Source organism: Saccopteryx bilineata, chromosome 4, assembly GCF_036850765.1.
Source record: "Saccopteryx bilineata isolate mSacBil1 chromosome 4, mSacBil1_pri_phased_curated, whole genome shotgun sequence".
Classification (NCBI taxonomy): Eukaryota; Metazoa; Chordata; class Mammalia; order Chiroptera; family Emballonuridae; genus Saccopteryx; species Saccopteryx bilineata.
In genome coordinates this window covers 124556463-124700641 of record NC_089493.1, presented here as the reverse complement: position 1 = coordinate 124700641, position 144179 = coordinate 124556463, and the positions used below count along the sequence as shown (strand labels likewise).

Below are 144179 nucleotides of genomic sequence, written 5' to 3'. Positions count from 1 at the left end.
GTCTGTCTGTCCCTATCTATCCCTCTCTCTGACTCTCTCTCTGTCTCTGTAAAAAAAAAAAAATTGCTGTAAGGTTTATTAAATATAAGATAGTAAGAAGAAGGGTGATTCTGTTTTACAGACTGACTGAAGTAATAACCAGCGCACCTAAGGGTGAACTGCTGAAGAGAGTTCTTAACCCGCTACTCCGTGAGTAACCCTGCAGAGAGCAAGAGAGTGTGTGCAAGACAGTGTTGTTTTCAGGAATATATTTAAATCTTGTATAGTTCTGGTAGAAAATTAGAACTTCTTGATAACTGTAGAAAGGAGTTTAAAATAATCTTTGAGTAAGTAGAGTTTATTTTTAAGGAGATTTGTCATTCCACATGAAGTTTGACCTTTGTTTTTTAGATTTTATTTAAAAGCAATACATTGTTAACTAATAGTCTTTTATTTTTCAACATGATTCTTCTGTTTAATAACTACTTAGTTTTTGTTTTGTTTAGCTTTTTTATTAGTGTCTCAGGGCATCCTAGGTTTACATGTACTTTTGATACCCTGTGTAAAGAAAATCCAGTATTCTTTTATGCTTGAGAAAATCATCACTTATCTCTATAATTAGGCATCTGAAATGAACATTTGAGCAGGCAGGTACCCTTAATTACTGAGCATTAGAGAGTTACTCTTTCTCTTCTATGAAATTAGAACACATTAAAAAGTTATCTTTGGCCTGACCAGGCTGTGGCACAGTGGATAGAGCATCAGACTGGGACACAGAGGACCCAGATTTGAAACTCTGAGGTCATCAGCTTGAGCGTGGGCTCATCTGGTTTGAGCAAGGCTCACCAGCTTGAGCCCAAGGTCGCTGGCTTGAGCAAGGGGTTCACTCCGTCTACTGTAACCCCTGGTCAAGGCACATATGAGAAAGCAATCAATTAACAACTAAGGTGCTGCAACGAAGAATTGATGCTTCTCATCTCTCTCCCTTCCTGTTGTCTGTCCCTATCTATCCCTCTCTCTATCTCTCTCAAAATAAAGATAAAAAAAGGTATCTTTGGGCCTGACCAGGCAGTGGTGGCACAGTGGATAGAGCGTCAGACTGGGATGTGGAGGACCCAGGTTCGAGACCCCAAGGTCACCAGCTTGAGCGTGAGTTCATCTGGTGTGAGCTGAGCCTGAGCCCAAGTTCGTTGGCTCAAGCAAGGGGTCACTTGGTCTGCTGTAGCCCCCCGGTCAAGGCACATATGAGAAAGCAATCAATGAACAACTAAGGAACACAATGAAGAATTGATGTTTCTCATCTCTCTCCCTTCCTGTCTCTCTGTCTCTATCTGTCCCTCTCTCCGACTCTCTGTCTCTCCCACAAGAAAAAAAAAAAGTATCTTTGGGACTTGCCAACTATTAGTATAGATAGCATGCATAACATTAGTAAGTTTGGATTTTTCTATTTTTTTCTTTATTAATATGGTAAGTTACACTAACAAGTTTTTGGATGTTAAACCAATGTTGCATTCCTAGTTTATAAGTCTTTTTATATGTGGCTAAATTTCATTAAATTCCTATAACTTTTGCACTGACTTCTACAACTTTATTGTAGTCTCCAATTTTAATTGAATTGTCATTTCTGATAACATTTCAAAATAAGTAAACTAATTATTTTCATTAGCTACTGTTATTAAGTATATCATTTATATTGGATATAAATTTGTATTATATTTTGAATGTTAAATTTGAGAGAAAAATACTAAAAATAATACCCTCTGTTTTTATAGCCTATGGACCAGCTCTCATTGAACACTGTCTTATAGAAAATGGATTCTCTGGCAATGTCAAAGTGGATGAGAAATTTGAAAGTAAAGGTATGTCTGCATGGTACAAATTTTGTCATTTTATTTATTTCCATTTTTAAAACTATGAAAATTATTTCTGGGAAAGTAATAAGTGAGCAGGTAGTTTTAGACTTAAAAACATTTGACCTGTGAGTGTTCTATCCATGTGATATTTCTGACCTCCTACATTAAAGTGGCGCTTTATCCCTAGTAACATGCGGTTCAGTTTCTTTTTTTTTTTTTCTTTAAAGATTTTATTTATTCATTATAGAGAGGAGACAGAGAGAGAGAAGGGGGGAGGAGCAGGAAGCATCAACTCCCATATGTGCCTTGACCAGGCAAGCCCAGGGTTTTGAACCGGCAACCTCAGTGTTTCCAGGTTGACGCTTTATCCACTGCACCACCACAGGTCAGGCCGGTTCAGTTTCTTGACCTACCTTACTACCTTTCAGCTGTAGGATATTCTTCCTTCCTCCCCTTAAGTTTTGAAGTGGTTACCGACCTCATGACAGTCTTTTGGTACAAGGCTTGAAGAAGTTGAATTATTCACCCTTAGAACCTAGGAGTGTGCCTAGAAATATCAGCACTCATGCATTTTAATTCTGTAAGTACCATAGTGTGGCTATATAAGGAGACTTTTGTAGCTAAAGGAACCTACCAGTAACTTAACTGCCAGATTAAGATGATTAAAAAAAATTAGAGAAAGTATAAGAATAACAGAATATTTGGACTTTCACAAGTTTTTATCTGTAGATTCTTGTGTACAATTAGAAAAATTATTCTTGATATTTATGTTTGGGGGTTGTATATCATTTTTAAAGTTTAAGGATAATTTTTATGCTGGAATTTCTTATGTGTTTAAAAATACAAATTGAATGCTTTTAGTGAATGACTTCTTTTCTGAAATATACAAATTCCATGCAAACCTGATCAAAATGGCAACAGGTGGTATTGTCGTTTTTGCTATTGCAGTAGTTTTCTGGATTGTTTTTTTTTTTAATTAAAATGAATCTGATATTCATGTGGAGTAAAAATATGTGAAAATAACCACACTGGCTGGTTGGCTCAGCGGTAGAGTGTCGGTCCGGCGTGTGAAAGTCCCGGGTTCAATTCCTGGCCAAGACACACAGGAGAAGCGCCCATCTGCTTCTCTACCCTTCCCCCTCTCCTTTCTGTCTCTCTCTTCCCCTCCTGCAGCCAAGGTTCCATTGGAGCAAAGTTGGTCCCGGGCACTAAGGATGGCTCTGTGGCCTCTGCCTCAGGCGCTAGAATGGCTCTAGTTGCAGCGGAGCAATGCCCCAGAGGGGCCGAACATCACCCCCTGGTGGGCATGCCTGGTGGATCCCAGTCCGGCGCCTGCGGGAGTCTGTCTGACTGCCTGCCTACCCCCTTCTCACTTCAGAAAAATACAAAAAAAAAAGTGAAAATATTCAGAAAAACTGGAAAATAATAGTGCTGATGAAGAGTAATGTTTTCAAAACAGTTTTTGGAAAAGGAATAGATGAATTAAAGAATTTAGAAACAGGCCCAAATATATATATGGGAATTTAGTATGTGAACAAAGTGTCTTTCAGATATGAGGGGCAAGATGGAACCAATAGAAGCTGTTGACAACAGGCTAGCTAAACATCCTTGTTACATATGCTGATAATCATGAAAAGTATATTTAATTTTCTTGAACATTTCTTATTTCATAAGTACCATCCTGTTTTCTGCATAGCTGTTTAATATTAATATTTACACTTGATTACTATTTCTTCCTTTTTTTTATTAGATATTGAAAAAGTACTTGTTTGTCTGCAGAAAGCAGAAGACTATATGAAGACAACATCCAACTTCAGTGGGAAGGTAGCAGCACATATACTTACTGTATATTGTGGTTTTATTATTCAGAATTTTAGAATTTAAATGTTTGTTAAAGATCAAGATATATAGCCTGACCAAGTGGTGGCGCAGTGGATAGAGCATCGGACTGGGATGCCGAGGGCCCTGGTTCGAGACCCCGAGGTCGCCGGCTTGAGCGCGGGCTCATCTGGTTTGAGCAAAATCCCACTGGCCTGGGCCCAGGGTCGCTGGCTCGAGCAAGGGGTCACTCGGTCTGTTGGAGACCTACGGTCAAGGCACATGTGAGGGGGCAGTCAATGAACAACTAAGGTGTTGCAACGCGCAATAAAAAACTGATGGTTGATGCTTCTCGTCTCTCTCCATTCCTGTCTGTCTGTCCCTGTCTATCCCTCGCTCTCTGACTCACTCTCTGTCTCTGTAAAAAATAGATAAATAAATAAAAACAAAAAAGATCAAGATATATAAATCTTTTAGTTTGGAAATTTGATGTTTGTTACATGCTTATTCTAAGGTCGGTTGTTGTTTTTTTTAATTGCTTATTGGTTTGTCATTTTTGTCCTGCTTTTTTAGTACTTTTATAGAAAGGACTAGGTCATGTCGATATCAGCCCTCCAGAAGAGATGAGGATTTCACAATATTTTTTCTTAGGTTAATTTTAGATAGAGAAGCACATTTTAATTTGCCAGCACTGTTCAAAAATGTGGTGATTTACATCCCTTAATAGTTAAACATCCTTTATATTTATATATCTTATGTTTTTCTTCCCTATTCAGAGTATAACTTCATTTACCAAAAAAAAATCAGAGACAGTTCTGGTTAATTATAGTTAAATTCAGTACAAATGCACCTACCCAGTTTTTTTTAATTAATTAAAATCCCCTACCATCAAAGTGAAAATAATTTTTTTTGCTGGCAGTGCTTCTGGCTTTTTGGAATAGCACAACGTCTAAAAATAGAAAGGAGAACGTGCATACGTATAATCCCACCGTCTTACCAGATCACAAGTTCTTATTTTCTTTATTCCTGGTTTTTCTTGTGCATGTGAATAAACCAGTGTTTTCTAATAATACTTTGAGTCTAAAAAAGCATCATTTTGAGAAGTGATGAGATCAGTAGACAACTGCAGTTGATAAATTAAATTTATATCAGTCATGAAAAGTAAATCTTTGTTAATTATGGAGAGAAATGAGTTTTATGCTGGATTTTTATAGGGATATATCATTCAGAAAAGAGAAGCAAAACCAAGCCTGGAAGTAGATAAACCAACTGAAGACATACTCACGTAAGCATGTGGGCATGAGTCGATTTGTTTTAGATCAGTGGTTCTCAACCTTTCTAATGCTGTGACCCCGCAATACAGTTCCTCATGTTGCGGTGACCCCAAACCAAAAAATAATTTTGGTGGCTACTTCATAACTGTAATATATGCATTATGTATTTTCCGATGGCTTTAGGCGACCCCTATGTTTTGGTCGTTCGACCCCCACCGGGGTCGTGACCCACAGGTTGAGAACCGCTGTTTTAGATGTTTATTAATATTCTTGAATGTGATATCATAAATATGTTTTGCAGGTATGAGGAATTTCATCCTTTCTTGTTTTTTCAACATTCACAATGTCCATATATAGAATTTGAATCATTTGACAAGGTGAGTTTTAGATTCTGTTTTTTAACCAGTTAGCATGATATGAATTATTAAATTAATATCAATTTGCTTTGATTGAGAAATTGAAACTATTTTTGCTTTACAATCACCATGAATCTGAGCATTATGGAACAATGCAGTCATAGATACAAACTCTTAGAAACATTTGTTGCTACTTTATTTCATGATGAAGGGTCAAAATGAACTTAATTTGATTCTTGGTTATTTAGCTATACAATACATTTACTGGGGATCTGTTCAGGTTTTTTGAGTGGTGTTATAAACCAACAGACTCTAAAATTCTGTGTATGCAAGCTGAAGTAGATACAGTGTTGTTTTTTTCAACTAGTTGTTTTTCTGTTTGTTCTAAAAAGGCCGTGGATGAATTTTATTCCAAGATAGAAGGTCAGAAAATAGATTTAAAAGCGTTACAGCAGGTATAGTATTCTTTAAAATATTTGTATTAAACTAACTAGCCTAGTGTGGTTTGCTGGGAAGATAATGTTCTCAGGAATCTGCAGCCTTTCAAAAGTGTATGGAAACACTCTGATCTCTCGGTTTATTGGTAAAGGTCCAGCGGAGGTATCATGTTGAAAGTATACCCTATTTGTTCTGTCAGTATATCGGGTATTCCCTAAGATGGAAGTACAGTGGGACAATAAGGCCTATTATTTATACCCTAGAATGATTTGCTTTATTACAGCCACCCAAAAACCTTCTTAAATTTTGCTGTTAAAGAAATACTGTTTTGAAATTTTTAAATAGGCCATGGAGAGGGGAATGTTTTTCCTATACAAATAAGTGTTTTTATCATTAAACTTTTTTAAAAGTGAACTTTTAAACTAAGCCTTTAAGGCTTAGTGTATGAAGACTGGACTGGTGATTATCAGAGAGGAGAGGGGGCTTTGGAGACTGGATGAAAGAGGTGAAGGAATTAAGAACTCCACATTGGTAGTTACAGAATAGTCACAAGGATATACAGTACAGCATAGAGAATATAGTCAATAATATTGCAATGACTATGCATGGTGCCAGGTGGGTTCTGGAAGTATCACGGGAACGCTTTGTAAAGTATATAATTATCTAATCACGATGCTGTATACCTGAAACCAGTACAAAAGATTAATGAAAGTGAACTGTAATTGAAACATTAAAAAATAAATTTAAAAATGATATATGCTTTTTACGTGTCTTGACTCCACAAGGAGGTTTTAATATGCTGTGTTTTCACCAGACCATGTTTTCGGAGTATTTGCTAAAGAACAGTTTGATTTGAAGGGGATATGATTTTTCAAAACTATTAATAAAGTGTTAAAATGTGTGTATACAATTTTGTAATTTTGCGAATCCCAGTATCCTCCCCAGCTCTTCATTTTTAAAGTAATTAATTAGCAAAGCACAATTTCAAAGCAGATGGATCAAATTAATTAGTGTGATTGCCACTTGGTAGCAGCACTTCAGCTAGTAAACATATTTAGTAGTGACTTTGAACCCCATGTTTTTTATGTGCATTAGACATGAATTATTTTAATAATCATTTTGCATTCTTTTAATAGTCAGTTTTTATAATTTGAATCTTTTAATACTATACCTAGCATTCGAACATTCATTAATTGGTAATGCTATTACTACTGTTAGAAAGTCTGCCCCCAGATCAGTAATCTTGAAATGTAAATTACGTATGATAAAATGCTATTTAGAAGATCAAATAATTACCATGACCCTTTGTGTTGTTAATTTAGGAAATATTTTGTAAAATACTAAAAATAATGCTAATAAAATTAAAGGTGGCAATGAAATAAAAAGAAGCAGTTTGGGTAATTTATCCTGCAAATGCATTCCCCCAAATTTTACTTTTCTGCCATAGGAAAATAATGTCTTGAATTCTACCTACTTGAATAATGCAAGGCCTGTAGGAGCACGTCTCACATACAGTGTAACCTGTAATCAAACTATCTCACTAGTTAGGGAATGGGACGTAGGAGTTCATTTTGGAGCATGGAACACTTTGGGGTAGGACAGGCCTGGGGAGGGGGACTCTGGGGAATTTTAGCTGTTAGGTAACTGAACTCTGAGGGGCAGAAGTGGGGCAAGATACTGAGTTTCGGGAGGTAAGAGAGAAGGTATGGGTGATAAGAGAAATCTAATTTTTTATAAATCTGTTTTGTCAACAAAAGGAAAAACAAGCATTGAAGAAGTTAGATAATGTCCGAAAGGATCACGAAAACAGATTAGAAGCTCTTCAGCAGGCTCAGGTATTGTGTTTAGCTTTTCAGATGCTTTTTCAAAAACGGTAACTTTAACTTACATTATAGTAAATGTTTCTGGTCCATTTCTTAAGGAAATCGATAAGCTTAAAGGAGAACTCATAGAAATGAATCTACAGATAGTTGACAGAGCCATTCAGGTTGTTCGAAGTGCTTTAGCCAACCAGATAAATTGGACAGAAATCGGGTTAATTGTGAAGGAAGCCCAAGCTCAAGGAGACCCCGTTGCAAACGCAATCAAAGAATTAAAACTACAGACAAATCATGTTACAATGCTGTTAAGGTAAGTTTAATTTTCAGTTAAGCAGTTAATGTTTGACTTTATTTTGCTATTTAGTTGTTCACTGTATTTATTTAAAATGTCTCTTTTATTTGGAAATTTATCCTTGACAGTATAGAAAACATGTATCTTATTTTTGAAAAAGTTTATTGACAGTAAAATAATACAAGCTATCTAAATACTCTAAACCATTTATGATTTCATTTAGGAAAATAAAAATGTTAATGTCATTGACGTTAGTGAAATACTATTGAATATTTTTAATAGAAATCCATACTTATTATCAGAGGAGGAAGATGACGATGTTGATGACATCAGTGTTGAGAAAAATGAAACTGAACCATTAAAAGGAAAAAAAAAGAAAAAGAATAAACAGCTGCAGAAGCCTCAGAAAAATAGGCCATTACTTGTTGATGTCGATCTCAGCTTATCAGCATATGCCAATGCGAAAAAGTGAGTCTTAATGTTAAGTATAAGTTTTAGGTAAAATATCTGTAATAACTCAGGGTGTTAAGGATAAGAAAAATCATTATTTTTCCTGTCTGTTCTTTGGGGTGAAAATAAATTTTTTTGATGTGTTTAAAATCATATTTATTATAAGAAAGAATACAGACATTACTATTTCTCAAAATATTAATTCTCCTGGAAACTTCAAAAGCAAATTTTTTTTTAAATCATACTATGCATTCTACAACTCGGTTTTCATATGGAATATAGATAACAAAGTTGCACAACACACAAATTGTTCGGTATGATTGAGAGTCTTTAAAATTAGAAATAACAAACAAAGCTAAAGAAAAGAGCTTTTACTTGAAATGTAAAAGAATTATGATTTTCTAGGTATTATGATCACAAGCGATATGCTGCTAAGAAAACACAAAAGACTGTTGAAGCTGCTGAGAAGGTACTTAGTATTTCTTAGAGTGAATGTTGTTTTTCTCTAATTTAATGGCCTTAATTGTTTCTTCTGTGTGATCAAAGGTGAAGGGACTAAGCAATATCATAACAATAATAACCATACAGGTGTATCACACATAGACCTAGACAACGGTGTGGTGCTAACCAGAAGGAAAGAGGTTAGGGGGGAGTGAAGGAGGGCAAACAGAGAAAATGGGGACAAACGAGAAGCTTGGAACGATGGGCACACAATGCAGTGTGCAGATGGTGTTTTACTGAGTCTCACACCTGGACCTGGACCTCAATAAATTCAATTTTAAAAAATTATTTCTCCTGTTTAAATGAGGTTTTCTAATTCAGAATTACCTTTCAAACTTAATTTTTCTTGAAATATATTTCCAGTATTCATTTTCTTCCCAAACCTGCTCCTTCCCAGTTTTTGCCATCTCAGTAAATAGCACCTTCATTTTCCCCTTTGCTTAAATTAAAAATGTTGGAGTCATCTTGGACTCTTCTCTCATAAAACATATACAATCCACCGGCAAATCCTTTTGGCTCTTCCTTTCTCCTTGACCCAGGTATCCGTCATGTGTTCTCAAGGACTGGAGCAGTAACACTCAGGCTCTTATTGTGCAGGTTACTCTCCTACCCTTTCCCTGCTACATTCTGTTCTTCACACAGCAGCCCTTGTGATGCTCTTAAATAAAAAAATAAAGTCCTTTCTCTTGTTCAAAACCTTTCAGTAGCTTTCCATGTTACTCGGAACAATCCAAAGCCCTTCTCCTGCTCTGTAAGGTCCTACATGGTCTGCTCCCCTCTGATCTCATCACCTGGACTGCTCCTCTTACAAACTCTTTTCAGATAACACTGGGACTTTAGCTGTTCCTGTAACAGTGGTCTATGCTGCCTTATTAGAGACATTGTCCTTGCTGCCCTTTCTACCAAGAATGCTCTTCCCTAAAAATGTCCATGGTTTGATGCCTCTCCTCATCCACGTGTCTACTAATAGACTTCAGAGAGGCCTTTTTTTTCTTTTAAAGTGAGAGGCAGGGAGACAGACTTCCACATGCACCCTAACCAAGATTCACCTGGCAAGTCCCCTACTGGGGATGCTCTGCCCATGTGGGGCCATTGCTCTGTTTTAGTGCCTAAGGTGAGGCCGTGGAGCCATCCTCAGCACCCAAGGCCAACTTGCTTGAACTAATCGAGCCATGGCTGAAGGAAGGGAAGAGAGAGGGAGGGGAGGAGAAGCAGATGGTCACTTCTCCTGCGTGCCCTGACTAGGAATCGAACCCAGGACTTCCACACACCAGGCCAACACTACCACTGAGCCACTTGGCCAGGATCCAGAGAGGCCTTTCTTGATTACTCTTACTAAAAATAGTATCTTCAGTTACTCCCTTTTTACTCTGTTCTCCTTAAAAAACACCCCTCCCAGTATTTATCTGACTTCACTCTTGAATGTGGGTTGCATGAAAGTTGTATTTTAATATGTTGTTCATTGCTATGTCCCTGACCCTAGAGCATTGCCTGGAATGTAGTCACATTAATATCTGGTGAGTGGCCCTCAAGACTTAGCCCACTGTTTAACACCTCTCCAACCTCACTTCTTGACATTTTACCCTGTGATCACTGGCCTGGTCAAGCTGGCCTTTTCTGTTGGCTTATAGTACTCTTCTTTCTAAGTCTTTGCCTTGATAATTCCAGCAGTCCTTCAGACTGATTCAGCGTTTATACCATTTCCTCAGAAATACCTTTTTTGGTCATAACTAATTATAAATTAGGTTCATTTGTTCTGCTCTTGCTATGGTATCCTTAGAAGCACTTACCATAAGTTTATTCAAATAATTATATGTTTTATATTTGTGTCTTCTCCTAGACCCCATTGAGGTGGGGACTTTGTCTTGTTCACTGTTTTGTTCCCAGCATGTAGTCCTGTGATATGGTGGGCACTTAGTATCTGGTAAATGAATGATACTCTTAGCTCATTTGGTTACAGCAGGGGTCCCCAAACTTTTTACACAGGGGGCCAGTTCACTGTCCCTCAGACCGTTGGAGGGCCGGACTATAAAAAAAACTATGAACAAATCCCTATGCACACTGCACATATCTTATTTTAAAGTAAAAAAACAAAACGGGAACAAATACAATATTTAAAATAAAAAACAAGTAAATTTAAATCAAGAAACTGACCAGTATTTCAATGGGAACTATGGGCCTGCTTTTGGCTAATGAGATGGTCAATGTGCTCCTTTCATTGACCACCAATGAAAGAGGTGCCCCTTCCGGAAGTGCAGCAGGGGCCGGATAAATGGCCTCAGGGGGCCGCATGTGACCCGTGGGCTATAGTTTGGGGACCCCTGGGTTACAGCATGGTCCTGATACACAAAGGTTGTGGGTTTGTTCCCCAGTCAGGGCTCACACAGGAACAGACTGATGTTTCTCTCTCTCTCTCAAATCAATCATTTAGTTTTAAATTTTTAATTTGTAGGCCTTGAGAAGATATATACAATGAATCTTTGACTTAAATTATTTTAATATTAAAGACAAAAATAATTTCATTTCTCTATTCTTTGTGTGTGTGTGTGCTCGTATGTAGATAATACCCTTTTTTTTCCCCCCCTCGGGAGAGCGCGCAGTCTCCTTTTTTGATATATATATATATATTGTTGTTGTTGTTTGTATTTTTCTGAAGTTGGAAACAGGGAGGCAGTCAGACAGACTCCCGCATGCGCCCCACCGGGATCCACCCGGCTCTGCCCATCTGGGGCATTGCTCTGTTGCAACCAGGGCCATTCTAGCGCCTGAGGCAGAGGCCCTGGAGCTATCCTCAGCGCCCAGGCCAACTTTGCTCCAGTGGAGCCTTCGCTGTGGGAGGGGAAGAGAGAGACAGAGAGGAAGGAGAGGGGTGGGGTGGAGAAGCAGATGGGCACTTCTCCTGTGTGCCCTGGCCGGGAATCGAACCTAGGACTTCTGCACGCCAGGCCGATGCTCTACCACTGAGCCAACCGGCCAGGGCCTCATTTTTGATATTTATAAAACAATTTCTTGCCCCTATTTCATGCCTGTCGTATGCTTGGTGTTATTTTAAATACATTCTCAACAAATTATTTAAAAACTTTCTTATTATAAATAGGCATTCAAATCAGCAGAAAAGAAAACAAAGCAAACCTTAAAAGAAGTCCAAACAGTTACCTCTATTCAAAAAGCAAGAAAAGTGTATTGGTAAGTGTTCTCTCTTTAAAAGACAGTTTCTGTTTTATCAAAATTATACATGCATATTGTTTAGAAAAATGAAGCAGTTCTGCAAAGCTTGTTACAAAAACCAATAGCCCTGAAATTTTTACCCCTAATTCTATTGTGTCCTATCTGAAAGAAACTTTTATACTTTTAGTTCTTTTACCCAGTTGTTTTGGTATATACCTTCATTTCTCTAAGTAATATGCTTATATTACAGATTCTTAATGTTTCTATTTTATACTCTATTAATGACTTCCCACTATGGAAGATGAAGATTTTATTCTTTCCTCTTGTACTCCATTACACACACACCACCCAGCCTTCTAGTATTGTCAGAACACAATTCAGCATTAACATCATTGTGAATATTTAAATTGTCACATATTTCTTATTTTTTTCTTATTAATTCACCTACACTCTCTCCAGTGTGCTCACATTGGAATTCTGTTAGTATCATCTTGAAGAAATCTCTTCTAGAGCTTTCTGATCATTGTTCTAATTGGTTACTCTAAGCATCTTAAAATCTCCTTTTGTTGTTATCCTGAAACTTTATCCATCTCTGTATTGAGTTCTCTTTGATCTCATCCTTCCTTTTTCTTTGTTGATGGAGCTATAAAGTATAGAAGCATAATGAGAAGGGGTGCATAGAGAAGATAAAGTGTTCTGCAGTGGCATGGACATGGGTGGGTATTCTGCGACCCCCCCACCCCCACACCCCATGGGGACAGCTGAGACTCAGCTCCAGAGAAAAGTGCCAGATGGAATGTGGCCCCAGTGCCAGATTTAAGCTTTGCCAAAAGAAACCAGAAAACTGAATTTTTATGTGAAATCTCCTGATCTTTAAATCTTGGTAATTCATTTGTTTTAACTGCATGGCCCAAACCTAACCTATCTAGAGACTGAATCCAGTTTATTAACACTTGGCCTTGGAGATTTGATCTGACTCTAGGCCTCAAGTGGCTTTTGAGCACTTGAAACAACATTGGTCCAAAATGAGTTGTACTGTGAGTGTAAAACACACATCGTATTTCAAAGGCTTAGTCTAAAAAAACAGAATGTAAAACATTCTGTTAATTTTTATATTGATTACATGATAATATGATAATATTTTGGATATATTAGGTTAAATAAAATATTAAAATTAAGAAAAAAAGATAAAATGTTCAAGGTATCCAATGTATAAAAATGATTTTACTCTTATACCTAATTACTACTTGAGTTGGGTATAAAATTCTAGTTTGAAAATATATTCTTCTGCCTGACCAGGTGGTAGTGCAGTGGATAGAGCATCAGACTGGGACGCAGAGGACCCAGGTTCAAAATCCTGAGGTTGCAGGCTTAAGCATGGGCTTATCCGGTCTGAGCAAGCGCAGAGTCACTGGCTTGAGTGTAGAATCATAGACATGACCCCATGGGCACTGGCTTGAGTCCAAACATCTCTGGCTTGAAGCCCAAGATTGCTGGTTTAAGCCCAAGGTTGCTGGCTTGAGCAAGGAGTCACTCACTCTACTGTAGCCCCTTAGTCAAGGCACATATGAGAAAGCAATCCATGAACAGCTAAGGAGCCGCAACAACAACAAAAAGTTCCTTCTCTGGCCTGTGGTGGCGCAGTGGATAAAGCAACAACCTGGAATGCTGAGGTCACCAGTTTGAAACCTGGGGCTTGCCCGGTCAAGGCACATATAGGAATTGATGCTTCCTGCTCCTCCCCCTTCTCTCTCTCTCTCTCTCTCCTCTCTAAAATAAATAAAATCTAAAAAAAAAATTTTTTAAAGAAGCTCCTCTAGTTTCTTTATATTGAGGCTAATTTGGATGTATTCGATTTTACTTCATACCCTTTTCCTACAGGTCTCTGTCTTCTCCAAGCTTTTTTCCTCTTCTATTTGTTGGTTTTATCTCCAGATTTCATTTAATGTCTAGTGATCCTTGACTGCTCACATTTTATAGCAGAGCATTAAAAGACTGATTGAGAGTTCTCTGTGGGTGGTTGGGCTTGTAAAATGATCTGTGTGGGCCATTTTGTGTTGAACTCTAGGTGTCTTAGCTTTTTTCCTCTTCAGCTGGTTGGTATTTCCTAGAAAATACTCTTTTTTTCTCTCTTGCTTATAAAGTGAAGACCTGATTTGGGGAGCCCAGTGGAAATAATTGGGAATCTCAGTATCCAGTCTTTCATACATTTACATAATTGCCCTGTTTTACATATGTTATCCCTACTTATGACTGTGCCATATTTCCCCAGTCCATAGGTCCTCCTTGTACCCTTTCTACAAAATTAACTTCTGAACTTTTGTTAGGGTGTGGAAGGGAAAGTTACACTATGTTCAGAGTTAGAAAGAAGTAGCTACTTCTTGATCAGACTTTCAGTCAGTCCTCTCTTCAGCCCCACCTTAAACCCTTTTTCTAGCTCTTTCTCTTTTCTGGGTTACACAATGTAAATTGATTTACTTCTTGGCTTTCCTATTGTCAACTCAGGATCCAGCTTCTTGAATTTGATCACTTGTCCATTCATTGTCTACCTTTCAAAATTTGGTTGTGATTTTCTCCCCCCCCCCCCAACCTCTCTCAATAAATAGAATTGACCTGCAATTCTTATTTCTCATAATGTTCATGTTCAGTATTGGTATCAAGGTTATATTACCTCATAATGGAAATTGGGAAGTGTTCCTTTATCAACTGTTCTTAAATATTCGATGGAATTACCTATGAAACTGAGTATCCTGTAGTTTCCTTTATGGGAAAGCTTTTTATTACAGGTTCAAATTGTTTAGTAGATAAAAGGACAACTCAGACTTTATAGTTTTGTTTTGTTTTTTGTGACACAGACAAAGAGAGACAGAGAGAGGGACAGAAAGGAAGGGAAAGAAACGAGAAGCATCAATTCTTTGTTGCAGCACCTTAGTTTTCATTGGGGGCTACAGCAGACTGAATGACCCCTTGCTCAACCAAGTGACCTTAGGCTCAAGCTGGCGACCTCGGGGTTTCAAACCTGGGTCTTCCACAACCCAGTCTGACACTCTGTCCACTGTGCCACCACCTGGTCAGGCCAGACTTTCTAGTTTTTGTTAGCAATGTTTTTCTAATACTTTGCCTATTTTGTCAAACATTTGAAATGTACTGGCGAAAGGTCTATAATATTCCACTTTTTAACATCCTCTAAGGATATTAAATGATATCTCATGCATGGTATTATTTGTGCCTTCTCTTTTTCTTGATTAGTCTGAGCAGAGGATTTTCCGTTGTATTAGTATCTATAAAAAGCCAGTTTTTGACTATTGTTCTCCTTTATTATATCTTGCTCTCTCCTTTTTTATTTTTTTCATCCTACTTTTTGGGGGGATTTATTTGCAGTTTCTTTTCTGATTTCTTGAGATGGAAGCTTAGTACATGGATTTTTTTCTTCAGTCTTTTTCTCTTGTTATATGTTTAAGGTAATGACATTCCCTCTGAGCTTGGCTTTGTCTGCATCTAAAGAGTTCTGTAATGTATTATTTTCATTATCTTTTACATGAAAGAATTTCTATTGTGATTTCTTTACAATAGAAGTATTAATTTTCAAACATATCTGTCTCTTTTGGTTATTTTTTGTTACTGATTCCTGGCTTAATTTGCATGATAGTAATAGATGGTATTCTGAATGATCTCAGTCCTGAATGACATCTGTTGTTTTAAACTTGCTTTATGACCCAGCATACTTATGGTCAGCCTCGTTTATATGTGTTTCCTATATAGATGAAAAAATGTCTTTTCTATAGTTGTGGAGTACATTTCTCTAAATATCACCTGGCTCATATTTATTAACCATGTTGTTCAAATCTGGTTCCTTTTCTGATTTTTTTTTAGTGATTGTTTTTTAGTTAACCGGGAAAGGTGTGTTCAATATCACACAGTTGTGGGTTTGTCTGTTTCTCCTTTTACTTCTGCCAGGTTTTGCTCTATATGTATGAGGCTGTGCAATTAGAGGATACAAGTATAGAAGTTATAGTTTCCTAGTGAATTGAGCCATTTGTTAACATTAATGAAATGTCCTTTTAACTTATTTTTTCCTTCCATGTGAGATACTGAAACTGTATCAGCTTCGTTTGGTTAGTTCCATCATTATAGTTCAATCTTTTTATATTTCTATTATAAAGGAAAATATATATGTGTGTGTGTGTGTATATTATTGTTTTTCCTTCTTGACAGTCTTTGCATTTTACCTGGATAATTTATAAATTTACATTTATACTAATGTAATTTCTGATATATTTAGCTTTAAATCTACCCATTTTACTATTTGCTTTCTATTTCTGCCATTGTTCTTTTTTGTCTTCTTTATTGCCTTCTTTTGATTGATTGTTGGCTTTTTTTTTCTTTTCTTTTCTTTCTTTTTTTTTTTTTTTTTTGGCCTGTTATATATTTCTCTATTAGGATGATTACAAAATACATCCTTGATTGATCTATCTCATTTTCTTTGTCCTTGTAGGTTTTACAGACTTGTTCACCATCAATAGCAGAATGGTTAAATTGAGTTTAATACATCCATTCAGCAATGAGGAAAGTTTTGGGCGTTTTTGTGGGGGTTTTTTGTTTTTTGGTTTTTTTTACAGAGACAGAGAGAGAGAGTCAGAGAGGGATAGACAGGGACAGACAGACAGGATCAGAGAGATGAGAAGCATCAATCATTAGTTTCTCGTTGCGCATTGCAACACCTTAGTTGTTCATTGATTGCTTTCTCATATGTGCCTTGACCGTGGGCCTTCAACAGACCAAGTAACCCCTTGCTCGAGTCAGCGACCTTAGGTCCAAGCTGGTGAGTTTTTGCTCAAACCAGATGAGCCTGCGCTCAAGCTGGCGATCTCCGGGTCTCGAATCTGGGTCCCCAGCATCCCAGTCCGACACTCTATCCACTGTGCCACTACCTGGTCACGCAGGAAAGTATGTTTTTAAGTGAAAAAATATTCAGAATCCTGTGTGTTGTGTGTGGAAAAGGGGGTTTAAAATAAACATTTTATTTTAACTTTTGTGTATATAAAAATACCTCTGGAGAGACATACACAGGCAGCTAATTACAGTGGCTTCCTATTGGGTAGTGGTGGTAAGAACTGAAGGGATGCAGGATCTTTCACTATACCTTTTTATACAATTAAAAAACAATTTGAACCATGTATATGTATTATTCAGTAAAAAGTCAGATTAGAAAATAGAATAAGCCTGACCAGGCGGTGGCACAGTGGATGGAGCGTCGGATTGGGATGCAGAGGACCCAGGTTCAAGACCCCGGGGTCACCAGCTTGAGCGCAGGCTCATCTGGTTTGAGCAAAGCTCACCAGTTTGGACCCAAGGTTGCTGGCTCGAGCAAAGGGTTACTCGGTCTGCTGAAAGCCCACGGTCAAGGCACATATGAGAAAGCAATCAATGAACAACGAAGGTGTCACAATGAAAAACTGATGATTGATGCTTCTCATCTCTCTCCATTCCTGTCTGTCTGTCCTAGCTATCCCTCTCTCTGACTCTCTGTCTCTGTAAAAAAAACAAAAAAAAAAAGAGTAAAATACTCTTGCTATTATATCGAGGTATATGAGATATGAAGGAGTTTAGTAAAAAATTTCTATCCTCAAACATTATCATCATTAACCAGTTGTTTTTTTCTTTTTTCTGAGAGAGACAGATAGAGGGACAGGGAGAGAAATGAGAAGCATCAATTCTTCGTTGCAGCACCTTAATTGTTCATTGATTGTTTTCTCATATGTGCCTTGACCAGGGGGCTACAGCAGACCGAGTAACCCCTTGTTCAAGCCAGCGACCTTGGGTCCAAACTGGTGAGTTTTGCTCAAACCAGATGAGCCTGAGCTCAAGCTGGCGACCTCGGGGTCTCGAACCTGGGTCCTCCGCATCCCAATCCGACGCTCTTATCCACTCTACCATCGCCTGTTCAGGCCATTATTAACCAGTTTATAAATTGTAGATTAAATCATGAAAAAGTTTATCTTGGGAGTCATATGTAATATAGAAATATGTATATTTATGTTCACTGCTGTTGAGTGTCACTTTCTAAATCACACACATCTATACACATTACCGTTTATTATTATGGTACATATTATGTAAACCCAGATTACTTTGTCTCTTGAAAAAAGTTAAAATATTTACTTTTTAAGACAGTATTTAGTGTAATAAAAGTGTAAAGAATATCGTATATGTAAACATTCAGTTAACTAATTGAGGACAGAATGAGGAAAACTTTTCTCTCTTACTAGTGAACCCAAAGCCTATCCAGTTCCCCATTGAAAAACAGCTAAACCTAGGGACCAAAAGACGTTTTATACTTTTGTTTTGTATAATTCATTGTTATAAGTTATCCTTGTGTTTAAGAAGGCTTTCTAATGGAGAGGGAGAAAAGGAGAGAACATATACTTTTTTAAACATAGAATTTATTTGCTTTCTTCTCAGACTGTATTAAGAATATCCTAGGGCAATATGTATTACAAGTGTTCAGTAAAATTCAATGCATGCCTTAAAAATAATTAAATCATCAAGTTGTCTTAACCCACACAGGATAGCTTCCTGTTTTGTTTTCTTTGTAAAAAGGGTGTGAATTGAAGCTATTTTTAAGAAAAAAAATGTTGGTTTTTTTTCTTTCAATTTGGTAGGTTTGAGAAATTTCTGTGGTTCATTAGCTCAGAGAACTATCTGATTATAGGAGGACGAGATCAGCAACAGAATGAAGTAATTGTGAAGAGATACTTGACACCAGGTAGGTAAAATTAAAACTGTAAAAAGAAATACTGAGATCAGTTATCTCAGTATTAGGTATAGATTTCCATTTAAACTTCTTTGTTTGACAGATTCAGTTGGTAGAGTTTGATACTTGATGGCTTATCGTTTGACACTTAATTCTAATTTTAAATGAATAGTCCTAAAGTAGTAATGCTGACCTAATCTGCATTGTTGGATTTCTTAATTTCTACTGCAGATAGCTTTCATTCCTCCAAAGTCACTGTAGATCAAAATTTTAATAGCTTAATTTTTCAGCACTGAGCTTTGTAACCCTTTTTAACATTTAGAAATAGGACTTAAACTCTACAGTGTAAAGCCTCTCATTTATTTTTGTTTTCTAATAACCACTGCCTCCCTGTGGTTGAACCTTCAGTGTGGGTATCAGAAATCAATAATCAATACCAGAATTAATTTGATGTCCACTGAGGATCTTGAACTAGGAAAGAAATCAACAAGAATCAGGTTACATGGTGCCCAGGCTTGGTCTCTGTCTTCTGTAGCTATATTCATTGTGAGTTGAGCCTGTCATGGAGCAGTATGGCTTTTGATTGTCTTTGAGTTTCAGCCCAACTGACCTGTCCACAGCAAGCAACAGCTGCTCATTTTACCTATTAGGAACTGTGCATTTTCCTTCATTCTCGTTGACCATTTACTCCTGCATTCATCTGTTTGTGCCTTTGTTCATTTGTCCTATCACACACTTAGAATAAAACTGGAAGCCCTCTTCATGGCTTACAAGGATACTGGCTTCTTCTCAAGGTTCCTTTCTTACCACACTCCCCTCTGTGGCCTCCTGACTGCTCTTCATACATCCATAGTTCTCCTGCTCCTTGTATCTCACCTTTCCAGCAGGCTTGCCTGGGCTTGCTTACATGGTAACTCAGCAAGTTTCCAAGATAGAGTAAGCATATAAGCCCTCTCAAGGCCTAGGCTGGGAACTGGCATTTGGTCCTATCTGCCACATTCAGGGTAGTTCATGGGGTAGGCCCAGATTCACAGGACAGAGAAGTGGACTCCACCTATTGATGGGAAAAGCTTCACAGTCACAAAGCAAAGAGGTATGGATAAAGAAAGAGAAGTTGTGGTCATTTATGTAATCTACCATGTGCTATCCTATGAGAAGATCTATGAGAAAGCCTTCTTGTCTCTTAGATTTTCTTATCTCTTATAGTTATCGCTATTAAACAATAAATAAATAAATAGATAAATAAATAAGAGGATTTAGAGTATCATTTCCTGTTTTTAAGGTGACATTTATGTACATGCCGATCTCCATGGAGCTACTAGCTGTGTAATTAAAAATCCAACAGGTAATATATTTCTTTCTATTCAGAACTTTAATTTCCTTCATTAAAATATTTTAATCTAACTATAAGACAAAATTTGTTAATAAGATAAATGAAGACACTTTATAATGATAAAAGAATCAATCCAACAGTAAGATATAACAATTATAAACATATATGCACTCAACAACAGGACCCTAGAATATGAAGTAAAATCTGACAGAATTGAAGGGAGAAATAGTTAACTCAACAATAATAGTTCAAGACTTTAATACTTAATTTTCAACAATATAGAATAACTAGATAGAAGATCAATAAGGAAATTGAAGATATGAACAACACTAAGTAACTAGATCTAATCTCTAATACACTAAACAACAATAGATTCTCATTCTTCTCAAGGGCACATGGAACATACTCCAGGATAGACCATGTGACAGTCTATAAAACAAGTCTCAATAAACTTAAAACTACTGAAATCATACAAAGTAAGCTTTCTGACCATATGGAGTGAAATTAGAAACCATTAATAGAAGAAAATTGAAAAATTCATAATTTTATGGAAATTAAACCATACACTCATAAATAATCAATGGATCAAAGTTGAAATCATGAGAGGGGGTTTAGAAAATTCATTGAGGTGAATCAAATTAAAACAATGTGTCAAAACTTATGAGATGCAGCTTAAGCAGTGCCCAGAGAGAAATTTATGGTGGTAATGCCTATTATAAAAAAGAGGAAAGATCAGAAATCAGTAACAAAATTGTAATCATTAAAATCTAGAAATACAAAGGTAAATAACCCATAGTAAGGCGAGGAAGGAAATAATAGGGTGGAAATCATTGAAACAGAGAATAGAAAAATAATAGAGAAAAATCAATGGAGCCAAAATAAATTGGTTCTTTGAAAAGATCAACAAAATTCATAAACCTAGACTGACCAAAAAGATGAGAGAAGATTCAAATTCCTAAAATCAGGAACAAAAGAGAGAACATTACCATTCATTTCACAGAAATATAAAGGATTATGAGGAAATTCTATGTATAGCAACAAATTAGATAACCTAGATGAGATGGACGAAGTCTTAGACACAAACTACCAAAACTGACCCACGGTGAAATAGAAAATCAAAACAAACCTATAATAAGTAAAGAGATTGAATTAGTAATTTTTAAAAAAACCTCACAAAAGAAATCCCAGGCCCACATAGCTTCACTAGTTAATTCTACCAAACTTAAAGAAGATTAAATGTCAATTCTTCACAAAGTCTTCCATAAAAAATAGAAGAAATGGAACATTTTCTAACTCTTGTATAACGCCATTTTCCCTAATAGCAAAAACAGACGGACATCACAAGAAAAGAAAACTACAGATAAATATCACTTATAAATATAGACACAGAAATCCTCAACAAAATATTAGAAAACTGAATCTAACAGCATACTAAAAGCATTATACACCATGACAAAGTGGGATTTATCCCAGCATGCAAGTTTTGTCTTAAGATTGAAAATTAATGTAGACTGATGGACATAGATATAAGTGAAGTGGTTACCGGGGGAGGGGAGTAAAGAGGGATAAATATACAGTGATGGAAAATGATTTGACTAGTGATGGGCACACAACACAATCAACAGTTCAAATGCTATACAGTGGTAGTCAACCTTATCCCTACCGCCCACTAGTGGGTGTTCCAGCTTTCATGGTGGGCGGTAGCAGAGCAACCAAAGTATAAATAAAAAGATAGATTTAACTATAGTTGTTTTATAAAGATTTATTCTACCAAAGTAGCAAAAATCCGACATAAAGTACTTGGTAAGTAATTATTATTATATGCTTTAACTTGCTGTAACTCTGCTTTATAAATTTTATACTTCCCTATTTATAAATCACCATTACTGTGGAACTGGTGGGCAGTTAGAAAATTTTACTACTAAGAGATACAAAAGTGGATGGTAGGTATAAAAAGGTTGACTACCCCTGTGCTATAGAGATGGTCACCTGAAACCTATGTACTCTTATTAATCAGTCACCTCATTAAATGTCTAAATTAAAAAAATTTTTTTGATGTAGTAAAGTATGTTAATAGAATAAAGGACAAAAACCACATGATCATTTCAAAGGATGCAGAAAAAGCCCTTGGCAATAATCCAACACCCACTGGTTGTAAATGTACTCAGCAAACTAAGAATAGAAGGGAATTTCCTCAACTTGGTAAAGAACATCCACAGAAGCCCACAGCTCACAATCATACTTAGTGCTGACAGACTGAAAGCTTTCCCTTAAGATCATGAACAAGATAAGCATGCCTATTCTTGCCGCTTCTCCTCGATATTGTATGGAGGTTCTAAGTAGGCCAATAAGCAATAAAAAGTAGAAAATACCCAAATTGGTGAGGGGCAAATAAAACTATCTGTTTACAGATTAGTTGATCTTTTAAAAAAATTTACTTGGCCTGACCTGTGGTGGCGCAGTGGATCAAGTGTCTACCTGGAATGTTAAGGTCGCTGGTTCAAAACCCTGGGCTTGCCTGGGTCAAGGCACATATGGTAGTTGATGCTTCCTGCTCCTCCCCTTCTCTCTCTCTCTCTCTAAAATGAGTGAAAAAATAAAAGTTTACTTGAATTTATTAGGGTGACATTGGTTAATAAAATTATACAGGTTTCATGTGTACAATTCTGTGATACATCTGTGTACTGCATTGTGTGTGACTTGATCTTAATATATTTAAAACCTTAAAGTGTCCAAATTAGTTAATAAACAAGTTCAGCAGTGTCCAGGATACAAGATCATTTATAGAAGTCAGTTGTATGTCTATACACTAGGAATGAAAGGTAATAAAATGTCCATTTGTAATAGCACTTAAAAGAATAAAAGAAGTAAACTTACCAAAAATAAATGCAAGACATATACCTGAAACTACAAAAAAAATCATTGAATAAAATTCAAGAGGGTCCAACTAATTGGAAAGAAGTATTTATGGACTGGAAGTGTTAATATATTGTTCTGATAGCAATACTTCCCACATTAATCTACAGATTCAGTGTGATCCCTCTCAAAATTCCAGCTGCTTTTTTTTTAAAGATGAATAAGCTAATTCTAAAATGCAAATGGAAATGCAGAGAACCCAGATTAGCCAAATCATTCTTCAAAATGAAGAATAAAATTGGAAGACACACTTCTTGATTTCAAAACCTTCTACAAAGCAACAGTAATCAAAATAGTACAGTATTGGCATTAGGACAGATCAGTGAAAAGAGTTGATATTACTCAGATGATTTTCAACAAAGGGATAAAATAATCATTTCAACAGATGGTGCTAGGACAACTAATATCCATGTGCAAAAGAAGGTAGACCCCTGTACACCATTTACAAAAATTCAAATGCATCTCTCTCCCTTCCTCTCTCTCTCTCTTAAAAAAAAAAAAAAAAAAAAAAAAAAAGATCAAACCTCTCATGCATGTGATTTTCGTATCTTGCTATATAGCAGCAGTCCTCAACCTGTGGGTCGCGACCCCAGCGGGGTCGCCTAAAGCCATCAGAAAATACATAATGCATATCAGGTATTTACATTCCAAATCATAACTGTAGCAAAATTACAGTTATGAAGTAACCACCAAAATTATTTTTTGGTTTGGGGTCACCGCAACATGAGGAACTGTATTACAGGGTCACGGCATTAGAAAGGTTGAGAACCACTGCTCTATAGAATCTGTACTTTGGTACTAAAGCTTGTTATTGCAGGAGAACCAATTCCCCCTCGGACCTTGACTGAAGCTGGCACAATGGCCCTTTGCTACAGTGCTGCTTGGGATGCCCGAGTTATCACTAGTGCTTGGTGGGTGTACCATCATCAGGTAATAATGGCTTTGGTCTTTTTTCTTAACTTATTGAGCTGTACTGTACCACATTTTGAGGGTATGTAAGTTAACAAGGCTAAGTACCTACCTTCCTTGATGGTGCTGACATTTTTATAGTAGAGAAAAAGTCATAATGTCAGGTAGCAATTACTATAAAGATTTTTTCTAAGCAGAGTAAGGGCATAGTGAGTGATAGGGGCTACCATTTTGAATAAAGTATTTGGGAAAGTAAGATGTGAGCAGCAGAGGCCTAAATGAAGAGAGAATGATCTGTGCGATTATGTGGGATAGTGTTCCAATAATGACCAGCATACTGACCTAAAGGCCTTTCTCCTATTCATATTTGTTGAAATTTTCTGAATTCTCTTTGGCCCTTTCAGAAAAGTTGGTGTTTCCAGTGGTTTTGTACTTACTTGGTTTTAGTAATTGTCCTTCTTTGTGGTTAATGCTATTTATTTGATGATACTTCCTTCCATTTTCACACTACTAGTAATAACACATTTTTAGGAATTATAATTAATAATGATTTACTTTTATAAGGTCCAAAAGTATATGGTAAAAAGAGTTTAATATCATTATCCTTCCTTAGATTTAGTTTCATCTTTATATGTACTTATATTATTTTCTGTTATGAGTGATACTGGGTTTTTAGGAAATTAATATCACGTCTGAGATTAAATTTTCTGCCTTGGTCTTGTTATAAAAGTGACTTTAATTCTTTTATGAATAGGTTTTTTTAGTATGCTTTTAATTGCTTGCATAACTATGACTCATAAAGATTCTCTATGATTTGGGAGTTTCACAGATGTATAAAATTTTCAAAAATTAGGGAATTATCTTGCTCACTTCCTATTTTGACAAATTAGAGTATATTTTTTTAAATCTGCTATCATTTGTATTTTCTAAAATAAAAGGTTATAACAAAAAATGTTATTCAGAAAAATATTTTACTTAATAATTTTATTTTAGTAAGTATAGTTTTAGTTTTATGGTAAACTTATTAAACTATTTCTTCTTATAGCTCACACTAGAGAAAACCTGTGGACTAGTTCTGTCTCTAGTCCAAGACATTTGAAAATTATCAGTGTAATGTATTCTTCATTATTTTTTCCCTTGTTACAGAAAAGAGAGGTATCGATCCCATCAGTGTTAAGAATTTTTGCTAAATTTTAAACTTTGCAGGACACAATGCTGCTTACTTGTATATGACTTTACTTTCTCAAGTGAAAAAAATTTTTAAAAGGTATTTCTTAATCCCTGGCTAGATAGGCCCTCAGTTGGTTAGAGCATCATCCCAATATACCAAGGTTGTGGGTTCTATCCCTGGTCAGGGCACATGCAAGAATCAACCAATGAATGCATAAATAAGTGGAACAACAAATTGATGTTTCTCTTTCTCTACCTTCCTCTCTCTCTCTCTCTCAAATACCAATCATTCAGTTTTTAAAAGTATTTCTGAAGGCAACAGTATAATGTATTACTGTGTTCCTCAGGTGTCTAAAACAGCACCAACCGGAGAATATTTGACGACGGGAAGCTTCATGATAAGAGGTAATGGCTGGCCGTGGGTGGAGACAGGCTTGAGGACCATCTGCTAATATTCTCAGAATAGACACACATTGTTTTGATTCATACATATGAAGTTTGTTATGAAATAAGGAAAATTTGTCCTCTGCTGTGGCAAATTAACTATTTCTCATGTCATCGCATCTCCATGTATATTTTTGATGAGAATATACTTTCACAGTTTAAAATTATAAGAGTAAGAAAGGAAATGTGACCGTTTTTCTAAAAATTGATTTTTCAGGGTCTGACTAAACCAAAGGATGAGAGCAATCAATTATATTTTTCTATCTTAATTCCTGTTCTTTATATACCAATTTCTGTAAATGGGAAATGTTCATTCATGACAGAGAAAATGCAAAATAAACGTGGTGGCAGATACCTTGCAAGCATAAAATGAAGAAAAGAGGTTGTAAAACATTTATGTACATTATCTTTTCTAGGAAAAAAGAATTTCCTTCCTCCATCATATCTAATGATGGGATTTAGCTTCCTGTTTAAGGTACTCTTCATCTCCTTCATTATTTTTTCTTCTTTCATTAGCCTCACCTAAAGTACCATCAGTGAAAAAGAACTGTTTTCACAGGTAGATGAGTCTTGTGTTTGGAGACATCGGGGTGAACGAAAAGTCAGAGTGCAGGATGAAGACATGGAGACCCTGGCGCGCTGCACTAGTGAACTCGTATTAGAAGAAATGGAACAACTAGGTAGTGTACAGATTTGAATAAAGGAACTTAGTGTTTTCTGTTGTCTAGTTTTGTTTCTAAATTCATAGAAAATCATGTCTCCTTTGGGATAATTTAGAATATCAAAAAACTTGCTATCAATTTTATTGAATTGTGTTTTTAGAAATCTTAAATATGCTTATAATTCTGATGCATTATAAAGTTATTGACTCCATAACTTATTACTTGAGTATATATTTATGTAGTAAAACTTGAGTATTTAATGGGTAACATAAGTGTGAATGACCATTTACTTTTGGGTTAAGGAATTAGAAGTGATACAAAGATGAGTTTATGCCTGACCAGGCGGTGGCGCAGTGGATAGAGCGTTGGACTGGGATGTGGAGGACCCAGGTTCGAGACCCCGAGGTCGCCAGCTTGAACGCGGGCTCATCTGGTTTGAGCAAGGCTCACCAGCTTGAGCCCAAGGTTGCTGGCTCGAGCAAGGGGTCACTCAGTCTGCTGTAGCCCCCATGGTCAAGGCACATATGAGAAATCAGTCAATGAACAACTAAGGAACCGCAATGAAGAATTAATGTTTTTCATCTCTCTCCCTTCCTGTCTGTCTGCCCCTATCTGTCCCTCTCTGTCTCTGCCAAAAATAAAAAATAAAATTAAAAAAAAATCAAAGATGAGTTTATAACAACTACATTTTCCCTTATGGTAATTTATCTTGATTTAATAATATATTTGCTTCTAGTAAAAAACAACTGTGGTTACTAGAATAAATTTATCTACCTGAAGGAACTAGAAAAAATATCTTGTTATTTTTATAGTTTTTGTTGTTGTTGTTTTTGCTTCTAGAGTCATCCTTTTTTGGAAATAATACTGCATTGTTTTATTTATAACTACTATTGTACTAAAAGATTTTAATTTCTCATCCTGTTCCTAATACTATATGAAGTGCTTTATTTATTTATTTTTCCCCCCTTTTTTATTTTTCTGAAGCTGGAAACGGGGACAGACTCCCACATGCGCCCGACCAGGATCCACCCGGCACACCCACCAGGGGGCGATGCTCTGCCCCTCCGGGGTGTCGCTCTGTTGCGACCAGAGCCACTCTAGCGCCTGGGGCAGAGGCCAAGGAGCCATCCCCAGCGCCCGGGCCATCTTTGCTCCAATGGAGCCTCGCTGCAGGAGGGGAAGAGAGAGAGAGGAAGGAGAGGGGGAGGGGTGGAGAAGCGGATGGGCGCTTCTCCTGTGTGCCCTGGCCGGAAATCGAACCCGGGACCTCTGCACGCCAGGCCGACGCTCTACCACTGAGCCAACTGGCCAGGGCCTGAAGTGCTTTATTTATATTACTTTTTTACTGAATTCTCACAACTATCCTTGTCAGATGGGTGGTGGCATCTCATTTTATAGGTGAGGCAACTAGACCATAATGTAACTGCTGGACAGTGTTCCTTTTGCCAGTGTGTGGACACCTGCTCTGTGTCAGTTATGTGACATATATTATCTCATTTCAATTTGCATGTATAAATTATAATAAAAGCAGCAGGATTTATAGGACTACTTCTGTTGTCCTCCTTTTTGGAAATACCTAACAAAGATAAGTTCCAGTTTTTAATTCAGAAATGGTTGCAATGTCCAAGAATTTTCTTTTTTTTTTTTGACAGAGACAGAAAGTCAGAGAGAGGGACAGGTAGGGAAAGAGATGAGAAGCATCAATTCTTCTTTGCAACTCTCCTTAGTTTTCAGTGATTGCTTACTCATATGTGCCTTGAGCAGGGGGCTACAGCAGAGCCAGTGACCTTTGGGCTCAAACCAGCGACCATGGGTCATGTGTATGATCCCACGCTCAAGCCAGCAACCCTGCGCTGAAACTAGTGAGCCACACTCAAGCCAGTGTCCTTAGAGTTTCAAACCTGGGTCCTGTACGTCCCAGTCTGATGCTTTATCCACTGTCTCACTGCCTGGTCAGGCCCAAGAAATTTACTGTAAAGCATCTTGGAGAGCATTTATTCACACCAACCAGTTCATCCTTTTGTGTAAATCAGAGTACCCTCTGAAATGATCAAGAGTATTCTTTTTTTTTTTTTTTTTACAGAGACAGAGAGAGAGTCAGAGAGATAGACAGGGACAGACAGGAATGGAGACAGACGAGAAGCATCAATCATCAATTTTTCTTTGTCGTGCTTTAGTTGTTCATTGATTGCTTTCTCATATGTGCCTTGACGGCGGAGCTACAGCAGACCGAGTAACCCCTTGCTCAAGCCAACGACCTTGGGTCCAAGCTGGTGAGCTTTGCTCAAACCAGATGCGCCTGCGCTCAAGCTGGCGATCTCGGGGTCTCGAACCTGGGTCCTCCACATCCCAGTCCGACTCTCTATCCACTGCACCACCGCCTGCCTGGTCAGGCAATCAATAGAGTATTCTTGAAGTTTTCAAGGAAATTGTGTAGCTTTGTTTTGGTGGCAGCACCCTGACTCTCCTGCTGGTGACTTTACAGAGGGAGGTGACAGCAGCAGTGAAGAGGATAAAGAATTCCAGGAAGCGCCTGTGGAAGTGGAGCTCATGACTCAGGTTGACCAGGAAGGTGTAACTGTCCACAGTGGGGGTGAAGAGCTGAATGAAGAGCACATGCAGGAGGAAAGCTCCGAAGATGAAGGAGAATCTGAAGAAGTAGGGAGAGATCAGCAGTCTGTTGGCGAAATGAAGAGTGAAGGGGAGGAGACATTAAATTATCCTGATACTTCCATCGACTTGTCCCACCTACAATCCCGAAGGTGATTTAAAAACTACAAAGTTTTATTTTGTAAGTTAGGAATGATGATGAGTTAATCCTTTAAAAGATAATAATACCAAGGTTGACCTTACTTTTACCCTCTATTATTCTGTTCTTACTATCTTTTCATAATTTGATTGAGGGGATAGATCTCACTAAAGAAATTTCCAGAACCCAGGATAGAAAAATACAGTAAATATAAAAGTGACTAAACTAGGTCAAAATAGAAATAAGTAAATGGTTATAAATGCTAATAATGTAAGAAAAGCAATTCCATCCAAAAAATAAGGTGTTTCAGTCTTTAATGCCTTACTTATCAGCAAATAAATAATGCCATGGTTGTAAAAGCATTATCATTGGAGTAGTTAAGAATGTCTTAGGAATCAGACCAGAACTGAGTCTTAGAGTGTATCCCTGGATGAGTTACTTTAGGTCTAAGCTTCAGTCTTTTTCTTGGTGAAAATGTAATGTACCCCATTCATTGAGTATTTGGTGAAGGTTATATGCATGTAAAGCATCTAGCAGTGCCCGGCACAAAGTAGGCATGTCAGCTACTTAACTATATATTTAAAAGTGTGAGAAAAGGAGCAATTTGATTATTTTTTTTTAATTTTACCAAATTTGAAATTTTGTAGGATTGTCAATAATTATGAGTGTGATATGAGAATGTTTTGGGACTTTGTAAATGAAAGCCTTCTACAGGCTAGTGGATTCCTCTTTTCATAGGTCCTTCCAGAAACTGGCTTCCAAAGAGGAGTCTTCTAATATGGTAAGCTGTTTTCAAAGTTTTATGAAGAATAGCAAGTCCTCAATGAATAGAATAATTTTGTTTTTAATTTTACCTTTGAAAAATTAATGTTATTGTTTGTATTTGCTTATCTTTTAATTTTATAGAGTGACAGTAAATTACAGAGTCGGAGACATTTGTCAGCCAAGGAAAGAAGGTAAACATATTTTGTTTTAACTAACTGAAAAGCATGTAATTATTATTTTTTTTTAAAGATTCTATTTATTGATTTTAGAGAGAGGAGAGAGAGAAAGGAGAATAGGAGTGGAAGCATCAACTCATAGTATAGTAGTTGCTTCTCATGTGTGCCTTGACGGGGCAAGTCCAGGGTTTCCAAAAGGCGACCTCAACATTCCATGTCAATGCTTTATCCACTGCGCCACCACAGGTCAGGCCCTCTTCTTTTTTCCAATTCAGTAAATTACACTTCTCATATATTGTATAAGTACATAACATACAGTTCTCAAGTGATTTCTTTTTCTGCACCTGATTCTCCACTCCATTTCTCAAACCCTTCCTTCACTGCCATGCCCCTGATCCCCACGTGCATAGTTTTAGTCTAGAAAAAAAGGTCTCTCTTTGTTGTGGTTAGGCAGCCGAACTGCTTTAAGAACTAGATAGTTACAGGTTATATTGGAGAATCAGACCTCACCACCTCAAAAGGTTTGAGGAGTGGTAACACTCCTTAAATAACAACCTTCTTTTAAATATCCAAACCTAATTCAGTCACCTAGGTCTCGTCTCATTAAAGGAGCAAAAGATTGAGGAGGAATAGGAAAAGTATAATTATTTTTTATTGACAGTTCAGTTATGAAAGATCAGCTGGCTGTTCTAAAGACTTCCCTTATTAAAAGTACTAAGATTTAGCGTAAATCTTATTTAGTTTTTAATATTTAGCTCTAATAGGTTTTTCTGTTTTAGACCCTAATCTGTCACTATACTCAGTGAGATGGGTCATGTAACACAAGGCATAAATATGTACAGTAGTGACTGCAATGTATTAAGTAGACTAGTTTTAGGACAATTTGACAGGAATAGTAGTAATACTTGAAATTAATTAGGAAAGTTTTACATAAGAGAGAAGACTTTTGTTTTTAAATACAGCGGATCCTGGGAGATAACCAGAACAGGAGCAGCGGAAGGAGTGGACACCAGAGACAGCTGCTGTGGGTGGAAAGATAACCTATATGCAGAGAGGTGGAATAAGTTCCTGCCTCTGGAAGTTTTGGAGTCCTGGATTGAGGAAATAGCCATAAACCTGTAGATACATTTGACCCTTGAACAAGGTGAGGGTTAGGGCAGCTGACACCCCCCCACCCCCTGTGCAGTCAGAAGTCCTCATGTAAACTGCATCTGTGGATTCCTCACCATGGACTGAAAACACAATTGACACCTGAACAACACGGGTTTGAACTGTGTGGGTCCACTTCTGCAGGACATAGAAGTGCTGCAAACCAGTATTGTTCAAGGGTCGATTGTAGTGTTATCTGAGAGTGAATCAGTACTTGAGGAGTAAGAAATTGCCATGAGTTCAGGCGTCTGAGGCCATCCATCAGAAGTATTCCTTGAAAATATATTAGCACTTAGGTAAATTAAGGTAATAAGGTCAGAAACTGAGACATCTAAACTTAAACAGAAGAGAGCAGGAATTTGGAAACACTATGTGTAGTGCTTTGAGCAAATGATAAACAGACTGAGGCGAAAGGAGCAGGAAGTAGTTGTTTGTGACCTGGTAGGTCATATTGGCAAAGTGAATTTGGACCAAATGCTGGGAACCTAGAATGTCAAGCTAAGTATTTTGGGTTTTATCCTGAAAGTAAGGTGAGGAGGACTTTTGGAAGATTTTCAAGGGGAATGTGACATTCTATACAATTAAGGAAGATGACTCTTAACAGGTCTCCTAGGGGGAAGTCCCTGGAGGATATCAGTGTGGAAGTGATGAGGACCTGGCCTGGGGCAGGGGCAATGGGAATGGAAGAGATCGCCGCATGAAAAATATCCCAGTAATAGAAATTTCCCTTTTTCTTTTAATCTGCTTATTTTTTATCCATTTATTCGGCCAACTAATTGACAAATATTTTATTTTATAGCTAAGATCTGGCCCTGGCCGGGTAGCCAATTGGTTAGATTGTTGTCCAAACACACCAAGGCTGCAGGTTTGATCCCCAGTCAGGACACATATAAGAATCAACCAGTGAATGAATAAGTGGAATAAATCATTATTTCTCTCCCTTTCTGTCTCTATAAAATCAATAAATAATAAAAAATAAAAAAGAGAATAGCTAAGATCTGCCAAGGCCATGTTGGTTACAAAGACTGCAAATCCCAGTGCCTGGCCATCAAGGTGTTAAGGGATTGAATTGAGTGTAAATACTAAGGATAATTCAAGGGTGACAGTGTTTTAAGCCTGGATGACAGAAAGAATAATAAATCTATGAGAAAATTTTTAATTTTTTTTCTGTGTGATAATTTGTGCTTCTTGTAGACCACAGCCTGGTGATCATCAAGTTAAGCAGAAGCTGTGATCTTTTATACGTTGTACATGTTCCCTTCCCCATGTAATTTTTTTAGGGCACTAAGAATTTGAAATTCTAAGAAATAGATGTTTCTGTTTCACTTATATTTAGGGAACTGAAGAAGAAAAGGCTTCCAAGTGACTCAGGGGATTTAGAAGTGATAGAGGGAAAGGACAAAGAGAAAGAAAATGTGCTCCACATTGAGACTCAGCAGAACATGAGCAAAAGTGCCCCAGCTGTGCAGCCAGTGAAGCGAGGACAGAAGGTATGAAACTTTGGGGTGAGCTGTTCAAGCCTGTGCCGAATGAGGTTGTGAGGTTCCTCTTAATTTTTTAAAAGGTTTAAGTGAAACATGATATAGGCAAAAAAATAATCCTGTGTGATAATCCTTTAACCAAAAATTAGTTGAAAGGATGTGTCAATTTAGGGAACCTAGAGATCCTTTAAGGTCATCTAGGCAGAAGGAACGGGAGATTGAGATTGCCACACTCAGGCAGTAAAGTGATAGCTTAATCGTTTCTTTTTCAGTTACTAATGCAGTTTTGGTTAGCATTTTTATATATTTTATTTAAAGGTGGTGATGAAGGAAAAAGTAGTGGACATTGAATATTTCAAAATGCAGTAGTGGTATAAAATGGGGATTCTCAGCCAGCATATCAGTGTCTTTTTAAAAAAATTCCTCTGGACCTGACCTGTGGTGATGCAGTGGATAAAGCATCAACCTGGAACACTGAGGTCGCCAGTTTGAAACCCTGGACTTGCCTGGTCAAGGCACATATGGGAGTTGATGCTTCCTGCTCCTCCCCTCTTTTTTTTCTCTCTCCCCCCTCTCTAAAATAAATTTTTTAAAATTCCTTTGAAATCTTAATAAAGATCATATTTAATGATCTTCTCTCCATCCATAGTATCAGAATTTCCTATTTTTTCCAGTGGGCCTCAAATAAGGAACATAGTTGCACATACGGAAGGGAAGAACATCAATTCTCCCAATATTAGTATGTAAATTCAACATGACTTTAATCAGAATTGAGATTTTAATTAACTTGATAAAGTAATTCTAAAACGTAACTATTAGAGAATAGCTAGAGAAATCTTGAAAAAGAATATTGAGAAAGGATTTTCCTAGTAGGTAGTAAAACCATTAATGTTAGAATTATAAAACAGTACTGTACGGTGGTAACATAGGAACAGGCAGATAGCCTAGTGACAAGAGTAAAATCTAGATTGGGACCATTTATTGCATGTTAAAAGCTTTACTGTTTGGGAAGTTGTGAAATATTAAAAATTAGCGGCTAGTCATGTTTATTTATTTATTTATAATTTATTTAGAGGAGGGGAGACTCCTGCATGCATCCCAACCAGGATCCACCTGGCAACCCATCTGGGGCCAATGCTTGAATCATCCGAGGTGTCCTCAGCACTTGAGGCCCATGCTTGGATCAACCAAGCCACTGGCTGTGAGAGGGGAAGAAAGAGAGAAAGAAGTGAAGAGTGGGGAAGAGAGGCAGATGGTCACTTCTCATGTGTGCCCTGACCAGGGGTCAAACCTGGGACATCTGTTCACCAGACCAATGCTCTATCCACTGAGCCAACCGGCCAGAGTCACATTTGGGAATTGTAATGAAGTTTGACTTACCAGTCTTTTACAGTTAGTGTTTTGTATTTCTGTGTACTGGTTTAAAGAAATCTTTAGAATTTTAGCCTGACTGGGGGAAAGGGATGAGAGCACAGTAGATAAGAGTGTCAACCAAAAAAAAAATTAATTAAAAAAAAAAAGTGTCAACCTGGAACACTGAAGGCCCAGTTTTAACATTTTTAGTGACTTTTTTTCCATGCTCATTGACACCTGAGAGTGAGATTTTTTCCCAAAAAATAAAATTAGTTCCAGTTCCAGTTTTATTAACTTAAAATCGTGTTTGTTTGATATCTAATTTATAGAAACAGGCAGAACATACATTTGCCTTTATTTAATGTTGCCTTACACATTTTTAAAATAAAAATTTTTGTTATACAATTGTCCTCTGGATGGTCAGGAGGCACACGAACATACATGAATGTTCATACTATACAAAGGGTTAAAAACCCTGAGGTCACCGGCTTGAGCGTGGGATCATAGACACGACCCCATGGTCGCTGGGTTGAGCCCAAATGTCACACTGGCTTGAAGCCCGAGGTCGCTGGTTTGAGCAAGGGGTCACTGGCTTGGCTGGAGCCCCCCAATCAAGGCACATATGAGAAAGCAATCAATGAACAACTAAAGTGACACAACTATGAGTTGATGCTTTTCATCTCTCTCCCTTCCTGTCTCTCTCATGTGCATGCAATAAAAAAAGAAATCTTTAAAATTTAGAAATTTAAGTCAGCCGCAGCTAAGCCTAAGGCAAAAATCTTTGAAGGTGAGACCTAGATAGATGTCTATAGTTTAAAAAACCATTAGGGGCCTGACCAGGTGGTGGCACAGTGGATAGAGCATCCGACTGGGTTGCAGAAGGACTCAGGTTCGAGACCCCGAGATCGCCAGCTTGAGCGCGGGCTCATCTGGCTTGAGCAAAAAAGCTCACCAGCTTGGACCCAAGGTCGCTGGCTCCAGCAAGGGGTTACTCGGTCTGCTGAAGGCCCGCGGTCAAGGCACATATGAGAAAGCAATCAATGAACAACTAAGAAGTCGCAACGCACAACGAAAAACTAATGATTGATGCTTCTCATCTCTCTCCGTTCCTGTCTGTCTGTCCCTGTCTATCTCTGCCTCTGTAAAAAAAAAAAACAAAAAAACAACAACAACAACAAAAAAAACCATTAGGGTTATTTTGATGTACAGGCAAAGAATACACTAGTTCAGTTGATAAAATTCAGTCTTAAGAGCTTTGATAGTAAGTACACAGCCTAGCTTTGCTGCCTGGTTTCCTGTTCCTCCTCTATATGTATATCCTGACTCCAACCAAATGCAGTGACTTCTGTTATTCTTCTGTCCTGTCTTTACCTTATAGTCTTTTTTTTTTTTTTTTTTTTACAGAGACAGAGAGTCAAAGAGAGGGACAGATAGGGACAGACAGGCAGGAACAGAGAGAGATGAGAAGCATCAATCATCAGTTTTTCTGTGACATCTTAGTTGTTCATTCATTGCTTTCTCATATGTGCCTTGACCGTGGGCCTTCAGCAGACCGAGTAACCCCTTGCTCGAGCCAGCAACCTTGGGTCCAAGCTGGTGAGCCTTGCTCAAACAAGATGAGCCCGCGCTCAAGCTGGCAACCTCGGGGTCTCGAACCTGGGTCCTCCGCATTCCAGTTCAACGCTCTATCCACGGAGCCCCCACCCTGTCACACTACCTTAGAGTCTTGCTTTTCCTATATTCTCAAATACTATAAAATTATTTCCTTCCTTTAAGACTTTGAAGTTCTGCTTTTCTTCCCCACAATTCTTGCTTGAAGCTCAAAGAAATGTCTTTCTAAAAATTATCTTAGAAATAATTTGTACCTCTTCTGTAGTATGTAGAATATGTACATTAATCTATCTTTACTCTTTTATATACCCTCTTTTCTTACCACATGGTAAATTCCTTGAGGGGTAAGGACTATGTATGAATTATCTGTCTTTGGAATGGTACCTTGCTCAATAGCATTTTTGACAGAGACCTTAAAAAGCACCTTTTCTTTACAATCATTTGTTGTCATTTTTTTTACTGCTGAAATTTTCCAACCTAAATCTTTTGACTTTATAGAGTAAAATGAAAAAAATGAAGGAAAAATACAAGGACCAAGATGAAGAAGACCGTGAACTCATTATGAAATTGCTCGGGGTAAGTGATACCTAAAAACCTTTTCTTCTTTTGCTTTTCAAGGAGCATGCAGACCCTGCCTATTTTATGTGCTAAGGTAGTCACTGCATTTTTGTTAAAATCGTGACAATATTGAAAATACTGATATTAACTGGTTTTTCCTCTGAATGAAAGTCTGCAGGTTCAAACAGAGAAGAAAAAGGGAAGAAGGGGAAGAAAGGAAAAATGAAGGATGAACCAATGAAGAAGCAGCCCCAGAAACCTAGAGGTGGACTGCGGGTCTCAGACAGCATGAAGAAAGACACTCCAACCCTTGAGGTTGTAAGTCACGAGTTACAGGACTTGGCTGTGGATGATCCTCACAATGACAGGGTAAGGGTGTCATATACATGTGGGCTTTGCTTGTTAGTTAGGGTGACCAGTCATTCCAGGGTTCCCAGGATATGGGACCTAACAGTGGTAAAACCAGGACAGTAACCCTGTTCTTGATAGAAAGTTACTCTAGAAATACAGCCTACAAGCAGAAAAAAGGTTATTCTGACATCTGATCAAGTTTGTCATTAGTCTTTAGAAAATCATGTTTTCTGCACAGGCCTTACTGAATTCTGGTGGTAACTTAAACTGATTTGCACTTCTTAAGGTTTTCCTACAGGTATATATGCTGTACTGTCCTACAGCTAACAGAATGTTGAGAGTGGCTACACAGTTCAAGGCCAAGTGCCTTAGTTGGAGAACCAGTAAGAAGTTAACATTTTCCAGTTAAGATGGTTGCTTGATTGTTCTATCAACTGAATACAAGCCCAGCTCCGAGTACATCTTGCATGAGTGCATACATCTCCTTGAAATTTTGAGCAAATAACTTGTGTTTTAAATCATAAAAACTTGCTTTAGCCTATATTTTCAGTTATGGCAGTCCCAGTTTGGTTATAACTGTGTGTGCTGCTGAATGTGGATAGTGCTCATGGGGACTCTGAATGTGTTGCTATTTCTTCTCTGCTGAACAGTGTTTAGTAGTAATATTAAAAATTTTGGGCATCTGATTTTTTATTACATTTTTACAGTTCTTATATTCATAATCATATTCATAGTTTATTCTGTAAACCCAGGACTCACAAGTATTCATTAAAGGCAGGCATCCCCAAACTACAGCCCGCGGGCAGCATGCAGCCCCGAGGCCATTTATCTGGCCCCCCTCCCCGCCGCACTTCCGGAAGGGGCACCCTCTTTCATTGGTGGTCAGTGAGAGCACTGTATGTGGTGGCCCGCCAACGGTCTGAGGGGCAGTGAACTGGCCCCCTGTGTAAAAAGTTTGGGGACCCCTGATTAAAGGTGTACATTTTGAATGTCCTTTCACAGATAGGTTATGTCCAGATAGGTTTTTTTAATGTGAATAAAGCAAACAAAATATGTGAAAATTTGTCCTGAAACTGTTGAACAGAGACTCGAATGTAAAAGTTCTATTCACCAAAATTCTCCATTTTCTTTTTTCCTGGCAAACGCATCAGCTTTTTTATTATGAGCTGTTATTTGTCATTTTGCATTGTCCTTGTAACATTCACCACTGTAGCATATACTCACTCTGTGGCAGTTTTAACCAGTGTGCCACAAGAAGCTTTAAAACATGCAATACCTGACTATTTAGTCAGGGGCAAGGAACTCTTTTCTGTTAGATTGCCAAATAAAAAAATGACAACAGCCAATAAAGCAATAGCCATCCAATGTGAATGATTCAAAAGTATATGATTTTTATGGGGGTTGTCAGATCAGCAAAAAATACATTTTTTGGTGTGCTGCACAATCTTAGTAATTAAGTTTATGGGTGCCATGCAATGAAAAAGGTTGAAAATTGCTGCTCTGTAGGAAAGTCTTTTTTTTTAATCTCAGAGAACAATCTTTTTTTCTCTTTGAATGGCATCGCTCTCTGAAATAGTAGACACAAATGAATTCACTCGGAGTCTTGGGACCCTGAAGAACACAACCTTGGGGTCCTTTATCCTGTGGGTTAATTTGGTGACAGTCTGTGTATAGTTTCAATTAAGTTATAGCTCACTCTTTAAATTTTATGTTTGGAGCAGGAAGAACAAGATCCAGATCAACAGGGAAATGAGGTATGATTTTTGAGTTGGGGTCGGGCCTCCACCACAGCACTCTGCACCCCAGCTCCCAGACCATGTGATACAACTATGTAATTAAATACGGAAAGGCTAAAACAGGGTTCTAGAGTTAAACATTGGGTTGAAACCCGACTTTGCTACATATAATAGCAACCCTGGAAACGTTCTTTGTGCCTGTTCCCTCATTTGAAGAAGGGGGATAACTGTCCCTACTAAGAGAAAGTTGTTTTAAGAACTAAGGTCATATATGTAAACCATTTAGAAAAGTTCATGGCATGCAGTAATACTACTTGAGCACCAAGCATTTTGTCTCCAAATTTACTCATGTTGTTAAATAAATATGGGCATACTTGTAGGTGGCCCACCAAATGAGAAACTCGAAGCCCTAGGAATTCTTCTTAAGGAACAGTAAGAGAGAAGGCTAGTCTAGCCCAGAATTTCTGTCTCAGCACTATGAACATTTGGGATGGATAATTCTTTGCTGTGGATGGCTGTCCCATCCTTGGTCTCTATCCACCAGAAACCAGTATTCTATCCCTGCCACACCTCTCCCCAGCTGTGACAATCAAAAATGTCTCCAGACACTGACTGCCCAATGTGTTCTGGAGACAAAACCCCCAACTGGATGGTCAGCCCCATTTCCATGCAATGGATTTAAATCTATCTTTGGTCACTGTTGTGCTTCATTCTAATCCACAGCAGCATTCTGCAACCTGAGTCATACCCAACAAGTTCTCCCTTCTCTTACATGGTCACAGGTGCCTTGCTGAAAACCATCATTCTCATTTCTCATTATGAGAGGCAGAAATTATATAAATTAAATATATATTTAAACACCATGGGTTTTAAACTCTTCAGGGCTATAAAGCACAGCTTAAGGCCATTTATCCAAAAGTGGATAAAAATGTTAAGATATTATATTTGACAGCTTTTAACGATTTCCTGTTTTAGAACCAATGTAAATTAATACTCGCTTATTTTTCCTTTTCAGGAAACTCTGTTTGACTCTCTGACAGGGCAGCCACATCCCGAAGATGTGCTACTTTTCGCTGTTCCAGTGTGCGCCCCGTACAGCACCATGACAAACTACAAGTGAGTCGGCACTGCTGCACCCAGCACAGCCGGCACGGCAGGGATTGAGGAATTGTTCTGTGATCTCTAGTCACTAACACGATTCCTTTTTACAGATACAAGGTGAAGCTTACTCCTGGAATGCAGAAAAAGGGAAAAGGTATTTACTTTTTTTTTTTTTGTATTATGATTTTAAACATTTCTTGACTGAACAGAAGTAGATTCTTCTATTTTCTACTTGCAGCTGCAAAAACAGCCTTGAATAGCTTCATGCATTCCAAAGAAGCGACAGCAAGAGAAAAAGACTTATTCCGCAGTGTAAAGGTAAGTATTCCTCCAGAACTCCCTTAAGATTGCTGATGTGACTAAAAATATCAGCAATTATTTGCTATTTTATTTAGTAGATGTAAGCTGCAGCTACTGTTTTGGTAGAAAATACTCTTCCTAAAAGCAGTATAAAATAAGTAAAATCATTTCAGGTAAAAATTTTAGAAATGCCTTTTGATAGGAGAGGATACATATTGTTATAAAAAAATATGACTGATCATATAGAATGTAGAGATACTCATCAGTTCTCTTTTATTAGGACACAGATTTATCAAGAAACATTCCTGGCAAAGTCAAAGTGTCTGCACCCAATCTTCTCAACGTGAAAAGGAAATAGCTGAAATGACACCCTAAAGTATGTGCAAAGAGACAATTTTATAGCTTTTGGAAGTGTAAAGATGAAAACACCATGTAACAAGACTTTTGCTTTTCAAATAACTAAACATTGCCTTGCTATAGTCACCAAAAAGACTTACACATGCTTTATCCCAATTTTATAAAGGAGACACTATGATAGGATTTCCTGAAGTATCTGTGGCCAGTTAAATGCTGACTGTATACATCTGTAGTTATTCTCCTACATTTTCCTGAAATTTGGGAGGTTAATATTAAGTATTCATTTCATGTTGTAAAGAAACTGAGTAGTGAAATGGCTCAATTGCTTAGTCTTTTGACTTGCTAATCTTCTGTATATAATGTATCAAAGCCTCACAGGCCAGTCACAAGTTTTTTGGGGTTTTTTCTGGTGGTGGTGGTGGTGGCTGAGGGCAGTTAAACATTTATGTGTCTTGAAAACTCTTTTAAGTATTGACAGAGTAAGTTTCCTTCTGCCTTGATGTATACCTGTCAAAAAGTCCATTAGACCAAATTTAAAATACAAGTATATAATTCCCCTGACTCAGCTTAAGGAATAACGCCTATAAGAAATCGGTGTTGATAGTCCATGCATTTATACACCCTCACTTTTCACCTTAATTTCTCTCTTGTAACCTTCTTCAATTCTGTACCATTGTATCTCCCACCACTGGGAAGTAGCAGTAGCATGTTACAGAGTACCTTAACCTGTGATGTCCAAAGTGCACTTTCAGGCTCACCACTAAAGACTCCAAATCCAGCTTTCTTCTGTCTCCCTAACAGAATGGGAAGTCAAGTTACACTGTATTTCCATTCTTTTATGAACTACAGAACTGTTCCTTTTTAAATGATCAGACAACCGTTGCCTATAGTAAACATGACTTACCCAGATCCTATACCAAAATGTTTAAAATCAAAGTAATAAAGTTTGTTGGTCCTTCCAAAATTCTTTTATCAGTTTATCAGTCCTATTAAGAATATTTTTCCACTTAACATTGTTTAGAAGAACTTTATAATTACATAACCTCATGTTGTAAATACAACATAATAGACTATTCTTGCCTTTTAAAAAAAGATCTAAAAAAAATTTTTTTTAATAACTTCAACTTGGGTGGTAAACACACAATACAATGTACAGATGATGTGTTGTGGAAATGTGCACCTGAAAACTGTATGATCTTGTTAACCGGTGTCACCCAATATATTCAATAAAAGGGGGGAAACTTCATTTTAAGTGGTAAGAATAATTAGTATAATGTGTCTACAGATATATATCCTAAAGTTACAAAAAGGAAATAGAATAACCATTCCTTGGATTAAAAGGCCCAAGTATCAATTTTCCTTTGTTTTAACAGAAGACAGTTCTGGTGTTATATACCTTTATTGTAAACTTTAGACACAAAAATAGGTTCTCTAGGCCAGTCACATGCACATTACAATCAAAAGCTGCAAAACTACAACAATGCATATAAACTATACAAACGATGCCACCTCTGGTGTTCACAGACTCACTGTCCAAGCAGGGTGATCAGAGGTGGTGTTACCTATGGAGCCTTATGATCCGGAGGTGTTGTTACTACCAAACCTCTGATTAACACTGTGAAGTAAGTGTTTTGGAAGGCAGTTCCACGAGCTGGCTAACATTTCTTTAAAGCAAATGACTGCTTCTAAGCTTAGCCTGAAAGTGAACAAGGAGGGAGAAAAATAATTTCACTTTCCTGTTTAGAAGGATACACACTTGAAGAATTATTAAGAGAGACCATTTTCTTTAAAGATTTTCATAGGAACTGGTTAGGTGTATCAATGAAGGTTTGTCAGTGCCCTTGAATTATCCATAAACCCAGTTTTTCAGAAGCACTATTTTCAAGTGTTAAGAAATACAATTTTAAATACTCTAAGCACCAAGTGAAAAGTTACTTACCTTACAAGAGATTTTGGTTGAACTGAGAATATGAGCACTTCATTACTGTGTGCCTGAAAATGGGTAAGATGAACGCATTAAAAAGTACTTCACAAGTAAGTTTCAGCAATATCATTAAGCGTCCTTTAACATCAGGTGTATACTTACAGCTCTGTGATGGACAAGGAGGTTATTAGCACAGCCACCAAAAACAATGACTTCTCCTTCATCACTGGCACAGGCTGTATGCCATAATCTACGTTCAAAACAAAAGCCTTAGTGTGAAGTCATCCAAACACCAAACTGATCATTCATACTACAGAACACAGCTGGTGAGGACCAGAGTCTTTAGTTCAGACCAAAACTTCAAGGTGAGAAACAATTATCTTAAGGAAAAGGAACCAATGCTAAAAAAATTAGTGTCTACTTTATCTGGATGTTGGCATTCTCTCTGGTCCAGACCTAATATATGGTGAAGGGCGTGAGCTGAACAAACTGTTCTCTTGGCCTTTGTTAGCAATAAAACCTTGTGGGTGACAAGTGGGATGTGGCCTCTCCTTCCTCTTCATTGGCAGGCCAGCTGGCCTCACACAAACCTGAAGGGATGCTGCGTCTGCCCTAGACATGGCGTGCCCAGGACATGGCCCATCTCTGATGGCCCGGGCATCCCAGAGAGAGTTGTGCCGAGTGCAGTCTCAGTGGGCAACTGCACTTAGGTTAGAGGCTCAGGGAAAAACGTAGGCTGACATTGCTAAGTGTGCTATGTACACCTATTTTGACTATCATTTCCTTTCCAATCTTCGTAACAGTTCTTTTTGAGATTAACAACAAAAATAACTTTTTTTTTTTTTTTTTTTTGTATTTTTCTGAAGCTAGAAACGGGGAGAGACAGTCAGACTCCCGCATGCGCCCAACCGGGATCCACCTGGCACACCCACCAGGGAGCGAGGCTCTGCCCACCAGGGGGCATTGCTCTGCTGCAACCAGAGCCACTCTAGCGCCTGAGGCAGAGGCCAAGGAGCCATCCCCAGCGCCCGGGCCATCTTTGCTCCAATGGAGCCTCACTGTGGGAGGGGAAGAGAGAGACAGAGAGGAAGGAGAGGGGGAGGGGTGGAGAGGCAGATGGGCGCCTCTCCTGTGTGCCCTGGCCGGAAATCGAACCCGGGACCTCTGCACGCCAGGCCGACGCTCTACCACTGAGCCAACCGGCCAGGGCAAAAATAACTAATAGGCTCTTCTTTTTTGGTGGTTTGACTGCTTATTCTTAATTAGTTCTTGATTTTTTTTCCCCATATACATTCTGTAAGGTTTTTGAAATTTCTTTCTAGTTCCTTTATCTTTTTTTTTTTTTAATGACAAACCTAGACGCAGTTCAACTCACCTGGGTAAAGAACTGGATTATATATGTAACTATATCAGTCATTTTATAATAAAGAATAAGTAAAGATCAAAATACAGCCCTATTTTTCATACAGAAATGATGGGAAAGAAAGCATCTGATACTCACTGTTTGTTTTGTTCCTTTCAAAAGGTTTGATGTTAAGCCTTAGTGAATGCTAGGGTATTTATTAGAAGAATGATGGATTTAATGCAGTCAGATTTCCTCAATCACTCTGTCTTGTACACCCTTATGGACCTCTTTAGTGTACTGTAAGAGTTACCTTTTTAAATAGTCCATACCTTGGCTTATCAGGATAGGGGTGATTAAACTGTATCCACTCATTTTTACTGACACAGTACGTCCAGGCATCACCTGATGGACACAACAAGGAAAGAGCCGTGAGGTACGTTCTTCTGTCAGTGCTACACTGATATTTCACTGGCACAGCTCTAGCAAGAAAGGTAATTGAAGTGTGAGCAGTTACAGAAAGTAAATTTGCTTTTTCTTTTGCAAGTAACCAAGTATGCCTTTGGCACACTACAGCCCTTCAGCAGGGTCTTGCAGTGTTCCTGGCTATTTCTTTACAGAATGGATACATGTCACAGCATAAAAACAATTAATAGGGACATGTTAGAAGATCAGAATTAATAGCAAACCTTCCAACTAACCCTATAGCCCCAATACATCTAAAATAGACAATTTTTTTCCAATAAATAAATAAATATATATATACACACACACACAACACACACACACACGTTTATGAATGATATATAACAGTTTCTTATCATATTGTTAAGGACTTACTTAGTGGCTGTTTATCAGTGGTAAATCCTCCAAAGAGAAAGAGATGATCTGAAGAAACTGGTGTTAGTGAGTGCCAAGATCGGCCAACTGGGCATATGCCTTGTGGGACTCTGAAAGTAATAGCTGAGTTACAATATCAACATCTAAAAGCAGAGAAATATTAAAGTTTTCTTTTAAATTTTATATGGAATTAAAGAAAAAAGAGACTTTAAATTTTAAAAGGTTTTTTGGTATTAACTACATGCTTTAGAATGAGCTATTTTCTTTGAAGGTCAACTTTAGACCTTTCTTTTCAACAAACATTGAGCACATACTATATGCCAGGTACACAGTTAACGGGAACTTGAAATAGAAAAGTAAAATCCCTCCATTAAGGATCTAATGATCATGTTTATTTAAATTCACAGTTACAGAAAATTTAAGGACGTACATTATATGCTAATAGGAGAATAAGGGAAAAAGCCATTGAAATTTTTTTTTTAATTTTCTAAGTAATTATCTAATGTGATACCTACAATTCATTCCATTCCCATGTTTCCAGATTAAGGTAGTGAAGATCATTCATTCTAGCATCCTAAAAAAAAAGAAAATTAAGTAGTTAACATTTTGAATAATTCAGAGCAAGTCATTGAAATTGTTTACATACTCACTCGATATCTGCCTCCAAACACAAAGCCTTTGTTTCCGACAGTGGCACAGGCGTGGGCAGCACGAGGTGAAGGGGCTTTGCCCTAGTAAGGTCGTATAAGTGAACTTTTTATAAACACCAGTGTCTTCACACTTCACTACATAAAAATCTTTATTCATATAATAATGGCTAATGTCTCAGGTGCTATGCCAGGTGCTTTAATATATTATTCAGTTAATCCTTATAATTTCTAGGGTTACAAAGGTTATTGGCGACAGATCTTGAATGGCACCTCCCTCTCTACTTCCCCTCTCTAAGGAGTCTTGCTTTAATATCCCCAATTCTTCTGTAACTCACAGTAGTGATGGGCTGGCTCCAGATAAACGTCTCAGTGTCTAAAATATGTACATGATCATTCCATCCTCTTGGATGACTTGAATTCTACAAAAAATAGTAACAGTGTCTGAGTTACTTTATAATTCCTTTACAAATAATGTCTGCAAAATTATATAGCCTTGGTCTGACTTCAATCACAAAGCTAAATGAACAAAACTACTACTAAATAAAATGTATTGTTTCAACATACTAAGAAGGCCATATTCAAACATGAAACTTCACTTACCCAAAAAGATGTTTCATCAAATTCAAAAGTTCCCAATACTTTATCTTCAGGTAAATATCCATACCCTCCAAAAAATATTAACCTATTTCATTAAAAAAAATTTTTTTTAAATATCTACAGGTTAAGTAAGATACAAAAGATTTTTCTTACTTTGTTGTCTGAGTTGAAAAGGCACACGAAGATACTCATATAATATGGCTAATGTTTCATGGCTAATATGCTATGTTAAATGCTTTGATGTTTTAACTCATTTGATCTTCATACATTATTTATAGTTACAACCGTTATTAGATAAGATACTTGAATGGCAAAACACTTTCCACATAAAAACCCAAACCTGTAGTGCTGCTCACTCACCTGTTTTTATATACCCAGACACCAAGTTTGTCCTTTGACGATGGAGGAATCCCTTGGCAATCAATTCTTTCCCACTGTAACACTCTGTCTGTAGACCTTAAGTCCAGCATGTAGAACTGTCAGAGCAATGGCTTCAGTTAGATTTGGTTGTGTGGAAGAAATTCAACCCTGACATTTAATTTTGCTGTGATTTATAATAATAATGTCATCTAATTCAGTACTACTAAAATTATGACTGTAGACTGGTTGCCCATCTGTAGAACTGTTACTGAGTCTAGATAAAGAACTTGTACCAGAAAATAAATTTCCTAAGTCATTAAACATCCTATTTAGTTGAGCTAATTTTTTCCCCATAGCCACACTTTGTTGGTGAAGGAATAGAAATGTATTGGTTTACATGATGCCTTAGATAGGCACTTAGAATTCTACTGATCCAACTTATGTACATTAAGATAATGGTATTACAAAAAAAAAAAAAATCACTAAGCAATTTTACTCCCAAATTCAATTGGACAAATGTCTTTTTCTCACACGCAAGAGAGGGAGAGATGAGAAGCATCAATTCTTTGTTGCCGCACCTTAGTTGTTCATTGATTGCTTTCTCATATGTGCCTTGACCATGGGGCTACAGTAAAGCAAGTGAGACCTTCCTCAAGCCAGCAACCTTGGGCTTAAGCCAGCAATCTTTGTGCTCAAACCAGCAACTGTGGTGTCATGTCTATGATCCCATGCTCACAAATATGTCTTAAAGGCCTACTCAACTCTAGGAGCTAAGGACAAATCTAAAAGATTAAGTATCTATCTTTAATGGCCCACATCCAGGTGCTTGGATAAATCTGACCACTATAAATGTATTATATTTAAGACTCCTAAACTTCCTTGTGATCAAACTTAAAATACTCAACCCTGTCCACTTGACATATTAACAACTACTATTCCTCTGACCACTCCTGAGAGCCACAGCTTCTCTCTCCCCCAAGTTTTCTCATGTTGTGTCAAACTGTTTCCCTCTCCCTTGGCCCTGAGAAATACATACATGGCTCGACTGCAGCCTACAGCCCTGCCTCAGAATCTCTTAGGCACAGGCCCTTTCTTCAAACAGAACTGTAAGTAAAAGCCTAACATATAAAAACAAAAATGTTAAGATGGTGGAAGGAGCAGTCTGGAGCCAGCCATCTGACACCATTATGGTCCTCCCACAAGTGTCCTCCGGTTCCTAGTGACGCAGTTTGAAACCATCTCAGCCATATGTGACATCTATGGTGGACCACTTGGCATTTCCTTTATTTTTTTTTTTTTTAAGCAAGAGAGGCACAGACAGGAAGGGAGAGAGAAGAGAAGCATCAACTCGTAATCGCAGCATTGTTCATTGATTGCTTTCTCATATGTGCCTTAACTAGGGGACTCTAATGGAGCCAGTGACCCCTGGCTCAAACCAGTAACTTTGGACTCAACCCAGTGACCATGGGGTCATGTTTATGATCCTGTGCTGAAGCTGGTAACCCTGCACTCAAGCTGGTGAGCCTGCACTCAAGCCGACAAGCTTGGGGTTTCAAACCTGGGTCCTCCGTGTCCCAGATCGATACTCTAGCCACTGCGCCACCACCTGGTCAGATTATATAAATACTTTTGCATCTTGATATCTATATCTTGGCTACTCCTTCAAATGGGGTTATTCAATTCAAGCATCACCTCTTGGGTGAAGACTTTCCTTTTTCTGTTCTTCCATCCTACTAACACAATGTCAAGGATTCCTTTTCAGATTCAGAAGTATTTACTGAGCTATTCCTATGAGCCAGCCTCTGCGTACCTCTGTACCATGTGCTACTGAAATCATTTACTTATTATGTGTCCCTTCTAGAATGTGAGCTCCAGGAGGCGCAGACCGTATTCTTCCCTCTGTCTCCAGTGTCCAACCAAGTGCTAAGCATGTAAGGTGTCCACTAAGTAGCCAAATAAATGAATTTATAAGTCTACCTCTATCACGTCCACCTTTCTGACTGACTTCATCTGTCTTTCTGGCCTGAGAGAACTGGTATTCTTTTCCTATTTGGAAAAATCATCAACAAAGTTTGAACAACAGGACCTCATGGTGCCAGACCAGAGGAATGTTAGTATATAAAATCCTGTCAGTGTTCTTTTATCCTTATGGCTTTCTGAGGGGTGGCCTGCTAATTTTTACCTGCCCCCATGATTCCCTCGTTTTCATCTAACTTACTGTTACTCATCTATCACTCCCGGTTTCTAAAAGAACAGGCAGCTGCAAAGAACACAGAGAAAAACAAAGTAGAAAGTTACTGCACAGAGGTTATCAACCAAAGTTGATTTCATTAAAGGCCTAAGTCAAGGGTCAGGAACCTTTCTGGCTGAGAAAGCCATGAACGCCACATATTTTAAAATGTAATTCCATGAGAGCCATACAACGACCCGTGTACGTTATGCATTATCCAATAAAAATTTGTTGTTGTCCCGGAGGACAGCTGTGATTGGCTCTGCTACCCGCAACCATGAACATGAGTGGTAGGAAATGAATGAATTGTAATACATGAGAATGTTTTATATTTTTAACATTATTTTTTTTATTAAAGATTTGTCTGTGAGCCAGATGCAGCCATCAAAAGAGCCACATCTGGCTCGTGAGCCATAGGTTCCCAACCCCTAGCCTAAGTGAATACTGGTAGACCAAATACTAAAATGCATGTTCATAGCAAAATCAAGTGCACATAATTTTAACTGGGACACGAAAAAAGTGGTCTGAAAAGGAATAAAACTGCCTTGAACACACTCCTTAGAAACACTAACCTTATTTGTATTGCCTCTCGAGTGGTGTCCTCCAAACATGTACAGCACCCTGTCTACACACACGGCACAGCTTCCTGACATAGAAGGAGGAACATCACCTTCAGTGTTAATTTTTTTCCTGAGGGGGAAAAGCAATGTAAATAAGCCTCCCAAAAGGGACATGTAAAAACATGTTTATTTTTCTTCTATTCCCACAATAAAGGGGGAAAAAATGAATGGGCTGACTAAATCACATCTAGGGTCTCTCTTCACTCTAAAATTAATTCAAAGAACAAGCTCTTTCCTCTTCATTCTGCAGGCCAGGCAGCAGGGCCTGCCCAGAGGCAGAAAGAGAGCTTCTAAAAGCCTCAGTGTCACACTAACTCCAGAAGCATACCATTTTGTTTTTCAAACTAAATGGTTTGCTTTTTATCTACATGGCCATTAGTGATGGTTTTGTTTTGTTTTTTTTTTGTTTGTTTGTTTTTTTAATATCTTTTTTTTTTTAATATTTTATTTTATTATTATTTTTTTTTTTTTTTAGAGAGGAGAGGGAGAGAGAGAGAGGAGAGACAGAGAGAGAGAAGGGGGGGAGGAGCTGGAAGCATCAACTCCCATATGTGCCTTGACCAGGCAAGCCCAGGGTTTCGAACCAGCGACCTCAGCATTTCCAGGTCGACGCTTTATCCCACTGCGCCACCACAGGTCAGGCATTGTTTTGTTTTTGAGTGGGCCAGGAAACCTTCAACTTCCCAGTCCTGACAGATGAATTCCTTAGGTGTTTTTATTCAGTCTCCTTTAGCCACTCAAATGCATCTAACTCAAACCTTACCTAATACTACAGACACTTAGGTAGTACTTTCCATAGGCCAGGCAGTCCTCTGAGTGCTTTGCATGTTTTAACACATTCTGAATCTCAATGAAGATGAATCAAAACTAATTAAGAAATAGTAGAAGACTCAGAATACTAATAGGTCAGTCAAGGTCTTCTGCTCACAATATCACTTTAAGGTTTTAAATTTTAGTAGGCTTATTTTTTTTTAATTATGAGGCAAACTTTAAAGATAGGTAGAATTCCATATTAAAGGAATACTATTATAAATTTCCAATTCTCTAGAAAAAGACTGGCAAACAGTTCAGAAAACACTGATTAACTATGTATACAAATAACTGTTAACTTCTTTTTAGTTTAACTCTTAAAGGGGAGTACTATTCCAGTTCTGATACTTAAAATGAGTACTATATGTAAAGCACTAAGTTCTCACAATGCAAACCGTGGGGGAAGATCAGTTCATACATCCTCACACGTGGCCTCCCTGCCTTTTTAGGATGTGGCACAGACACACTCTTGAGTACCACTGTTGGGAGCCTTAACAGGAGATCCTTTCAGAATATTCCCAGTTCGGATGGAAGGCAAATTTAAGTTAAATTTGTTTTGTACAAAACATACTATTTCACAGACTTGCATAGAAATTTTACTGTCAGAACTCTTTAAAACAGAATAACCACCTTTATTTCTAGTAGATGTAATGTATAGTTTTTCTTCATTCAAGATACCATATAACAAAAGACAGCATCTTCAGATATACATATATGGAACTTTTATTATATTTCCATTCCAGGATCTGAAGCCTCTACCTCTTTATTTAAATGATAGTATGATACTTTATAAAGCCCTGAATAGAAATTCCTTCAAAGGTCATAAAAACATCTAGTAATTACTGCTACTTCTGAAGACATACTAAAGTATCTAAGCTTAACAGCTAAGCCAAACCTGCACAACATTGTTTTCAGAACATAGAGTTTAGCACCTTTAATTAAAATATTTTTATTCACTAGCATGGGTTTTACAGTTTACAGTTTCCTTCTGTTTACAACATTATGTGAATGTTTTAGTCCCCCTTATAAATCCAGTTACCATCTTCCCGTCTCCATATTGTAGATCCACAGTTCTTCTCTAGGCAGATAAAAGTCATATAATCCTCTGACTTGGTTACTCTAAGAACCAAAAAGAAAATTGCAAATATAAAAATAATCGGTATTCCAATGAGGCACTACTGTACATTTTTTCATATCTTATTTGAGATACTGACATATATAGGAAGAATAGGTCCAACAAGTCCACCAAATGCACAGTCCTCCCCACCCCATGCCAGATACTCAAGGTAATGCTTCCTAAAGACGGCTCTAATTTCAGATTTTTGATCGAGAGTAGCAATGGTGCAGGAAGTTTAGTAATCACTGGGAAATTTCCCAGGCCACTGATGTTGGACAGACCATGCACCAGATGCCAGTGCAGGACCTCAGGAGAGAATATACCAGTGCCCTGGGGTGAGCGGACTAAATAAAAGTCTACCTTTAATTCCTCACCCACACTCCAAGCGCTGTCCAGTTTTCCAACCATTCTTTCCTTTGACCCATTCATTTTCTACCCAGATGCAAAAAAGATAGCCCAGCAAATATGCAAATATTAAGTCCTTAAGCAAAATTTTTAAGTTCCTCGTTCTGCTCCATTTTCTGTCGGGTAAATAATTCTTAACAGACTGAGCGGCTTATGCTCAAACTAGCTGAGTGTGCTACTCATGGATTGCTTTATTTAACCCTCACACCAGGTTGTTTTTTGTTGTTTTTCAATTTCAAGAACACAGGTTTCTTAAAGAGGTAAGTAACTCACCCAAGGTTAGTTAGCAAGTAATGGAACCAGGATTTCAGCCTCCTTTCCCTGAATTTGCAACTTCAACTGTTGCCTGACCTGTCCAACCTTTGAACCTTGCTGGCCACTTTCTTGGGGGAAAATGGTAACAATGTCAACATACAGTAAACAAGTGGAGTTCACAGAAGGGGTGTTGAAGCCTTACTAAGCTTGAGTATTATACAGGAATTAAGCCCCTAGCCATGTAAACACTTTGCTTTCCACTCTTCCCAAAGGAGGGCTGGAAGATAGCAGGCTGACCCGGTGTAGATCAGCCTGGCCTAAGGAGGAAAGCTGACTACTATGTAGGAGGCTCCAGGGCTTCCTATGCCTCCCTCAGAGTTTGGGCCAAAATGTGGATAGCCTGGTTTTGAACCATCCACTGGGTTCACCCATCATGCCTCTCCATCCTGACAAGGCCCCCTCTCCCCACCCCACAGAAAAGTCCCAATCCCTCAATGTTCCCGATTTTTACAACAGAATTTGAATAAAGTAATTTAGACTGAAGTATAACTGATCAAGTTTTTTTTCTACTTGGGAATTATTTACATTTCAATAAAGATCACCACATACCAACCCCCTTCCTCTTAACAAGTGCCCTCTAAAACACCTGTTCATTGGAGGCTGAGGAAAACACAGATTAATTAGGAGTGGCAAAAGAATACTTTCATGGTTAAACTACCCAAAGTATTCAGGACAGCTACAGCACTATTCCCATCCATCTTTGGAGACTGGTCAGCTAGGCTCAGGTTAACTGGACCACAAGCTGAAATTTACTGCCAGAGTCATAAAGCAAGTCATTGTTGTAGTAATATAAGGTTATAGTAATTAAATATATAGAAATATAAAAATATGGAAGATATATAAAAGTAATTAAAAGGATATGAAAATAATTATTCAAATTAAGTAAAGTTATGCCAATTGGATAGGAATTAATATAATGGCTTAGTGCCATAACTCTGTAATGTGATAAACAGACTCTGACTTACAAGCAGAGCCCAGTTAGTATGTGTGTGAAGTTATACATAGATAAGAAGTGGCTTGGTGTTTTTTACATTAACTTTGTAAATTAATAAAAATAAGAACATCTTAAAAAATGATTTAATGTAAATATTTCAGATTGACATAAAGGGGGTTCCCTGCGAGGAACTCCCAAAAAGGTGGTTTGAGGTGATAATCCTGTAGATTGACACCTGTTAGAAGGCGTTGGCCAGAAAGGGTACTAAAGCTGAGGGACCCTCTGCTACAGTAGTCGCCCAGACTCCAACGTTGAGGTGGACTGTATCCACGCCACTCTGAGCTCTGACCAAAGCCAGCCGAGAGGAGCAAGCCAACAGGGGCCCCTTAAGCTGTACCCAGGCACGCCAAAAGGATTTGTGAGTAATAAATTGCCTGTGTGATTATTGCAAATAATTTGTGTGTCGGTTGTGTCTTTCCTCAGGTGGCATTTAACAGTAGCATCCTCATAGCCACCTCAAGAGTAGTCTTGAAGAGGCTGCCAGCCCTGCTGATAAGCAGGAGTGTCCCACTGCACGGGGAAGTAGAACCAGGGATGCCTGATCCACGTAGAGCTTGGGCTCTACTGGAACAGTCATCAAAGGCACAAGTGTAGTGGGCTAAATGGCAGCAAGAGATCATTTCTGAGACGAAAGGGGACTAAAAAGAATATTTTTGGTAGGACTCGATTAGAGCCAACTGACCAAATGAAAGGGGACAATTCTATAATGCGAAGTGTTATTGGAAAGTTCTAAAAAGCGAACGAGCAGAACTAGTGGGCAAGGTTTAAATAGCAGACACACTCGGAGTTGCATTCCCCAGGCGGAGATGGAAAAGGAACGCAAATGCCAACTAATTACATTGTTTATCATTAGGGGTCAAGGAACTGTGCATTTTTCGGTTACTGGTGGGGCTTTTCCATTAATTTCCATAACAGGGGCTTCTTCTGAAAATGTCAGCCCTTAGCTAAAACCAAAAGGAAAGGAAAACACCCGTAAAATGTTAGGCCACCTGCACAGGTACAGCTGGGCTCGGCACGCGCGAGGATTCCTGGGGGTTCCTCCACCTGGGTCACCCAGTATGTGGCCAGAAGGCCTCGCTCCAAAGGTAGGCCCGACGAAGAGTAAGAGTGACATCAAGCCCGCCACCTCCCCTACACACAGCCCCAATCTTTTAAATAAAAACAGGGCTAGGTCGTCAGGCACCGCCCAACACGCCGTCCCTCCCCCAAAATAACGCTCCGAGGTCAAACCGAGCCTCCGGGCTGCCGCGGGCACCTGGGCTGGGGGGGGTGGGGGGGGGGGACGGTGTGACAACACAACAGCCCAGGAGCCCTGGGACAAGTCGGGGGCTCGTGAGCACACTCCCAGACGCAAAACCAGAACGCCCCGCGGGCAGAGCTGCGACGCGGGGCGCGGTCCCCGCCCGGCCAGACAGCCCCGCCGGCCGCCGACGCGCACTGACCTTATAGCCGCCCCAGACGAACAAGTGGCGCCCGTCGCTGACCGCTACGTGGCCGCTGCGCTCGGCAGGGCAGGCGAGCTCCATGGCCTCGTAGCTCTCGTAGGCCGGCCCCGGCTGCTCGTCCGCCCGAGGGTCCTCGTTGCCATCAGCCATCTTGAGGCCGCCCGGCTGCTCCCCGACGCTCCCCACGGCCGCGGGGCGCGGAAAGACAAAGGGGAAAGGGACGGACGGGGACGGCGTGGAAGCCGTGCCCCGCCGCCCGCGCGTGCGCCCGCCCGGCTACTCAGCACTCAGCCTCCTGGCTACCCGGCGGGAAGGGCGGCCGGCGGGGTCCGCGTGGCGGGTCCCTGCGCCCAGAGCGGCCGCCCCGCCCCCGGCTCGCTCACACTGCCGGCGGCCTTGTTTACGCCCGGCCGGCCCGCCCGTTCCGCTGAGGCCGCCCGCCGGGCTCCGGAAGCGCGTCCTTGCCCAGCGCCGCTCCTCTCACTGCTTCCGGCCCGACCGGCCTGCCGTCCAGCCCCGGTGTTGGCCGCGTAGGTGCAGCAGACGGACCACCCCACAAGCCCCCGCAGTGCACTGGCCCGGCCGCTGTGTCTCTAACAAAGAGCCGTGCCCTGTCTCTGCGGCCAGAAGAACACCCGCCACGCCCCTCCGGACAGCAGGCATCCTGATTTAGTGCTGCCCTGCGCACACAGTTTGGAAAATTGCTCGGCAAGCATTTCAGAACCCACCACTGCCCAGTCCCTCGGGCGAGTCCTGCTCTTACACGCAGACACGGTTTTCTCTTACATATTAATATGACATATTTCAATTAGGCCAAGGGCAGAGACAGAATTATTATAATCTAAATTGGAGTCCTCTCCTGTAAAGTAGGGCTGGACCAGAAGACGCCTCAAGTCTAATGAACATGGATGTGTTTGGTGAGGGGAGTGTGCTTCATTCTCCTCTCGTCCCAATTTGCACGCTGGAATCACTATTTAGAAGGAATACTTTGAACAACAAAAGGCTTTCTCACTAAAATTTTCACTGCCTGCAATGCCTTCCCTAGCAAATATTTACAACTTTTCAAAATTTGTGGTGTGGATGATAGTACTGCTTAGGGAAATACATATAGCATTAAATGCCATGTATTAGAAAATAAGATCTAAACTCAATCATCTTAAGTTTCTATCTCAGGAAACCACATAAAGAAGAGTAAATTAAGTCCAAAGTAAGCAAAAGAAAAGAAATAATAAAAATTAGAGCAGTATCAATGAAGTTGAAACAGGAAACCAACAGAGAAAAATGAACAAAATCAAAAGCTGGTTCTTGGAAAAGATCAGTAAAATTGTTAAGCCTCTAGCCAGGTGTAGGTCAAATAAGTTTGCAAATATGATGTATATGTTTGCTCGCTTATACTTAGCATTGGGGGACAGGCTGTAAGAAGGCAAGGTCCTTTCTTCTAGCCTAAGGATTAGTTTTAAGATTAAGCTTTTCCCACTCATTTAATACTAAAATCTTCTCAATACTAAGTCTTCCTCACACCCTTGACGGTTGCATGATGTGAGGTGGTGCACTCTTATGAGGAATCCCATCTATGCCTCAGATAAGAAATTTTGTATCAGAGACTTCCTTATTTGTATATTGGATTAAAGTTTTGATTTCTACACTATAAAATGGGGCACACCGGAGGCTAGTGCTTTCTCTGGGTTCCTGCATTGCAGAGGAGAAGCAGCCAAGATGGCGGAGTGCTGAAGAAGAAGCCAGTTTGTGCAAATAAGAGGAACAGAGGTGAATAAGGCTGGTGAGGTAGAAACCTTTGATTCTAGGAAACTCAGATGAGTCAGTGGCTGTGGGAGCCCTGACTGGAAAGGGAAGTGTTTTTCTACCGTGTGTATTTCTCGCTCACCAGGTGCAAACTAGGATTAAAGCTAATGGCCCACCAGTTCTTGGCTCCATTGTTTCATTACCTTCTGTCGGAATCAAACCTGAGCCTGCATGGGCCAGGTGGCTCTGATGGTGGCCGTGGCTACTACCCTTACACAGTCCATAACGGTGATTTTAAAAATGTTCTTGCTGGAGAGACAAGATGGCGCTGGAGTAGGCGGACGTACCAACATCTACCTCCCAAAACCATGTGGATTACAAACTAATTTTATGAACTATCATCTGGAAAAACCAACTTTGGACTAAACTAAGAGGACTCTTCAACCAAGGTACACTGAAGAAGCCACACCGAGACTGGTAGGAAAAGCGGAAATGCAGAGAGGGCTGCCCAGCTCCCCGGAGCGAACGGCAGCAGGGAGAGACTCACGTGGTGGGAAGTGAGTTTAGCAGAGGAGAAAGGGTCCTGAGCCCCAGGAACAAAGCCCCAGCCTGCAGCCCCAGAGCCCAGAAGAGGCGTAAGGACAGTATTTAGCTGGAAACAAGTCAGGATACTATTTGTGAGAAAGAGTCTGATTTCTCAGACCCAGGATCCTTCTTAAAAGGACCGCGCAGAACATCTCTCTCACAACCACTCACCCGGGGCTCCTGGGGACGGGGGGAGAGAGGAGAGGACCAGAGTAACAGAAGAGAGTGTAATCTAGGAAGCACAGGGAGAAACATTTTGGGAGATAGCCACCCTAACCCCTGGGACGAGTCACTCCCCAAAGCTGAAGTGAATATTTCCCCCGGAAACAGCAATACCAGCAAAGGGAAGCAGGAGAGCAGCCAAACAAGCTCCCCCGCGGCATTCAGAGCAGAGTCACATAGAACGAGGGAGTTTTCAGGTCTACAGTAGTGAGTCTTAGGGTCCAAGCTGCAACGCCCCCACCCACATGGCTGAGGGCGTGCCGGAGGGCACGGCAGCGGGAGACAAAAGCGCGGTTCTGCTGGCAGGGGCGGAAGCCAGCTGGCCACCACTGGGCTCAGGTGTGAGCTCAATCTTGCCCAGCTGGGGAGAAGGGGGTGTGCAAAAGCGGTCAAGCTCAGCTGCCGGCAGCCTGTAATGCAGCCAGCGGGAGAAGGGCGGGAACCCCAGAAAGGGTGGAGACCAGCCCCTGAGCAAGGGTAGAGAAGCACAGCCTTACCCCGCCCGTGCAACCCAGGCTTTCGGTCTGACTTGGTAGCCGGCTCCTCCTGCGGGGGTGGAGCCAAAAGCCCAGAAGAGGCGGAGTTCCGCTACTGAGCTGAGCTCGGGCATGCAGCCCTGCCCGGCGGTAGAGCCAAGGCTAGCAGCCGTTCCTTAAGTGGGCTCCTCCTGCAAGGGCAGGGCGAAAGCCCAGAAACAGGTGGAGACCCGCAACTGAGCAAAGGTGCTCGCCAGTGCCCTCAGGACCGAGCATAACATCACACACGGGGGCAGGGCAAAGGCCAAGGCCACCAACCTTGTGCACCTGAGCACGTGATCACAGCCACTCCCATGAAGAGAAAATGTGGAGGCAGAGAAATACAACACAAATAAACCAAGAGAAATCCCCAGAAAAGGACCTAAGTGAATCAGATATTACCAAATTACCAGATGCAGAGTTTAAAATAACAATTGTTAGGATGCTCAAAGATATTAGAACAACCATAGATGGCCATTACGAAAACCTAAATAAAGAGATAACAAATATAAAAAAGTACATTGAAATAATAAAAAAAGAATCAGTCAGAAATGACAAATACAATATCTGAAATAAAGAATACAATGGAAGAAATTAAAAGCAGGATGGATGAAGCAGAGAATCGAATCAGTGAGTTAGAGGCCACGATAAATAAGGGCATGGAAGCAGAGTAGAAAAAAGAAAAGAGACTCAAAAAGTCTGAGGAAACTCAGAGCTCTGTGACAACATGAAGAGAACATCTGCATCATAGGGGTTCCTGAAGAAGAAGAGAAAGAACAAGGGATAGAGACTTTGTTCAAACATATTATAGAGGAAAACTTCCCCCAATTAAGGCAGGAAAATATTTCACATGTTCAGGAAGCACAGAGAACTCCATTAAGGAGAAACCCAAAGAAACCAACACCAAGACACATCATAATTAAAATACCAAAGCTAAATGATAAAGAGAAAATATTAAAAGCTGCTAGAGAAAAAAAGACGATCACCTACAAAGGAGCCCCCATAAGGATGACTTCTGACTTCTCAACAGAAACACTTGCGGCCAGAAGGGAATGGCAAGAAATATTCAAAGTAATGCAGAACAAGAACCTACAACCCAGACTACTTTATCCAGCAAGGCTATCATTTAAAATTAAAGGAGAAATAAAAAGCTTTACAGACAAAAAAAACTCAAGGAATTCACTGCAACCAAACCAAGGCTGCAAGAAATGCTAAGGGACCTGTTGTAAAGAGATCAAAAAAAAAAAAGAATATAGCAAAAGAGGAATACAGTTTTAAAGAAAAAAAATGGCAATAAACAATTACATATCAGTAATAACCTTAAATATTAATGGATTAAATGATCTGATCAAGAGACATAGGGTAGCTGTGTGGATAAGAAAAAAGGACCCATACATATGCTGTCTACAAGAGAAACACCTTAAATCAAAAGATGCAAACAGACTGAAGAAAAAAGGATGGAAAAAATATTTCACGCAAATGGAAATGAAAAAAAAGCTGGGGTAGCAATACTTATATCAGACAAAATGGACTTTAAAACAAAGACCATAGTTAGAGATAAAGAAGGTCACTACATAATGATAAAAGGAGCAATCCAAAAGGAAGATATAACCATTATAAATATCTACGCACCTAATATACGAGCACCTAAATATATAAAGCAGACTTTGATGGACTTAAAGGGTGAGATCAACAGCAATACTATAATAGTAGAAGATTTCAATACCCCATTAACATCATTAGATAGATCCTTAAGAAAGAAAATTAACAAAGAAACAGTAGACTTAAAGGACATATTAGATCAACTCGATTTAATAGATATTTTCAGAACCTTTCACCCTAAAACAGCAGCATATACATTCTTTTCAAGCGTTCATGGTACATTCTCTAGGATAGACCACATGTTAGGGCACAAAAGCGGTCTCAACAAATTTAAGAAGATTAAAATCATATCGAGCACTTTCTCTAATTGCAATGGCATTAAACTAGAAATCAACCACAATAGAAAAATTGAAAAACATTCAAACACTTGGAAACTAAATAGCACGTTATTAAATAATGAATGGGTTAATATTGAGATCAAAGAAGAAATTAAAAAATTTCTAGAAACAAACGATAATGAGCATACATCAACTCAAAATTTATGGGACACAGCTAAAGCAGTACTGAGAGGGAAGTTTATAGCATTACAGGCATACCTCAAGAAGCTAGAAAAAGCTCAAATAAACAACTTAACCCTGCATCTAAAAGAACTAAAAAAAGAACAGCAAGTAAAGCCCAGACCTTGTAGAAGGAAGGAAATAATAAAGATCAGAGCAGAAATAAATTACATAGAGGATAAAGAAACAATACAGAAGATCAATGAAACCAGGAGCTGGTTCTTTGAAAAGGTAAACAAGATCGATGAACCTTTAACAAGACTCATGAAGAAAAAAAGAGAGAGGACTCAAATAAATAAAATTAGAAACAAGAGTGGAGAAATAACAACTGACACAACAGAAATACAAAATATTGTAAGAAACTACTATGAAGAACTGTACGCCAAAAAACTAGACAACCTAGATGAAATGGACAAATTCCTTGAAACATATAATCTTCCAAAAATCAATCTGGAAGAATCAGAAAACCTAAACAGACCAATTACAACAAATGAGATTGAAACAGCTATCAAAAAACTCCCAAAACAGAAAAGTCCTGGGCCTGATGGCTTCACAAGTGAATTCTACCAAATATTCAAAGAAGAACTAATTCCTATCCTTCTCAAGCTATTTCAAAATTCAAGAGGAAGGAAGATTTCCAAGGTCCTTTTATGAGGCAAGCTTAATTCTGATTCCAAAACCAGGCAAAGACAACACAAAGAAAGAAAATTATAGGCCAATATCCCTGATGAACTTAGATGCAAAAATCCTCAACAAAATATTAGCAAACCGGATCCAGCAATATATGAAAAAAATCATACACCATGATCAATTGGGATTTATTTTTGGGAGGCAAAGCTGGTACAATATTCGCAAATCAATCAATGTGATTCATCACATAAACAAAAGAAAGGAGAAAAACCACATGATAATTTCAATAGATGCAGAAAAAGCATTTGATAAAGTCCAGCACCCATTCATGATTAAAACTCTCAGCAAAGTGGGAATACAGGGAACATACATCAACATGATAAAGGCCATCTATGACAAACCCACAGCCAACATCATACTCAATGGGCAAAAATTAAATCCCCTTAAGATCAGGAACAAGGCAGGGGTGCCCCCTTTCACCACTCTTATTCAACATAGTTCTGGAAGTCCTAGCCATAGCAATCAGACAAGAAAAAGAAATAAAAGGCATCCAAATTGGAAAAGAAGAAGTAAAACTATCATTATTAGCATATGATATGATATTGTATATAGAAAACCCTAAAGTCTCAGTCAAAAAACTACTAGACCTGATAAATGAATTCGGCAAGGTGGCAGGATATAAAATCAATACTCAGAAATCAGAGGCATTTTTATACACTAATAATGAACTGTCAGAAAGAGAAATCAAGGAATCAATCCCCCTTACCATTGCAACCAAAAAAATAAAGTACCTAGGAATAAATCTAACCAAGAAGATTAAAGACTTGTACTCGGAAAATTATAAAACATTGATAAAAGAAATCAGGGAAGATATGAATAAGTGGAGGCATATACCGCGCTCATGGTTAGGAAGAATAAACATCATTAAAATGTCTATATTACCCAAAGCAATTTATAAATTCAATGCAATACCGATTAAAATACCAATGACTTACTTCAAAGATATAGAACACATATTCCAAAAATTTATATGGAACCAAAAGAGAACACGAATAGCCTCAGCAATCTTGAAAAGGAAGAAAAAAGCGGGAGGTATCACACTTCCAGATATCAAGTTATATTATAAGGCCATTGTACTCAAAACAGCATGGTACTGGCATAAGAACAGGCACATAAATCAATGGAACAGAACAGAGAACCCAGAAATAAACCCATAGCTCTATGGACAACAGATATTTGACAAAGGAGGTAACAAAATACAATGGAGTAAAGACAGCCTCTTCAACAAATGGTGTTTGGAAAATTGGACAGCTACCTGAAAAAAAATGAAACTAGACCACCAACTTACACCACTCACAAAAATAAACTCAAAATGGATAAAAGACTTAAATGTAAGCCGTAAAACCATAAGCATCTTAGAAGAAAACATAGGCAGTAAGCTCTCTGACATCTCTCGCAGCAATATATTTGCCGATTTGTCTCCACAGGCAAGTGAAACAAAAGACAGGATAAACAAATGGGACTTTATCAAACTAAAAAGCTTTTGCACAGCTAAAGACAATAAGAACAGAATAAAAAGACAAACTACACAATGGGAGAATACATTTGACATTACGTCTGATAAGGGGTTAATAACCAAAAATTTTTTAAAAACTTGTAAAACTTAATACCAGGAAGACAAACAATCCAATCCAAAAATGGGAAAAAGAAATGAATAGACACTTCTCCAAAGAGGATATACAGATGGCCAATAGGCATATGAAAAAATGTTCAACATCACTAATGATTAGAGAAATGCAAATTAAAACCACAATGAGATATCACCTCACACCAGTCAGAATGGCGCTCATCAATAAAACAACACAGAGTAAGTGCTGGCGAGGATGTGGAGAAAAGGGAACCCTCCTGCACTGCTGGTGGGAATGCAGACTGGTGCAGCCACTGTGGAAATCAGTATGGAGATTCCTCAAGAAATTAAAAATAGAACCGCCTTTTGACCCAGCTATACCACTGTTAGGAATATACCCCTAGAACACCATAGCACTGTTTTAAAAGAAGAAATGCACCCCCATGTTTATGGCAGCATTGTTCACAATAGCAAAGATCTGGAAACAGCCCAAGTGTCCATCAGAGGAGGAGTGGATTAAAAAGCTTTGGTATATAAATACTATGGAATACTACTCAGCCATAAGAAATGACGACATAGGATCTTTTACAACAACATGGATGGGCCTTGATAACATTATACTGAGCAAAAGAAGTAAATCAGAAAAAACTAAGAACTATATTATTCCAGATATAGGTGGGACATAAAGATGAGACTCAGAGACATGGACAACAGTGTTGGGGTTACAGGGTGGGTGGAGGAGAGGGAGGGGGTTGGGGGAGGGGAGGGGCACAAAGATCATGGCTTTTCAGCATTTGCCATATTCCCCCCTTAATCTATAGACAGACAGCAAATATTTACTTATGGTGTTTCCACTATAAAGACTGCGGTCTTAGGGACAAATGCTGATAAACTTTCAGCAGTTCCTCCTTCTTCAAAGACTTATATGTAAACATAGAGCTCCATGTTTTATAGGATATACTCAAGCTCACTCCATGCTCCCTGGAGCTTTAGCACAAGGGAATGCCCTTTTTTTTTCTTTTTTTTTCCCCCTTTCTTTTTTTTTTTTTTTTTTTGGTTGTATTTTTTCTTTTATTTATTTATTTTTTGTATTTTTCTGAAGATGGAAATGGGGAGGCAGTCAGACAGACTCCCGCGTGTGCCTGACCGGGATCCACCTGGCATGCCTACCGGGGGTAGGGGGGAATGCTCTTCCCATCTGGGGTGTTGCTCTGTTGCAACCAGAGCCATTCTAGCGCCTGAGGCAGAGGCCATGGGGCCATCCTTAGTGCCCGGGTTGCTTTACTCTGGTGGAGCCTTGGCTGCGGGAGGGGAGGAGAGGGAGGGAGAGGAAGGAGAGGGGGAGGGGTGGAGAAGTAGATGGGTGCTTCTTCTGTGTGCTCTGACTGGGAATCGAACCCAGGAATCCTGCACACCAGGCCAATGCTCTACCACTGAGCCAACCGGCTAGGGCCTAGGAATGCCCTTGTTGATCAAGCTACCCAAAAGAAAATTATATGGAGCAACCATGACAGACCGAGCAAGTCAGTCTCATACTATTCATCACCAGAACGCTGCAGCCCAGTGTAAACAGTTTCAACTTTCTCGGGAAGCAGCACAGCAGATTGGGAAATCCTGTCCAAGGGGTCCTATACTGCCCCTTCATTTGGAGGTAACCCTCAAGGACCCCTACCAGGACAACTTTGGCAGATGCATGTTACTCATATACCTTCATTTGGCAAACAGTCGTATGTCCACATTACAGTGGATACATATTCCGGATATATAGTAACCTCTGTCAGAACAGGAGAGGCTGCTAAGCATGTTATAGCTCATTGTCTGTATACATTGTTCTGTTATTGGATTTCCTAAACTGGCTAAACTGAAAATGCTCCTGCATATGCAGCAAAAGCATTTACTGTATTTTGTCATGCTTACAGTCTTTAAAGTTAAGGTATTATTAAAGTGTACTCAGCAAACATTTTAAGTTCAATTTTAAAAAAAAATTAAAAGGGGATAGTCATATCCTGGAACTCCTATGGGTCTACCATATCATGCTTCTTACTTAAAAAAAAAAAAATTACATTTCTTTTGAATGCTGATGAACAGGAGACACCAAATCTTTTTCGCCTGCAAACTACTACCTTCTTTATTAGATCCAGCTAATAACACTGTTTTGTCTTTTTCCAAATAGCTCCAGATATATGGAAAAGATTTATATAGGTGGATGAGGATCCTCAAACTCCTCAGCGAGATCTTCTGAGCATGGCTTTTAAGATACCTAGAGGCAAAAATAGCCCAATAGAGATCAGGGGAACTACCAGCTTTTAGGATATACCCTTAAAGGCTCCACCGCCCCAAAGGGGTCTCATAGGATGCCATCTGGGTCCTACTTCAATAGTGGAAAGGAAGGTCATTGAGCTAAAGCCTGCCAGGCTTACATGCCTCTGCTGTGAGGAGACAAGGACACTGGAAGGTAGGCTTCCCCCTCGCTCCTCTAAGGGAGGGTTCAGTCTCTTCCAGCCCTGCTCCAGCCACCTATGACCTAACCTTGCCCAGAATGCTGGGGTTAGCCACTGAAGACTGAAGGTGCCCAGGGCTGTCGGCCCCATCTACGACACTGTGGACGAGCCTAGGGTATTTCTTCCAAGAAGCGGGTAAACTGATCTCATTTGCACAAGGGTCACTTAACTATGTTTTGCCTGAATAGTCAGGTTTTTTATTCTTCCCTCAAAGATCTCTGTTGTGGGTGTTGATAGTCCTATTTTCTGTTGCTTTGCTTAATATATAGTGTTTCCTTTATCCCTCCTACCTCAATGCCCCACTCATATTTCAGGCTGGGACCTACTCCTATTTTAGAGTTCTCTTTCTTTTTTTAAAAATTTTTTTTATTTATTCGAGAGGGAGAGACAGAGACAGAGAGAGAGGAGAGACAGAGAGAGAGAAAGGGGGAGGAGCTGGAAGCATCAACTCCCGTATGTGCCTCGACCAGGCAAGCCCAGGGTTTCAAACCGGCGACCTCAGCATTTCCAGGTCGACACTTTATCCACTGCGCCACCACAGGTCAGGCTAGAGCTCTCTTTCATCCTTTTGCCAACTACTATTATGAATCTACCTTTGCCACCCAGCTTAGTGTATCCCAAGGTTCTCTTGACCACGCCAGTCACAGAGCTCCAGGGAAAAGCAACCTGGACTCATCTCTCCAGGCAGAGGAGAACAGAAGCTCCATATCCATGCATGCTGCAAATGGCTTTTCCAGTCTACCTGAATCATTACCAGCTAGAAGCAGCGGTCATTGGGACTTGGACATGAGCTGCAAAGTATAGAATGGTGACAATTCCAGTGCCATGAGGACTTTTCCTGGATGTGGACTTTTCCTGGACTCCTGCTCCCTGTGACAGCTCCTAACAGACTAAACTGTGGTTGGGTTGCATTTTTCAGGAATTTGGCATGGTGAATGGGGCCAACTTGGACTTGGTGAACATGTTGAGGACACTACTCTTTTATGGATTCTGGCTGTATTGGCCAAGAGTTTGCTTAAAGGCTTTTAATCACTGTAAAAAAAAAAAATAGAAGACTGGATAAAGAAGATGGGGCACATATACACCATGGTATACTATTCAGCTAGAAGAAATGATGACATCGGATCATTTACAGCAGAATGGTGAAATCTTGATAACATTATGCGGAGTAAAATAAGTGAATCAGAAAAAAACAAGAACTGCAGGATTCCATACACTGGTGGGACATAAAAACGAGACTAAGAGACATGGACAGGCGTGGGGTGGTTACGGGGGGTGGGGGGAGGAGAGGGGGAGGGGGAGGGGTACAAAGAAAACTGGATAGAGGGTGTCAGAGGACGATCTCTCTTTGGGGGATGGGTATGCAACAGAACTAAATGACAAGATAACCTGGAAAAAAAAATGTTCTTCCTGTAGCCACAGCTGTATAGAAACTTCATCAAACTGAAAATTCCAGTTGAATCACATTAATACAATGGAAAAGAAACAGGCACCAAAAAAAGGTGCACAAGGGCATCATTTGTTTCCTAAAATTGCTTCTTTTCCTTCAAAAATGTTCTGAAATCAGAATTTTAACTTTCAGACAGTATATACTACACTGAAAATTATTCTTAGTTTCTATTTTTCTCTCACACGTATGTACATGTGAAAACAATCACTTTGTGCCTGCACTGACAATTTGAAATTCTAAAGGATATCTTAAGATTCTGTCAAAAGGCTAATAATTTTTAAAAGATGTTTGTGCAAAAATACTACTTGGAAAAAAATGTAAACTAATTTTGATGTGCTATTTACTATCTCATACTAAAAATAGTACCAAAAGAGAACCCTTCCCGACAACTAAAGAATATCCTGAGAGACATAATAAAGCAGGCCAGAAATTCTTTTTCCTTGAGAACCAGACTAGAGACCTGTTTGTAAACCACCTGAACAATACCTTCTAGAATCGTCTTTCAAAGAGCCCACAAGGAAGAATTCAGAGCTAATGTTATGAGGCTGCAATTGCCTTGGGCTCCTATATGCTATGAAGGTCAACAGCACAAAAGTTGATTGTAAGCCATCAGTTGGTGATAAAAAGGGAAAGAACACCGCTTGCCCACCAAACTTCAAAACTGGCTTTGCCTGCTCCCAGAATTTCTACAACTCCTTAAGAGCAGGAGAGCCTTGGTGTAAGCCAAGTTCCAGAAGCTGAAGGTGAAGATCAGAATTCTCTTCCACTCCCACTAAGGGGCTACCTTAAGACATATATTTTCAGTTACCTGTGCCATAGATAATATATGTAGATTTTCGTTCTCTTGAAGCCTGAATGTTGGTGTGTATTTTGAGGGTCTAATCCAACTTTTTTTTTTAATTTTATTTATTTATTTATTTATTCATTTTAGAAAGGAGAGAGAGAGAGGAGTGAGAGAAGGGGGGTAGGAGCAGAAAGCATCAACTCCCATATGTGCCTTGACCAGGCAAGCCCAGGGTTTCGAACCGGCAACCTCAGCATTTCCAGGTCGATGCTTTATCCACTGCGCCACCACAGGTCAGGCCTAATCCAACTTTTAAAGTTGTAAGTAAACCATTTAAAAGCAGAAGTGCTTTACTAAGAGGCTAGAGGAGGCATTTGCATAATTCAGGATTCATTTTTTAAAAAGTGTTCATTCCAGCCTGACCAAGCGGTGGCACAGTAGATAGACCTTCGGACTGGGATGCGGAGGACCCAGGTTCAAAACCCCAAGGTCACCAGCTTGAGTACGGGGTCATCTGGTTTGAGCAAGGCTCACCAGCTTGAGCCAAGGTCGCTGGCTTGAGCAAGGGGTCACTTGGTCTGCTGTAGCCCCCGGTCAAGGCACATATGAGAAAGTAATCAATGAGAAACTAAGGTGCTGCAATGAAGAATTGATGCTTCTCATCTCTCTCTCCCTTCTGGTCTGTCTGTCCCTATCTGTCCCTCTCTCTATCTCTGTCATACACACAAAAAAAGTTCATTCCACTCAATGTTATCCATCACTATCTAATAGGTTTTGATATTTTCCCCTTAAATGAAATGATGATACTGAAGATCACAATAATAAAACAATTACTTCTAGGATATATATTACCCATGAGATTCATTTTCTAAATCTGTTATTCAGCCTAAAAATAGTAAGAAAAAATGAAAACTCACAATGAACTATTGTTTGTACAATCAACTCTAATGACTGGTTTACACTAACAAAACTGGGAAAATAGTTAAATTACATAATTTGCATAATAAATAAAATACAAACAAAATATTTCAATACATAAATAGAAGCTTTACACATTCAAAATACAATACATATATATATAAAATACTTCTAAAATTTAATCAGAGACTACAAACTACTATAATTTTCATTATAAATTACACATGTATTCAATAGAGAAATATATTTGCTCTAACATTTTAAATTTCAGAGATAACTTGTATGGTGGTATTGTAGAGAGTAATTTTATATACCAAACCTTTTAGTAATACATTGTTATTAATAATTTAGTGAAAGGGTATGACTGTGATAGTAGGAATCTTCTTAATTATGGCAAAGTACTCTTTTTAAGACTATAAAGATATGGTGTTTAGCCCTGGCCGGTTGGCTCAGCGGTAGAGCGTCAGCCTAGCGTGCGGAGGACCCGGGTTCGATTCCCGGCCAGGGCACACAGGAGAAGAGCCCATTTGCTTCTCCACCCCTCCGCCGCGCTTTCCTCTCTGTCTCTCTCTTCCCCTCCCGCAGCCAAGGCTCCATTGGAGCAAGGATGGCCCGGGCGCTGGGGATGGCTCTGTGGCCTCTGCCTCAGGCGCTAGAATGGCTCTGGTCGCAATATGGCGACGCCCAGGATGGGCACAGCATCGCCCCCTGGTGGGCAGAGCGTCGCCCCTGGTGGGCGTGCCGGGTGGATCCCGGTCGGGCGCATGCGGGAGTCTGTCTGTCTCTCCCTGTTTCCAGCTTCAGAAAAATGAAAAAAAAAAAAAAAAGATATGGTGTTTTATTTCTGTATAGGCAGTCAATATTAAAAACACATGGGAAACATCAATTTTGTGTAGAATGGTGTGGGCCAAACGGAGGGGTTTTGATAAAGGTAGACTACCACTCCATTTCATTAGTGATGAAAATCATGTTAGAAGCACTCTTCCAAAGCAAAATGTATTTTCATGTCTCAAAAGTTAATATACTGCTAACTCAATATGTCAAAGCCTGTATGACACATAAACCTCCACCTTAGATATTTTAAAACCACAGTTTCAGTATATATTTAAAATTGGACAAGTGAATAACTTAGGGGTAATGAACAGCAGTTGAATACAGTCCTTTCCCTCCTCATATAAAGGTTTCAGGAAAACTTGAAACTACAGTGATGCTTGTCTAGCTGAGTGCTAAAAGGGTGGGTGTTCATCATGTAACCATACCAGTGTGTAACCACACAAGTGTGTGCCTGTTTTATGACTTTGGCCAGTTGTATTAGTCATTTAAGGAAGTGTTACTTAAATGAGTTATTTAGGCCTGACCTGTGGTGGCGCAATGGATAAAGTGTCAACCTGGGAATGCTGAGGTCGCCGGTTCGAAACCCTGGGCTTGCCTGGTTTGGGAGTTGATGCTTCCAGCTCCTCCCCCTTCTCTCTCTCTGTTTCTCTCTCTCCCTCTCTCTCTCCTCTCTAAAAATGAATAAATAAAATTTTTAAAAAATGAGTTATTTAACAAGAAGCTCTAGGTAATTTTAAAGTGACTTGAGAAAATCTATTTTTTCTAATATGTCATTATGTTGAGGGATTTCTAAAAGTCCTTGAGTAATTCTTATTTTCTTCAAATTTGCATAATCTTTCCAATAATGAGTATACAGTGAGTTCAAATCCCCTACCATTGTACTTACTTTCAGAAAGTCTGTTTTTTTCTGCAGCTTATAAGGAAGTTATTTAAGAATATAAATTAATCTGCCATGAACCTCTCATTCCCATCTCTCCCATGTCATGTAATCACTTCAATATGGTGTCTTTGCTTCAAATTTTATCTTCTCAAGAAAGCCTCCAAGTTGTGGGTAAATGTACAGTCTGATTAAAATGCTTACACTGTCTGACCGGGCGGTGGCGCAGTGGATAAAGCGTCGGACTGGGATGCGGAAGACCCAGGTTCGAGACCCTGAGGTCGCCAGCTTGAGGGAGGGCTCATCTGGTTTGAGCAAAAGCTCACCAGCTTGAGCCCAAGGTCGCTGGCTCAAGCAAGGGGTTACTTGGTCTGCTGAAGGCCCGCGGTCAAGGCACGTATGAGAAAGCAATCAGTGAACAATTAAGGTGTTGCAATGCACAACGAAAAACTAATGATTGATGCTTCTCATCTCTCTCTGTTACTGTCTGTCTGTCCCTGTCTATCCCTCTTTTTGACTCTGTCTCTGTAAAAAAATAAAATAAAATACAATGCTTACACATATTAAATGTATAGAGTAGATAACCTAATTGCTATTGCTCCCGATACTTGTCTTCTGTCTCTTCTTTCTCAGCTCTTTGTTCTTCCCAGTGGCTAGCAGCAGCCCAAAATGTGATCTTTTTGAGTACTTGTTGCAGAAGTTTTGGAGGTAATAAAGATATTTGACTTTCTAAAAGTACAGCATTTTTACCAAAGCAGTCAAGGCATGACCTGTAAACAAAGCACAACAGAATTATTCGCTTTTAAGTTATAATATAAAATGTATAGAGGTGAGTTTCTTAAAAATAAATATCATTATAAAAGTTTTGCATAATGATGTATTTCCTTTGTACTGTTTGAACATGATAGCATATATGTTCTTCCCAGAGCACCACAATAATTGTAATGTATTCATAGCACATAGACTGTATCTGACCGAAATCCAACGGAAATGGAAATTACAACTTACCATGCATAATGTTCTCTAGGTAAAAGAGATTCAGAATTAATTTCAAAGCAGGTCAGTCTGCAGCAGACCCCTTTCCACCCCTTGCAGCCCAATGAGTCATCTCCGGGAACTGTCTTTTCCTTGCATCACTCCAACATGAAACATCTGACACCCATTTTGACCTGAAGTGGCCTGGTCCTCCCAGATCGCTCTACCAGTGTCTGCCCTGGAGTGCACACTTGACTTCAGTTGCCCCAGAGAGAGGTCTGAGGAGAGGAATGGAGCAGTGACACGGAAGGAGCAAAGAGACCACCAGAGGTTCTCCTGGGTTGGGGGCTCGGACTTCATCTTTTCCCTTTGATTATACAAGAAAGCAGGGTCTCACAAAAACAATCCCCTTTTTATCGTAAGCTACCTTAAAGAGGGTTTTGTTGTTTAAAACCAAAGGAAACTTAAGATAGGAACCATCAAAAAAAGTATCTGTTTCTACTGATATACTTTAATTCAAAAAGGTAAGTATTTTATAATGGTTTTAAAAATAGATTCATTGGATTCTGCAGTGGTTCATCTCAGTTGTCATTTTTCCAGGGACTTACACTCTAGAGATTGACATCTTTCTTCTTCCAAGTGTGCATGAAACCTTTTCTCTCTACTCTGCAGAAACTCCCAATAAGAAGGAAAGTGAGCACACTCCACATCGAAACAGAAGTAAAAGAAAATGAAATGAATCTTGTCTCTGCTGCTATGGAGACACTGCAGCTCCTGAGCCCCTTCCACAAGGCAGGATGGGGAGAGCTGGACAGGAGAGAGCTTCTGCAGTTACCTTCCGTTCACTGATGCAACAAATATTTATTAGTGTGCGCTACATGTTTGGGAGTAGGAAACCCTACACTGAGAAAAACTCTATTTCAACCTTCCAGAAAATGACAATTTAGTGAGAAAAAAACAACAACAATAAAGTGTTATAAGTGTTGTGACTGAGTCAAAATAAAATCCCCATGCTGGGTACAGGTCCTATGGGAATCAGACAGGAAAAGTAACCAAGAAAACCTTTGAAAGCCAGGGGAACTTTCCAGATGGGAGGTCTACGCTAAGACAACGAAAATCTCAACAAAGGAAACACGCGAAGGTGCTCCAGGTAGAGGGACCACACCAACAAAGCTCCAGAGGAGGGAAATAAGATTCGTTACAGAGGAAGCATGTCCTGTTCACCCCTGTTTTTTCCCCCAGGGAGTGCTGAATGCCTTCTGACTTCAAATTTAAAATAAAATGATTATCACCCTTGCTGCACTGTGGACTACTTGTGCTGAACATACTTCACACAATAAATGCTACTAAATTCCTGATATATTCAAGCTTTGATATGCTCAGCATCAAAGAGGCCTGCACCCACTCACAGAGGCACTGTACTAGGTGCAAAGGGTGATACCAAGAAGCCTGACTGATGGTCACCCTGAGTCCCAGCCTCAACACAGGCCCCTCTAGTGAGTCCTTTGCTTCCTCTAATTTCCATACTGGCTTATCTTCCCCATCACTGTTTATATTCGTGGAGGAAAGACTGTTACAAGATGGGACTGCTGCTTGGCCAGGGAGCTTGGACCTGGACCAGAATAAAGAGAGTGTTTCTGGCAAACCCTCTCTTGGAGACTTTCTGATCCTCATCGATGCTTGTTATGACAGAAAACATGTCCCTCCCCTGTTTTGTACTACTGGTTCCTGGAAGAGACCATTGTCTTGAGCTGGACAAGCATGTAAATCAATTTACTGTCGTTGGCAGCATTCACGCTTGCCTACCCATGACTGTCTGCTCCTTTATCCCATATAATTCTTCCATGTCAAGGGTATGGGGATCCAGTTCATATCACAGCCGCCCACGGTGCTCCTCCCATGTGCATTTCCCTCAATTGACTCCATTAACCAATGGGCTGGAGTAGCAGCCTCTTTCTTCAGTCTCTCTCTGCCCTCTGCTCATGGGGAAGATTTTCAGCCCCAGTACCTTTCCCTGGGTCTGTGTGCATGAACCACATTCCCTTCCAAACCTTTATTCATGCTTTTTGGAACATCAGTTGTGTCTATAAACATCCCTGCTGCCTCTGACTTTTTGTTCTAGCTTTCATTAAAATCTAAGAAAATTGCTTTGTGCATAGCCCTCTTGAAAAAAGGGCACAAATGTTCCCTGGCCTCTGCTTGCACGGTGGGGAGCCAGTGCCAGCCATGGCTGCTTCCAGCTTGCTGTACTTGTACCCTCAGGTGTTGCCATCCAGCAACCCCCACCTCCCCCCCACCCCGTATTGAAGACATTGGCCCTGGATCACCACGATCTTGTCTCTTGACTCATCTTCACATCTGTGGGGAAAACCACTTTTATTCTTCATAACCTCATTTAGGACAGTTCTACCTCTGAAACTTTAAACTTCCATGTCCTCTTCCTAGACCATCATCCTTGCATCCTTTTAATTTTGATTCTCCCTGGTTTACCAAATAATAAGACCCCTCCAGTTTTAACTTTCTTTCCAGCCTCCTCCACATGTACTTTGAATCTACCATCCGCTTTCCCTCTGGTGCAGCATCCTGGCTAAACCCCAACCATGGGCACATTCAAACAACTGTCTCCTTCCTGCACCTGCAGCCTGGCCGCTTGGAGTGCAGCAGACCGTGTCGCCGAGACAGGGCCTACTACATGCGATGGCAAATCTACCATCTCAGCACACCCTCTGCATGCTCAGCATGACCACCTAGACATCCAGGTCCCCATCCCCAGCCCCTGCCACAGCTTTCCAATCTGACCACTTTCGTTTAGTTCCCATCCTCACCTCCCTTCTTCCTATCGGATGACCTCATCATCAGCTCAGATTTCTCAGAGCCCTGCCCCAGCCAACACAGTCTCCTGACTTTATATCTGAACTTTTTCTTTCCCCACTATTTTCAAAGTATTCTTGTTCCCATCAAGGGGCAATTCAGTTACCTGTTAGCTCAAATCCACCCTCTCAGGACCCTGCTCTGCTCATGTTGCTTCACTTTTGTGTTTCCAACAACTCTCCCCCACTCTCTTCCCGCCAGCATGAAGCAAACATGTGTGCCCCTTCTTAGTCTTGGTGCTCATCCCCAAGTTGGCCTGGCTTCCAGCTCCCCTTACCAACAACCTCCTAGTTCTGCCAAACCCCAAGGCACTTTTCAACCCAGATATTCTGTGACCCCTTTACAGTAAGTATTCTCTCCACTTTGAATCCTTTCCTCCCTCAGGTTTGTGCTCCTGTTATCTCCTGGTCCACCTTTGACGTCTCCAGTCACTCACTCTGCCTCCTTTTCCTGCACCTGCCCCTCAAAACACTGTGAGCTCTTAATGCTCAGTGGCTTGCTTCATCCTTTCTCTTGGAACTCTTCCTGGGCAGGGTTAACCCTACCCATTCACACTCCAGCATGTCTTAAACCATTAAGTCCAACCCAGACCTCTCTCCACATGTTAACTATTTAATGGATAGCTCCACTTAGAGGTCCCATAAGCACTTCAAACTCAATATGTCCAAAAAACCAAGTTTACCTGGCCAGTTTGCTCAGTGGTAGAGCGTCGGCCTGGCATGCAGGAATCCCAGATTCGATTCCCGGCCAGGGCACATAGGAGAAGCGCCCATCTGCTTCTCCACCCCTCCCCCGCTCCTTCCTCTCTGTCTCTCTCTTCCCCTCCCGCAGCTGAGGCTCCATTGGAGCAAAGTTGGCCCGGGCGCTGAGGATGGCTCTGTGGCCTCTGCTTCAGGCGCTAGAGTGGCTCTGGTTGCGACAGAGCGACGCCCCGGATGGGCAGAGCATCGTCCCCTGGTGGGCATGCCGGGTGGATCCCGGTTGGGCGCATGCAGGAGTCTGTCTGACTGCCTCCCCATTTCCAGCTTCAGAAAAATACAAAAAAAACCCAAAAAACAAAAAAAAAACAAGTTTACCATTTCTACCCCATCCCCCTTGAAACCCACTGCCTTTCCCCTATTCTCTGTCATTACTCCTCCTCTCCTCTTTCCCTTGGCATCAATTCAACTACCAAGCCCACTTTCCCTTCTCACTATCCCCAACTCTCTCCTTTCTCCAAGATCGGACCCTCACTCTATGCTGACCACAGAAACAGTCCCTGCCAACTGTCCCATCCCCATCCCATAGCCCTCCCGTCTCTCATCCACACTATTGCCAGCAGACTGTTCTAATTCGTGATATTCCTCTGCTCCAAATTTGTCAGTGCTTCTTGATCTCCTATAAGATGGGGTAAGCTGCTCTGCTCGAGAAACAAAGTGCTAAACGACATATGGCCTCTAGTTTCTTGTCCACCCCCCTCCTCACTTATATCCTAGGAATATTGGAGAAATCAGTTTCCGGAGCACACCATGTATGTACAAGTGTGTGTGTGTGTGTGTGTGTGTCTCTCTCTCTCTCTCTCTCCAGGGCAACTTCTGCTTCATGCAAACCCTTCTTCCCAGCTCTCACAGGCAGAAATAGGGTTTCTTCCACAATCCTCCCACAAATGTATGTACCCCTTTCAAAGCAAGTGCATATGAGCTAAGACACTATAAGTCACAGTACAAATTTAATAACAGCTTTGGGGATATAAAAAAAGAAATTCTACTAAATTAAATGCATGTATGTGTGTTTACACTCTGAATTCAGAAAAGTTAAAATAGGAAAAAATCAAGTTTAGAATCAGGAAAATATAGTATGTTTAATATTTCCATATGAACTAAATGCAACTTTACAAGCAAAGCAAAAATATGATTACAGTATTCTGTATATTTTAACTTTTCAAAATAATGTCAGTGTATGGTTCATGATTACAAATTTGATTATACCTTTAGGACAACTTAAACATTTTCTTAAATGCAAGTCATAAACTACCTGGAAAATATTACAAAGTAAAGAAATTATCATATATTAATAGCATATATATGAAAAATAATGAATTTACCTACCTGAATAGTGAATAAGGTTGTGTTTGAAAGATCAGTAAATCATTACAGTGACCCTAATCAACAGAAAAGGGAGTTGTCAAGGTTTTTGATAAAAACAACCATGCATTAATAATTGAATTTTTAATTTGGTAAAAGAAATTATATGAAGCAGCAAGTAGACCTCTCTCCAGCTCTGGACACTCACGTACACACGCATGCACAGACATACACGCATCTGTGTTTACACAAACCAGATACGTGGTTACCGGTTTTTCAGTGACCCAATTTTTTCCTAACCAGTTTATATAATTGCAAATTTAAAAATCAGAAACATGTTTTTCTCCTAGAACAGTGAGTTCAAAATGAGAATAATAGTGGATTTTTTTATTAAGCAGAGCCTTTTTCTTCCAAATGACTGTTATTTTTAAATCTCCTCCTTACCCCATGTCCCTTTTCCAAGTGGTCCCAGAATTTCTTGGGAGTTCTTAATTTGAAAATCGCAGACCCAGAAGGTTTTCTGAATATGACTCTCTCAGCTAAAAGTTAACATGGAAGCCTGACCAGGTGGTGGTGCAGTGGATAGAGCGTCGGACTGGGATACAGAGGACCCAGGTTCGAGACCCCAAGGTCGCCAGCTTGAGCATGGGCTCATCTGACTTGAGCTTGGACCCAAGGTCTCTGGCTAGAGCAAGGGGTTACTTGGTCTGCTGTAGCCCCACGGTCAGGGTACATATGAGAGGGCAGTCAATGAACAACTAAGGTGCCGCAACAACAAAAAAAAACTGGTGGTTGATGCTTCTCATCTTTTTCTGTTCCTGTCTGTCTGTCCCCATCTGACTCTCTCTCTGTCTCTGTAAAAAAAAAAAAGTTAACGTGGAAGAGTCAGCAGAAAAGTTCTCCACTCCTTTCCAATACGTCTTTAGAATTTCATAATTTATAATCACAATTTTAATCAAAATTCTTATTTTCATGATAAAATATGTATCCTAAGTAAAGACTTTAATTCTCAAAGAAAGTTCTGAAATTTTCAATACATGTAACATTTAAATTGGAGGCCCAGAACTATGAAATACACCAAGTTCCCTTTAGAGAAGCTGCCTTACTTCAAGGTTCACTAGGCCACTCTGTGGAAACAACTGTGGCGAGAACTATGCCTGAAGGGAGAAAGGGAGCTGGTGCCCCGTTGGGTGGACCCTGGCTTGTTGCACCCACCCCATCCCCGAAGGCTCAGTCGTGCATGCCCAAGTGTTCTGTGCAAACCAGAGTGGCCAGTCCTGAATGCCTGTCCCATTACATCCAGAGGAGGAGTGTGGCCACCCTGCTCTGCACTTAACAAGGTGCTAGTAGTAAAAACACTATATTCTCCAAATGCTACTCATTTATTCCTTTGACCTTAGTTTTATCTATTTTTTTTATAGAAACAGGGAGAGAGGGATAGATAGGGACAGACAGACAGGAATGGAGACAGATGAGAGGCATCAATCATTAGTTTTTCATAGTGACACTTTAGTTGTTCATTGATTGCTTTCTCATATGTGCCTTGACCGTGGGCCTTCAGCAGACCAAGTAACCCCTTGCTCGAGCCAGTGACCTTGGGTCCAAGCTGGTGAGCTTTGCTCAAACCAGATGAGCCCGCACTCAAGGTGGCGACCTCGGGGTCTCGAACCTGGGTCCTCCACATCCCAGTCTGACTCTCTATCCACTGTACCACGCCTGGTCAGGCCAGTTTTTTTTTTTTTTTTTAATTTTATTTATTTATTTTTTACAGAGACAGAGAGTGAGTCAGAGAGAGGGATAGACAGGGACAGACAGACAGTAACAGAGAGAGATGAGAAGCATCAATCATTAGTTTTTCATTGCACGTTGCAACACCTTAGTTGTTCATTGATTGCTTTCTCACATGTGCCTTGACCACGGGCCTTCAGCAGGCTGAGCAACCTCTTGCTGGAGCCAGTGACCTTGGGTCCAAGCTGGTGAGCCTCGCTCAAACCAGATGAGCCTGCACTCAAGTTGGCGACCTCGGGGTCTCGAACCTGGGTCCTTCCGCATCCCAGTCCGACGCTCTATCCACTGCGCAACCACCAGGTCAGGCCAGTTTTATCAAATTTTAAAACTGGAATGCTTCAGATGCGAATGTAAAATGGGTGAAGCAACGGCAAAAGAGGCATGAAATAGCCTGACCGTGCGGTGGCGCAGTGGATAGAGCGTCGGACTGGGATGCGGAAGGACCCAGGTTCGAGACCCCGAGGTCGCCAACTTGAGCGCAGATTCAACTGGTTTGAGCAAAAAGCTCACCAGCTTGAGCCCAAGGTCGCTGGCTCAAGCAAGGGGTTACCCGGTCTGCTGAAGGCCCGCAGTCAAGGCACATATGAGAAAGTAATCAATGAACAATTGAAGTGTTGCAATGCGCAGCGAAAAACTAATGATTGATGCTTCTCATCTCTCCGTTCCTGTCTGTCTATCCCTCTCTCTGACTCTCTCTCTGTCTCTGTAAAAAAAAAAAAAAATTACTTACAAATATTTTAATTTAATAAAATTATCAACTCCCATACTATAGGGTGGGTCAAAGAGAAAATAAAAGGGAAAACCATCCTTAAAAGCTCTTCTTAATAATTTGACTAATAAAGTTAATAGAACTGCTTTGATTTGTAACCTAAGGTATCCTAAAATGTTTCACAAAAACCACTTAGTCTAAAGATTAGCTGCAGGACAGAGTAATATTTCATGCTCTTCCATACTCTGCAATGTGGGAATGTTAACATTCTTGTTGATTAACCATTTACATTGAATAACACAGTTACTCAGAGGAAATATTTAGATAAGAAATGTTCTTACTGTATCCAAGGACAGTAAATCATCTTTGCTCCCACCAAACACCATTATTTCATTCTCTTTTCCCAAACAGGCGGTGTGCCATAACCTATGATCGAAATGTATAAACAGAGTGAAATGTTATCAAAGAAGAAATTGTGTGTCACATACACATCACTTTTTTTTTTTTAGGTTTTTTTTTTTTTTACAGAGGCAGAAATAGATAGAGACAGAGAGACAGAAACGAAGAGAGACGAGAAGCATTAACCATCAGTTTTTTGTTATGACACCTTAGTTGTTCATTGATTGCCTTCTCACATGTGCCTTGACCGTGGGCCTTCAGCAGACCGAGTAACCCCCTGCTGGAGCCAGCGACCTTGGGTCCAAGCTGGTGAGCTCTTTGCTCAAGCCAGATGAGCCCGCGCTCAAGCCGGCGACCTCGGGGTCTTGAACCTGGGTCCTTCCGCATCCCAGTCCGATGCTCTATCCACCTGCGCCACCACCTGGTCAGGCTACACATCACTTTTTAATTGCACATTCTAAAATGTCATCTATTTCAAGAGAGGCATGATTGAATTTGAAACTTTGTCCCAAAATATCCTCAAAGGGAAAGATTTTTAAAGATTTCTCTAGACTCATCAGAGGATTAGATTCTAGAGTTCATTAAATCATATCATTTCAATTAAGGAGATGACCCCCCAGTAACTTTCCCATTATATCCCCCAATCCTTTTCTTCTTCTTCTTCTTTTTTTTTTTTTGACAGAGACAGAGAGAGAGTCAGAGGGACAGATAGGGACAGACAGGCAGGAAGAGAGGGATATGAGAAGCATCAATTCTTCATTGTGGTACTTTTAGTTGTTCATTGACTGTTTTCTCATATGTGCCTTGACTGGGGTGCTACAGCAGACCGAGTGACCCCTTGCTCAGGCTAGTGACCTTGGGCTTCAAGCCAGTGACCTTTGGTCTCAAGCCAGCGACCATGGATGGGGTCATGTCTATGATCCCACACTCAAGGCAGCGACCCTACCTGCACTCAAGCTGGTGAGTCCGCGCTCAAGCCAGTGACCTCGAGGTTTTGAACCTGGGTCCTCTGAGTCCCAGTCCAATGCTCTATCCACTGTGCCACCGCCTGGTCAGGCCCACCCGGAATACTTTTCTAAATTCTTTATCTTATAGACATTGAAATAATTTAGTTACAAAATAATATTAAAAGGAACTTATCAGCAAAAACAGACACCTTTCCCAGTTTCCCCATGGAACCATCCTCTCACTTCTGTCTCTTCCCTGTTCTCTCCTCCCACTTCCCCAGATAAAGCCAATTTGGCATTTTCTTTTCATTATATTGTCATATTGCTTATCACTCTGGGCACAGATTACCACAAAAGCGTCCATTTTTCTGTCTAATCTCTCCCAGCTACATGTAGCTGATAAATAATATTTTTCAAATATTGTTTTTAACTATGACATTTCCTGATCTGAAAGCACCTTATCCTAATACTTATAACCGACAGCTATTTTTTTCCCATAAAAGTTAACTCTTGCCATGCCCCAAATGAACCCCCTACTTCAGCCAACTTCATTTATTTGTGTCCTCTAATAGTAAAGTATGTCTCTATCTCTGGGCTTTTGTGCATTCTGTGTCCTAGTCTTGAAATGAATAATCATTCATTCTCAGGGCCTTAAGAAGAGAAAACAAACAAAAAACAGGTTCAAAACCCCCAAGTGCCGCCCAAACTGGCTGTCACTTTGCTTATTCAGTATTTTTCAACATTTATGTGCTCATTTTATAATCTCACTTACACTTGAACATCAACTGCTCTATATACTTTTTTAAATTGCTTGCTGTATGTGTCCTTAGCTCCCCACAAAAAGTTTCCAGAAGTGCTGTGTGGGAGCCGGTTTATCAGCTAGTTAGAGCTGACTGCTTATCTCCATCCGACCCCATGGTCAGTGATATCATGTGGGCAGCTTGAAATTGGCCATGGTGGAAATCAGCAAATAATACAAATTAGAACTTTGGGGGGGGGAGTATTTTTTCCTGAAAAACTGTGTTAATTGTTTACCAGAGCATTACCGGGACTTGGGTAATCTAATTTTATGCTTCTCTTTAAAAATGCTTATTATTGGCCCTGGCCGGTTGGCTCAATGGAAGAGTGTCAGCCTGGCATGTGGAAGTCCTGGGTTTGATTCCTGGTCAGGGCACACCAGAGAAGCGCCCATCTGCTTCTCCACCCTTCCCTCTCCTCGTCCTCTCTGTCTCTCTCTTCCGCTCCCGCAGTCAAGGCTCCATTGGAGCAAAGTTGCCCCGGGCGCTGGGGATGGCTCCATGGTCTCCACCTCAGGCGCTAGAATGGCTCCGGCCACAATGGAGCAATGCCCCAGATGGGCAGAGAGCATTGCCCCCTAGTGGGCATGCTGGGTGGATACTGGTCAGGTGCGTGCAGGAGTCTGTGTGACTGCTTCCCTGCTTCTCACTTTGGAAAAATACAAAAAAAATGCTTATTATTGTGTTCTGCATCCAGTAGGTGATCAAAAATCTTTGATTAACAAAAATATATGCAAAATGCCAGTATAATTTATTCATTGATTTTAAATAAACAAATTAGTTCACAAAGGACTAGAGCATCTAATGTTCTTTTGGAAATGGTCTGGTAGCACATATCCATCTGCAGTTTCACATTATTTACCAAAAGTAAATTTATGTTCTTAAAAAGTTCAGTAGTTCTGGGGGTTCACACTCTCAGGAAAAAAGTACACATAAACATCTCAATTTTAAAAGATCAGTTGAGGGTCTACACAGGTATTGCTTTGATCCTGAGAGTACTTTGATTACTTCTCTCAACAGACCAAATTGCTGAAGCAACAGATTCTCCAATTACATATTATCACTTATTTTATTACCACATAACTTATTTTTAGTATATTAATCCTTCTACTTAACTTCCACAAGTGCAATCAATAGGATTATGCACAATTTGCTAGATCAAATCCTTTCTTCATACAATCATGACACATTCAACGACAAATGCATTTGGGACCCAGCATAGAGCTAAGTCATTAAAGATTTTGTTTGGGAAATACTCTGTCCAATTCTCCAACTTGTATCTCCAACCATAATTTGATGTAAATCTTCAGCAACACCCAGATTATGTTGTGGGGCTGGAGATGGCAACCAGAAGAGGGACTAGGTAAAGGAGATAGAATACAATGAAGTCCTTTATATGGGAAGGAACAGCTTAACTTCCTGGAGGGAAGGTCAGGTAACCTTGGCAATACTCATGGGCTACAACAGTACCTAAGGCTCTACAGACCAGCACCTTATTAGTCCTCTTTCACAGACATTTAAGAAAGTTCTTTGCTGTGTTTTATCCAAGGTGAGACCTGTAGAAAAGAGTGCAACAATCATTCTCAACCAGGGGCGATTCTGTCCCCAAGGGGGCATTTGACAATGTCTGGAGACATTTTTGATCGTCATAACTGCAGGTTGGGGGGGCAGTACTACTGGCATATAGAGGGTAGAGGCCAGAGATGCTGTTAAACATCCTCCAATGCATGGGAAGCCCCTCACAATAAACAATTTGGTACAAAATGTCAATAGTGCTGAGGTTGAGAAACCTGCCATAGAATTACGAGAGGAGAATTGGGCAACTTTCATTTCAAATTATACCTTGGAAAAGTTTGCACCAAAAAAAAGCATGTAGATGTTAAGTCAATTCTCACTTTCACAGAAAAAAAACTAGTATATATACACACATATAGGTTCTTCTTTATACTAAACTGTATCCTGTTTGTTCTCCTCCACACCTCATAACTGAAGAGGGTTCTGCTCTTTCTTATCTGTCTGATGGAAACTCTGGCCTGGACTTCATCCTCAGAGAACACTGGGAAGCCTTTCCTGCCTGGGTTCTGGTGACATCTAGCTTGAACCTGATGTGTTTTCTACAGACTGACAGTTTATCTCCACTCACAGCTGTTCTAAACTTATCACCTAAACATTCTAATAAAACACATTATTTACATGACACATCAGCTGAACTAAAAAAGAAATCTGTTTATATAGCTCAGTTCTAACTAGTGTATTATTGATCATAAATGTGTTGCTCTAGTTATTCATTAATGATTGTCACATAAAATAGCAACTTAAAAACTAAACATTCTTACAACCTCTTTGGTCTATAATTAATGCATTTATGAAATCAAACAACTAACAGAACAAAGAGCTTATCTAGTCCAACTCCTTCATTTCACAAATAGAGAAAATGGTGCTCAGTTTCGTCAGTGACTTTCCCGAAGCATGTTAAGCAGTAACTGAGCAAGGACTAGAACTTTGGGCTAGTTCTTGAAGGGGACCTACATGCACGAGATATAAGATATATGAAGAACTTATATATCTTAATATAAAACTCTTTCAATTAAAACATATATTACAAGAGATCCAGAATTGTTAAAAAAGTACATTCCAATGAGTTTTTATACATGAAAATATAAGAAACATACATGTAATTATGATAACTCTAAAAATAGTATGCATATTAGAGATATACAATGAGATATATTTAAATATTTTCATGTCCTTTTTTTCAAGTAAGTTACTTTGTCACATATTAAATTACCAAAATGCATGTCATTAGCTTGACTTCACTTTAGTATAATCTACAGTAAAATAATCTAAAATACATGGCATGAAAAACAATAAAATCTATTACTAACCATAATAATTATAATGTTCTGAGTTAAAATTTCCTATGAATATATATTTATTATACCACTCAAATTAGAAAAAAATAAAAATTACAGTACTAATGTGTTTTTCTTTGTAACCTTATTTTTTAAATTAATTTTTAGAGACGAGAGTGAGAGAGAGAGAGAGAGAGAGAAGGGGGAGGAAAGAGCAGGACGCATCAACTCCCATATGTGCCTTGACCAGGCAAGCCCAGGGTTTTGAACCGGCGACCTCAGCGTTTCCAGGTTGATGCTTTATCCACGGCACCACGACAGGTCAGGCCTTTGTAATCTAATAATAGTATATTGTTTCTAAAATTTTTTGTAGAAAATTGTAATCTATAATATACCAGAAATAACTAACATATCTTCTTTTTCAAAAATTTCACATTAATGAATATAATATACAGTTAACAAAGAAAAATAATAATCTGCCATCCACTTGATTAACATGAAAGGAATTTCCCCCTTAAATTGCTCTAAATCTCTTCCATAAACAAATTACTACTAAAGTCATCAACATTCTTGTCTACTTATTAAAAATAGTAACATTATATGATACTTTCAATATCTTAGTCTTTTCATATTTATCAGGCAAGATTATGCAATTACCTAAAAGAATACTAGTTTAAAATATGCAAATATGGTAGAAACTGAATAATTTTTAATAATTAGATTTCATTAAATAATAATTATTTAGATAACATCAAGCTTATTTGAAAGATATCCTTCCTGGTGATTTTTTTTTTCATTTTTTAGAGAGGAGAGGGAGAGACAGAGAGGGAGAGAGAGAGAGGAGAGACAGAGAGAGAGAAGGGGGAGGAGCTGGAAGCATCAACTCCCATATGTGCCTTGACCAGGCAAGCCCAGGGTTTCGAACCAGTGACCTCAGCATTTCCAGGTTGACGCTTTATCCACTGCGCCACCACAGGTCAGGCCTGGTGATTTTTTTAAATGTCACACACTATAAATTCAGTGCTATATTTTAATAAATTTAAAATTTCTTAACTATTTTACAATTTGACAACTTCTAGACTTACCTGGGTCGTGTTTTAGGTAAATGTGTCAATTGCTTCCAACAATTTGTTATGACATTATGAATCCACCCATCACCTGCAATATTATGGCAGTTCAAAAATTAAGATTAGATCTTGGGATAAAATTTTAATTTTTTCCCAAATTTATAAAGCTACATTTATACAACTACCTTTTATGTGAATATTATTCATAAAAATATTCAGAGAGATATAAAAGTAGAGTGAATATGACAATGAGCCCACACATATCCCAGAGTCAATAACTACAAAGATTTTGTGACTTGTGCTCCATTTATCTCTTTTTATTATCGGTGTTGCTGAGTTATTCTAAAGCAAATCCTAGACCGCCATTCATTTTTTCCCATACATACTCCAGTAAGCACTGCTTTTAAAAAAATGGAAATTTTTTACATAACTACAACACCATTGTCACATAACTACAATGCCATTATCACAGTCAACAAAACTAAAAATTATTTCTTAGAATTATGTAAAACACATAGGACCACATCTTAAGCTGCACTTATAAAGGAGGAAACTGACTGGACAGAATTAGGACACTTAACAGATGGGTATAAGACTTAGTGGGGTGATCACTTTTTGTACACCTAAAACTAATATAATATTTTATAACAACTGTAATTGGAAAATAAATTAATTTTAAAATAAAATTTTTTTTTAATTTTAAGAGTTGGGACATTTAATTCCCCCCTATGTCAATGACCAAAACCAGCAAGTAGGAATTAAAAAGAGTAGTGCTCATGAAGATATGATATTAAATAGCCACCATGAAATGGATAAAAGTGAACATTTTTATTAGATTCCAAATCTTTTTTACTTAAAATCTCCAGAAACTGAAGCAGCACAGTGTTCTGCAATAACTAGCATCCCCTTCTAGGAGCTGCTGTTATCAGCTTAACTCTGGACTTTCTTGGCCAGCAACCTGCCAAGTACAAAGCTGGTGTTCAATAAAGTTTCAATGAAAAAATTGGTTTCCAGATTCTATTAAGTTAGAGAAATGTTTTTAATGATATGTAAATTCTCTTAAATGCAAACATCTCTAGCCATATAAAATTTCTGAGTTAAGAAAATACAAAATATTTAATATGTCAAACTAATAAGTGGATATTGTTGGTCATTTGTCTATCCTGATGGCAAAATTTTACTGCTTTATACAGAGGAAAACTGTATTTCAAAACCCACAGCCATTGGGATCAACACTGACAGGAGTTAAAAAAAATTCTAGCTAAACACTTTTCTTTGTAGTTCAGAAACAAAAGGAGAAGCAACAGGTCTTCCTACCTTATATGTCCAGAGCATGCTGGGAAAGGCTGCTCTTCTAGTCCCCACTCCAGACTACAGTACAAACATGTTGTTCATATACCAGGACAGAGTCACAGACTATTGTATAGTAGTGGAAAGGGGCTCTCGTGAATGTAAGTCCAACCACCCTCCCTTTGCTCCAGTGCAGGAAACAGGAGCACGTGAAGAGCCAAGGGTAGAGAAGCAAAGGGGCCTTCCCCTTCTAATTCTTAATGCAAGCATATAATAAAGGTAAAGTGGGGCAGGATAATATAAAGATAAACCATAAAATCAGAAAGAAAGGAAGATACCTTAAGTACAAAATAGAACTAAGGAAAAAAGTGAGATCATAACTGTAGGTTGAACATGAATTCACATACTTAGAGGAAGGTTGTCTGCACTTAGTCCGCCAAATAGGAAAAGTTTATCATCAGCTATTGGTGTTAAAGTATGCCATGATCGATGTTTAGGTTTTTCTCCATTAACAGGAATCCTATGGCAAGGGAAAAAATATAAAAATCTAGGTACTGTATTATTTAAAATAAAAGGTTTTCAATCATCTCAAAATCTTAAAGGGAAAAACTGCCCTCACTAGTTAAAAATTTTACTAATTTTAAGATTAGCAAAATCATTTTAAAACATTCTTAAATTCTTAGATAAGTTTAAACAATCTTTCCATATAGTGTCTATTCCACCTGGCCACAGAACACAGATTAAAAATTATAATTTCCAGTTAATTCACAATGCATACTCAGCATCATTCTTGTGGGTTATCAATAAAAATTACCCAAGTTTTTCAACATAATTATTTTCATGTCTATAACTTTTAACTGTTGTTTAATGTTTAATTTGGGGTTTTCAGCAGATTTCTTCAATGATATTATGGGATTTTGCCGCTGTTTTTACTTGGGTCTATTTGTTGTAGAATGTCCCAAAGCATTACCATCTCTGAAAAAACTAATTACTCTACCTTCAAAGTAAAAGATGCAGGCCATTACAGATCCAGGAATAAAACTCTAAAGATTTCAAACAACTACTGTTCTATTCCTCATGAAATAGAAACCATAGTAAAAACAAAAGTATAAATTAACCAATTTAGGATATGAGAAGGCACATTTCAGCATTCTGGAATGATCCAGAATAATATTGGCCACTTATAGAAGATGTAGTTTTCCAGACTGGATATATTTTTCTTATTTTTGTTGACTGTAAAAACATTCTGGTTAGAAAACATTCAACAACGAAGAAATATTTTTAATGGGAGTTATATAATCCTGTCCTTCAACAAGATAATAATTTGGTACCTATCTTTCCAGACTTTAATGTACATAAATATATTTATTAAAAATATATAAATGGGATCATATATTTCATTCTATAATGTTTTCATTCAACAAGTATGTTGCAGAATATTTCCATGAAGAAGTTTCCTTTGGCAATAGAAGTCCAAATGGCAGCCCTTTGGGCAAATGTACCATGATTTAAACAATTCCCACTTGTGGGCATGAAGGTTGATCTCAAGTTTTTGTTTTTATATATAATGCCATAAAAAACATCTTTGTGTACACACTCCCACATAAATATATTTGTCTTGTTATCATCTTCAGAGAAATTTTGGACCAAAGTAGAAATTCCATTTATATTTTAAACATATTGCCAGAATACCTTTCAGAAAAACTGTATCAATTTATTCTTCCCCTAATTATGTTGTTACAACCTAGCACACACTGGTCATTTGTAATTATTTTTATCTGATAGGTGTAGCTAGTTTTATTTCTATTTCTTTAATAATATATGAAGTTGAACATCCTTTTAAAATAATTTTGCCTATTTCTATTTCTTCTGAGTGCTTATTCATGTTCTTTGTCTACTTTTCTCTTGGGTTATTTGTTTTTTTCTTACCAACTTAGTTCTTGTGGACTTAGCTCTCTCTGTTAGAAATACTGTAAGTATTGAGTAAAGTATATGATTGTCTACTACTATGCTGGACACCTGAAACTAATACAAAATAATATTAAATGAAAACTAATTAAAAAAAATTTTTTTTGAAAAGAAAAATTCAAAATAAAAAATACTGTATAGGTCCAACAAACAAAAAAGAAATACTATCAGATTAGTTCCAGTTCATTTTTTTGTTTCCATGGTCCAATGTGACTTTTAACTTTTTGTGGTATATTTTTCTACACAGAAATAATTAATCCTTAAGTAGTATTAACACTATCTTTTGATTTATGAATTTTGGGTTTATATAATTTTTAGAAAAGCATTCTCCATGCAGAGATTTTAAAGATAATCTGTTATATTTTCTTCTTGCATTTTTGTGGTTTTATTTTTATTGTTATTTTTCTGAAGTTGAAAACGGGGAGGCAGTCAGACAGACTCCTGAATGCGCCCGACAGGGATCCACCCAGCACACCCACCAGGGGGCGATGCTCTGCCCATCTGGGGTGTCGCTCTGTTGCAATCAGAGCCACTCTAGCGCCTGAGGCAGAGGCCACAGAGCCATCCTCAGTGCCCGGGCCATCTTTGCTCCAGTGGAGCCTTGGCTGCGGGAGGGGAAGAGAGAGACAGAGAGGAAGGAGAGGGGAGGGTGGAGAAGCAGATGGGCGCTTCTCCTGTATGCACTGGCCAGGAATCAAACCCGGGACTCCTGGACGCCAGGACGACGCTCTTGTGGTTTTATTTTTAATAGCATTCATACTTTGGAATAATATATAGTTCTAAGTTCATCTCATTACACAAACAGCTGAATTGATAGTTAAATGCATTTATTGTATTGCTAAATTTATATTATGAGCCATAAATAAAATCTATTATCCACTTCATTATCTGAACACTTGTGATGAACCCATTAAACTGTTCCTTCATTTCTTCTACTGACCAGTCCTTGAGATTACACAGTATAAAACCAGTACTTCTACAGAATCAGTTTTTAACTGCTAGAATTCTCATGTTCTATGTAGTTTGTTTAAAGAATAAACTATTAAAATCTATATATTACTTGCTTAGACATATAATCTGGAGGAAAAAAGTAATAGTTCAGTTGTAGAGACCCACATTTATGCACACACAACACATACAGAAACACCTATAGATAAGAACAAACAAATTTCATACTTACCGTCCAGACCAGGTCCAGGTATCTAAGTTTAGACAGTGCAAATCATTCATCCTAGTTTGCTAAAATAAAAGTGTGTAAAGATATTAGTGTTTTATATCTTTCATAAGCTAAAAGTTTGGTTTTAAAATCAGATGCCATTAAAAATAGATTATATCTATTTTACTTAACATCCTAAGATTATACAGTGTGTCCATAAAGTCATGGTGCACTTTTGACCGGTCACAGGAAAGCAACAAAAGATGATAGAAATGTGAAATCTGCACCAAATAAAAGGAAAACCCTCCCAGTTTCTGTAGGATGATGTGGCAGCATGTGCACATGCACAGATGATGATGTAATACCGTGTATACAGCGGAGCAGCCCAGGGCCATGCCAGTCGAGATGTGGACAGTATAGAGGAAAGTTCAGTGTGTTCTATGGCTCGCTAAATTCGAATCCATGACCAAAGTGCAACGTGAATATTGGCGCATTTATAACGAAGCGCCACCACATAGGAATAACATTACTCGGTGGGTTAAGCAGTTGAAGGAAACTGGCAGTTTGGTGGAGAAACCCTGTTCTGGTAGGCCACCAGTCAGTGACGAGTCTGTAGAGGCTATACGGGATAGCTACCTAAGGAGCCCTAAAAAATTGTGTGTGAGCCCACATTGAACTGCACTGAACAGGTATGAAACTGGGAGAGTTTTCCTTTTATTTGGTGCAGATTTCACGTTTCTATCGTCTTTTGTTGCTTTCCTGTGACAGGTCAAAAGTGCACCATGACTTTATGGACACACTGTATATTGGGAAACAAAACTAAGCATTAATGAAATTAACATACAAGGTCACTGGCTTGAACATGGGATCATAGACATGACCCCATGATCGCTAGCTTGAGCCCAAGGTTGCTGGCTTGAGCAAGGGCTCACTCTATTTGCTGTAGTCCCCCAGTCAAGGCACATATGAGAAAGCAATCAGTGAATATCTAAGGTGCTGCAACAAAAAATTGATACTTCTCATCTCTCTCACTTCCTGTCTGTCCCTCTGTCCCTCCCTCTGTTGCTATATATATATATTTTTTTTAAACTTAACTTAAAGCTACCAAATTAATATGTCAAGCCAGAAAGGAAGAAATGAGTTTAAACTAACAGAATTTAGATAACAAGAATCATACTTTCCTAATAATACACTAAAGTGAAGGGTTCTCCTCACTAAAATATGATTTATAATCATCTGTGGTCTGTTTTTATTTATATTCATATATGGTCTGTTTGGGAATAGAAGATAAATGTCATTGAATGGCACTATAATCTCCAGATTATCTGAATATTCAGTTGTTATATATATTCAGAGCAGAAGGTTTTATAAGAAGGATCACACATAAAAAGATTATTTCCATTCAAAATACTAACCAAAACACGTCCGCCAAAGATATAGCCCTTATTCCCAAGCACTGCACAGGAATGCGCAGCACGTGGCTGTGGTGGGACTCCACCCTGCAAGCAGAGGTTGGAAAACAGAGGCAAAGACTTGAAACAAGTGAAGTGACATCACATTCTTATGCTTACAGGTAGAAATACTTGACTGCTAAATTGCGATCATCTATGTTATTCCATTAGAAAGCCCAGTGTGCTGCAAGAATTTTTAAAACATGCAATACCTGACTATTTAGTTAGGGGCCCTGACCTGTTTTCCCTTAGATTGTCAAATTAAAAAATGATACCCAACACAACAATAGTCATTGGTGTAAATGAATCAAAATTATACCTGTTGTTTTTGTCAGATCCACAAAAAAATATATTTTTAGTAATTAGTTTATGTGTATCATGAGATTTAAAAAAGGTTGAAAACTGCTGCTCTAGATAGTAATAATTATAGACAGATACCATAGGCAGACCTCAATTTATCGCTTTACCTTATTGCGCTTTGCGGATACTGTGTTTCTTACAAATTGAAGGTTTGTGGCCAACCCTGCATCAAGCAAGTCTATCAATGCCATTTTCTAATAGCATTTGTGTACTTCGTGTCTATGTCACATTTTGGTAAATCTTGCAAAATTTAAAACTCTTTCACTATTATTTTATTTGTTATGGTGATCTGTGACCAATGATCTTTTTTTTTAAATTCAGTGAGAGGAGGGGAGACAGATTCCCACATGCACCCCAACCAGGAAAGCCCAGTAGGGGGCATGCTCTGCCCATTTGGAGCATTACTCCATTGCTCAACAACCAAGATCTTCTTAGCACCTGAGGCAGAGGTCAAGGAGTCATCCTCAGTGCCCAGGGCTAACTAGCTTCAATCAAGCCATGGCTGCAGGAGACGGAGAGAGACAGACAGACAGACAGACAGACAGAAAGAAGCAAGTGGGGTGGGGTGGAGAAGCAGATGGGCACTTCTCCTGTGTGCCCTGACCAGGAATCAAACCCAGGACTTCCATGTGCTGGGCCAACAATCTACCACTGAGCCAACTGGCCAGGGAAAGATCAGTGATCTTGAAGTTATTATTGTAATTGTTTTGGGATGCCATGAAACACACCCATGTAATATAGCAAACTTAACAGATAAATGTTTTGTGTGTTCTGACTGCTCCACTGACCAGCCATTCTCCATCTTTCTCTCTCTCCTCGGGTCTCTCTATTTCCTGAGACACAACAATATTGAAGTTAGGCCACTTAATAACCCTGTAGGGGCCTCTGAGTGTTCATATGAAAGGAAGAGTCACATGTCTCTCACTTTAAATCAAAACCTAGAAATGATTCAGTTTAGTGAGGAAAGCATGTCAAAAGTCGAGACAGAGAGAAAGCCGAGAGAGGCTGAAAGCAAGGCTTCTTGCATCAGTTAACCAAGATATGCATGCAAAGGAAAATTAAAAGAGCTATTACAGGCCCTGGCCGGTTGGCTCAGTGGTAGAGCGTCGGCCTGGCATGCGGAAGTCCCAGGTTCGATTCCCCGCCAGGGCACACAGGAGAAGCGCCCATCTGCTTCTCCACCCCTCCCCCTCTCCTTCCTCTCTGTCTCTCTCTTCCCCTCCCGCAGCCAAGGCTCCATTGGAGCAAAAGATGGCCTGGGCGCTGGGGATGGCTCCTTGGCCTCTGCCCCAGGCGCTAGAGTGGCTCTGGTCACAACAGAGCGATGCCCCGGAGGGGCAGAGCATCGCCCCCTGGTGGGCAAAGCTTCACCCCTGGTGGGCGTGCAGGGTGGATCCCGGTCGGGCGCATGCGGGAGTCTATCTGACTGTCTCTCCCTGTTTCCAGCTTCAGAAAAATACAAAAAAAAAAAAAGAGCTATTACAGTAAGCACACCAATGATAAGAAAGTGAAACATTCTTATTGCTGATATGCAGTAAGTTTTAGTGGTCTGGATAGAGCATCAAACCAGACCAAACATCCCTTAGCCTACTCCAGATCAAGGCCCTAACTCGTTTCAATTCTTCTAAAGGCTAAGGGAGGTGAGGAAGCTACGGAAGAAGTTTGAAGCTACAAGTGATTGGTTCGTGAGGTTTAAAGAAAGAAGCCCTCTGCAAAATTTAAAAGTGCAAGGTACAGCAGTAAGTGCTGATGTAGAAGTTGCAGCAGCTATCCAGAAGATCTAGCTAAGATATTTAAGGAAGGTGGCTACACTAAACAACAGATTTTCAGCATAGACAAAAGAGTGTTATATTGAAGGAAGATGCCACTAGGACTTTCTTAGCTAAAGAGGATAAGTCAATGCTTGGCTTCAAAGCTTCAAAGGACAGGCTGACTCTCTTGTTAGGGACCAATGCAGCTGGTGACTTTAAGTTGAAACCAATGCTCATTTACTATCTGAAAATCCTAAGACCCTTACAAATTATGTTGAATCTATTCTGCCTGTGCTCTATTGCTATCCAGTAAAGCCTGGATAACATGGTTTACTGAATATTTTAAGCCCATGCCTGACCAGGTGGTGGCGCAGTGGATACAGCGTCGGACTGGGATACGGAAGATCCAAGTTCGAGACCCCGAGGTTGCCAGCTTAAGCGCGGGCTCATCTGGTTTGAGCAAAAGCTCACCGGCTTGAGCCCAAGGCTGCTGGCTCGAGCAAGGGGTTACTCAGTCTGCTGAAGGCCCGCAGTCAAGGCACATATGAGAAAGCAATCAATGAACAACTAAGGTGTTGCAACGCACAACGAAAAACTAATGATTGATGCTTCTCATCTCTCTGATCCTGTCTGTCTGTCCCTGTCTATCCCTCTCTCTGACTCTCTCTCTCTGTCTCTAAAAAAAATTTTTTAAAGCCCAATTTTACTGTTGAGACTGTTCAGAAAATAAAAATTCCTTTCAAAATATTACTGCTCATTGACAATGCACCTAGTCACCCAAGAGCTCTGATGGATATGTACAATGAGATTAGTGTTGTTTTCATGCCGGCTAACACAGTATCCAGTCTGCAGTCCATGAATCAAGGAATAATTATTTAAGAAATACATTTCATAAGTCTATAGCTGCCATAGATAGGGATTCCTCTAACATGTCGGGCAAAGTAAATTGAAAACCTCTGGAAAGGAGTCCCTGTCCTAGATGTCATGAAGAACATTCGTCATTTATGATCAGAGGTCAAAATATCAACATTAACAGGAGTTTGGAGGAATCTGATTCCAACTTTCATAAATGACTTTGAGGAGGTCAAGACTTCAGAGGAAGAAGTAACAGCAGATGTGGTAGAAACAGCAAGAAAACTGGAAATAGAAGTGAAGCCTGATGATGTGACTGCATTGTTACACTCTCATGATAAAACCTGAATGGATGAGAAGTTGCTTTTTTATGGATGCACAGAGAAAGTGGTTTCTTGAGAAAAAAATCTACTCCTGGTGAAAATGCTGTTAGTATCACTGGAATAACAACAAAAGATTCAGAATATTATATAAATTTGGAATATTATATAATATTATATAAATTTAGAAAATTATATAAATATTATATAATTAGAATATTATATAAATTATATATATTAATATTATATAAATATTATATAAATTTAGAATATTATATAAATTAACCCCATTAATCAGGGTTTGAGGGGATTTGTTCCTATTTTGAAAGTTCTATTCTGGGTAAGACACTATCAAAGAGCACTGCATACTGCAGAGAAAGTGTTCATGAAAAGAAGAGTCAATTGATACAACAAACTTCAGGCCTGACAGTCGCAGAGCTCCAGGGAAAAGCAACCTGGTCTCATCTCTCCAGGCAGAGGAGAACAGAAGCTCCATCTCCACACATGCTGCAGATGGCTTTTCCAGTCTACCTGAATCATTACCAGCTAGAAGCAGCGGTCATTGGGACTTGGACATGAGCTACAAAGTATAGAATTGTGACAACAATTCCAGTGCCATGCGGACTTTTCCTGGATGTGGACTTTTCCTGGACTCCTGCTCCTTGGGACAGCTCCTAACAGACTGAACTGGGGTTGGGTTGCATTTGCAGGGATTTGACATGGTGTTGGTGCCAACTTGGACTTGGTGAACATGTTAAGGGCACTACTCTTTTATGGATTCTTGCTGTATTGGCCAAGAGTTTGCTTAAAGGCCTTAATCACTGTAAAAAAAATAGAAGACTGGATAAAGAAGATGTGGCACATATACACTATGGTATACTACTCAGCCATAAGAAATGATGACATCAGATCATTTACAACAAAATAGTGGGATCTTGATAACATTATACGGAGTGAAATAAGTAAATCAGAAAAAACAAAAAAAAACAAAAAACTTCAGGCCTGGCCAATCATCTCCTCGGCAACAGAGACTGATATGAAGAGTGGGAACATGCCCATATTCAGCCAGAGTCCTTTCCTAGAACTAATATATAAATGCTGAGAAAATACAGCACCAATAGAAAGAACTGCTTGTGTAGCCAGGGTCCTGTTTCCTCCTAAATGAGCAACCTAGTCTGCAGTAAACAGGGTGAAGCCAGCACACAGGAAAACAGGAAAAGCAGACAAAAAATAGGACCAGAAAGAGGTCCCTGCTGCTCTTTCTTCCCCTCTGTGAGCTCCTCCAAAAATACTTCCAGCTATGAGAATTCACTATCACTGTTGGGCAAACAAGTATGTTAGGCTTGCTCGCTTGCACTTTGCCTAATTGGTCCATGAGCACAGGGCGCACCTTGTGTGTATAGTCTGTGTAAGGCTGGCCGTTGTTTGCTTTGCTATTGTTTGCCAGGGAAGTGGTTTTCAACCACGACTGTTTGGCTTGAGTTCGAAGAGAGAGAAAGAGAAGCAGTTTTTCCCTGCCTGCTTGCTCATCCGCCATTGTGAGACTTTAATAAACAGAATGGCTCGCCATTTTCTGGCTCCCCAGTTCCTTTCCCATCTGCTCGAATCCAATGGGAACCTGCATGGCTACAGCCACTGGCCTTACAACCACCTAAACTAATGTGATTTCTGTTTGGTCACTAGTACATGAAAGATAATAATGTATTTTTGCCATGCTACATTGCATGTAGCCCTAATTTCAAGGGTTTATGAAACATGGGTTTTTAAAAATTGACTTTTTAAAAGAATCCTCCTTAAACCAGAGCATCATACGTGTGGGTAAGCAATAATGATGGCACCTCTTTACAAGATTTTTCTAGAAACCCTTAGCTAACCTGTAGAAAAATTTGAGATTTAAAAAAATAGTATTAGTGATAGTACTCAAGAGAACCCCTTTGTATGTGGTTAAAACTCAATTATTAACATCCAAATAACTTACTAAAAATGTATTTTTTAAATGTATTAATGATGTCCCTGGCTGGTGGCTCAGTGGATAGAGCGTTGACCTGGCATATGGACATCCCAGTTCGATCCCCAGTCAGGGCACACATGAGAAGCAACTATCAGTTTCTCTTCCCTTCTCCTTTTCCTCCCCCTTCTTTTTCTCTTCTTCTCCTGAAGCCAGTGGCTCAACTGGTTCCAGTGTTGGCCTGGGTGCTGAGGACAGCTCGGTTGGTCCAAGCATCATGCCCAGACGGGATTACCAGGTGGATCCCAATCGAGACACATGTGGGACTCAGTCTCACTATATACCCTCCTCCCACTTAAAAACTGTATCAATAAATATATAAATATAGCCTGTCCTGTGGTGGCGCAGTGGATAAAGTGTCAACCTGGAAATGCTGAGGTTGCCGGTTCAAAACCCTGGGCTTGCCTGGTCAAGACATGTATGGGAGTTGATGCTTTCTGCTCCTCCCCCCTTCTCTCTCTCTCTCTCTCTCTTTCTCCCCTCTATAATGAATAAATAAAATCTTTTTTAAATAAATAAATATATAAATATAAAGGTAACTTTTTACAATACTTACTTTAATTTCTGGTTGAAACCAACTCTGTGTCTTTGTGTCAAATACATGAACATCATTATGCCATCCCCAGAATATCTGCTCTTCCTAAAACAGAAATTTTTAAAATATTTAAAAGATTTTATAGCTTTTAGGTTATTTTTACAGTTCCACTGTGTCCTTGCTGGTGAAATAGTAGACACTTTTACAAAAATCAAGTTGCCGCTGTAGTTATAAAGCCGGGGTGCACACTAGTGGCTCAGAGTGGCCCCAACAGAGGGCCCTCGCCTGGTGACTTCCCTTCTCCCAGCATTGCCTGCAGTGTGTTCTACTTTCCTAGCTAACAATTTTCCAATTTTCCCCAAGGATTGTCTCTTTTAAAATTGAAGAGGACAGAATGATATTTATAGTTTGAAATGTTTCTCTAAAGCACATTCTCAGAATCCCCAGTCTCTGCTATTAGAAACATTAGGGGCCTGACCTGTGGTGGTGCAGTTGATAAAGCATTGACCTGGAACACTGAGGTCACCGGTTCGAAACCCTGGGCTTGCCTGGTCAAGGCACATATGGGAGTTGATGCTTCCAGTTCCTCCCTCCTTCTTTCTCAATCTACTCTCTCTAAAATGAATAAATAAAATCTTTAAAAAAAAAAAAAAAAGAAACATTAGGGGACTATGGTATCACTTTGCAAAAAGGTTCCAACCAATTCTACTTAAGCAAGCGATTTTCTCTGATAGGTCAGACTTATGCTCACGTTCTTCTTTGTCTTCTAAGAGGCAAAATTGTTAGCAATAAAGTTAGCAGCTTTATTGTATTGAGCACCTTCCAGATTGATAGAATCCTGTATGAAAGCTTTCCTCTATGCCAGGTTTATGTGTTTTTTCTTTTTTTTCTGAAATACATAATTTTTGTCAGGACTTGTCAAACTAAAAAATTTACTTAGTTTAGAATCTATAAACAAAACAAAGCAAAACAACTCCACTGTACTCCAAAAATTTCAGGACATGCTTGTTAGCCTAACTGTATGAGGAGAGAAAAGAATGAGAGATTTCATTGATGAATAAAATAGATATAAACAAGCCTGACAAGTTGGTGGCGCAGTGGATAGAGCGTTGGACTGGGATGCGGAAGGACCCAGGTTCAAGACCCTGAGGTCGCCAGCTTGAGCGCGGGCTCATCTGGCTTGAGCAAATAAAAGCTTACAGCTTGGACCCAAGGTCGCTGACTCGAGCAAGGGGTTACTCGGTCTGCTGAAGGCCACGGTCAAGACACATATGAGGAAGCAATCAATGAACAACTAAGGAGTCCCAACAAAAAACGGATGATTGATGCTTCTCATCTCTCTCCATTCCTGTCTGTCTGTCCCTATCTATCTCTCTCTCTGACTCTCTCTCTGTCCCTATAAAAAAAATAGATATAAACAATGGGAAGTTATATTTCTGAAAATTATCCATAATACTGTAAGTAGCTAAGCTTTAAAGAGATTTCATATTAAGAGCTAAAAAATCATGTAAATACATGGAGAAAAAATACCCATATAGAAGAGATATATACAAATTGTTCATATATATTAATAATGTACAATAATAATGTATGCTAGTAAAAGGTACAACTGTGTATAGGTGGTGGATCAATGGTTTTTAAAGTTATCTTCTAAAGGATTTCATTTTTATTAATTATGACTTCTTTCATTAATAATAGTTTATTCTCTAACCAGTAAGAAGAAGGAAAAATAATATCACTATCAACCAACTCCTGTGTAAGCCCATCAGAGCTACGACTAGTTCTAGTCTGTGGACCTAAAAGCAGGTGTGTGTCAGCAACAGCCATTCTGGTTACCTAAGAACAAAGGTTTTCTAAGTTGTGCTAAAGCCTCTACTAGTCTAACAGAAGCAGGTATGAGTGATTAACTATGTAAGAAAAGAAATTATTCTTCCAGGAGCCATTAAGGTGATAGAACCTCTTCAAACTGAATCCAAATTTGAAAGAGAGAAAATACACTTTTTTCCATAGTGTCAATTATAGAAAATGAGAAAGAGTGGGCTAATTATTTCTAAAACTTCTAAGGTGATATTAGAGAAAAATGGAAGCAGTGATTACTCTCTTACCCATGATGCATCATGAACATCAAAACAGTCTTGGAGTTCACTGTGTTTCCTACATCCGTAGCCGCCAAAATATATTAATCTGAAAAACAAATACAAACAGACACACTGTATAAGTTCTTTCATTCTGTTTATAGAAAGTTGAATGAGATCATTTATTTCGCCCTAACAACCTAAACAAACGAGATACCGTCACGCACCTTATAAGGATATTTCAGTCAACAAAACCAAAAAAGTTATAAGTGATGTTGCAGCCATCATAATGTTGTACAACACATTACTCACACATTTGTAGTGATGCTGGTGTAAACAAATCTACTGTGTTACTGGTTATACAAAGTACATGGTAATAAACAACTCAGTTACTGGCTTATTATGTACTATACGGTGGTACCTTGTGATACGAACAGACCAACATACGAATTTTTTAAGATACAAGCTGTAACTCGGTCCATATTTTTGTTCGAGATCTGAGCAAAATTCCAAGATATGAGTCGTGATTCAGGAAACTGCCGCTAGTTGGCAAGTTGGCGCACGAGTCCAGTATCGGCAGTTTGATATACGAGTTGACTGACTAGCTCGGTTAACAGAACAACTTAAATTCGTATCTCAAGATACCACTATACTTTCTATCATTACTTTAGAGTCTACTCGTTCTAATCATTAAAAAAAGTTTGCTTTACAGTGGTGTGCCATGGTATGCCAGCAACAGCCTCATACATCTTGTGTTTACCTACTCTCTTAATCAGGGGTCCCCAAACTTTTTACACAGGGGGCCAGCCAGTTCATTGTCCCTCAGACCGTTGGAGGGCCGAACTATAAAAAAAACTATGAACAAATCCCTATGCACACTAAACATATCTTATTTTAAAGTAAAAAACCAAAACGGAAACAAATACAATATTTAAAATAAAAATAAAGAACAAGTAAATTTAAATCAACAAAACTGACCAATATTTCAATGGGAACTATGGGCCTGCTTTTGGCTAATGAGATGGTCAATGTGCCCATCTCACTGACCACCAATGAAAGAGGTGCCCCTTCCAGAAGTGTGGCCGGGGCCGAATAAATGGCCTCAAGGGGCCGCATGCAGCCCACAGGCCGTAGTTTGGGGACCCCTGCTCTTAACTGTATCATTTTCTCTAGTGCTTGATTTAATCTTGTAGGTTTTTGGTTTTTGGTATAGTAACATACAGAACAATTTTGTAGCCTAGAAACAGGAGGCTATATCATATAGCCTAGGTATGTAGTAGGCTATACCATGTAGGTTTGTGTAATATACTCAATGATGTTCACACAATGACAAAATTGCTTAAAAACACATTTCTTAGAATGTATTCCCATCATTAAGTGATGCATGACTGTAAACTACACAACTATAGTTTAGAAAAAGTCAAATGCTAATAAGGGAACAAAGAGACCTAAATGAACTAATTCCAGGAAGTGATGAGCTCTCAGTAGGAGAGGGGAGACCCATGGTTGCTTCATCCCAGGAGTAATAGCAAGAGGAGGAAGAATCCAGCACAGACAGGATTTCTAAAAGAAATGACCCCCAAAGTTAACAGCCACATGTAGGCTGGCAGGACAAATTAGAATTTCAAGAAATTCAGGCACAGAGGGAGTTTGAACCCACTCAACAACTCTTTTGCATAGTCTTCAGAGAGGGCTCAGGGTTAGTCAGCAACAGCCAGAAGGACAGACGCAAAGGAGAGCTGAGCAAACCCTGAGGTAAGCTGAACTTTTAGGGCAGGAGATCTGAAAGAAATGCCTCAGAAACATGCCAAGCCATATGGCATCCCGGGTGACTGTCCCCAAAAGGCCAGAGGAGGAGGTAGAAGGCTGAAAGATACCTCCAAAGGTACAGAGAGCATAAGATGGGAATGGGGAGCAAAGGGAACACCCTAGTTACTCAGAGATCTACCAAGTAGGCTATACAACAGGAAAGAGCTCCCACAGCTCAGAGAGGCGAGAACTCAATGGTGAGGCTCAGCTGAAAACATCTAGACAACCTCTAGTGCTCAAGCACGAGGCCCAGGAAAGTGGACATAGCAATGAAAAATAACAATAAACTTGAAGACAGGTCAATAATAGATAAGTACCAAAATGAATCAATGATTTAAATGTAAAAATTAAATTTAAGGCCCTGGCTAGTTGCTCAGTGGTAGAGCATTGACCCGGCGTATAAAAGTCCCAGGTTTGATTCCTGGTCAGGGCACACAGGAGAAGCAACCATTTGCTTCTCCTCCCCTTCCTCTTCTCTATCTTTTCCCCTCTTGAAGCCATGGCTCAATTCGAGTGCCTTGGCCCTTGGCACTGAGGATGGCTCTGTGGAGCCTCTGCCTCAGGTGCTAAAAATAGTTCAGTTGCGAGCATATGCCCCAGATGGGTAGAGCATTGCCCTCGATTGGGGTCGCTGGGTGGATCCAGGTCAGGGCACATGTAGGAGTCTTTCTATCTCCTTTCCTCTCATTTAAATACAAAAATAAAATAAAATAAATTTTAAAAGCATTGGAAGAAAAGTTGGGAGAATTAGATTATAACTTTGCAGTACAAAAAAAGCCTTTGCAATGAAGACTTAAAATAAAGAAGCCACAAAATAAACTACTGATAAATTTACCTAAGTAAATGCTGTTTAATGCATGCAAAACACATTTGAAGCAAAGTCAAAAGAGAGTGACAAACTGGAAAATAAGTTTCATATCATAGCACAGTCACAGACTACTAATCTCTTTAATCCATAAATATAGAAACTCCTAGAAACTGAGATCATAAATACCAACAATAGAAAATAATTAGCAAAAGATGTCAACAAACAGGCCAGAGAAAAAGGAATAAAAATTGCCATTAAACATATGAAAATACATTCAAACTCACACACACAAAAAAATATTTTTCATGAAAATTAAAATAAGACTGAGACACCCCTTCTGAAGTGGCAGAAAAGGGACTGTTTGTCTGCAAACTCTTGGCAAGCTATGGAGTAATGAGCATTCCATCATGAGATTGCAAAAGCAGCACAACTTCTATGGAGAAAAGATTGGCAACATTTATTACCATAGTTTGAATTGTGTCCTCCCCATATTCACATGTTGAAGTCTTAATCCTCAGTACCTCAGAATATGACCTTGTTTGAAACCAGGGTGTTGACAGAGGAGGGCCCTGGAGACAGACAAGCAAGCACGGGAAGATTGCTATTGCGAAGCAGAGACAGAGGAGTGGTTCTTCTACTGCCAGGGAACACGAAGGACTGCTGATAATCACCAGAAATCAGGTGACAGTCATAGATTCTTCCTCAAAACTCCGAGAAGGAATCTACCCTGCTGACATCTTGATCTCAGACTCTTAACCTACAGGACCATGAGACAATACACATCACTGTCCAGTGGTTTCCAACCGCCAGTCTGCGGACCACTGCAGGTCTACCAGGAGTTTCCCGCCAGTCAGTGAGAGTCACCACCAGGCTGAAAAACACTGGAAGCCACTCAGTTTGTGGGACTATGTTTCAGCAGCCTTAGTAACTAAACAGCTACAAAAGGATAAATTCAGGGCCTACTGACCCAGCCATCTAATTATATATATATATATATATATCTGATAGGTACACACACACACACAGAGTCATTTAAAGCACAGTTTGTAATGGCAAAGAAGTTCAAACAATTTACAGAGTAAAGGTTAAATAAGCAATGGTATGTATATTCACAAAGGAGAATACTATGCAGCTGCAAAAAACAAAAAAAAAAAAAAAACAAGCTTCCTAACTAGGGACAGAGAAAGACGAAAGATCTCCATGGTGTGTGTACTGCTCACAGAAAGAAGCAGATGAAGAACAGTGTACAGAGCACACGCGGGTATTTGTGTAAGAGGAGGGTAAGAAGAGGAATGCGCCTGACCTGTGGTGGCGCAGGGGATAAAGCGTCGGCCTGGAAATGCTGAGGTCGCCGGTTCAAAACCCTGGGCTTGCCTGGTCAAGGCACATATGGGAGTTGATGCTTCCAGCTCCTCCTCCCTTCTCTCCCTCTCTCTTTCCTTTCTAAAAAAAAAAAAAAGAAAGACACTGCCTTTCATCAGAAAGAGTGTCAAAAAACAAAAAACAAAAAAAAAAAAGAAGAGGAATGCATACATACATATATGCATACATACATACTTGCTTCTGTTTACATAATGTAACACCCATGGCAGTGGTTTCCAAACTTGTTTGTACCCTGCAATCATCACCTGAGGAACTTCAAAACCCATACTCCTACAGACTGTAATTTAATTAGTCTGCGTATCACCAGGGCTTTGGAATTTTTTTATTTTTCTTGAGGCAGGGACAGAGAGACAGACAGAACATTGAGCTGCTCCTTCATGTGCCCTGACCAGAAGTTGAACCAGCAACCCTCTGTGCTCTGGGACAACACTCCAACCAATCAAGCTATGTGGCCAGGGCTTAATTTTTATTGATATTTTAAAGAGTCAGAGACAGAAAGGGGGTTAAAAGGGGAGGGAAAGGGAAGCATTCATTTGTTGTTCCACTCAGTGGTGTATTCTTTGGTTGGTTCCCCTGTGTGCCCTGACTGGGGATCGAGACCTCAACCTTGTTGTTTCGGGACGACACTCTTTACTGAGTAAGCTAACTGGCCAGGACCTGGGCTTTGTAATTTTTAAAAGATCCTCAGGTAGTTCCAATGGCAGACAATTTGGGAACCACTGTCTTAAGAATACAAAAGACATCAATAGAAGTAGCTATCTGTGTGTGGGGAGCAGGGATGGGAGCGGGAGCCAGAGCTGTCACTGTATTTTAATGTGGTTTGAACCATGTGAATGTATTAATTATCTAGAAAATTTAACTAAGAAAATTAATTTAAAAAACAAACAGTTGCTAATCCCTTCACCTTCTTAAAAAATATAAAGTTCTCTGTTAAAAAAAAAAAAAAGATGCTTCCACGTGTTTATTTTTATAACTTAGCTGTTCCAGGGTTTAAAACTGCTATTACCGGAGAAGAAAAGATGGCGCTGGAGTAGGCGAATGTACCAACATCCACCTCCCAGAACCAAAGTGGATTACAAAATAATTTTAAGAACTATCACCTGGAAAAACCAACTTTGGACTAAACTAAGAGGACTCTTCAATTAAGGAACAGTGAAGAAGTCACACCGAGACTGATAGAAAAACAGAATTGCGGAGAGGGCTGCCCAGCTCCCTGGAGTGAACGGCAGCCGGGAGAGAGGCGGGAAGTGAGTTTAGCAGAGAGGGGAGGGTCCTGAGCCCCAGAAAAAAAGCCTGCAGACCCAGAGCCCAGAAGAGGCATAAGGACAGTATTTAGCTAGAATCAAGTCAGGATACTGTTTGTGAGAAAGAGACTGATTTCTCAGACCCAGGATTCTTCTTAAAGGGACCACGCAGAACAACTCTCTCACAACCACTCACCAGGAGCTCTGGGGGACAGGGAGAGAGGAGAGTACCAGAGTAGCAGGAAGAGAGTGTAATCTAGGAGGCACAGGGAGAAACATTTTAGGAGACAGCCACCCTAACCCCTGGAATGAGTCACTCCCTAAATGTGAAGTGAATATTTCCCCTGGAAACAGCAATACCAGCAAAGGGAAGCAGGAGAGCAGCCAAACAAGCTCCCCCACGGCACTCAGAGCAGAGTCGCTTAGAAGGAGGGAGCTTTCAGGTCTACAGTAGTGAGTGTTAGGGTCTGAGCTGCAGTGCCCACACTCCACACGGATGAGGAGGGCGGGCGGCGGCGGGAAGCAGAGGCGTGGTTCTGTCAGCAGGGGCAGAAGCCTGCTGGCTGCCACTGGGCTCACATGTGAGCTCAGTCTTGCCCGGCTGGGGAGGAGTAGGCATACAAAAGCAGTAAAGACCAGCTGCCAGCGGCCTGTAATCCAGCCTGCGGGAGAAGGGCGGGAACTCCAGAAGAAGTGGAGACCAGCCCCTGAGCAAGAGCATAGGACCACAGCCTTGCCCCGCCCATGAATCGAAGCTTGTGGCCTGACTTGGGAGCCGGCTCCTCCCACGAGGGCGGAGCCAAAAGCCCAAAACAGGCGGAGTTTTACTACTGAGCTGAGCGTGGGCACACAGTCCTACCCAGCCGGTAGTGCCAAGGCTAGCAGCTGTTCCACAAGCGGGCTCCTCCTGCAAGGGCAGAGCAAAAGCCCAGAAACAGGCAGAAACCCGCAGCTGAGCAAAGGTGCTCCCCATTGCCCTCAGGGCCGAGCATAACGCCACCCACGGGGGCGAGGCAAAGGCCAAGGCTACCAAGGCTTGTGCACCCGAGCACGTGATCACAGCCACTCCCATGAAGGAGAGGATGGAAACCACAGCAACAGCCCCAATGGGCAGGCACCAGCAACGCCCAAACCCAAAAGCCCTAGGCAGCAACAGAAGAGGGGGTGGCGGGCCTACAGACAGACCATACCTAGAGAACAAAGGCCATACCCAGTGGACTCCAGTGGCCAAACTCTTCTTTTACACAGAGAAAATGTGAAGGCAAAAAAAATGCAACAAAAATGAACCGAGAGAAATCCCCAGAAAAGGACCTAAATGAATCAGATATAACCAAATTACCAGATGCAGAGTTTAAAATAACGATTGTTAGGATGCTCAAAGATATTAGAACAACAATACATGGTCTTTACGAACACATAAATAAAGAGATAGCAAATATAAAATAGGACATTGAAATAATAAAAAAAAATCAGTCAGAAATGACAAATACAATATCTGAAATAAAGAACACAATGGAAGGAATTAAAAGCAGGATGGATGAAGCGGAGAATCGAATCAGCGAGCTAGAGGACATGATAAATAAAGGCACGGAAGTAGAGTAGTAAAAAGAAAAGAGACTCAAAAAGTCTAAGAAAACTCTAAGACAGCTCTGTGACAACATGAAGAGAAATAACATCCATATCATAGGGGTTCTAGAAGAAGAGAAAGAACAAGAGATAGAGACTTTGTTCAAGCATATCGTAGCTGAAAACTTCACTCAGTTAAGGCAGGAAAACATCTCACATGTTCAGGAAGCACAGAGAACTCCATTAAGAAGAAACCCAAAGAAATCAACACCAAGACATACCATAATTAAAATACCAAAGCTAAGTGATAAAGAGAAAATATTAAAAGCGGCTAGAGAAAAAATGATTATCAACTAAAAAGGAGCCCCCATAAGGATGACTTCTGAATTCTCAACAGAAACACTTGAGGCCAGAAGGGAATGGCAAGAAATATTCAAAGTAATGCAGAACAAGAGCCTACAACCAAGACTACTTTATCCAGCAAGGCTATCATTTAAAATTGAAGGAGAAATAAAAAGCTTCCCAGACAAAAAACAACTCAAGGAATTCATTACAACCAAACCAATGCTGCAGGAAATGTCAAGGGGCCTGTTGTAAACAGAACAAAGTGGGAAAAGAATATAGCAAAAAAGGAATACAGCTTTAAAAAATAAAATGGCAATAAACAACTACATATCAATAATAACCATAAATGTAAATGGATTAAATGATCCAATCAAAAGACATAGGGTAGCTGCGTGGATAAGAAAACAGGACCCGTACATATGCTGTCTACAAGAGACACACCTTAGAACAAAAGATACACATAGAGAAGGTAAAAGGATGGAAAAAAACATTTAATGCAAATGGAAATGAAAAAAAAAGCTGGGGTAGCAATACTTATATCAGACAAATTGGACTCTAAAATAAAGGATATAGTAAGAGATAAAGAAGGCCACTACATAATGATAAAGGGAGTAATCCCACAGGAAGATATAACTATTATAAATATCTATGCACCTAATATAGGAGCACCTAAATATATAAAGCAGACTTTGATGGATTTAAAGGGCAAGATCAACAGCAATACTATAATAGTAGGGGATTTCAATACCCCACTAACATCACTAGATAGAACCTCAAGAAAGAAAATTAACAAAGAAACAGCAGACTTATTGGACACACTAGATCAACTCAATTTAATAGATATCTTCAGAACATTTCACCCTAAAGCAGCAGAATATACATTCTTTTCAAGTCCTCATGGTACATTCTCTAGGATAGACCACATATTAGGGCGCAAAAGCGGTCTCAACAAATTTAAGAAGATTGAAATCATATCAAGCACTTTCTCCGATCACAATGGCATGAAACTAGAAATGAACCACAACAGAAAAGCTCAAAAAGTCTCAAACACATGAGAACTAAAGAGCAGGTTGTTAAAGAACAAATGGATTAAGAATGAGATCAAAGAAGAAAAAAAAATTCCTAGAAATGAATGACAATGAGCATACAAGAACTCAAAATTTATGAGACACAGCAAAAGCAGTACTGAGAGGGAAGTTCATAGCACTACAGGCACACTTTAAGAAGCTAGAAATAGCTCAAATAAACAACTTAACCCTGCATCTAAAAGAACTAGAAAAAGAACAGCAAGTAAAGCCCAAATGTAGTAGAAGGAAGGAAATAATAAAGATCAGAGCAGAAATAAATGACATAGAGGCTAAAGAAACAATACAGAGGATCAACGAAACCAGGAGTTGGTTCTTTGGAAAGGTAAACAAGATTGATGAACCTTTAACTAGAATCACCAAGAAAAAGAGAGAGGACTCCAATAAATAAAATTAGAAATGAGAGTGGAGAAATAACAACTGACACAACAGAAATACAAAATATTGTAAGAAAATACTATGAAGAACTGTATGCCAAAAAACTAGACAACCTACATGAAGTGGACAAATTCCTTGAAACATACAATCTTCCAAAAATCAATCTGGAAGAATCAGAAAACCTAAATAGACCGATTACACCAAATGAGATCGGAACAGTTATCAAAAATCTCCCAACAAAGAAAAGTCCAGGGCCTGATGGCTTCACAAGTGAATTCTACCAAATATTCAAAGAACTAACTCCTATCCTTCTCAAACTATTTCAAAAAATTCAAGAGGAAGGAAGACTTCCAAGCTCCTTTTATGAGGCAAGCTTAATTCTGATTCCAAAATCAGGCAAAGACAACACAAAGAAAGAAAATTATAGGCCAATATCTCTGATGAATATAGATGCTAAAATCCTCAACAAAATATTAGCAAACCGGATCCAACAATATATGGAAAAAATCATACACCATGATCAAGTGGGATTTATTCTGGGGAGGCAAGGCTGGTACAATATTCGTAAATCAATCAATGTGATTCATCACATAAACAAAAAGGAGAAAAACCATATGATAATTTCAATAGATGCAGAAAAAACATTTGATAAAATCCAGCACCCATTCATGATCAAAACTCTCAGCAAAGTGGGAATACAGGGAACATACCTCAACATAATAAAAGCCATCTATGAGAAACCCACAGCCAACATCATACTCAATGGGCAAAAATTAAAAGCAATCCCCTTAAGATTAGGAACAAGGCAGGGGTGCCCCCTTTCACCACTCTTATTTAACATTGTCCTGGAAGTCCTAGCCACAGCAATCAGACAAGAAAAAGAAATAAAAGGCATTCAAGTTGAAAAAGAAGAAGTAAAACTATCATTATTTGCAGATGATATGATATTGTATATAGAAAACCCTAAAGTCTCAGTCAAAAAGCTACTGGGCCTGATAAATGAATTCAGCAAAGTGGCAGGATATAAAATCAATACTCAGAAATCAGAGGCATTTTTATATGCCAACAATGAACAGTCAGGAAGAGAAATTAAGGAAACAATCCCCTTCACTATTACAACCAAAAAAATAAAGTACTTAGGAGTAAACTTAACCAAGAAGACCAAAGACTTGTACTCAGAAAATTACAAAGCATTGATAAAAGAAATCAAGGAAGATACAAACAAGTGGATGCATATACCGTGCTCATGGTTAGGAAGAATAAACATCATTAAAATGTCTATATTACCCAAAGCAATCTATAAATTCAATGCAATACCAATTAAAATACCAATGACATACTTCAAAAATATAAATCACATATTACAATACAAAAATTTATATGGAACCAAAAAAGAACACGAATAGCCTCAGCAATCTTAAAAAAGAAGAATAAAGTGGGAGGTATCACACTTTCTGATATCAAGTTATACTACAAGGTCATTGTACTCAAAACAGCCTGGTACTGGCATAAGAACAGGCATATAGATCAATGGAACAGAACAGAGAACCCAGAAATAAACCTACAGCTCTATGGACAACTGATATTTGACAAAGGAGGTAAGGAAATACAATGGAGTAAAGACAGCCTCTTTAACAAATGCTGTTGGGGAAATTGGACAGCTACCTGCAAAAAAATGAAACTAGATCACCAGCTTACACCACTCACAAAAATGAACTCAAAATGGATAAAAGACTTAAATGTAGGCCGTGAAACCATAAGCATCTTAGAAGAAAACATAGGCAGTAAGCTCTCTGACATCTCTCGGAGCAATATATTTGCTGATTTATCTCCACGGGGAAGTGAAATAAAAGACAGGATAAACAAATGGGACTATATCAAACTAAAAAGCTTTTGCACAGCTAAAGACAATAAGAACAGAATAAAAAGACAAACTACACAATGGGAGAACATATTTGACAATACGTCTGATAAGGGGTTAATAACCAAAATTTATAAAAAACTTGTAAAATCTCAACACCAGGAAGACAAACAATTCAATCCAAAAATGGGAAAAAGAAATGAATAGACACTTCTCCAAAGAGGACATACAGATGGCCAATAGGCATATGAAAAAATGCTCAACATCACTAATCATTAGAGAAATGCAAATTAAAACTACAAAGAGATACCATCTCACACCAGTCAGAATGGTGCTCATCAATAAAACAACACTGAATAAGTGCTGGCGAGGATGTGGAGAAAAGGGAACCCTCCTGCACTGCTGGTGGGAATGCAGACTGGTGCAGCCACTGTGGAAAACAGTATGGGGATTCCTCAAAAAAGTGAAAATCGAACTGCCTTTTGACCCAGCTATACTACTGTTAGGAATATACCCCAAGAACACCATAGAACGGCTCCAAAAGGAGAAATGCACCCCCATATTTGTGGCAGCATTGTTTACAATAGCAAAGATCTGGAAACAGCCCAAGTGTCCATCAGAGCACGAGTGGACTAAAAAGCTTTGGTACAGATATACTATGGAATACTACTCAGCCATAAGAAATGATGACATCGGATCATTTACAATAACATTGAGGGACCTTGATAACATTATACGAAGTGAAATAAGTAAATCAGAAAAAACTAAGAACTATATGAATCCATTCATAGATGGAACATAAAAATGAGACTCAGAGACATGAACAAGAATGTGATGGCAACAGGGGCGGGGCCTGGGGGGAGGGAGGGAGGGTAGAGGAAGGGGAGAGCGAGAGCGGGTGGGGGAGGGGAGGGGCTCAAAGAAAACCAGATAGAAGGTGACAGAAGACAATCTGACTTTGGTTAGGGGTATACAGCATAATCAAATGTCAAAATAATCTGGAGATGTTTTCTCTCAACATATGTACCCTGATTTATCAATGTCACTGCATTAAATTTATTTTTTTTTAATGGAAAAAAACAACAACCAATTGTAATTCTATGTTGAAAAACTTCAGACTCTCAAGTCTTTTCTATTTTGGCCACAAGCTATAAGCTGTAGGTGAGTGAGGTCAATGAGATCATTTTACTGCATACCTGTCTTTATATACCCAGCAAGAAAGTTTGTCACGTGGTGTGGGTGCTTTTCCTTCAAAGCTGGTGATCTTTTCCCAAACGTAGATTCCATCTCTGGTTCGCAGGTTAACAAAATAAAGCTTTTAAAAGAGGAGGACACCATTAACAGATGGAGCATTAGAAAATTAAATCTAACAGCCAACAGGGTAACGATAGAGGGGGAGGGAGGTGGGGAAAGGAGGTTGGGGGGAGGAGCTGGGGTGAAAAGACTACACAGAGGGAGCGGCTGGGTCTACCACAATCCAATGTGCAGACGGTGCTATAGTGAATGGGACACTTGAAACCATGTCAACACAATCAATTAAAAAAGATTAAAGAAGAAAATCAAATCTATATCTGAGAATTATGTGATCCAAAAATTAATTATATTACTTTTTTCTCTTTTTAGAAGGTAAAAATATTAACTGGGGAGTTAAAGAAAATGAGACAATGCTTTAGAAGCAAAAGACATATCTAAAACATACTGAAATGATGTTTTTCCATCATTCTCCTGCCTATAAATATCAAGTAAGTATGTGGTTATTTGGGTAGCAGAAAGACAGGAAGAGAAAGCACAGCAGTTGCTTCTTCACTCTAAAACCTTAACATCATAAACACAAGACTTTCTACATGTGTCTTCTTTTTTAAGTATCTGTAAACTTATAAGATGAACTGATACACTAAACAATAGACATTTTGCTGCACTTCTAAACTGAAAGAAAATATTACTCGATTGCTGTATCCTTTGTCATCGTATCCTCCAAAAACATACAGCTTTCCATTCATGCAAACACCACAACTTCCTGACATGGAGGTGGGGAGTTCTCCTTCCATGAGGTGCATTGCCCTGCAGTGAGAACAACATGGAATTTTATAACTTTCCAGAAACACAAGTTCAATTCCCTTTGAACTCCATGACTTCTCTTAAAATGGAAACCGTCATTGATGATTACAATTCAAACATAATAGTAGCCAATACTGTAAAAACATTAAGAGCATCTACTGTAATGATCTTTCAATTTACTGGGGGAAAAAATTTACAAAATCTTCACATATGTCACCAGAATTGGGAATTAATTAGCAGATTAATTCTTTAGAGACAAGCTTAGAATGTGGAGAAATGCTAAAGGACAAGTCATGGAGAGAGGAAGGGAGTAAGGGAAAGAGGAGACAGAAAGAATAAAGCACTGAAAGAAAAGAAAAGGGAGAAAAAAAATATTGCAGTAGGTTCTACGTATGGTCTTAAGTTCCCGAGTCTATGAAAACATGTACAACACGTGTTAAGACCGGCATTCTGCAATTTAAAATTACTTACCACAGGCCACTATCAGTATCATAGGTCCAAATTTCATCGTTAGGCAAATATACTTCATTGTCTTCAATAGACTAAAACATAGAATACATAAAATTATTCTTATCAAATACATAGTAACAAAAAAAATACATAGTAATAATTCAGTAGTTCCTCAGGATGGGAAAACTGCAATTAAAATACTGCAAAACACAAAATCATAAACAGGCTGACATCTTTTTTTTAATATAAATTATATTAGCTCAAAAGACAAAAGGAAAAAATACATTTTCTAAGAGAAAATGGGCAAGGTTTAAATAGCAAGTTCATGAATCTCAAAAAAAGACACAGGACAATTAAATCGTAAAAAGGAATTTTTAGTAAGGGAAAACAGAAAAATAATAATGTTCAGAGCAGAACAATGAAGACAATAAAACCAGGAAGAAAATGAGTACCAAACAAGGGCAATATTTTTTGTGTGAAGAGAACAAATGAAGGAAGAAAAAATTTTATAAGTGCCATTAAGAGCACTGTATCAGCAAAAGAATGAAATCTTCACATTCACAATAGCATGCATGGACCTAGAGGGTATAATGCTAAGTAAAACCAGTCAGCCAGAGAAAGACAAATACCACGTGATTTCACGTGTGTCTGGAATCTAAAGAACAAAACAAATGAAAAAATATAATTGAAACAGACTCACATTTACAGAGAACAGAATGATGGAGGGAGTAGGGAAACTGGGTGAAAAAGGTGAAAGGATTAAGAAGTACAAATTGGTAGTTATAAATAGTCATAGTGTGTAAACTATAGCATAGGGAATACAGTCAATAACACTGTGATAACTATGTATGGTGTCAGCTGGGTACTGGAAATTTGGGGCGGAACACTTTATAAAGTATGTGACTGTCTAACCACCATGCTGTACACCCGAAACTAATACAAAATAATATTAAATGTAAACTGTAATTGAAAAATAAAATTTTCAAAAAGATAACTATATCAGATACCTTGATTAATGAACATATTTTTAAGTGTATACTATTTTCAAGGCATAGTGTTAGGTGTTTATTAAACATAGAATCCAAGGCTCAAGATAAATTCAACTAGTCCAAATAATAACACCTAATAAACTCTAAAGAAGCTGATAATATAGGTAAAATAGTGTATTCTGATATTTACAATGAAAAGAGAAATAAAAACAGAATAGCGCCTGACCAGGCAGTGGTGCAGTGGATAGAGCATCGGACTGAAATGCAGAGGACCCAGGTTCGAGACCCCAAGGTTGCCAGCTTGAGCGCGGGCTCATCTGGTTTGAGCAAGGCTCACCAGCTTGGACCCAAGGTCACTGGCTTGAGCAAAGGTTTACTTGGTCTGCTGAAGGCCTACGGTCAAGGCACATATGAGAAAACAATCAATGAACAACTAAGGTGTCGCAAAGAAAAACTGATGAATGATGCTTCTCATGTCTCTCCGTTCCTGTCTGTCCCTATCTATCCCTCTCTCTGACTCTCTGTCTCTGAAAAAAAAAAAAAAAAAAAGACAAACAGAATGGCAATCTTATTTATATCAAGAACTTAAGGGTTGAAACAAATCCTTACATAAATCTCTCATAATTTCTTTGAATAATTCAAAAATAGCCAAATGTAAAAGATAGTTTAAGAATTTCTAATACTGCATGATGCAGAAATTATTAACATGCTAAGCAGATTTAGCTAATTCCTCATTGCTGTTAGTTCAATTTTAAAAGTAGTATTTTGACTACCAGTCTCCATGTTTGTCTGTCTGTCTAGCTGTCTGTTTCTCTGTCTTTCTCTCTCTCTCCCTCTCTCCCTCTCTCTCTCTCTCTCACACACACACACACACACACAGAGCAGAATAATACCACTTTATTAATTCCAAGGCAACTTCCACTTATTTCTGACTGAGGAAGCCATACTTAATGGCTAAGTAAAAAATAATTTGAAAAAGAGAATTAATTGCATGACTGGAAAACTTAACAGCATCAGGCTGCAGTAGCTGTATGTGTATGCCTTTATAACAAATATATTATGAAAATGGGTTCTGTCATTACTCTGCTTAAGCCCCTTCAGTACTTCCCTAGTGCTCTCAGCATAGTCTAAAATTCTCACGATTCTGTACTACATATTTGGTGCCTGCTGTCCATCCAAAGTTCATCCTTTCACTCATTCTGCTCTAATCTTCTTTCCATTCCTAAATCTCTGCAAGTTCCTTGCTGCAATAGGGCCCTCATCTATGCATTTCCCTATTCTTGGAATGCCTCCCAGAATTTGTCTGGATAACTAATTCATTTTCTGGGAACAGCTTAAAAGTCCCTTCTTGACTACCCTAGAATAAGGTTAAAGGACTATTCCCTGTGCCTTGTCTGGATCACATCTACCCCACCACCACCACCACCATCATGAATGCATGGATCATGTTTATGTTATAATTCAGTTCCTAGAGCCTAGCACAGTGCCTGACACACAAAGGACAAATGGAGTGTTTGTTGACTAAGTGAGTGAATGGGTAAGTGAGTGATCCCTGTTAAATTGATGGCATGGTCACCTCAGCCTGACCAGAAAGAAAAGACTCTTTCACTAACCTTCAAGAGAGGTGGTACAAAAACACTAATGAAGCACAGAATTTTAACATTTGGACTTAGTTCCTTCTCAGAGATTTCACTCCAAAATTATCCCTTCTTTTCTATACATCATCGAGTTTTCCTTCTCAACTAGATCACTCCTGTGGATATCCAAACAGGCCTTGATAGCACCCATCCTTATATCTGTATGAACTCTCTCTTATCTCCTTCCCCTTTGTCTCTCCCCCTCTCACAGAAAGCTTCCACGCAGAGTGAACTATGGTGGCTGCTCCCATTGTTCCACCTCTCACTGTCTCATCACTCAGCTAATCTGGCTTCCAAGCCCATCACTCCACTAAAATTGCTCTTGTCCAGCTTTCACTAAAATAAGAGACTTAGTTAACTGATTCATCCAGAAATATAGCCCAGAGAGATGGAGTATATAGAAAAAAAGTTAAAAGACATGGAAAAAGAGAAAAACTAAGTCTAATCAGAATTACATTAGGATATAATAGAATGAGGAAGCAGCAATATTTGAAGAGATAAGAATTTTGCAAAACTGTTGAAAGGCATCAAATCTACAAAGTTCTACAAGAAATCTACAAATCCATAACTAGGCACATCATAGTAAAACTACAGAACATCAAAGAAAAAATATTCTATAAAACTGCCTGACCAGGTGGTGGCACAGTGGATAGATCGTCGGACTGGGATGCGGAAGGACCCAGGTTCAAGACCCTGAGGTCGCCAGCTTGAGCGTGGGCTCATCTGGCTTGAGCAAAAAGCTCATCAGCTTGGACCCAAGGTTGCTGGCTCCAGCAAGGAGTTACTCGGTCTGCTGAAGGCCCGCGGTCAAGGCACATATGAGAAAGCAATCAATGAACAACTAAGAAGTCTCAACGCGCAACGAAAAACTAATGATTGATGCTTCTCATCTCTCTCAGTTCCTATCTGTCTGTCCCTGTCTATCTCTGCCTCTTGTAAAAAAAAAAAAAAAAAAAAACCTGCCAGAAATGAGACAAATCATCTTCAAATGAACAGCAACTAATGACTCACTGAATTCTCATTAGCAAAACATAAGACTAAGTAATATCAGCAATTGTGTTTATCAATAGTAACTGTCAACCTAGAAGTCTACACCCAGTGAAAGTAAATTTTAAAAACCAAGGTGAAATAAAGAAATTTCCAGACAAAAGCTGAGACAGTTGGCCAACAACAGACTCATATAAAGAAAGCCTAATAGCTGTGCTACACCAGGTAAAAGGGAATGATATGAAATGCAACAAGAAATAGTATTATAAGATATTGGTAACTGTGTGGATAGAGTTGAACATAAAAAATGGCTAAACTATTTTTTTATGCCTAATTGGGGTAAGAGGGGGGGTAGAACAGGATAGGACTAACTAGGGAAAGTTGCTATATCAGTTCAATTTTAAAAGTAATATCTTGACTACCAGGAACCTTCCTTCTCCACAGTGCCCATGTGACCAGACTTGAAACTTTCTGAAGTACTTGAACTCTATGGCAAAAAATAATATTATTAACTCTTAAGTATGTGAAGTATTCATGTTGAAATAAAGTAACTACTATATGGCTAGAAATGAATCATATAATTTCTATATAAGAAAAAAGAAAAAAATGGGAAGAGAATAAAAAATTCAAAAAACCCTCAAAACAAAATGGAGGTGAAAGAGAGGGGAAAATACAAAGCCAATTTGAAGAACAAAGTATAACAGCATTACTTTAAGTGAATATAAGCTAAACTCTCCACATAAAATACACATATCAAACTGGATAAAAATAAGATCCACCTATTTTCAGGTTATAAGACACACCTAAAATGTAAAAATAAAACATACAAAATTTCCGTTATAAGGCAGAAGAAGATATACCATGCAAATACCAGCCAAAAGAAAGATGGCCTAGCTGTATTTATATTGGCAAACAGATTTTAAGAAAAATGACAGTACTATAGATAAAGAGGATTATTACAAAATAGTAAAGTGTTCGATGAACCAAAAAATATATATATAACAATTCTGAATTCATATCTATCCAAAGAGGCAGCCTAAAAATACATACAAACTACAGACAGACAAGACCACAGGGAGACACTAACAAATCTACATCAGAGTGGGAGTTTTTAAACCTGTTACAGTGATTAATAGAACAGGGAGTAAAATAATCAAAAAGGATATAGGAGATTTAAACAATACAATTAGCAAGTTTGATAAAATAAACACATAAATACTTCCTCCAATATAAAAACAAGGGTATATTTATGAAAATTGATCACATGCTAGTCCTTAAAGCAAGCCTCAACATATTCCAAAGGACTGGTATCAGATAGATAGACCACATTCTCTGAGGATAATACAATTAAGTTAGATATCAATAACAGAAAGCAAACTATAAAAATAGCATGTTTAGAAATTTAAATATTTTCCTAAAAAACTTATGGGTCAAATAAGAAATAATGATGAGGCCCTGGCCGGTTGGCTCAGCGGTAGAGCGTCGACCTGGCATGCGGGAGAGCCGGGTTCGATTCCCAGCCAGGGCACATAGGAGAGGCGCCCATTTGCTTCTCCAACCTCCCCCCTCCTTCCTCTCTGTCTCTCTCTTCCCCTCCCGCAGCCAAGGCTCCATTGGAGCAAAGATGGCCTGGGCGCTGGGGATGGCTCCTTGGCCTCTGCCCCAGGCGCTAGAGTGGCTCTGGTCGCGGCAGAGCAACACCCCAGAGGGGCAGAGCATCGCCCCCTGGTGGGCAGAGCGTCGCCCCTGGTGGGCGTGCCAGATGGATCCTGGTCGGGTGCATGCGGGAGTCTGTCTGTCTCTCCCCTGTTTCCAGCTTCAGAAAAATACAAAAAAAAAAAAAAAAGAAAGAAAGAATGATGAAAAGTGTAAAAATACCAGAACTGTAAAATGACAAAACATTGCTAGTCAAAACTTAAGAAATACAACTAATGAAGTACTTAGAAGAAAATTTATAGTCTAACATACTTAAACAACTGTAAAGTCTCAAAATGAATAAGCATCCAATTTTGGAATTTCAAAAATAACAGCATAATAAACCCAAAGAAAGTAGGAAGAAATAAAAAATGAGTAAGATATTAATGAAATAAAAAATTTCACTAGATATTATTTCATTAAGATATTAATGAAATAAAAAATTTCACAACAAAGAAGATCAAGTAAACAAAAAGTTGGTGTTTCAGGGGGCTGATCTACCTCTGGCAAGATTATTCAAGAAGAAAAAAAAGGATGGCCCTGGCTGGTTGGCTCAGCGGTACAGCGTTGGCCTGGCGTGCGGAGGACCCGGGTTCGATTCCCAGCCAGGGCACATAGGAGAACCGCCCATTTGCTTCTCCACCCCCCCCCTTCCTCTCTGTCTCTCTCTTCCCCTCCCTCAGCCAAGGCTACATTGGAGCAAAGATGGCCTGGGCGCTGGGGATGGCTCCTTGGCCTCTGCCCCAGGCGCTAGAGTGGCTCTGGTCGCAGCAGAGCGACGCCCGGGAGGGGCAGAGCATCGCCCCCTGGTGGGCGTGCCGGGTGGATCCCGGTCGGGCGCATGCGCGCATGCGGGAGTCTGTCTGACTGTCTCTCCCTGTTTCCAGCTTCAGAAAAAGAAAAAAGAAAAAAAAAAAAGGATGAACCATTAACTAATTTTAGGAATGGGAAAGGGAACATACCTGTAGAAATTAAATAGAGGATATTATGAACAATTTAAGTTTATGCTAGTAAGTTTAAAAACCTAAATTAAATTAATAGATTCCTGGGGGTGGAGGTATGGGTGAGAAAATCCTATGAAGCCTGACTCAAGAAAAAAAATTGAAAATCTGAACCAGGGGTCCCCAAACTATGGCCCCCTGAAGCCATTTATCTGGCCTCCGCCACACTTCCGGAAGGGGCACCTCTTTCATTGGTGGTCAGTGAGAGGAGCATAGTTCCCATCGAAATACTGGTCAGTTTGTTGATTTAAATTTACTTGTTCTTTATTTTAAATATTGTATTTGTTCCCGTTTTGTTTTTTTACTTTAAAATAAGATATGTGCAGTGTGCATAGGGATTTGTTCATAGTTTTTTTTTATAGTCCAGCCCTCCAACGGTCTGAGGGACAGTGAACTGGCCCCCTGTGTAAAAAGTTTGGGGACCCCTGATTTGAACAGTCTTATAGTTTTAAACAGACTGAATCAGAGATTTAAAACCCACGAAGTGCGGACAGTGCCCGCCACAGTCCACAGATCTGTCTCTTGCTTCAACAGTGGTTTTTTTTTTTTGTTTTTTTCTGAAGCTGGAAACGGAGACAGTCAGACAGACTCCCGCATGCGCCCGACCGGGATCCACCCGGCACGCCCACCAGGGGCAACGCTCTGCCCACCAGGGGGCGATGCTCTGCCCCTCCGGGGCGTCGCTCTGCCGCAACCAGAGCCACTCTAGCGCCTGGGGCAGAGGCCAAGGAGCCATCCCCAGCACCCAGGCCATCTTTGCTCCAATGGAGCCTTGGCTGCGGGAGGGGAAGAGAGAGACAGAGAGGAAAGGGGGGGTGGAGAAGCAAATGGGCGCTTCTCCTATGTGCCCTGGCTGGGAATCGAACCCGGGTCCCTCGCACGCCAGGCCGACGCTCTACCGCTGAGCCAACCGGCCAGGGCCTCAACAGTGTTTTGACAGAGCTGACCTAGGGACATTCTTCTTTGACCTTCCACCACCTTCCAATCTCTTTTCCAGTCACTACCTTCTGAACCACCTCAGTGTCCAGAGACCAACCCACACCATTTTTTACCTTAACTCCTTACTGCATAGTAAACATGAGCTCCCAAGTTTGTCAGAATTATTCCCTGGACGTGGAGGCTGCCGTCAACGGCCTGATCAACCTGCAACTGTGGACCTCCTACAGCTACCTCTCTCTGGGCTTCTATTTCCATCACTACGATGTGGCTCTGGAAGGTGTGAGCCACTCCCACAAGTTGGCCAAGGAGAAGCGGGAGGGTGCTGACCATCTCTTAAAGATGCAAAACCAGGGCAGTGGCCACATTCTCTTAAAGCAAGAGTCCCCAAACTTTTTATACGGGGAGCTAATTCACTGTCCCTCAAACCATTGGAGGGCCGGACTATAAAAAAAACTATGAACAAATCCCTATGCACACTGCACATATCTTATTTTAAAGTAAAAAAACAAAACGGGAACAAATACAATATTTAAAATAAAGAACAAGTAAATTTAAATCAACAAACTGACCAGTATTTCGATGGGAACTATGCTCCTCTCACTGACCACCAATGAAAGAGGTGCCCCTTCCGGAAGTGTGGCGGGGGCCGGGTAAATGGCCTGGGGGGGCCGCATGCGGCCCACGGGCTGTAGTTTGGGGACCCCTGTCTTCTAGGATATGCAGAAGCCTTCCCAAGATGATTGGGGTAAAACTCAGGATGCCATGGAAGCCATCATCACCTTGTAGAAGACCCTGAACCAAGTCCTTTTGGATCTGCCCATGCAGACCCTTATCTCTGTGACTTCCTGGAGGATCACTTCCTGGATGAGGTGAAAATCATCAAGAAGATGAGTGACCACCTAACCAACCTCCGCAGGCTGGTCGAACCCCAGGCTGGGCTGGGCGAGTATCTCTTTGAAAGGCTCACCGTCAAGCCCGACTAAGAGCCTTTAGAGTCTAGAAGCCTTTGAGAGGCTCCTCTGTATTCCCTTGGTGTCTGGCATTTGCCTGAGCCTCTCCCTGAAATCACTCCACATCCTTTTAACCACCCTGGAGCCCTCTCCCATGCATTGGACCAAATAGAAATAAAGCTTTTTGCAGCAAAAAACAAAAAAAAACCCAAAACAAATAAATAACAAGAAGTGCATACCAAGCCCAAGTGGCTTTACAGATGACTTCTTTCAAACATTCAAAGAACAAATAATTCAATCTTACAAAAACTATTCTAGAATATAAAAGAAGGTATATTACTCAATCCACTTACAAACATAGATATGAAAATCCTAAAAAAAAAAAATTAGCAGGGGAACCCTCCTGCACTACTGGTGGGAATGCAGACTGGTGCAGCCACTGTGGAAAACAGTATGGAGATTCCTCAAAAAATTAGAAATGGAACTGCCCTTTGACCCAGCCATTCCACTTATAGGAATATATCCCAAAGACACAATATCACTTACTGAAAAAAAGAAATGCACCCCCATGTTCATGGCAGCATTGTTCACAATAGCGAAGATCTGGAAACAGCCCAAGTGTCCGTCAGAGGACGAGTGGGTTAAAAAACTGTGGTACATATATACTATGGAATACAACTGGGCCATGAAAAAGAAAGAAATATTACATTTTGCAATAATATGGATGGACCTGGAAAATATTATGTTGAGTGAAATAAGCCAGGCAGAGAAAGAAAAATATCATATGACCTCACTCATTTGAGGAATCCAAGGAACAATGTGAACTGAAGAATGGAATTAAACCTGAAGGGAAGGGGGAAGGGAGCTGTTGGAAGGGTGGTAAAGGAGATGTTGAGGGGAATATGGGGGAAGGGGAATGCTTTTGGGGAGACACTAGAATCTATATAAACACAATAAATAAATAATTTTAAAAATTAGCAGCCAGGATCCAGTAATATACAAAAGTGGTAATATGTTACACTAACTTGTGTTTAATTCAAGAAATACAACATTGGTTTAATACATATTAGTTTATCCCAGTGTAATGTAGAAAAAAATAACTCTTCAAAATTCAACAGATCGGAGCAGAAATAAATGAAATAGAGACTAAAAAAAAATGCAAAATATCAATGAAATCAAGACCTGGCTGGATAGCTCAGTTGGTTAGAGCATTGTCCCAAAGCACAGAAGTCGCCAGTTCAATCCCCAGTCAGGGCACATACAGAAGCCGAGTGATGTTTCTGTCTCTCTCACTCCCTCTCTTGCCAAAATCAATAAATTAAAAAAATTTTAAAAGATCAACGAAACCAAAAGCTAGTTCTTTGAAAATATAAACAAGATTAACAAACCTTTAATCAGACTTATCAAGTAAAAAAGAGAGAAGACCCAAATAAATAAAATCAGGGATGAAAGAGGACATGTAACAACAGACACAAAGAAATACAAAGCGTTGTAAGAAAATATTATGAACAATTATAGCCAACAAGTTGAACAATCTGGATGAAATGGATAAATTCCTAGAAACATACAATCTTCCAAAACTGATTCAAGAAGAATCAGAGAATCTGAATAAACAAATTACATCCAGTGAAATTGAAGCAGTTATCAAAAAACTCCCAACAAACAAAAGTCTTGAACTGGATGGCTTCACAGGTGAATTTTACCAAACATTCAAAAAGAGTTATATCCTTCTCAAACTATTCCAAAAAAGTCAGGGGGAGGGAAAGACTCCCAAGCTCATTTTATGAGGCCAGCAATATCCCAATTCCAAAACCAGATAAAGACATTACAAAGAAAGAAAATGAAAGGCCAATATCCCTGATGAACACAGATGCTAAAATTCTAAAGAAATATTATTAAACTAGATCTAGCAATACATTAAGAAGATTATGCACCATGATCAAGTGAGATTTATTCCAGGAATGTAAGGATAGTACATCTGCAAATCAATAAACATGACACAATGTAAACAAAACAAATGATAAAACTCACATGATCATATCAATAGATGCCCCCAAAAAAGCATTTGATAAAATCCATCACCTATTATTTATTTTCAAAACTCTCAGCAAAGTGGGAACAGAGAGAACATACCTCAGTATAATAAAGGCCATATATGACAAACCAACAGTCAACATCATACTCAGTGGGCAAAAGCTACAAGTGTTTCCCTTCAGATCAAGAACAAGCCTGACCAGTGATGGCACAGTGGGTAAAGTGTCGCCCGAGAATGCTGAGGTCGCCTGTTCAAAACCCTGAGCTTGCCCAGTCAAGGCACATATGGGAGTTGATGCTTCCTGCTCCTCCCCCTTCTCTCTCTCTCCTCTCTCTAAAATGAGTAAACAAAAATCTAAAAAAAAAAAAGAACAAGACAAGGATGTCTGCTATCACAATTCTTATTCAATATAATACTGGATATTGTAATCATAGCAATCAACAAGAAGAAGAAATAAAAGGCATCCAAATTGGAAAAGAAGATGTAAAACTCACTATTTACAGACGACATGATACTCTATATAGAAAACAGTGAAGATTCCATCAAAAAACTACTAGAACAATTAATGAATTCAGTAAAGTAACAGGATACAAAATAAATATCCAGAAATTAGTTCCATTTTTAAATACCAATAATGGACTATGAGAAAGAAAAACTAAGAAAACAATACCATTCACAATTGCTTCAAAAAAAATAAAATACCTAGGAGTAAATTTATCAAGGATGTAAATACTTGTATTCAGAAAATTATAAGACACTGAAGAAAGAAAGTGAAGAAGCCACAAATAAATGAAAGCATATACCATGTTCATGGATTGGAAAAATAGACATCATTAAAATGTCCATATTACCCAAAGCAACCTATAGATTCAATGCAATTCCTATTAAGATACCAATGTTATATTTCCCAGAACTAGAACAAATATTTCAAAAATGTATATAAAAGCACAAAAGACCCCTAATAGCCACAGCAAACTTGAGAATGAAGAACAAAGTTGGAGGAATCATGCCACTTGACATCAAACTATACTAAAAGGCCACAGTAACCAAAACAGCATTCTATTGGCATAAAAACAGACATACAGATCAATGGAACAAAATAACCCTAAAATCAACCCACATGTGTATGGTTAATTAATATTTGATAAAGGATGCAAAAACATGCAACAGGGTAAAGACAGTCTACTCAATAAATGGTGCTGGAAAACTGTATAGATACATGCAAAAAGAAAAAAATGAAACTAGACCACCTTCTTACACCATATACAAGAATAAACTCAAAATGGACTAAAGACTTAAATATTAGACATGGAACTTATAAAAACCCTAGAAGAAAACATAGGCAGTAAAATTTTGACCATTTCTTGTAGCAATATTATTTTAGATATATCTTCTCGGGTAAGGGAAATGAGAGAAAACAAACAATCGGGACTATATCAAACTAAAAAGTTCTTGCACAGCTAAGGAAACCATCAACAAAATGAAAAGACAATCAACTGAATGGGAGAACATATTTGCCAATACATCTGATAAGGGATTAATATCTAAAATTTATAAAGAACTTATAAAACTCAATAGCAAAAAACCAAACAACCCAATTTAAAAAATGGTCAAAGGACTTGAATAGACACTTTTCTAAAGAGGACATTCAGACAGCCAACAGACATATGAAAAGATGCTCAATGTCACTAACCATCAGAGAAATGCAAATTAAAACCACAATGAGATATCATCTCACACCTGTCAGTATGGCTATCATCAATGAATCAACAAACAAGTGCTGAGGAGGATGTGGAGAAAAGGGAACCCGTATGCACTGTTGGTGGGAACACAGACTGGTGCAGCCACTGTGGAAAGCAGTATGGAGTTACCTCAAAAAAATTAAAAATGGAAATGCCTTCTGACCCAGTGATCCCAGTTCTGGGAATATATCCTAAGAATCCCAAAACATTAATTCAGCGGAATATATACACCCCTACTTTCATTGCAGCATTATGTACAATAGCCAAGATCTGGAAACAGCCCAAGTGCCCATCAGTGGGTAAGTGGATAAAAAGGCTGTGATAGGGGCCGCTCTCTCGTCCCGACTGGCCCGCGGTGGCTGCGGCCGCCTCCTGGGACTCGCCCTGGGGCTGCTGCTGGCGCTGGCTCCCGGGGCGCTGTGGGCCAAGCCCACTGTGCGCAAGGAGCGCGTGGTGAGGCCCCACTCGGAGCTGGGAGAGCGGCTGCCGGAGGACAACCAGAGCTTCCAGTACGACCACGAGGCCTTCCTGGGCAAGGAGGACTCCAAGACCTTCGACCAGCTCACCTCGGGGGAGAGCAAGGAGAGGCTGGGAAAGATTGTCGATCGAATTGACAGTGATGGGGACGGCTTAGTCACCACTGAGGAACTGAAACCTGGATCAAACGCGTGCAGAAAAGATACATCTATGATAACGTCGCTAAAGTCTGGAAGGATTATGATCAGGACAAAGACGATAAAATTTCCTGGGAAGAGTACAAGCAGGCCACTTATGGTAACTACCTAGGAAACCCCGCGGAGTTCCACGATTCCTCAGACCGTCACACCTTTAAAAAGATGCTGCCGCGCGATGAGAAGAGGTTCAAAGCGGCAGACCTCAATGGTGACCAGACAGCCACTCGGGAGGAATTCACCGCCTTTCTGCATCCAGAGGAGTTTGAGCATATGAAAGAAATTGTGGTTTTGGAAACCCTGGAGGACATTAATAAGAATGGGGACGGGTTTGTGGATCAGGATGAGTATATTGGGGATATGTTTTCCCACGAGGAGAATAGCCCTGAGACAGACTGGGTTTTGTCAGAACGGGAGTAGTTCAATGAAGCTGGACAAAGATGAGATTCACCACTGGATCCTCCCGCAAGACTAGGACCACGTGCAGGCTGAGGCCAGACACCTGGTGTACGAGTCGGACAAAAACACAGATGAAAAGCTAACTAAAGAGGAGATATTGGAGAACTGGAACATGTTTGTTGGAAACCAGGCTACCAATTATGGAGAAGACCTCACAAAAAAGTCATGATGAACTTTGATACACACCATAATATGGCAGATTGTCCTAGGCTTTCTTTTATTGTCTTGGGAGTTTGCTAGTTATCTAATTTATAGCAGTTGTGTCCCTGAAACAGCAAGTTAATAACCTCAGACTGGAGTTAAAATTGGTTTTCACAAAATATTTACTGGAAAAGAATCATTGCTATTCCCTCAGTAAGATATCTCGACAAGCACATTAAAATCTTGTTGAATCACACAAAAAAAAAGGCTGTGATACATTTACACAATAGAATACTACTCAGCCACAGAAAAGGAAATCTTACCATTTGCGACACAACGGATGGACCTTGAGATTGCTATACTAAGTGAAATAAGCCAGTCAGAGAAAGAAAAGTAACATGTTTTCACTCATATGTGGAATCTGATGAACACAATGAACTAACAAGCAAAATAGAATCAGACTTATACATAGAGCAGGCTGACAGCTGTCAGGTGAGGGTGTGGGGTGAGAAAGGTAGAAGGATAGAGCAAAAACAAACAAACAAACAAAAACTCATGGAGAGATAACTGTAATTTCTGGGGGTGGTGGGAAGTGAAGAAGAGTCTAGTGGTAAAAATTGTTGATGAACGAAGACTTTACTTGGGGGAATGAACACACAATACAGTGTACAGAGATGAGTTGTAGAATTGGGCACCTGAAACCTGTATAATTATGTTAACCCATGTCACCCTAATAAAATTCAATTAAAAAGATTAGGATGTAAGAAACAAAACTGTCATCACTATCTACATGGAAATGAACATATTGTATCACTATCTACAAGGAAAATGAACAGATGAATTAAGAGAATGTAAATTGAAAAAGCTTTCCAGCATCAAAAGTATTCAAAAGTCACTGTATTTCAGAACACTAGCAGCAATCAGTCAGGAAACTTAGTTTTTATAGCAATAGAAATAAAAAATATAAAAAAAGAAAGAATAAGCCCAACCAAAGATGTACAAGATCCTTATGAAGACACTATAAAACTTTATCAAAAGAAATCAAAAAGCCCTGAATAGAGATCTATATTACATAATTGTAGTACAAAACTCAATATCATAACAGGTCTCTCACTCTCAAATGATCTAAAGATTGACTACAGGAACATAAAACCCAATAGCGTACTTTATTCAACAATCTGATTCTAAAGTTTATACAAATGAGGAAGGACTGTGGGAAAACAATTTGGTAGCTCCTCTAAGAGTTAAATGTAGAATAACCATCTGACCCAACAAGTCTACTCATAGGCATCCAAAAGAACTGAAAACATGGGCTCAGATACTTGTATGTCAGTCTGCATAGCAGCATTATACACAATACACAAAAGTGGCAACAACCCATGTGTCCTATCAACAGATGAATGGATAAACAAAAGGTGGTATACGCATACAATGTAATCTTACTCAGCCATAAAAAAATTAAGTTTTGATACATACTACAACATAGGTGAACCTTGAAAACATTATGCTAAGTAAAATAAACTAGACTTAAAAAATATTGTATGATACCACTTATATAAAATGTCTAGAAAAAGGAAAATTTATAAGTACAAAAAGATTAGAAGTTACCAGGATGTGGGACAAGGAAGGAGGGAGAGTTATTGTAGAATGGGCACAAAGTGCCTATTTGGAGTAAAAAAGAATTTTGGAACTAGATAGTGGCAACATTGTATAATATTGTGAATGCAATTAAGGCCACTAAATTGTACATTACACTAAGATTAAAATGCAAGTTATGTTTTATATATTTTACTACAATAAAAATAGTAAAGAAAATTTATACAAAAGACCAAAAGGCCCTAATAACAAGACAGGGTGGGGATGGGCTTTTACTACCCAATACTTAGACTTCTAATAAAGTTGTTGTAATTTATTTAGATAATGTGATTCTGTCAGAAGAATAAACAAAAAGATCAACTGAACAGAACATACATAAATGACAGACTGAGTTTGCATGTTAGTAGGGAAAACAGGGACTATTTAATATATGGCACAAGAACAACTGGTTAACCATATCCAAAATAGAATAACCCTGGCCAGTTCACTCAGTGGTAGAGCATTGGCCCAGCATGTAAATGTCCCAGGTTTGATTCCCGGCAAGGGCACACAGGAGAAGTGCCCATCTGCTTCTCTACCCTTACCCCTCTCCTTTCTATTTCTCTCTTCCCTTCTGGCTGCCAAGGCTCTATTGGAGCAAAGTTGGCCAGGGTGCTGAGGATGACTCCATGGCCTCCTCCTAGGTGCTAAAATGGCTCCGGCTGCAAGGGAGCAATGTTCCAAATGGACAAAGCATCACCCCCTGGTGTGTTTTCCCAGTGGATCCCAGTCAGGTGCATGTGGGAGTCTGTCTCTCTGCCTCCCCTCTTCTCACTTCAGAAAAGTACAAAAAAAAGAGAATAAAATTGAATCCTTATTTGAAACAAAACATTCAGATAAAAAGAAAAGATTTAAACATGGAAGGCAAAACTTAAAATGGTTTAGAATATAGAAGACTTCATGATCTCCACATTGGGAAAAATTTCTTAAGATACAGAGGGCACAAAGTATTAGGAAAAGGTTAAAATTACATTATAATTAAGAATTTTTCTTACACAAAAGCAATCATCAAGAAAGTACAGCCTGACCAGTGGTGATGCAGTGGGGAGAGCATCGACCTGGAACACTGATGTCCCAGGTTCAAAACCCTGAGGTTGCTGGCTTGAGCATGGGATCTTTGAAATGATCCTATGGTTGCTGATTTGAGCCCAAAGGTTGCTGGCTTGAGCAAGGGGTGCCTGGCTCAGTTGGAGACCCTAGTCAAGGCACATATGAGAAGCAATCAATGAACAACTAAAGTGATGCAACTACAAGTTATGCTTCTCATCTCTCTTTTCCTTTCCTGTCTCTCTCCCTCACTCTCTCTCAAAAAAAAAAAAAGTACAAAGAAAAAAGATAAAGGAAAAGAAAGTAAAAAACAAGCTACAAACTGAGAAGACATACACATATACAAATATATTTAAAGAATTCCTGCATGGTTTGTGGTGGCACAGTAGACTATCAACCTGGAATGCTGCGGTTACCCAGTTTGAAATCCTGGGCTTCCCTGGTCAAGATATATAGGACAAGCAACAAGCAAGCAATGAACAACTAAAGAAGCAACAATGAGTTGATACTTCCCACTCCCCTCCTCTGTAAAATCAATAAATAAATTTTAAAAAAAGAATTCCTATAAATTAGTAAGAAAAGACAACCCAATAGAGCAAAAAACATGAACCAGTATTTTTACAGAAGAGGACATACAAATAGTCCATAAAGTTATTTAAAGACACTCAACTTTATTAGTAACCTGAGAAAAGCAAAGAAAACCCACAATGAAATATCATACCAGATGGTACCAAATCTTGTCAAGGATGTGGGGAGGCTGGTGGAAGTGTAAACTGATTCAAATATTTTGGCTACAGTACCATTTTTTTTTCTTTTCTTTTCTGAAGTTGGAAATGGGGAGGCAGTCAGACAGACTCCCGCATGTGTCCGACCGGAATCCACCGGCATGCCCACCAGGGGGCGATGCTCTGCCCATCTGGGGTGCTGCTCTGCTGCAACCAGAGTCATTCTAGCGCCTGAGGCAGAGAGGCCCTAGAGCCATCCCCAGCGCCCGGGCCAATTTTGCTCCAATGGAGCCTCGCTGCGGAACGGGAAGAGACAGAGAGGAAGGAGAGGGGGAGGGGTGGAGAAGCAGATGGGCGCTTCTCCTGTGTGCCCTGGCCGGGAATCGAACCCAGGACTCCTGCACACCAGGCTGACGCTCTACCACTGAGCCAACAGGCCAGGGCCTACAGTGCCATTTTCAAGTAAATCTGGAGATGTGAGTACCAAGTGAAGAGCATACCATTCCTTCGCATAAATGCCCTAGAGATTGTATGTGCCCTTGTGTGTGTATCATAACAGGTACGTTATAAGAATGCTCATTGTGGCTTTCCTTATACCAGTGGTTCTCAACCTTTCTAATGCCGTGACCCTGCAATACAGTTCCTCATGTTGCAGTGACCCCAAACCAAAAAATAATTTTGGTGGCTACTTCATAACTGTAATTTTGCTACAGTTATGATTCGGAATGTAAATACCTGATATGCATTATATATTTTTTCAATGGCTTTATAGCCATCGGAAACCGCTGGCTTATACTGTAATACTATAGGTTGACAACCGCTGCCTTATACTGTAATACTATAAAAAAGCATTCAAATATTAATCAATAGCAGAATGACTAAATTACAGTAAATTCACACAAGAGAAAATTCACAGGACACACATCAAATGAATGAATCTAGTGATGATTTTCAAAATATTCAATATTTAATAACCAGGCAGTACAGACCCTGATAAACCAGAATGGACACCAAATAAAAACAGGCACAGCCACACAAGTTCACACCAACTGAATGTGTTCACACAAGCAATGTGTGAATCTAAAAAACATAATGTAGACTAAAAGAATTAAGTCATGAAAGAAAACACACGCTTCGAGTTCAAAACCAAATAACATTGTATAGAAACAGATGCATATGTGGTGAAACTATACAGAGTGATTTAAAAAAAATCAAAATAGTGGTACCCTGTGGGGGTGGGAGGAGTGTTGTAATAAGGATAAACAGGAATCTTCTAAGGTACTTGTTCTAGTCCATTTCTTTTTCTTTTTTTTTTTTTTTCATTTTTCTGAAGCTGGAAACAGGGAGAGACAGTCAGACAGACTCCCGCATGCGCCCGACCGGGATCCACCCGGCACGCCCACCAGGGGCGACGCTCTGCCCACCAGGGGGCGATGCTCTGCCCATCCTGGGCATCGCCATATTGTGACCAGAGCCACTCTAGCGCCTGAGGCAGAGGCCACAGAGCCATCCCCAGAGCCCGGGCCATCTTTGCTCCAATGGAGCCTTGGCTGCGGGAGGGGAAGAGAGAGACAGAGAGGAAAGCGCCGGAGGGGTGGAGAAACAAATGGGCGCTTCTCCTGTGTGCCCTGGCCGGGAATCGAACCCGGGTCCTCCTCACGCTAGGCCGACGCTCTACCGCTGAGCCAACCGGCCAGGGCTTAGTCCATTTCTTAATTGGAAGTTAAACATACTTACCTTTAAATGATACTAATTTTAAACCTTCTTTTGTAAATACATTTGAAAATTTTAAATTGAGAAAATAAAATCTTAAGAAATGAATATGAAGGCACTCACAGAATCGGGGAGGCTGGAGAATCAGCCTCTGATCTATGTACCTACGGAGGAGCAAAGTCTGAAACCATGCTAAAGCACACGGCTGGTGAGCATTACACAGTAGTTTGCAGCACCGCCTTTTATGCTGGACTTTGATTTTCCTACAACCTCTATTGCTCCGTAAGAATCCTCTTCAGGTCCTAATTTTTGTATCTTTACTCTTGAGTCCAAATCTAGCACAGATTCATGTAACAGAGTCCAAGCCACTTTGCCCACAACCTACCTGCAAGCAAGGCTGGAAAAGCGAGTAACTGGCACTTAGGCTCTTTTAATTGGGGCACATATAGAGTGATCCCTTGTCTATCACAGGGGATAGGTTTCAGAACACCCTTCCCCCAAGCAACAGGTGAAAATCTGCAAAGTAACGACCTTATATTTATTTTTATATATATTTTAAGGCTTTATAAACCCTCCCCACACTCTTATAAACCTTTCCCACACTTACTTTGCTTATTTTACCACAAAAATAATTATATAAAATAAATATCTAAAAATACCTATATACTGCAAAATCCCATGATATAGAGAAAAATCCATGATACAAAATTAGATATATACAATTTAAAAATCCACGATACAGTGAGAACTGCAAAAAGTCAACTGCAATATGGCGAGGGACGACTGTATATACAATTCCAGATGCTAGGGATACAACAGGGAACAAAATCCCTATCTTTACAGAACTTACAACCTGTGGGGGTAGGTAGGAGATAGTCAGACAAGACTCACTCAGTTGGAGATACTATAGATAGAGGAAGGAGGTTCAAAAAATGAACATCTAAAAAGAATAAATGTCTGCCATATGACATGGACGGCTTGTGACCGTCTATGAATATATAAAGTGGAACTATTAAGTTAAAGAGAGTACACACTGAAGGCTTTTGCTACACATCACCAAATTTACACTCAGAAATGTTACACAAGTTTATACTCCCATTACCAGTGTATGAGTAATTCATTTCCCCATGCTCTTCTCAAAAATTTGTGTTAATATTTGCAAATTAGAGAAGAAAAATCTCATAGTTATTTTCAACTGGGTTTCTTTGATTCAGAGTATAATTGTATTTCTTCTTTTATAAATTGTGCATATTATTGCTCAATTTTCAATGGAGACATTAATCTTTATTTTCACTGGAATTTTACCTATCATATATGTTGCAAATACCTTCCCCAGTTTGTCATTTGTCTTCTCATTTTATAGTGAGAGTTACTGCATTAAAAAGTTACTGATTAGGCCCTGGCCGGTTTGCTCAATGGTAGAGCATTGGCCTAGCTTGCGGATGTCCTGAGTTTGATTCCTGGTCAGGGCACACAAGAGAAGCACGCATCTGCTTCTCCACCCCTCCCTCTCTGGTTTCTTTCTCTCTTCTTCTCTCTTCCTGTAGCCAAGGCTCAATTAGAGTGAGTTGGCCCCCGGGCACTGAGGATGGCTCCATGGCCTCTGCCTCAGGCGTTAAAAAATGGCTCCAGCCCTGGCCTGTTGGCTCAGCGGTAGAGCCTCGGCCTAGCGTGCGGAGGACCCGGGTTCGATTCCCGGCCAGGGCACACAGGAGAAGCGCCCATTTGCTTCTCCACCCCTCCGCCGCGCTTTCCTCTCTCTCTCTTCCCCTCCCGCAGCCAAGGCTCCATTGGAGCAGAGATGGCCCGGGCGCTGGGGATGGCTCTGTGGCCTCTGCCTCAGGCGCTAGAGTGGCTCTGGTCGCAATATGGCGACGCCCAGGATGGGCAGAGCATCGCCCCCTGGTGGGCAGAGCGTCACCCCTGGTGGGCGTGCCGGGTGGATCCCGGTCGGGCGCATGCGGGAGTCTGTCTGACTGTCTCTCCCCGTTTCCAGCTTCAGAAAAATGAAAAAAAAAAAAAAAAAAAAGAAAAAATGGCTCCAGTTGCAAAGGAGCAAGGGCCCCAGATGGGCAGAGAATTGCCACCTGGTGGGCTTGCTGGGTGGATCACAGTTGGGGCGCATGTGGAAGTCTCTCTCTACCTCCCATCCTCTCACTAAAAAAAAAAAAAAAAGCCCTGGCCGGTTGGCTCAGCGGTAGAGCGTCGGCCTAGCGTGCGGAGGACCTGGGTTCGATTCCCGGCCAGGGCACACAGGAGAAGCGCCCATTTGCTTCTCCACCCCTCCGCCGCGCTTTCCTCTCTCTCTCTCTCTTCCCCTCCCGCAGCCAAGGCTCCATTGGAGCAAAGATGGCCCGGGCGCTGGGCATGGCTCTGTGGCCTCTGCCTCAGGCGCTAGAGTGGCTCTGGTCGCAATATGGCGATGCCCAGGATGGGCAGAGCACCGCCCCCTGGTGGGCAGAGCGTGGCCCCATGGTGGACGTGCCGGGTGGATCCCGGTCGGGCGCATGCGGGAGTCTGTCTGACTGTCTCTCCCTGTTTCCAGCTTCAGAAAAATGAAAAGAAAAAGAAAAAAAAAAATTAAGAAGTTAGTTTAAAAGCACAGTATAAATTGTTAAAACTTTGATCTACCAATACTTTTTCTTTCTAGAATTTCCCAATTCAGTTTTTTCCCCCAACACAATGTTTTTACAAGAGTCACATCTTTTCTTCTGGTTTAGTTTTTCTACCTTTAACTCTTCAATCCTAAGACTCTACTATCACTTTCCTCTAGCTATTACTAGACCATTTATTAAGTGACTGTTTTTCCAGAATTGAAATGCTACCTTTTAAATACAGAAGTCTGGCCCCAGCCAGATAGCTTGGTTGGTTAGAGCATTGCCCCAAAGCGCAGAGGTCAGGGCACATACAGGAACAGATCAATGTTCCCATCTCTCTCTCCCTTTCCCTCTTGAAAATCAATAAACATTTAAAAAATTGCCTGTATGCTTGGCTGCTTATGTAATTTCCTTCCCATTCCCTCACACTTTCTGCAACAGGACCCCTGACTTAGTATTGTAATATGTTTTTCGTATCTGGCAATGTAACCCTCCCACTTTCATTCTTTTCAAATATTTCCTGATACTTCCTGCCTTGAAGTCCATATCCAAAACAGAAATATGTATTTAAGCATATTTATACAGATGTTTTCTGTAAAGGAAAGTTTAGAGCAAAATGTATTAATATCAGCTGTATTGTGGAAATAAAGCTGTTCATTCATATGATCAAGCCTTAAGAGGAAAGCATATCATCCGCAAACATGCTATATTTGGAAATACTACTCACAATTTTTTTTTATTTTTTTTTTATATTTTTTTATTTATTCATTTTTTTTAGAGAGGAGGGGGGGGGAGAGAGAGAGAGAGAGAGAGGAGAGAGAGACAGGGGGGAGGAGCTGGAAGCATCAACTCCCATATGTGCCTTGACCAGGCAAGCCCAGGGTTTCGAACCGGCAACCTCAGCATTTCCAGGTCAACGCTTTATCCACTGCGCCACCACAGGTCAGGCCACTACTCACAATTTTTGAATGTTCCTACTAGCACCACTGCAATTTGTATGCATTTCAGTAATGTAGAAAGGATATGGAAGAACTAGGTCAAAAGAATATTCTGGCACCAATTAAAACATACCACTTTTTTTCAGCATTGCCACTCTTACCTTTAAAGGTAGGACTGTTTCTCAGATACAATGTACTTTAGAACATGTTTGACAATACAGTAATAAGTAATTTAGACATTTGAAAATTTTAGGATGTCAGTTTTAACAAATATGAAAAATTGTGATTGCAACATAAAATCTGAAATCATCTGATCATTTTCTGTTACTATTATTAAGAGGCGGGGAGGCAGAGAGACAAGACACTCACATGCCCCCAGACCGGGATCCACAAGGCAAGTCCCCTGGTGGGGAGGGGGGTGCTCTGCCCATCTGGGGCCACGGCTCTGTTGCTCGGCAACTAAACTATTTTATTTTAGTACCTGAGGCAAGGACATGGAGCCATCCTCAGCAGCCAGGACTAATTTGCTCGAACCATTCTAGAGAGTAAATGAGAGGGAGAAGGGGAAGGGGGAGGAGTGGAGAAGCAGATGGTAGCTTCTCCTGTGTTACCTGACCAGGAATCCACATGCCGGCTGATGCTCTACAGCTGAGCGAACTGGCCAGAGCCCTGATCATTATTTTTAACTATTGACGGCTGGTTTGGATTAACTTTCAGACTCCAGGGCCTTTGGGCTATCTTTTGTTCAGAAGAATCTGAATGAAACAACTGTTGGAAGAATTCTTTTTCTTATGCTATGTCATCTTTTTACCCCCACTATCCCTTTCCTTTCACTTATGCCTTAAACATATTCTAACTGCTGATAACCACCAGAATTTAAAAAGCAGTAGTTTTGGTCTAAATCTGTGTGGTACGTTCTAGGCTGGTTCTTACAGCACACTACTCACTGGATCAATAAGTAGTAGAAAAAGAAGTACTTTAATTCACTAAATGCGACCTGAAGACCTGGGATCTTATCAATTATACAATTTTCAAAATTAAAATGAAATATAAAAAATTCAGACATTTCATTTATGGGTCAAAAATAAATCTATATTGTCACCAGATATAAGATATTACAAACGACTATTTTAAGTTAATTTTTTTCGCTTAGCTTTTACAATATTAAGAAAATAGCAGATGAAGTTTGACACCTCCACATCTTCAAATGGCAAAGCTCAAAAACAATACAAATATTTTTTTGCATAAAACCATCACTATGTCTAGACTACATTTTCATCAAGAACAGCAGAAATAGTAGACGTAAAAGTATAGTCACCTAATTTATGTTCACTAAACATAGAAAAAATAGACTTCAGAAACCCAATATCTCTTATTTGAAATCTGCTACCCTTGAAATCAAATGGCCATTCAAGTTATTCGTTGTCACTGCATGTTTTCTTTTTTTAATGGAGTATATTACTTACCTTACAAGGCATAGTAAGGATTACATGTGATTAGGGATATGCGAGTTCCTAGCACATGCAAGATATAGTACTCACTCAAAGATCAGTTCTAATTTTCCCATCCTTACACTGCACCAAATTAAAAATAAACACACAAACAAAACAATAAACACCAACATGAATCTGAGAATCATTTAAGATAAATAATATGTACTTTATTTCAGTGCGTGATTCAGACACGTTACATCTGTCAGATAATAGTATTGAGATTGTTTAAAAATGCAGGTTCTACTTCCAGTATAATTTCCAAATGGCTCGTTTAGAAAAATAAATGTGTAAACTAAAGGGCTGGCATGTGTACCTGAACTGTTTTTTTATTCTATAATCCGATTACAACAACAAAACAAATATAATCAAACCTCCACTGTAATAAGAAATAATAACCAGCCTGACCAGGCGGTGGCACAGTGGATAGAGCATCGGACTGGGATGCGGAGGACCCAGGTTCGAGACCCCGAGGTTGCCAGCTTGAGCGCGGGCTCATCTGGTTTGAGCAAAGCTCACCAGCTTGGACCCAAGGTCGCTGGCTTGAGCAAGGGGTTACTCGGTCTGCTGTAGCCTCCCTGGTCAAGGGAGAAAGCAGTCAATGAACAACTAAGGTGTCACAACAAAAAACTGATGATTGATGCTTCTCATCTCTCTCCGTTCCTGTCTGTCTGTCCCTATCTATCCCTCTCTCTGTCCTGTAAAAAAAAAGAAAAAGAAAATAACTATAACATTCTTTAGTATATTGTTGCTAATATGAATGAGTCTATTTTGAGATTCAAACATTTTTAAAAATCGTAACTATTCATTTGGCAACAGTGACATTTCCAAGTAAATCTGGAGACATGTGTACTAAGTGACCCAGCATTCCTTCCATTCCTTGATATATATACTCTAGAAAGTGTACATGTCCTTGGTCAAGAAATGCCAGTGAAAATTGCTTAGAACTATTGAATACTTCGGTTATTTTGATATTTTATTTCCAACTGCGCCGTGGCGATAGAGACATTCACAAAATAACGCAGCACGGGGCCCTCAGTGTACTCTAAGTCTCCATAAGCATTTAAAGATCATTCATTGCAGTCACTGATTTGGTGTTGGTGGGCAAACCAACACCAAATCACAGAGCAGCGGGGCCAGGGAGCCCGGAGAGTGGGAAGGCCCGGCACACGAGGTGAAGGCGTTCAGGGTGGAAGCCCTGCAGCGCGGCGTCCGGCCCCAGACGGCGGCAGAGCGGCCCGCGGCGGAGGGCCGAGCGCGGAGGTGTCGGTCACGCAGGGCCAGACCGCCAGCCCCCCGCCTCCCGACTGACCGTTGACGGGAGCTCGGCGCCCGCGGGACTCCCGGCGCGAGTCCGCCCCGTCCCGCCTCTTCACCTTACCACGTAACCCCCCCACACGTAGAGGAAGTTTCCGTCCACCACCGCGCAGTGGCCGCTGCGCTCCTCGGCCACACAGAACAGCTGCGAGTCCTCCATCCGCGCCATCTCCGGGCCCGGGCGCTCGGCGCGCCACAGCCCCTGCCCAAGGGGCGGGCTCTCCTCCGCCCGGCTGTTCCACGCACGAACGGAACGCGCCGAGGGTCCAGATTGGTTGCAGGCGAAAGCAGCGCCTCTGCGGGCCGCGCCAGCGAGGGATGCCCCAGGCCTGAGCGCGGAGGTACGTACCTGCGCTGCAGCTGAGCCCAGCGCCATTGGCTGGCTTCACGTCCCTCGGATTGGGTTATTGCGTGCGTGCAACCTGTCTGGTTCTTATTCATGGATGCTTGGACTGTGGTCCATGGGGGTCGGTGCACCTGTAACTTGAGTTAGCATGCTAGTAAATTAATACTTTGTGTTTACCTTTTCCGTTCAACCTCCAGCCCAGATGGCTATCGACAAGAATAGCGTGTGTTTAATATATACATATATATTTTGTAATTAATTTATTTATTTTTAATATAATGTTCTAAAACATGCCAGCGAACTAGTCCTGGAGGTCAAATCCTGTCCACCACCTAAGTTACATTTGGAATGATTGAAAAAAAGGCATGATATTTTGTAACTCATGAAAGTGCTATGAATTCAAATTTCAGTATCTGTACCTAAACTTCTACTGGCACGTGATGGATACATGAATTTACCAAAACTTCCAAACTGCCCTTTTGCTGTTCTACTTGACTATCTGACCCCACCCTTACTGGACTATCTATCGCCCCTGAAACAGAAAAGTTCTAGGAAGCTGGTCAGCCACCCCGAGGAGAAGCGTTCCAAGAAGCCGATATCATAAAACTACGGAAGGGAGCATACCAGAACTGCTGCCGCAACACACACTTACTCAAAGCTCTCCCTTAACCCTATAAAAAATTTGCCTCAGAATCTGTTTGGGTGCATTTCTCCCTGAGGAGTGCCCCGGCAGGTCTTTCTCCTCTAATAAAGCCTGCACACCTGGTGTTCAAGTGCCATCTCATTCTTACATTTGGTGCCGAAACCTGGAACAGGGTACTAACTGCCTGGACGATCCCTCTTTGCCATCCAAACTTACAACCAGGGAAGCAATGGGCAGCAGCAGCTTGTCCCGGGCTCACTCCCTGATTCTGTTTGGAAGTGTATATAGGTTGATTGGCCGGCAGTTTAACCCTGTCCTGAACCCCTGCTGGACCAGAAAGGTAAGGAGTTTCTCCCCTTCCCCAGTTGGCCTCTAAATTTCTCTCTAAAAACACCTTTTTCTGATTGGACGGTTTTCTCTGACAGGCCTCACATTTTGAGGGGTTTGACTTTCAGTCTCAGTGGACTGCAGGGAAGACTAGGCGCCTGCCCAAACCTCTCCACTCTCTCGGACTTCTTGTCCTCGGAGCTCCCTGACAGGTGGTGACAACCTCTATCAGGGACGACTCCCCCACATGGAGATTCTCTCCTCTTGGGACAGTGACAAAAGGCGGGGACGCCCCCTCTTGCTCACCTGTCTCCACTATGGGCTCTTCAGAGTCTAAGCCTTCCGACCAGACCCCTCTAAGATGTCTCATAAAAAAACCTCACTAAGTTAGGCATCTCTGTCCTTAAGCCAAAAAAACTCATTTTCTTCTGTAACACGGCATGGCCTCAGTACAAATTAGACAATGACTCCCATTGGCCAGAAAACGGGACATTCAATTACAATATCCTAAGAGATCTTGACAATTTCTGTCACCGGATGGGGAGGGCATCAGAAATGGCTTACGTGCAGGCTTTCTTCTCCCTTCTCTCCTGTCTTTAATTTCTGTGCCTTCTGTTCTACACGCAGGCCGTTTTTGGCCAAAGAAAACTCACCTAAAAAACCTCTTAAATCTTTCCTTCTCCACGGACTCCCAACTCTCTCCCTCCTGCCTGACCCCCGGGGGCACCCCTCTCTCGGGACCCCTCTCTAGTCCCTCACCAAATCTTTATGCTGGAGTCTCTTTCCTCCAGAAAGCCCCCTCCCTTCCCTAAATTCTGTTTTCTCTTTCACCAGTCTCTCTTTCTCCTCCCCTGCTGGCCAGGGGCCTCTCCCTTCTCCACTGTGTTCTTCATCACCTCCCCCCTCCTTAGAAGCTGTGGCTCTGGCTGCTGTGCCTGTCTCTTCTCTGACCTCTCTTCCCTCCTTACAAACTGCAGCTCTGTCTGTCTCTTCTCCGACCCCTCCTCCTTCCTTACAAACTGTGACTGTGCCTCTTTCTTCCTCACCCCCTCCTCTCTCCTCAAAGCTCTAATCCTTTTGACTCCTCTGACCACGTGGTGCCACACCAGTACTTTACCCTCCTCCTCCTCCTCCTCCTCCTCCTCCTCCTGCAGATTCTGACCCTCCTTTTTTTTCCATCCAGCTGCTCACACTGTCCATCCATCTGCTTTCTCTCTTCCTCCCCTCTTTGCTGGCAACTCCCTGCCATCTTGAAAAACTTTAAAACACAGAATTGTCTATTAAGCTTTGTGAGCAAGTAATCCGTCTTGTCTCTGTCAGAAAATATCTCTAGTATAATTTGAATTGAAACAAGTAAAGCGTACTCAATTAAATTCCTTAATTCATAAATTTTATGTAAAATCTTTGTTTAATGTGTAACTGTGTCTGTTTCTAAGGCCTTAAACCAATAATTATCCACCTCTTAAATCAAGGCTTACTCATCCCCATGGACTCTCCCTGCAATACTCCCATCCTTCCTGTTCAAAAACCTTCAGGGGCTTATCACTTCGTATCAGACTTACACCTAATCAATGAGGCAGTAGTTCCCCTCCATCCAGTAGCTCTAATCTCTACAAGTTACTGTCACACATTCCCTCAAACACCACTCACTTCACAATCCTAAACCTCAAAAATGCCTTCTTTACCATTCCTCTACACCCTGACTCTTACTTTCTGTTTCTGCCACTGCCCATTCACCTGGACTGATCCGGACAATTATGCAGCCCAGCAACTTCTGTGGACTGTCTTACCCCAAAGGATCAAAAACAGGCCACACCTGTTTGGTCAGGTACTAGCTCAGGATTTAACAGCATGCAATTGCAAAGCTAGTACTCTCTTACAATATGTAGATGACCTACTCTTCTGCAGCCCCTCCCTGCCAGCCTCAAGGAGACACACCACCACCCTTCTTAACTTCCTCACCATATGGGATATTGCATCTTCTCTGCTAAGGCTCCACTTCATTCTCAGTCCCTAGTCTATCTAGGCATTGCCTTAACCCCTGCCACCTGAGGTCTCATCGTAAATTGAACTCAGACCCTCCGCAGTCTCCAACCACCTACCACCGCAGATCAAATCTTTTCTTTCCTCGGTCTAATAGGCTTCTTTAAACAGTGAATTCACAATTTTGCTCTCTTAGTCAAGCCCCTCAGTGAGATCTTCTGAGCATGGCTTTTAAGGTCTATAATGGCCAAGGAAGTAACAGAAAAGGCAAATAAGGCCCAAAAGAAGTCAGGAAATACCAGTTTTTGGCATATGCTCTTAAAGGCTCCAGCGCCCTAAAGGGCTTCATAGGATTCCATCAGGACCCTGCTCCAGAGTGGAAAGAAAGGTTGTTGAACTGAAGCCTGCCAGGCTTTCTGGCCCCATCAAGGGACACACCTCTGCTGTGGAAAGAGGGACATGAGAAGGTAAGCTTCCCCCTTGCTCCATGGAGGGAGGGTTCAGTCTCTTCTAGCCCTGCTTCAGCTACCTGTGACCTGACCTTGCCCAGCATGCTAGGAATTGCCACTGAAGGCCCAAGGACATCGTTCATGAGCCTAAGATATTCTTCCAAGTAGCAAATAATCTAATCTCATTTCTTGTAAACACAAAGTCAATCTACTATGCCTCGCTTGAATATTTAAGTTTTATTTATCCCTCAGAAATCTGTACTGTGGGTATTGACAGTCTGATTTTGTTACTTTATTTAATGTATAGTATCTCCTTTGTTCCTCTTATCTCAATGACCCATACTATTATAGGCTGGGACCTGCTGCTAATTCCAGCTAGAAGCAGTGGCCACTAGGACTTAAACTCTAACTGCAAAGTGTAGAAATGTAACCACCCTTTCCCTGAGTACTTGCAGGATTTATAAGTTACTCAGCAAACTGTTCAAGGACTGTCCAAAAGGCGCTTCCAGCATTACATCACCCAAGGACTGACTTTCACATCGACAGGTCCACACACCATAATCCTGACAACTTCCACTGCTGCTAAAATAGAAAAACAGCATGCCTTACTCCAACCACAAACCTGAAACTGGTTGGTCTATGTATGGCAAATATGTGAAAAAACTAAGGACTCTTTTAATCAAACTTTGGGAAAAGGGAAACTAGAGTAAAAAGAAAGTCAACTTGATTGTCACTAAAGGTTAAAGATTTTTAAATCAAGAGTTCTGACTAGAAAGGAATTGTATGGGTTTGATAATAGAAGGTATAAGGTATGAAAATACTTTTTGAAAGGAAAAGGAAAAGCAAATTGTTATGAAGGCCAGTTATTTCTGGATAAGAAAGTGCATGAAAGCTGAAGGTTTATGTAAGTTGTAGAAGGTTTGTGCAGGTTGTAGAAGGTTTATACAGAGAAAAAAGAATTTGTACAGTCAGAAAACTGGTTTTCAAAGAATGTTTAATCAGTCACCCTAGCTAACAATCCTCTACCCTCCCCACTTATTAGGATGACTCTTTCCTCCACCCTGACCATCTGGAGCTCAGAAACAGAGAAACAAAACTGACCCCTTGTCCTTCTATTCTCTATTCACCTTCCAACCTGCCTCACCCAATCAAAGGCTTTCTACTTGTGTGGGACCAACACCTATATGTTTCTCCCTACAAATTGGACAGAAACCTGTACCCTAATCTATCTCTCCCCAAATATCAACCTAATCCCACCCCATGAGCCTTTTTCAATTCCTAGTACACTACTTGTCAATCTAAGGACCAAACGAGCTGTACAGGTAATCTCTCTTCTTATTGCTTTAGGAATCTCTACAAAAGTAGGTCTAGGGGCAGGGGGACTGGCCACTGCCCTGTCTTACTCTCTCTCTCTCTCTCTCTCTCTCTAAAGCCCAGCGAATTCGTAAACAAGGAATCAGTGGTTTCACACAAACTGGCTGTCTTGACTATTGCCTTTCATTAGTCCACTCACTCTCTTATTTATTTTTCTAACTTTAAAACCCTGCCTTTTAGGCCCTGGCTGGTTGGCTCGGTGGTAGAGCGTTGGCCTGGCGTGCAGAAGTCCTGGGTTCGATTCCTGGCCAGGGCACACAGGAGAAGAGCCCATCTGCTTCTCCACCCCTCCCCCTCTCCTACCTCTCTGTCTCTCTCTTCCCCTCCCGCAGCGAGGTTCCATTGGAGCAAAGATGGCCCGGGCACTGGGGATGGCTCCTTGGCCTCTGCCCCAGGCACTAGAGTGGCTCAGGTCACAACAGAGCGACGCCCCAGAGGGGCAGAGCATCGCCCCCTTGTGGGCAGAGCGTTGCCCCCTGGTGGGTGTGCTGGGTGGATCCCAGTCGGGCGCATGCGGGAGTCTGTCTGACTGTCTCTCCCCGTTTCCAGCTTCAGAAAAATACAAAAAAACAAAAAAAAACCTGCCTTTTAGCCTGGCCAGGCGGTGGCGCAGTGGATAGAGCATTGGACTGGGATGTGGAAGACCCAGGTTCAAGACCCCGAGGTCACCAGCTTGAACCCAAGGTCGCTGGCTCCAGCAAGGGGTTACTCGGTCTGCTGAAGGCCGCAGTCAAGGCACATATGAGAAAGCAATCAATGAACAACTAAGGTGTTGCAACGTGCAATGAAAAACTAATGATTGATGCTTCTCATCTCTCTCCATTCCTGTCTGTCTGTCCCTCTCTCTGACTCACTCTCTGTCTCTGTAAAAAAAAAAAAAAACCCAACAAAAAAAACTGCCTTTTACATTTGTTCACAAGTTTCTTACAGAACTGCATGCAGACCTTCACCAATCAGAAAATTGGAAAAATTTACCTAACCCTACACACGAACCCTGAAACCTGCCCTCGCAAAACAAAAAAATCTAAAACTCTATATCAGCAAACCTCCTAAATCCTGTCTTTCAATCCCTACAGGTCCCCTAACCCTAAAGCTCTCCCGTGTCCCTGAAGAACTAGGAGAATAAATAATATTCACCTCTTAACAGTTCTCAATCTTTTTATCCTTCACATGGTAAGGGGACAAGATCGCTGGGTCTTCTTGGCTGAAGAAGAGTCTACAAACAGGCATGAAACATCTCTTTTAGCTTAAGCTAACTGCTCTCTCTAGGGCTGCCAAGAAAAAATATCTCTACCTTTACCATGGAAGAACTTTCACCCCTGCTATACAACCCTCCTTATCTCTGCATTCCTAATCTCCAAATACTTGCCCCCTTCTTTATCAAGTTCCTACAGGCCTGGATGAGAGAAATCTCTAGGGTTACCTACAATCAAATGCTCCTACACTCCTAGGAGAACTTCACGAGGGAAATATCAAATAAGTAAGGATGACAGCAGGAAGAAGCTGCCCCTCAGCCCAAGAAGTTCCCTCCTGAATGTTCTCCAAACCCCCTTCCTTTTAACCACACATACTCAGTCCTTCTAAAACTTACACCAATAGGTTCCCTGTCTCTAAAATTCTCCACATGTCCTCCCATTTGAGAGGAACCAGACCAGCACGTCTCATGAGGCTCATCCAGGAGACCATATATCACCATGTCACTCTGTCCATTCAGCACTCGCAGCAAGCAATTCATAATTATTACCTCGCAAAATTTTTTTTTTTTCATTTTTCTGAAGCTGGAAACAGGGAGAGACAGTCAGACAGACTCCCGCATGCGCCCGACCGGGATCCACCCAGCATGCCCACCAGGTGCGGTGCTCTGCCCCCCAGGGGGCGATGCTCTGCCCATCCTGGGCGTCACCATATTGCGACCAGAGCCACTCTAGCGCCTGAGGCAGAGGCCACAGAGCCATGCCCAGCGCCCGGGCCATCTTTGCTCCAATGGAGCCTTGGCTGCGGGAGGGGAAGAGAGAGACAGAGAGGAAAGCGCGGCGGAGGGGTGGAGAAGCAAATGGGCGCTTCTCCTATGTGCCCTGGCCGGGAATCGAACCCGGGTCCTCCGCACGCTAGGCCGACGCTCTACCGCTGAGCCAACCGGCCAGGGCTCTCGCAAAATTTTTTTACTTCTTCACTCAGGTTTTCGAGAATATCGCCTGGTTCAGACCTCACAGCACAAAAATTGACGACCTCCTTAACTGGATGGGGAACTTGGCTTGGCAAGGTTCTCTTCTTGAGTTCTCTCCAGAAGAAGCAATAATTTTCCAATTTTTTCTCCTCTTTCTCCTCATCACCCCTCACCATATATATAAAATTAATAACTGCCTTTCTTTTATATGTAACCACAGAGTTAAGAAATGATGGATACATGAATTTACCAAAACTTCCAAACTGCCCTTTTGCTGTTCTACTTGGCTATCTGACCCCAACCTTATTGGACGATTGCCCCTGAAAACAGAAAAGTTCTAGGAAGCTGGTCAGCCACCCCGAGGAGAAGTGTTCCAAGAAGCCGATATCATAAAACTACAGTGTTGGAATCCATGGGAGTCCGAAAGACCAGAGTATCAGGCTTTATTGAAAGGAAGAAAGGAACCCTGCCGGGCACTTCTCCCAGGGAGAAGAGCACCGGTTACAGACTAGGGGCGAGTTATATAGTGTTTGGGAGAGCCTCAGGGGATACTGAGGCAAAAGTCCTGGTATGTCCGGAATGCTCCTCCTTGGGGGGTTTTGAGCATGTGGGTGTTGAATCAAAAGTCCTGGTATGTCCGGAGCCCCTCCTTGAGGCAGCTTGTCAGCTTTTTGGAATTCCTCTGTCTCAGGGGTGATAGTCCAGTAAGGGTGAGGTCTGACAGATAAGCGGAACATCAAGAGGGCAGTTTGGAATACACATATCTATCATACAGAAGGGAGCACACCAGAACTGCTGATGCAACACACACTTGCTCAAAGCTCTCCCTTAACCCTATAAAAATTTTGCCTCAGAATCTGTTTGGGTGCACTTCTCCCGGAGGAGTGCCCCAGCAGGTATTTCTCCTCTAATAAAGTCTGCACACCTGGTGTTCGAGTGCCGTCTCATTCTTACAGCACACAGCTACCCTAATTCACCTGGGTATTATATATGTCTTTGGCTGCTTTTATACCACAACCACAGAGCTGAGGAGTTGTAACCACCAGCGTAGAGCCCACACTGCTGAAAATGGGTACTCTCTGGCCCCCTACAAAAAAAAATTTGGCTAACCCTTATTTTAAAATGATGTTGCTGGAGTAAGCTGGAGTAAAACTAATGCCAGGAAGGCAGATAATAATAATTCTACTAGTGTTTGTAAATACTTTTGTCCAAAGCCACTCTTCCAAGACATTGTGTCTACCCACCACTCAGAACAAGTTAACTAGTTCACTTGTTAAGTAGGCACTTATTAAAGGCCTGCTTGCTATAGATCATTGAGGCTGAGGCTCTACTAGACTGGAATATTTGTTGACTGAAAAAACAAGGTGAATTTTTAAAGTACATAAGACATAGTTCTACTAACGGGGCTTCAAAGTCCTATCAGAGAGATATGTAATGTGGTGTGGGATAAGAGGTATAGTAGAAATGTGGACAAAATACAGTAGAAAAACAGGAAGGAAAGGCATGATCTATTGAGGAAGGAGGTTTACAAAGGGAGACCATTGAGTTTTTCTGACAAACTGTATAAACAGTTGAGTATGACTATGGAAGGACTGTGGGATGCAGCCAAGGATAAAGTTGGAATAGGCAATCAGGCAGTCTTATTTGTCAGGCTGAGTCTGAACTTTAACTGTAAGGCCAAAAGGATCCTAAACAGAGAGTGAAAATGTAACTTGATTATTAAAAAGAACATTTACTTTAGATGGTTGGGCAGTCAGGACTGAAGGCAGAAGAATGGGTGGCACATTGCATGGCTCTGGAGTGAGCACTCAGCTAGGTGCTCAGTAAGTGGCAGTAGTCATTGTTATTAATATATGTAACCTGGTGGTCTTTTGCCCCAGGAATCCCTTTTCCACTTGCAGGGGGATTCTGAAGCCCTCACCAAGATTTTTGTGAATTCTTAGAAGGTATATAATCGCATAGTCCCCTCTGCCTTTAAACTCTGACTGCTACCGGAATAGTTACATTTACAGATTTATGGTTTTTCTCCCTATGAAACATGCTAATTCTCTTCTCTGCTGCATCATCCCAGATATAAAATTCAGAGGGTTCCCCACTCAGATGGGATGAGTCAGAAATGTTCCCAAAAGAAAGTAAAGGCTAAGCTAAGAACTGAAAGATGAGTGGAAGATGTTTAGGCGAAGGAAGGTGAAGAGGGAGGGAAGTGTTCCTGGCAGATGGAAGAGAGAGAAAGAGGTGACCTGTTCACTTTATCCTAAAGGAGAAGATTTGGAGCATTTTAATAGGAATGTGACAGAATAAGAATTATGTTTCAGAAAGTTTATTCTGACAGCAACATTGGTATCCTAGTAAGAGCCCCAGCCATGGAGATAGAAGTGGTTAGGTTTGAGAGATATTTAAAAGTTATCTCCTTAAACTGAAAGTTAGATCAAGATTTGATTAAATTGAGATGAACATTTTTGGCAAGAACATTTTAGAAGTGATGTTGTATATATTATATTGCATTACAACAGTAACACTGTCAAATTAGCCCACTATTTGTGATGCAAGTTTGATGCTTGGTTATGGTGGTAACCTCTGAACCCATTTTAAAAGTAACTTTTGCCTGTGTATTATTGGCCAATAGTCTGTACTTTGGAACCA

The 144179-nt window shown here is 40.1% G+C and overlaps 3 protein-coding genes and 1 pseudogene across 5 annotated transcripts in view; 2 read left to right on the top strand and 2 right to left on the bottom strand.

The window, feature by feature from the left end:
• NEMF (nuclear export mediator factor) overlaps positions 1-41012 on the top strand; it is a 54830-nt gene extending 13818 nt beyond the window's left edge. Inside the window, exons 6-33 of the mRNA XM_066277923.1 lie at positions 122-189; positions 1752-1838; positions 3583-3656; positions 4865-4935; positions 5226-5301; positions 5673-5735; positions 7476-7553; positions 7640-7848; positions 8113-8298; positions 8686-8749; positions 11879-11967; positions 18612-18715; positions 19986-20048; positions 23770-23882; positions 25379-25436; positions 25892-25950; positions 26035-26155; positions 28623-28899; positions 29625-29667; positions 29793-29842; positions 32313-32466; positions 35920-35997; positions 36151-36348; positions 38052-38084; positions 39082-39182; positions 39278-39321; positions 39406-39485; positions 39748-41012. Coding sequence (XP_066134020.1) covers positions 122-189; positions 1752-1838; positions 3583-3656; positions 4865-4935; positions 5226-5301; positions 5673-5735; positions 7476-7553; positions 7640-7848; positions 8113-8298; positions 8686-8749; positions 11879-11967; positions 18612-18715; positions 19986-20048; positions 23770-23882; positions 25379-25436; positions 25892-25950; positions 26035-26155; positions 28623-28899; positions 29625-29667; positions 29793-29842; positions 32313-32466; positions 35920-35997; positions 36151-36348; positions 38052-38084; positions 39082-39182; positions 39278-39321; positions 39406-39485; positions 39748-39825 — 2719 coding nt within the window. The 3' untranslated portion in view covers positions 39826-41012. The remainder of the gene's footprint in view (positions 1-121; positions 190-1751; positions 1839-3582; positions 3657-4864; positions 4936-5225; positions 5302-5672; positions 5736-7475; positions 7554-7639; positions 7849-8112; positions 8299-8685; positions 8750-11878; positions 11968-18611; positions 18716-19985; positions 20049-23769; positions 23883-25378; positions 25437-25891; positions 25951-26034; positions 26156-28622; positions 28900-29624; positions 29668-29792; positions 29843-32312; positions 32467-35919; positions 35998-36150; positions 36349-38051; positions 38085-39081; positions 39183-39277; positions 39322-39405; positions 39486-39747) is intronic.
• A 192-nt stretch (positions 41013-41204) lies between these two features.
• On the bottom strand, positions 41205-53949 carry KLHDC2 (kelch domain containing 2). The gene is made up of 13 exons (XM_066277924.1): positions 53471-53949; positions 50237-50316; positions 48340-48457; positions 45538-45653; positions 45181-45262; positions 44916-44999; positions 44581-44661; positions 44446-44504; positions 43931-44040; positions 43423-43495; positions 41911-41998; positions 41764-41816; positions 41205-41520 (listed from the first exon to the last, which is right to left on the bottom strand). Exons 1-13 carry the CDS (start codon positions 53621-53623, stop codon positions 41397-41399), a joined length of 1221 nt encoding a protein of 406 aa, XP_066134021.1. The 5' UTR covers positions 53624-53949; the 3' UTR covers positions 41205-41396.
• A 9141-nt stretch (positions 53950-63090) lies between these two features.
• On the bottom strand, positions 63091-134440 carry KLHDC1 (kelch domain containing 1). Of its 3 annotated transcripts, XM_066277921.1 has the most exons (14): positions 134312-134440; positions 109561-109631; positions 108975-109092; positions 108228-108346; positions 96583-96661; positions 94499-94582; positions 88616-88699; positions 87225-87283; positions 84484-84596; positions 82805-82877; positions 77066-77150; positions 74252-74304; positions 68877-69088; positions 63091-63214 (listed from the first exon to the last, which is right to left on the bottom strand). In XM_066277921.1, exons 1-13 carry the CDS (start codon positions 134414-134416, stop codon positions 68911-68913), a joined length of 1221 nt encoding a protein of 406 aa, XP_066134018.1. In that variant the 5' UTR covers positions 134417-134440; the 3' UTR covers positions 63091-63214; positions 68877-68910. The 3 variants fall into 3 exon arrangements, with proteins under 3 accessions (XP_066134018.1, XP_066134016.1, XP_066134019.1); XM_066277919.1 differs by lacking the exon at positions 63091-63214 and having other exon boundaries at positions 67418-69088; XM_066277922.1 differs by lacking the exons at positions 63091-63214; positions 68877-69088; positions 74252-74304; positions 77066-77150 and adding an exon at positions 80357-80423.
• On the top strand, positions 120281-122813 carry LOC136333965 (reticulocalbin-1 pseudogene; annotated as a pseudogene).
• Positions 134441-144179: the final 9739 nt, after the last annotated feature.

Bases quoted from the DNA above. Each gene is read 5' to 3' on its own strand.
- KLHDC2 (XM_066277924.1), bottom strand. From the start codon at position 53,623: ATGGCTGATGGCAACGAGGACCCTCGGGCGGACGAGCAGCCGGGGCCG. The intron at 44,505-44,580 runs GTGAGTATGTAA...CTTTTTTTTTAG, and splicing joins TGTTTGGAGGCAGATATCGA to GATGCTAGAATGAATGATCT. The intron at 43,496-43,930 runs GTAAGTCCTTAA...TGTGTCCATCAG, and splicing joins CACTGATAAACAGCCACTAA to GTGATGCCTGGACGTACTGT.
- KLHDC1 (XM_066277921.1), bottom strand. From the start codon at position 134,416: ATGGCGCGGATGGAGGACTCGCAGCTGTTCTGTGTGGCCGAGGAGCGC. The intron at 96,662-108,227 runs GTATGCAGTAAA...TTTGTTTTTCAG, and splicing joins TGCTGGGTATATAAAGACAG to ATTAATATATTTTGGCGGCT. The intron at 84,597-87,224 runs GTAAGTATGAAA...CCCTTGCCATAG, and splicing joins ACCTGGACCTGGTCTGGACG to GATTCCTGTTAATGGAGAAA.